The sequence below is a fragment of the Pristiophorus japonicus genome, chromosome 5 (assembly GCF_044704955.1).
Source record: "Pristiophorus japonicus isolate sPriJap1 chromosome 5, sPriJap1.hap1, whole genome shotgun sequence".
Taxonomy (NCBI): Eukaryota; Metazoa; Chordata; class Chondrichthyes; family Pristiophoridae; genus Pristiophorus; species Pristiophorus japonicus.
Window position 1 is genome coordinate 63393009 of NC_091981.1, and position 144179 is coordinate 63537187.

At 45.6% G+C, this 144179-nt stretch overlaps 1 protein-coding gene and 1 long non-coding RNA gene across 2 annotated transcripts; one reads left to right on the plus strand and one right to left on the minus strand.

Annotated features, from left to right (window-relative positions):
• Window positions 1-36907: 36907 nt before the first annotated feature.
• LOC139263816 (uncharacterized) lies at window positions 36908-74638 on the minus strand. The gene is made up of 3 exons (XR_011593214.1): window positions 74510-74638; window positions 66697-66901; window positions 36908-39233 (listed from the first exon to the last, which is right to left on the minus strand). It is a non-coding gene; the product is annotated as an uncharacterized lncRNA (long non-coding RNA).
• Window positions 74639-74773: 135 nt separating this feature from the next.
• On the plus strand, window positions 74774-95237 carry mylipa (myosin regulatory light chain interacting protein a). Its single transcript, XM_070880680.1, has 7 exons — window positions 74774-75144; window positions 75380-75570; window positions 84886-85071; window positions 86336-86533; window positions 86964-87128; window positions 90611-91031; window positions 92162-95237. The coding sequence occupies exons 1-7, from the start codon at window positions 75058-75060 to the stop codon at window positions 92249-92251; spliced, it is 1338 nt and encodes a 445-aa protein (XP_070736781.1). The 5' UTR covers window positions 74774-75057; the 3' UTR covers window positions 92252-95237.
• Window positions 95238-144179: the final 48942 nt, after the last annotated feature.

Here is a 144179-nt window from a genome sequence, read left to right on the forward strand (position 1 = left end):
ATGGTTTTTACCGCAGCTGTGGTTGAGGTCATCTCCTGAGCAAAATTCCGCTCTTTGTTTCTTTTTATTCAGATCCGGAAGTTGCTCTTAATGGGGGCAGTGACTACACAAGAGGGCCGGATACGCGGCGCTGGCAACACCTGAGGGGTGGAAGTTGGAGGCAGTGTGGAGTGACAGCCGTGATGATGTCATCATGGCGCCACGTCACCATGGTTCTCCCCTTCACTTAAAGGGGAGAGCCTTCACAATTCTAAAACTTCGGCCCACTGGGCCGCCAGGGAGGGTTTCGGCCAAGCCATCCAAGAGGGGGTGCCAGACTGCCTGTTGGCAGCCCAGCTGAACAAGGGAGCATATTTGTTGGGCCGACATTGCAGTCGGCTGACAAAAAAAAACATGGCGGCAGCGGCAGTGCATCCTCCCCTTTAAGTGAAGCCACACCGCCATTGCAGAAGGCCACAGCCTCACTGGACCACCAGGAAAAAACAGGTTTTGGCACCGCCAGGCAGGCCAAAGATTTTCAGAAGGGAATGCCGCCATTGGTGGGGTTGGGTAGATCGTACGGTGTTGACGCACTTAAGACGGATCGGCAGCAACAGGGCAGTGTGGCGGGGGGGGGGGTAGCGATCAGGGGACCGCCGGCAAACCTCAGAAGGGTAATTGGGCTATCAGCGGCCATTCCATGAAAAGTCGACAGCCACTCCACTCCACATCGTGGCCGCTGTGTTAACAGGTCTTAAGGAGAGGGACAATTTCGGCCCCTCTATTGTTCACTATACTTCCAAGTTTTGTGCCATCTGCAAATTTTGAAATTGTGCCCTTTACACCCAAGTCTAAGTTTTTAATATATATCAAGAAAAGTTCTAATTATGGTTTTATTTCTTACTCTGCTAACTTGCCTGGTCTGAATTTCCTGTTGCCTCATTATTAGATAAGTCCTAAATCAGAACACCAAGATCTTCAGTTATTAACAAATTAAGGAGCATGGATGTAAATTTTATAGGTGACCCTAAATGGCCCACAAAGACAAAAAGCTCATACATTGAAAAGTCAGCAGATACACTGTTTTATAACAAGAGTGTTATAGCATGTAACACCTAATATATTTCTGAGGTTTAAGTTGGCCAATTCCCTTGAGGCTACAAAGTCTCATTGTGTAATTCTTAAGGTCGATTGGAAATTAATTGTTGGATGAGGAAATGTGGAGATTGGCAGTTGCTTGTAAATTTCCAGATCCAAGCTAAAAGAAACCAGCATGAAGTGACTTCCCTTTTTTAATATTTTGAACCATGACATCTAAAGTGTGTTGGACGTGTGATAAACAGGTACAAGCACTGGGGGAGGGAGGAAACATTTCTCAAATGTTCTCACATTCCCTCAAATATTTTCACCACAAGTTCTGAATCCTTGCTTTAAATTCAGGGAATCATCTTCGATGTCTTCCCTCCCCAAATCTTTATATATGGCTGTTTCTCTGGTATCATAGGATCATACAGCACAAAAAGAGGCCATTCAGACCATCGTGCCTGTGCCAGCTCTTTGAAAGAACAATCCAATTAGTCCCACTCCGCTGCTCTTTTCCCCTAGTCCTGTAAATTTCTCCTTTTCAAGTGTATATCCATTTCCTTTTTTAAGGTACTATTAAATCTGCTTCCACCATCTTTTGAGGATGTAACTAGCAGAGTGGACAAGGGAGAACCAGTGGATGTGGTGTATTTGGACTTTCAAAAGGCTTTTGACAAGGTCCCGCACAAGAGATTGGTGTGCAAAATCAAAGCGCATGGTATTGGGGGTAATGTACTGACGTGGATAGAGAACTGGTTGGCAGACAGGAAGCAGAGAGTCGGGATAAACGGATCCTTTTCAGAATGGCAAGCAGTGACTAGTGGAGTGCCGCAGGGCTCAGTGCTGGGACCCCAGCTCTTTACAATACACATTAACGATATAGATGAAGGAATTAAGTGTAATATCTCCAAGTTTGCGGATGCAACTAAACTAGGTGGCGGTGTGAGCTGTGAGGAGGACGCTAAGAGGTTGCAGGGTGACTTGGACAGGTTAGGTGAGTGGGCAAATGCATGGCAGATGCAGTATAATGTGGATAAATGTGAGGTTATCCACTTTGGGGGCAAAAACAGGAAGGCAGAATATTATCTGGATGGCGGCAGATTAGGAAAAGGGGAGGTGCAGCGAGACCTGGGTGTCATGGTTCATCAGTCATTGAAAGTGGGCATGCAGGTACAGCAGGCGGTGAAGAAGGCAAATGGTATGTTGGCCTTCATAGCTAGGGGATTTGAGTACAGGAGCAGGGAGGTCTTACTGCAGTTGTACAGGGCCTTAGTGAGGCCTCACCTGGAATATTGTGTTCAGTTTTGGTCTCCTAATCTGAGGAAGGACGTTCTTGCTATTGAGGGAGTGCAGCGAAGGTTCACCAGACTGATTCCAGGGATGGCTGGGCTGTCATATGAGGAGAGACTGGATCAACTGGGCCTTTATTCACTGGAGTTTAGAAGGATGAGAGGGGATCTCATAGAAACGTATAAGATTCTGACGGGACTGGGCAGGTTAGATGCGAAAAGAATATCCCGATGTTGGGGAAGTCCAGAACCAGGGGATATAGTCTTAGGATAAGGGGTAGGCCATTTAGGACTGAGATGAGGAGAAACTTCTTCACTCAGAGAGTTGTTCACCTTTGGAATTCCCTGCCGCAGAGAGTTGTTGATACCAGTTCATTGGATATATTCAAGAGGGAGTTAGATATGGCCCTTACGGCTAAGGGGATCAAGGGGTATGGAGAGAAAGCAGGAAAAGGGTACTGAGGGAATAATCAGCCATGATCTTATTGAATGGCAGTGCGGGCTCGAAAGGCCGAATGGCCTACTCCTGCACCTATTTTCTATGTTTCTATGTTTCTATGTTTCAGGCAGTGCATTCCAGAACCTAACAACTCGCTATCTAAAAACATTTCTTTTCATCTCCCCACCCTGGTAGTTTCTTTTTTCTTACCTCAGCCACCTTGCCTTTAATCATCGCCATGGTAACAGCCGGCCGCCCGATCCACGCCTCTTGCAGCTGCTGGTATTTTTGCCCAGTGCTGCTGCAGGGGGCGAAAGTGAATTTCGGGTCCAGGGCGCTAATGGAGCGATGCACATGGCGATGACGTCACGATTTCCGGGGCACAATGCCGTAGCACTGCTGCTAAACTCCGGCCCAATATAGTGGGAGTCAATGCCAGCACCGCGCCCGGTTGCAAAGGCATTTGTGCCGTTTTAGCGCCCACCGAGGACACTAACGGGAGGCGCAAATGCACCCATTTTCTCCCCCTAAGTTTATTATAATAGCTCCATTATATTTATTTTGTGGATTTTCTTTGAATTTCCTAAGGATTCCCATTCCTCCAAACCCTGTGAAGGGAGGGTTATGCGTGAACACAATGTGAATTGCAAAATTATTACTTGGCTTATTCAAAGTAAATCTCTCATCAATAATAAAGTGACTAAATAAGTAACAGTGCATCATTAAAAGTCCAGCCACAAGTCTTGATTATGAAGTGGTTTCTGTCTTCTATTAATTCAGGAGCTTGCCCTCAGTAGTTGGCTTACATCAGAGAGTAGATTCATTTTCCATTAGCTACAAGAACTCCAAAATGCTCTCATATAATCTGGGTAAACTAGAAGAAATTGATTCATTCTGGGACTACAGAAGATAAACAACTGCTCCCAGCAAGCAAGGCTGCAGGCCAGTAGCTTAAAGTTGAAGAACAACTCCATGGATGACAAAACCAAAAGCACTGCATTTTTCAGCAGTAGCATCGGTAAACTTGCAAAATACAAAAATTCAGAAAGTATATATTTTTAATTATTTTACAGAAGATCTCACACCACTGACATTACTTCACATGCACTGGCAACTTATCAGCAAATCGTGAGTACACTATTCATGATTTTTCATCCATTGAACTTACTTATAGGGTACAATAGTGTAGTGGTTATAGTTACTAGACTAGTAATCTAGAAGTTATGAGTTTAAATCTCACTATGCTAAATTGTGATCATTAATTTAATAGACATGTTCATTTTTGGGCTGACATACAGAACAAATGACAAGAAGGCTACCAGAATGTCACAAAAATCTAAATGATTCACTAAAGTCCTTCAGGGAATGGAATCTGATACCCACCTATAGAAACATAGAAAATAGGTGCAGGAGCAGGCCATTCGGCCCTTCGAGCCTGCACCACCATTCAATATGATCATGGCTGATCATGCAACTGCAGTACCCCATTCCTGCTTTCTCTCCATACCCCTTGATCCCTTTAGCTGTAAGAGCCACATCTAACTCCCTTTTGAATATATCCAATGAACTGGACTCAACAACTTTCTGTGGTGGAGAATTCCACAGGTTCACCACTCTCTGGGTGAAAAGGTTTCTTCTCATCTTGGTCCTAGATGGCTTACCCCTTATCCTTAGACTGTGACCTCTGGTTCTGGACTTCCCCAACATCGGGAACATTCTTCCTGCATCTAACCTGTCCAATCCCATCAGAATTTTATATGTTTCTATGAAATCCCCTCTCATTCTTCTAAATTCCAGTGACTATAAGCCTTGTCGATCCAGTCTTTCTTCATGTCAGTCCTGCCATCCGGGAATCAGTCTGGTGAACCTTTGCTGCACTCCCTCAATAGCAATAATGTCCTTCCTCAGATTAGAAGAACAAAACTGCACACAATACTCAACAAGGCCCTGTACAACTGCAGCAAGACCTCCCTGCTCCTATACGCAAATCCGCTCGCTAGGAAGGCCAGCATGCCATTTGCTTTCTTTACTGCCTGCTGTACCTGCATGCCTACCTTCAATGACTGATGTACCATAATACCCAGGTCTCTTTGAACCTCCCCTTTTACTAATCTGTCACCATTCAGATAATAATCTGCCTTCATGTTTTTGCTACCAAAGTGAATAACCTCATATTTATCCACATTATACTGCATCTGCCATGCATTTGCCCATTCACCTAACCTGTCCAAGTCACCCTACAGCCTCTTAGCATCCTCCTCACAGCTCACACTCCCACCCAGCTTAATGTCATCTGCAAACTTGGAGATATTAAATTCAATTTCTTCGTCTAAATCATTAATATATGTTGTAAATAGCTGAGGTCCCAGCACTGGGCCTTGCGGCACCCCACTAGTCACTGCCTGCCATTCTGAAAAGGACCCGTTTATTCCCACTCTTTGCTTCCTGTCTGCCAACCAGTTCTCTATCCACGTCAATACATTACCCCCAATACCATGTGCCTTAATTTTACACACTAATCTCTTGCGTGAGACCTTGTCAAAAGCCTTTTGAACGTCTAAATACACCACATCCACTCGTTCTCCCTTATCCACTCTATTAGCTACATCCTCAAAAAATTCTAGAAATTTGTCAAGCATGATTTCCCTTTCATAAATCCATGCTGACTTGGACCGATCCTGTCGCTGCTTTTCAAATGCGCTGCTATTACATCTTTAATAATTGATTCCAGCATTTTCCCCACTACCGATGTCAGGCTAACCGGTCTATAATTACCTGTTTTCTCTCTCCCTCCTTTTTTAAAAAGTGGGGTTACATTAGCTACCCTCCAATCCATAGGAACTGATCCAGACTCCATGAAATGTTAGAAAATGACAAAATGACCACCAATGCATCTACTATTTCTTGGGCCACTTCCTTAAGTACTGTGGGATGCAGACTATCAGGCCCTGGGGATTTATCGGCCTTCAATCCCATCAATTTCCTTAACACCATTTCCTGACTAATAAGGATTTCCCTCAGTTCCCTCAGTTTCTCCTTCTCGTTAGACCCTCGGTCCCCTAGTATTTTTGGGAGGTTATTCGTGTCTTCCTTAGTGAAGACAGAACCAAAGTATTTGTCAAATTGGTCTGCCATTTCCTTGGTCCCCATTATGAATTCACCTGATTCTGACTGCAAGGGACCTACATTAGTCTTCACTAGTCTTTTTCCCTTCACATATCTATATGTGTCACAGTCTTTCATACGTGATTGACTCTTAGTTCCCTCTGAAGTCACCTGGCAAGCCATTCAGTTGTAAAAAATACAACAGCTATTCTAGGAGAAAGTCCACCATCATCTTCACAGAGAAACCAGAGATGGATAATAAATGTCGCCTTGCCAACGTTGGCCACAGACTGAGAAAATTTTTTTAAAGGCTCTGCGGTTACCATGGGGCTTTGCTAGATATTTTGTCCAATCATTTTTGGGAACAAGGAAAAGACCATTAGGCCTTGTTGAAAGATTTTAATGCCTCCTCTCCAAGACTTTAATCCCTTCCATCTCAAATTATCTCTTGAACCCAGTTATACTATTTGCTTTGTGGTTCAGCTTTGTATCAATGCTAAACTTGTGCAGTCTAAATACAGGCTGACATGGCTCTGTAGTGTAAATGCACTTTCAGCCTTGGTTCAGTGGTAGCATTCTCTCTTCCGAGTTAGAAGGTCATGGGTTCAAGCCCCAATCCAGGGACTTCGGCACATAATCAACAACAACAAGAACTTGCATTTATATAACATGTTTAATGTAGAAATACATCCCAAGGTGTTTCAGAGAGGTATAAACGGACAAACAGTAATGCCAAAAGGAGATATTAGGAGGCTGACCAAAGCTTGGTAGATTTTAAGAAGGAGAGGGAGGTAGAGTAGAGCGAATTCCAGAACATAGGGCCAAAGTGGTTGAATGCACAGCTGCCAAAGGTGGGGTGAAGGGTGGAAGGTTGCATAAGAGATCAGAGTTAGAGGAATGGAGAGTTAAGAGAGGGGAGGTATACACTACAAAATTGATTACACTTCAAATCATCTAGGCTGGCACTTCAGTGCAGTGCTGATGGACTGGTGCACTTCAGAGGTGCCATCCCTCAGATGAGACATTAAGCTGAGGTCCCCTCTGCCCATGATGCTAATCAAAGAAAAGCTGGGGAATTCTCTTTGGTCCCTGCCACAAACTCCGTTCCCTAGACACTGACTCCAGCCCTCTCCCTGGCAACTGCTTGAGGCTGAGCCAGGCTATTCGCATGTCATATTTGACTCTGAAATGAACTTCTGATCAAACGTCAGCTCCATCACCATTAAAAACTCTTTTTCAGAATGCACTCAGCATTCATAACAAGATAGATGAGTTTACAGCACAAATAGATATAAATGGGTATGATCTGATAGCCATTACAGAGACGAAGTTTCAAGGTGACCAAGGCTGGGAACTGAATATTCAGGGATATTTGACAATTTGAAAGGATAGACAGAAAGGAAAAGGAGATGGGTAGCTCTGTTAATAAAGGATGAGATCAGTGCAGTAGTGAGAAATGATATTGGCTCAGAAGATCAAGATGTAGAATCAGTTTGGGTGGAGAAAAGAAATAATAAGGGGAAGAAGTCACTGATGGGCGTAGTCTATAGGCCCCCTAACAGTAACTACACTGTTGGACAGAGTATAAATCAGGAAATAATGGAGGCTTGTAAGAAAGATACGGCAATAATCATGGGCGATTTTAATCTTCATATTGATTGGAGATAGCCTTGAGGAAGAATTCATAGAGTCTATCCAGGGTAGTTTCCTTGAACCATACATTGTGGAACCATGGCAGCAGGCTACCTTAGATCTGGTACTGTGTAATGAGACAGAATTAATTAATGATCTCATAGTAAAGGATCCTCTAGGAAAGAGTGATCATAGCATTTTGAATTTTGAATTCAGTTGGAGGGTGAGTAAGTTTGGTCTCAAACCAGTGTCCTGATCTTAAATAAAGGCAATTACAAAGGTATGAAGGCAGAGTTGGTTAAAGTGGACTGGGAAAATAGATTGAAGTGTAAAACAGTTGATAAACAGTGGCAGACATTTAAGGAGATATTTCATAACTCTCAACAAAAATATATTCCAGTGAGAAGGAAATACCTTAAGAGAAGGGAGAACCATCCGTGGCTAACTAAGGAAGTAAAGGATGGTATCAAATTAAAAACAAAGACATACAAAGTGGCCAAGATTAGTGGGAGGACAGAGGATTGGGAAATCTTTAAAAACCAGCAAAGGACAACTAAAAAAATAATAAAGAGCGAGAAGATGGATTATGAGAGTAAACTAGCAAGAAATATAAAGATAGATAGCAAGAGCTTCTACAGGTATATAAAAAGGAAGAGAGTGGCTAAAGTAAATGTTGGTCCCTTGGAGGATGAGACTGGGGAATTAATAATGGGGAACAGGGAAATGGCAGAGACTTTGAATTAATATTTTGCATTGGTCTTCACTGTAGAAGACACTAAAAACATCCCAAAAATAGATAATCAAGGGGCTATAGGGAGGGGGGAACTTAAAACAATGACTATCACTAAAGAAAAAGTACTCAATAAAATAATGGGCCGAAAGGTGGTCAAGTCCCCTGGACCTGATGGCCTGCATCCCAGGGTCTTAAAAGAACTGGCTGTAGAGATAGTGGGTGCATTAGTTGCAATCTACCAAAATCCCCTGGATTCTGGAGAGGTCCCAGTGGATTGGAAATCCCCAAATATAACGCCCCTATTTAAAAAAGGAGAGAGACAGAAAGCAGGAAACTATAGATCAGTTAGCCTAACATCTGTTGTTGGGAAAATACTGGAGTCCATTATTAAGGAAGCAGTGGCAGGACATTTGGAAAAGCAAAATACAGTCAAGAAGAGTCAGCATGGTTTTATGAAAAGGAAATCATGTTTGACAAATTTGCTAGCGTTCTTTGAGGATATGACGAGCAGAGTGGATAAGGGGGAACCAGTGGATGTGGTGTATTTGGATTTACAGAAGACATTCGATAAGGTGCCACATAAAAGGTTACTGCACAAGATAAGAGCTCACGGGGTTGGGGGTAATATATTAGCATGGATAGAGGATTGGCTAACTAACAGAAAACAGAGAGTCGGGATAAATAGGTCACTTTCCGGTTGGGAAAAGGTATCTAGTGGGGTGCCACAGGGATCAGTGCTAGGGCCTCAACTATTTATAATCTATATTAATGACTTGGATGAAGGGACCGACTGTAATGTAGCCAAGTTTTCCGATGATACAAAAATGGGTGGGAAAGCAAGTTGTGAGGAGGACACAAAGAATTTGCAAGAGGATATAGACAGGCTAAGTGAGTGGGAAAACATTTGGCAGATGGAGTATAATGTGGGAAAGTGTGAGGTGATACACTTTGGCAGGAAAAATAAAAAAGCAAATTATTATTTAAATAGAGAGAAATTACCCAAGAGGGGGTGCCAGGCTGCTCATTGGTGGCCCTGCCGAACCCAGGAGCACTGTCTTGAGAGCGATCGGGAGGTCGGCCGGAAAAAATTAATAGATGGCAGCTGCAGCAGTGGCCCCCCCCTTTGAAGCCTGGCCACACTGCCAGGTCACACTCAGTGCAGAGAAGGTGCACCGACAGTGACACAGTTAATTCAGAGACTAGGGTCCTGAAATTAAGGAAAGGTAACTTTGATGGTATGAGGCGTGAATTGGCTAGAATAGACTGGCAAGTGATACTTAAAGGGTTGACGATGGATAGGCAATGGCAAACATTTAAAGATCACATGGATGAACTTCAACAATTGTACATCCCTGTCTGGAGTAAAAATAAAATGGGGAAGGTGGCTCAACCGTGGCTAACAAAGGAAATTAAGAATAGTGTTAAATCCAAGGTAAAGGCATATACATTGGCCAGAAAAAGCAGCAAACCTGAGGACTGGGAGAAATTTATAATACAGCAGAGGAGGATAAAGGGTTTAATTAGGAGGGGGAAAATAGAGTACGAGAAGAAGCTTGCTGGGAACATAAAAACTGACTGCAAAAGCTTCTATAGGTATGTGAAGAGAAAAAGATTAGTGAAAACAAACGCCTGTGGGGGGTGGGGGGTAGATGGGTGCACGCGCTATTGGCTCCCGCAAAATTGCGCAGGAGTTAGCGCATCCCATTAGTAGCGCCCTGGACCGGCGCGCAACCAGCAATTACCTCATTGCCGCGCGCGGCAACCCATTAGCATCCCGTGGCGGACCCTTTTTGCATCGTGGCGGACATTGACCAGCATCCCACGAGGCTGCCGCGAGCGGTATCAGCACCAGCCTCGTGGGTTGCGATCCAGGCCAACCTCCGCTCCTGCAGTGAAAGTTAAAGGGGAGGTGCGCTACGCTATGCGTTGCATCATGAACTGCCATTTTGTCCTTTTGGCCGATTCACCAGTCGGCCCGTCTTGGTGCTCCGTGGTGTGGTCCTGGCCGCCATCATGTAGCCGGCATTCCATTTAATGCCGAGCTGTAAACACGGCACCATGCCATCCTGGTGGCTCAATGGAGGCCATCAGAGGACCTGCACAGTGTGCAGTGGTCCTCTCCCTTAACGGAAAGGGATAAACGTTGAAACACATCAGCGCTACATGGAGATGCTGTGTAGCGCTGCGGATCCTGCCCGAGTAGTGCCCCAGATACCATCCCAACAGGAAGTGGAGTGTGTGAGATTGCGCTCCATTTCCTGTAAGGGGCGGTAACCTCAATTTCCCAGCCTGTGCGGGACTTCTGCGCCAGACACAAGAAGTCCCTCCCCGACTGGGTTACCACCCCCAAACGGGGCACTGGGGAATTTCTCCCACTCAGTCTATTCCCTCTAACCACAAAATGAATGATAAAATATTGGCCCGAAAAATGTACGGGCCTTGCAGTGAACTCCTGTCATAACAACAGCCCAAGGAATAAGCTGGAACCTGGATACTTCCGGTCCCAATCTTCACTGGACATTTCTGTGAGGGGCTTGTTGAAGGTGAAATCTTTGTCTTCCTTAAATGTGGTCCTCCACAATGCAGGAGGCCTGACACAGGACTCACAACGTTGGAAGTTCCCGCTTTGCTGCATCAGTGGACTCATGTTTGGAAGCCGTTACTCTCAATGAGGTGAGGATTCCTGGCACAGGAGGTCAAGTGGATGGCCAGACCAGGGAAGCAGCCTACATCCTGAGGATGAAGTAAAAAAAAAGTTTACATTTCTTTGCAAATACTTGCATCATTTTCCGGGAGGGCGGGGGGCTGGGGGTGGTGGTGGAGGCAAGTGGGAGCAGGCACCAAAGTTTCCAGGTTGGCGTGCACCCTGTTGTATTACTAACACAGATGAGCCTGCACACAGGGAGGCTAAAGTAACAGTGACCTCAGTCTTTATTAAGACACTCCAGAGTGAGTAATAGGCCTTAGGGGCTGGCTTATATACAGTGCTCCCAAGGGATGCTGGTATCCCTTGGGACTTCAGGGGATGCGCTCCCTGGTGGCGGAACATGGGAGTGCATGCTTTACAGATACACAACATCACTCCCCCCAAAGTCAAAGTGAAAACTATTTCCAAGGTGAGGCGGTCGGGAGCCTTTCTTTCCCTGGTGGACCACCTCAGTACAAATGTCTGTTCTGGTGTGTTGGCTGTGCCCTCGCTGGGCTGGCGTGTTGTTGGCCCTGCAGGGCTGCTGGGTGAACCTAGCCTTGCTGGGCTGTTGGGCGTGATGGGTTCGATTTCCTGGTCCGGGGTGGTGTCGTTGATGTGTGTTGTGGGCTCGAAAAAGGTGGGTTGTTCAGGGCAGTCTGTGAACCGCAGCCTCGTTTGGTCCAGGTGCTTTCTGCAAATTTGACCATTGTCTAGTTTGACTACAAACACCCTACTCCCTTCTTTAGCTATCACCGTGCCCGCGATCCATTTGGGACCACGTCCATAGTTTAGCACATACACAGGGTCATTCAGATCAACTTCCCGTGAAACAGTGGCGCGACCATCGTTTACATTTTGTTGCTGCCGCCTGCTCTCTACCTGATCATGCAGGTTGGGGTGAACCAGCGAGAGACTGGTTTTAAGTGTCCTTTTCATGAGTAGCTCAGCCGGGGGCACCCCTGTGAGCGAGTGGGGTCTCGTGCGGTAGCTGAGCAGTACTCGGGACAGGCGGGTTTGGAGTGAGCCTTCTGTGACTCGTTTGAGGTTCTATTTGATTGTCTGTACTGTCCGCTCTGCCTGTCCCTTGGAGACTGGTTTAAACAGGGCCAAGGTGACATGTTTGATCCCATTGCTGATCATGAATTCTTTAAATTCGGCACTGGTAAAAAATGGCCCGTTGTCACTGACCAATATGTCAGACAGGCCGTGGGTGGCAAACATGGCCCACAGGCTTTCAATGGTGGCAGTGGTGGTACTTCCCAACATTATTTCACATTCAATCCATTTTGAAAAAGCATCCACCATTACCAGGAACATTTTACCGAGAAACGGGCCCGCAAAATCAACATGGAACCTCGACCATAGTCTGGAGGGCCAGGACCACAAACTTAGTGGTGCCTCTCTGAGCGCGTTGCTCACTTGAGCACACACACTGCATTGACGTACACAGGACTCTAAGTCAGAGTCGATACCAGGCCACCACACGTGGGATCTGGCTATCGCTTTCATCATTACTATACCCGGGTGTGTGTTGTGGAGATCCGAGATGAACGTCTCCCTTCTCACTGTCCTTTTTTGGTAGCACTATGCGGTTACCCTACAACAGGCAGTCTGCCTGAATGGACAAGTCGTCCTTTCGCCACTGGAACAGCTTGATTACCTCTTGCATTTCAACGGGGATGCTGGCCCAGCTCCCATGCAATACACAGTTTTTTACAAGGGACAGCAGAGGATCTTGGCTGGTCCAAGTCCTAATCTGGCGGGCCGTGACAGGCGATTTATCATTTTCAAATGCTTCCATGACCATCAACAAGTCTGCGGGCTGCGCCACCATCAACAAGTTTGCAGGCTGTGCCATTTCCACCCCCGTAGTGGACAATGGTAGCCGACTGAAAGCATCCGCACAGTTCTCGGTGCCTGGCCTATGGCGGATGGTATAGTTATACGCTGATAGCCCACCTTTGTATCCGGGCTGAGGCATTAGTATTTATCCCCTTGTTTTCAGTGAACAGGGATATGAGGGGCTTGTGATCGGTTTCCAGCTCAAATTTGAGGCCAAACAGGTACTGATGCATTTTCTTTACCCCGAACACACAAGCTAATGCCTCTTTCTCAATCATGCTGTAGGCCCTCTCGGCCTCAGCCAAGCTCCTGGAAGCATAGGCGATAGGTTGCAACTTCCCTGCGACGTTAGCTTGTTGTAATACACCCGACTCCGTACGACGATGCATCACATGCTAGCACGAGTCTTTTACACGGGTTATACAATACAAGCAGCTTGTTGGAGCATAAAATGTTTCTGGCTTTTTCAAAAGCAATTACTTGTTTTTTTTCCCATACCCAGTTCTCACCTTTACGCAATAACACATATAGGGGCTCGAAGAGGGTGCTTAACCCTGGTAGGAAGTTACCAAATAGTTGAGGAGTCCCAGGAACAACCGCAAATCCGTGACGTTCTGTGGCCTGGGCGTGTTACTGATAGCCTCTGTCTTGGGATTTGTGGGCCGAATGCCGTCCGTCGTGATCTTTCTCCCCAAAAACTCCACTTCTGTTGCCGTGAAGACGCATTTCGACCTCTTCAGCCGCAGCCCTACGCGATCCAGTCGCTGGAGGACCTCCTCCAGGTTTTGTAGATGCTCGATGGTGTCCCGACCCGTCACCAATATGTCGTCCTGAAAAACCACCGTACGTGGTACCAACTTTAGTAGGCTCTCCATGTTTCTCTGGATGATCGCTGCAGCTGACCGAATTCCAAACGGGCATCTGTTGTAGATGAACAGTCCCTTGTGCATGTTGATGCAGGTGAGGCCCTTCGAAGACTCCTCCAGCTCCTGCGTCATGTAGGCCGAAGTCAGGTTGAGCTTGGTGAATGTCTTGCCTCCTCCCAGCGTCGCAAATAGGTTGTCTGCCTTAGGTAGCGGGTATTGGTCCTGTAGCGAGAAATGATTAATAGTTGCTTTATAATCGCCGCAAATCCTGACCGTGCCATCACTTTTGGGTACTGGAACAATCGGGCTGGTCCACTCGCTGAATTACACTGGGGAGATGATGCCCTCGCGTTGCAGCCTGTCCAATTAGATTTCCACTATCTCCCTCATCATGTGAGGTACCGCTTGCGCCTTGTAGTGAATGGGTCGTGCCTCTGGGACCAAGTGGATCCGTACCTTCAACCCAGAAAAGTTTCCAATGCCTGGCTCAAAAAGGGAAGAAATTTGTTAAGAACCTGGTACATGAGGCCTCATCCACATGTGATAGCGCTCGGATGTCATCCCAGTTCCAGCGGATTTTGCCCAGCCAGCTCCTTCCAAGCAGTGTGGGGCCATCGCCCGGGACAATCCAGAGTGGCAGTTTGTGCACCGTGCCCTCATAGGTGACCTTGACCATGACGCTGCCCAGGACAGTGATAAGCTCTTTGGTGTACCTTCTCAGTTTCGTGTGGATGGAGCTCAGGGCTGGTCTGAGTGCCTTGTTGCACCACAGTCTCTCAAACATCTTTTTACTCATGATGGATTGGCTAGCGCCAGTGTCCAGTTCCATGGCTACGGGTAAGCATTCAATTTTACGTTTAGCATTATAGGTGGACATTTCGTCGAAAATGTGTGCACCCAGTGTACTTCAGCATCTGCCTCCTCTCTCTGAGGCTCAAAATTGCTTTGGTCCACTATGGACCGATCTTCCTCTGCCACGTGGTGGTTAGCAGGTTTTGCAGAGCCTGCAGCTCGTCTGCAAGCTCGTTGGAGGTGCCCCATTGTTCCACAGCTCTTGCAAACATACCCTTTGAAGCGGCATGAATAGGCTGAATGGAAGCCTCCACAACGCCAACAAGGTGTGAATTGCCTTGCATTCATCCTTTGTTGCGGACTCTGAGTCATCTGGGTCACCTGAGGCCTGCTGGCAGTTGCAGACTCGTGGTTTCTGCCCTGTACATTTCTGCTCGCAAACACAGTTCCAATTAATTTATGAACTTTGCTAGCACTTGTGTGATGAGAGATTTGTTTGGTGTTATCGCTGGTGGACATAAATGCCTGTGCTATCGCAATAGCCTTACTGAGGGTCAGTGTCTCTACAGTCAAAAGTTTTCGTAGGATGGTCTCGTGGTCAATGCCCAGTACAAAAAAGTCTCTGAGCATTTGCTCCAGGTAGCCATCAAACTCACATTGTCCTGCAAGTCGCCTTAGCTCGGCGACGTAATTCGCCACTTCTTGACCTTCAGATCGCTGGTACGTATAGAATGTTGAAGGTGGTGGATGGGGTGCCAATCAAGTGGACTGCTTTGTCCTTGATGGTGTCGAGCTTCTTGAGTGTTGTTGGAGCTGCACTCATCCAGGCAAGTGGAGAATATTCCATCATAATCCTGATTTGTGCCTTGTGGATGGTGGAAAGGCTTTTGGGAGTCAGGAGATGAGACACTCACTGCAGAATACCCAGCCTCTGATCCGCTCTTGTTGCCACAGTCTTTATGTGCCTGGCCCAGTTAAGTTTCTAATCAATGGTGACCCCCAGGATGTTGATGGTAGGGGATTCGGCTATGGTAATGCTGTTGAATATCAAAGGTAGGTGATTAGACTCTCGCTTGTTGAGATGGTCATTGCCTGGCACTTACATGGCGCGAATGTAACCTGCTACTTATCAGCCCAAGCCTGAATGACATCCTGGTCTTGCTGCATGTGGGCATGGACTGCTTCATTTTCTGAGGAGTTGCGAATGGAACTGAACATTGTGCAATCATCAGTGAACATCCCCACTTCTGACCTTATGATGGAGGGAAGGACATTGATAAGCAGCTGAAGATGGGTGGGCCTAGGACACTGCCCTGAGGAACATCCTGCAGCAATATCCTGGGGCTGACATGATTGACCTCCAACAACCACAACCATCATCCGGCCAGTGGAGAGGTTTCCCCCTGATTCCCATTGACTTCAGTTTTATTAGGGCTCCTTGAATCCACACTAAGTCAAATGCTGCTTTGATTTCAAGGGCAATCACTCTCATCTCACTTCTGGAATTCAGCTGTTTTGTCCATGTTTGAACCAAGGCTGTAAGGGGTCTGGAGCCGAGTGGTCCTGGCAGAACTCAAACTGAGCATCGGTGAACAGGTTATCGGTGAGTAAGTGCCGCTTGATAGCACTGTCGATGACACCTTCCATCACGTTGTTGATGATTGAGAGTAGATTGATGGGTTGGTAATTGACCGGATTGGATTTGTCCTGTTTTTTATGGAGTTTTCCACATTGTCGGTTAGATGCTAGTGTTGTAGCTGTACTGGAACAGCTTAGCTAGAGGTACAGCTAGTTCTGGAGCACAAGTCTTCAGCTCAGCAGCCGGAATGTTGTCGGGGCTCATAACCTTTGCTGTATCCAGTGTTCTCAGCCGCTTTCTGATATCCCGTGGACTGAATCTACTTGGCTTCTGTGATGCTGGGGACCTCAGGAGGAGGCCGATGTGGATCATCCACTCGGCAATTCTGGCTGAAGATGGTTGCAAACGCTTCAGCCTTGTCTTTTTCACTCACATGCTGGGCTCTGCCATCATTGAGAATGGGGATATTCATGGAGCCTCCTCCTCACGTTAGTTATGGTCCACCACCATTCACGACCGGATGTGACAGGACTACAGAGCTTTAATCTGATCCGTTGATTGTGGAATCACTTAGCTAAGCATGCTGTTTACACTGCTTAGCATGCATGTAGCCCTGTATTGCAGCTTCCCCAGGTTGGCACCTCATTTTTAGGTACGCCTGGTGCTGCTCCTGGCATGTTCTTCTACACTCCTCATTGAACCAGGGTTGGTCCCCTGGCTTGATGGTAATGGTAAAGTGAGGGATATGGCTGGCCATGAGGTTACAGATTGTGGTGGGGTACAACTCTGCTGCTGCTGATGGTCCACAGCACCTTATGGATGCCCAGTTTTGAGCTGCTAGGTCTGTTCTGAATTTATCCCATTTAGCACGGTGGTCGTGCCACATAACACGATGGAGGGTGACTTCACCATGAAGACGGGATTTGGTCACCACAATGACTGTGCAGTGGTCACTGCTACCAATGCTGTCATGGACAGATGCATCTGCGACAGGTAGATTGGTGAGGACGAGGTCAATTGGGTTTTTCCCTGGTGTTGGTTCTCTCATCACCTGTAGCAGGCCCAGTCTGACAGCTATGTCCTTCAGGACTTGGCCAGCTCGGTCAGTAGTGGTGCTACTGAGCCACTCTTGGCGTTGGATATTGAAGTCCCCCACCCAGAGTACATTCTGTGCCCTTGCTACTCTCAGTGCTTTTTCCAAGTGGTGTTCAACATGGAGGTGTACTGGTTCATCAGCTGAGGGAGGGCGGTAGATGGTAATCGCCAGGCTTGATCTGAAGCCATGAGACATCATGGAGTCTGGAATCAATGTTAAGGACTCCCAGGGCCACTCCCTCCCAACTATATACCACTGTGTGGTTACATCGGGTGGCTCTCTCCTATCAATGGGACAGGACATACCCAGGAATGGTGATGGAGGAATTTGGGACATTGGCTATAAGGTATGATTCTGTGTGTATGACTATGTCAGGCTGTTGCTTAACTAGTCTGTAGCACAGCTGTCCCAATTTTGGCAAAAGTACCCAGATGTTGGTGAGGAGGACTTTGCAGGGTCAACTGGCTTGATGTGCCATTGTCATGTCCGAAGCCAGTGCCAAATTCGATGCCGGGTGGTCCGTCCGGTTTTATTCTTCTTAATGTTTTTTGTAGCGGTTTGTTACAACTGAGTGGCTTGCTAGGCCATTTCAGAGGGCAGTTAAGAGTCAACCACATTGCTGTGTGTTATGTATGTTAACTGAGTTTTACCTGCCACCAGAAGGTGCGACTGCAGGAGTCCTAATGGTCACTGGCAGACACGTGCAAGCTGTGTATATAATGTTGGCAGCCATGTTGAATCCTCACTTTGAGAGTAAATAAACTGGAGTAAGGTCATGCCTGAACTAACTCACTGTACTTAGCCTCGTGGAGTTATTCGATACTTAACAATTGGCGACGAGTTAAAAATACAAACTTTCACGCAACCATGTCTGTTGGAATTTAGGAGAGATTCGTGGAAGGGGAAGACTGGGAGGATTTCACTGATCGCCTTGACCAGTACTTCGTAGCCAACGGATTGGAAGGAACTGATAACGCAATTAAGCGCAGGGCAGTTCTCCTCACCATTTGTGGGTCAAAAATTTATAGCCTTATCAAGAATCTACTCTCACCAACTTGACCAACAGATAAGACTTACGATGAATTATGTACGCTGGTTCGGATCCACTTTAAACCGAAGGAAAGCATCATCATGGCGCGGTATCGTTTCTATATGCACAATCGCTCCGAGGGCCAGGATGTGGCGGAATTTGTCGCCGACCTGAGACGTCTCGCTGGGCCGTGCAACTTTGGAGCTGCATTGGAGGAAATGCTGCGGGACTTTTTCATGCTTGGCATTGGCCACGAGGTCATCCTTCGAAAGCTGCTGGCTGCTAAATCTCTAGACCTGAACAGGGCCATCACGATCGCCCAGGCATGCATGTCCATGGACGAAAACTCGAAACAGATTTCTACCCAGCATCGAAACTCACTGGCAAGTACCGTGGATAAAATAATATCATCGGCAAGCAGAGCTGCACATGGTAGGGCCTACTCGTCTGCGTTCGTACGACCTGTAACTGATCAAAGTCCACCATCGGGGGTGAATCAAATCTCGCCTTGTTGGCGTTGCGGGGGCTATCATCGGGTCCATCAATGCCGATTCAAGCAATACGTGTGCAAAGGCTGTGCAACAATGGGGCACCTTCAGCAAATGTGTCTACAACCAAGCAAGCGTGCTGCGACACACCATGTGACTGAGGATGATCGATCCAGCGTGGATCAAGCAGCACAGGCAACTCAACCCGAGATACAGGACGAAGAAGTGTATGGAGTACATTCTTTTACCAAAAGTCCTCCAATAATACTGGAAGTTAAATTAAATGGGATTCCAGTATCCATGGAATTGGACACGGGTGCAAGTCAGTCAATAATGAGCCAGAGGGCTTTCGAAAAGCTGTGGGACACTATGGCAAAAAGACCCAAAATGAGCCCAATCAATGCGAAGCTGCGTACCTACACCAAAGAGCTCATACCAGTCATTGGCAGTGCAGCAGTAAAGGTATCGTACGATGGAGCTGTGCATGATTTATCATTGTGGATCATTCAGGCAATGGCCCAACGCTGTTCGGCAGGAGTTGGCTTGAGAAAATTAAATAGAACTGGAACGATATTAAAGCCTTATCATCAGTGGATGACGCTTCGTGTGCTCAAGTGCTGAGCAAGTTTCCCTCATTGTTCGAACCGAGCATCGGCAACTTCACGGGAGCCAAGGTGCAGATCCACCTAGGCCTGGATGCAAGACCCATCCATCACAAGGCTCGGGCGGTTCTGTACATGATGAGGGAGAAGGTCGTGATCAAACGGGACAGACTTCAATGGGAAGGAATCATATCACCAGTCGAGTTCAGCGAATGGGCCAGTCCAATTGTCCCGGTGTTGAAAAATGATGGCATGGTCAGGATCTACGGCGACTACAAAGTAACCATCAACCAAGCCTCGATACAGGATCAGTACCCGTTACCCAAGGCTGACGACTTGTTTGCAATGCTAGCGGGGGGGGAGGGGTCGTTCACCAAATTGGGCCTGACCTCCACTTACATGACACAGGAGCTGGTCGAATCGTCGAAAACACTGAGGTGCATCACCACGCACAAAGGACTGATTATATACCCTTTCGGAATTCGCTCGGCGGCAGCCATATTTCAGAGAAACATGGAGAGTTTGCTGAAGTCCATCCCGAGAACCGTCGTGTTCCAAGATGACATCCTGATCACCGGTCGCGACACCACCAAACACCTGCACAGCCTGGAAGAGGTTCTATGTCGTCTGGACAGAGTGGGACTCAGGCTAAAACGCTTCAAGTGCGTTTTCGTGGCATCAGAAGTCGAATTCCGGGGGAGAAAGTGTTATGTATGCAAATCTCACCAACATGTAAGACTTGCCACTAGGGGGCACACCTGTGGGAGACCTAAGGGTCACCTGTGCACCGTGGGGCAAGCAGGTATAAAAGGCAGTCCACCATGCTACTGCCTCACTTTGGAGTTATATTAAAGAGACCAAGGTCACAATGGTTTGAGCTTACAGCACAGTCTCATGGAGTTATTCTGAACTTAACAATTGGCTACAGGTTACAGATCACAAACTTTCACGAGGAAATGGCTGCCGTTGGTATTCTTGAGAGATTTGTTGAGGGTGATGATTGGGAAGCCTTCGTTGAGCGTCTCGACGAAGCTGGACACGGCTGTGACGGTGATCAAGTGCAGGGTGATTCTCCTCACCGTATGTGGGTCTTCGATATATGGCCTTCTCAAAAATCTGCTGGCACCGGACAAACCAACGGACAAGACTTACACAGAGCTGTGCACGCTGGTTCGGGAACAACTCAAGCCGAAGGAGAGCGTCTTAATGGCCAGGTATCGCTTTTACACGCACCATCACTCCGAGGGCCAGAACGTGGCGAGTTTTGTCGCCGACCTAAGACACCTTGCGGGACCGTGCGAATTTGTCGGATCTTTGGGGGAAATGTTGCGGGACTTTTTCGTGCTGGGAATCAGCCACGAGGTCATTCTTCGCAAACTGCTGTCTGCCGAATCCCGAGACCTGAGCAAGGCCATCACGATATCCCAGGCTTTCATATCCACGAGCGACAACATGAAACAGATATCTTCACAGCATTGAAGCTCACCGGCAAGTACTGTGCATTCAACAGACAGAACTGTACATGGTAGGGCCTACACGACCGCAGAGGCCAGGCCTTGGGTGACTCAGAGGCCGCCGTGGAGTGTGAATGTGAATCCATTAACACCATGCTGGCGCTGCGGGGGCAGTCATAGAGCCCATCAATGTCAATTCAAGCACTATGTGTGCAAGGGCTATGGAACAATGGGACACCTCCAGCGAATGTGCAAGCGACCTCTGACCCACCACGTGGCAGAGTCAGCAGAGGATGACAGATCCAGCGCGGATCACGGTGAAAGAGCAGGAGAGGCAACTCAACCTGAGGATGAAGAGGAAGTGTATGGGGTACACACCTTCACCACCAAAAGCCCTCTGATAATGTTAAAAGTTATACTTAACGGCATTCCAGTCTCCATGGAATTGGACACGGGGGCAATTCAATCAATCATGAGCCAGAAGGCTTTTGAGAAAGTGTGGGGCAACAAGGCACAGAGGCCAAAACTGAGCCTGATTCACACAACGCTGCGCACTTACACCAAAGAACTCATACCTGTTATTGGCAATGTGGCAGTGAAAGTATCATGGGACAGAAGGGTGCATGATTTACCACTGTGGATTGTACCAGGCGATGGCCCAATGCTACTTGGCAGAAGCTGGCTAGGAAAGATCCGATGGAACTGGGATGGCATCAAAGCACTGTCTTCGGTAGATGACGCCCCATGCGCCCAGGTGCTAAACAAATTCCAGGCATTATTCGAGCCAGGCATAGGCAACTTCACAGGCGCCAAGTTGCAGATCCATCTTGTTCCTGGGGCACGGCCCGATAAATTACAAGGCCCGAGCAGTCCCATATATGATGCGAGAGAAAGTCGAGATTGAGCTGGACAGAGAGGGAATCATATCGGCAGTCGAGTTCAACGAGTGGGCCAGTCAGAATCTGAAGGGACTAAAAGGTAACGATCAACTGAGTCTTGTTACAGGACCAGTACACTACCCAAAGCAGAGAACCTATTCGCAATGCGAGCAAGACGAAAGTCGTTCAGCAAGCTGGATCTAACCTCTGCTTACATGACACAGGAGCTGGCTGAAGCGTCAAAGAAATTGACGTGCATCAACACGCACAAAGAACTGTTCATATACCACAGATGCCCCTTTGGGATTCGCTCGGCTGCGGCCATCTTCCAGAGGAACATGGAGAATCTGCTGAAATCAGTTCCATGCACCATGGTGTTCCAAGACGACATCTTGATCACTGGCCGCAACACCACCGAACACTTGCACAACCTAGAAGAGGTTCTAAAGTGACTGGACAGAGTGGGACTCAGGCTGAAACGCTCCAAGTATGTTTTCCTGGTGCCAGAGGTCGAATTTCTGGGGAGAAAGTTTACAGCAGACGGCATCAGACCCACCCAGATCACAGAATGTGACGGAGCTACGTTCGTTCCTGGGACTCCTCAACTATTTTGGTAACTGTTGTGTATCTGTAAAGCATGCACTCCCATGTTCCACCACCAGGGAGCGCATCCCCTGAAGTCCCAAGGGATCCCAGCATCCCTTGGGAGCACTGGATATAAGCCGGCCCATAAGGCCTGTTCCTCACTCTGGAGTGTCTTAATAAAGACTGAGGTCACTGTTACTTTAACCTCCCTGTGTGCAGTCTCATCTGTGTTAGGAACACAACAACTGGCGACGAGTATACGAATCCAACGCAAAGATGCAGCAAACTGTGGGTATCCCGGAGAAGTTCTCGGAGGGTGAGGACTGGGAAGCCTATGTTGAACGGCTATACCAGTACTTTGTAGCCAATGAGCTGGACGGAGAAGGAAGCGCTGCAAAAAGGAGAGCGGTCCTCCTCACGGTCTGCGGGGCACCGACCTACAGCCTCATGAAGAATCTTCTGGCTCCGGTGAAACCCACAGATAAGTCATATGAGGAGCTGTGTACACTGGTTCGGGTACATTTTAACCCGAGGGAGAGCGTGCTGATGGCGAGGTATCGGTTCTACACGTGCCAGCGATCTGAAGGTCAGTAAGTGGAGAGCTATGTCGGCAAGCTAAAGCGACTTGCAGGTCAATGTGAGTTTGATGGCTACCTGGAGCAGATGCTCAGAGACTTTTTTGTACTGGGCATTGGCCACGAGACCATCCTACGAAAACTTTTGACTGTAGAGACACCGACCCTCGGTAAGGCCATTGCGATAGCACAGGCGTTTATGTCCACCAGTGATAACACCAAACAAATCTCTCAGCACACAAGTGCTAGCAAAGTTCATAAATTAACTGGAACTGTGTTTGCGAGCAGAAATGTACAGGGCAGAAACCATGAGTCTGCAACTGCCAGCAGGCCTCAGGTGACCGAGATGACTCAGAATCCGCAACAAAAGATGAATGCAAGGCAATTCACACCTTGTTGGCGTTGTGGAGGCTTCCATTCAGCCTATTCATGCCACTTCAAAGGGTATGTTTGCAAGAGCTGTGGAACAATGGGACACTTCCAATGACGAGCTGCAAGCTCTGCAAAACCTGCTAACCACCACGTGGCACAGGAAGATCAGTCCATGGTGGACCAAAACAATTTCGAGCCTCAGAGAGAGGAGGCAGGTGCTGAAGTACACGGGGTGCACACATTTTCGACGAAATGACCACCTATAATGCTAAACGTAAAATTGAATGGCTTACCTGTAGCCATGGAACTGGACACTGGCGCCATCCAATCCACCATGAGTAAAAAGATGTTTGAGAGACTGTGGTGCAACAAAGCACTCAGACCAGCCCTGAGCCCTATCCACATGAAACTGAGAATGTACACCAAAGAGTTCATCACTGTCCTGATCAGCGCCATGGTCAAGGTCACCTACGAGGGCATGGTGCACGAACTGCCACTCTGGATTGTCCCGGGCGATGGCCCCACACTGCTTGGAAGGAGCTGGCTGGGCAAAATCTGCTGAAACTGGGGTGACATCCGAGCGCTATCACATGTGGTTGTTGCCTCATGTACCCAGGTTCTTAACAAATTTCCTTCCCTTCCGGGGTGAAGATGCAGATCCACTTATTCCCAGAGGCACGACACATTCACACAAGGCGCGAGCGGTACCTCACATGATGAGGGAGAGAGTGGAAAACGAACTGGACAAGCTGCAACGCGAGGGCATCATCTCCCCAGTGGAATTTAGTGAGTTGGCCAGCCTCATTGTTCCAGTATTCAAAAGTGATGGCACGGTCAGGATTTGCGGAGATTATAACGTAACTATTAATCGTTTCTCGCAACAGGACCAATACCCGCTCCCGAAGGCAGACGACCTATTTGCGACGCTGGTAGGAGGCAAGACATTCACTAAACTCGACCTGACTTCGACCTACATGATGCAGGAGCTGGAGGAGTCTTCGAATGGCCTCACCTGCATCAACACGCACAAGGGACTGTTCATCTACAACAGATGCCCGTTTGGAATTCGGTCGGCTGCAGCGATCATCCAGAGAAACATGGAGCGCCTACTCAAGTCGGTACCACGCACGGTGGTTTTTCAGGATGACATATTGGTCACGGGTTGGGACACCGTCGAGCACCCACAAAACCTGGAGGAGGTCCTCCAGCGACTGAATCGCGTAGGGCTGTGGTTGAAGGGGTCGAAATGTGCCTTCATGGCAACAGAAGTGGAGTTTTGGGGAGAAAGATCGTGGCGGACGGCATTTGGCCCACAGACGCCAAGACAGAGGCTATCAGGAATGCGCATAGGCCACAGAACGTCACGGAGCTACGGTCGTTCCCGAGACTCCTCAACTATTTTGGTAACTTCCTACCGGGGTTAAGCACCCTCTTAGAGCCCCTACATGTGTTATTGCGTAAAGGTGAGAACTGGGTATGGGAAAAAAAACAAGTAATTGCTTTTGAGAAAGCCAGAAACATTTTATGCTCCAACAAGCTGCTTGTATTGCATAACCCGTGTAAAAGACTTGTGCTAGCATGTGATGCATAGTCGTACGGAGTGTGTATTACAACAAGATAATGTCGCAGGGAATTTGCAACCTGTCGCCTATGCCTCCAGGAGCTTGTCTAAGGCCGAGAGGGCCTACAGCATGATTGAGAAAGAGGCGTTCGCGTGTGTGTTCGGGGTAAAGAAAATGCATCAGTACCTGTTTGGCTTCAAATTTGAGCTGGAAACCGATCACAAGCCCCTCATATCCCTGTTCGCTGAAAACAAGGGGATAAATACTAATGCCTCAGCCCACATACAAAGGTGGGCACTCGCGCTATCAGCGTATAACTATACCATCTGCCATAGGCCAGGCACCGAGAACTGTGCGGATGCTTTCAGTCGGCTACCATTGTCCACCACGGGGGTGGAAATGGCGCAGCCTGCAAACTTGTTGATGGTGGCGCAGCCCGCAGACTTGTTGATGGTTATGGAAGCATTTGAAAATGATAAATCACCTGTCACGGCCCGCCAGATTAGGACTTGGACCAGTCAAGATCCTCTGCCGTCCCTAGTAAATAACTGCGTACTGCATTGGAGCTGGGCCAGCATCCCCGTTGAAATGCAAGGGTGAAAGGATGAGCTGTCCATTCAGGCAGACTGCCTGTTGTGGGGTAACCGCGTAGTGCTACCCAAAAAGGGCAGGGCGACGTTCATCTCGGATCTCCACAGCACACACCCGGGTATAGTAATGATGAAAGCGATATCCAGATCCCATGTGTGGTGGCCCGGTATCGACTCTGACTTAGAGTCCTGTGTACGGCAATGCAGCGTGTGTGCTCAGTTGAGTAACGTGCCCAGAGAGGCACCACTAAGTTTGTGGTCCTGGCCCTCCAGACCATGGTCGAGGATCCATGTCGACTATGCGGGCCCGTTTCTCGATAAATGTTCCTGGTGGTGGTGGATGCTTTTTCAAAATGGATTGAATGTGAAATAATGTCGGGAAGCACCGCCACCGCAACCATTGAAAGCCTGGGGGCCATGTTTGCCACCCACGGCCTGCCTGACATACTAGTCAGTGACAACCAGTGCCGAATTTAAAGAATTCATGACCCGCAATGAGATCAAACATGTCACCTCGGCCCCGTTTAAACTAGCCTCCAATGGACAGGCAGAGCGGGCAATACAAACAATCAAACAGCCTTAAATGAGTCACAGAAGGCTCACTTCAAACCCGCCTGTCCCGAGTACTGCTCAGCTACTGCACGAGACCCCACTCGCTCACAGGGGTGCCCCCGGCTGAGCTACTCATGAAAAGGACACTTAAAACCAGACTCTCGCTGGTTCACCCCAACCTGCATGAGCAGGCGGCAGCAACAAAATATAAACGATGGTCACACCACTGTGTCACGGGAAATTGAGCTGAATGACTCTGTGTATGTGCTAAACTATGGACATGGTCCCAAGTGGATCGCGGGTACGGTGATAGCTAAAGAAGGGAATAGGGTGTTTGTAGTCAAAGTAGACAATGGATAAATTTGCAGAAAGCACCTGGACTAAACGAGGCTGCGGTTCACAGACTGCCCTGAACAACCCACAGCAGACACCACCTTTTTCGAGCCCACAACACACACCCAAAGGATCAACGACACCACGCTGGACCAGGAAATCGAACCCATCACGCCCAAGAGCACAGCAAGGCCAGGCTCACCCAGCAGCCCTGCAGGGCCAACAACACGCCAGCCCAGCGAGGGCACAGCCAACACACCAGAACAGCCATTTGTACCGAGGCGGTCCACCAGGGAAAGAAAGGCTCCTGACCGCCTCACCTTGTAAATAGTTTTCACTTTGACTTTGGGGGGGAGTGATGTTGTGTATCTGTAAAGCATGCACTCCCATGTTCCGCCACCAGGGAGTGCATCCTCTGAAGTCCCAAGGGATCCCAGCATCCCTTGGGAGAACTGTATATAAGCCGGCCCCTAAGGCTTGTTCCTCACTCTGGAGTGTCTTAATAAAGACTGAGGTCACTGTTACTTTAACCTCCCTGTGTGCAGTCTCATCTGTGTTAGGAACACAACAGTAACTTTCTACTGGGGTTGAACACTTTGCTGGAACCCTTGCATTTACTGTTACGCAAGGGTGACGACTGGGTATGAGGTAACTCTCAAGAGACAGCCTTTAAAAAGGCCAGAAACCTACTTATATCGTATGCCCCATGTAAACGTTTAGTACTAGCTTGTGATGTGGCGTCATATGGGGTCGGTTGTGTGTTACAGCAAGCAAATGTGTCGGGCAAACTGCAACCGGTTGCATACGCATCCAGAAGTTTATCCAAGGCTGAAAGAGCCTACAGTATGGTTGAGAAAGAAGCGTTGGTATGTGTGTATGGGGTTAAGAAAATGCATCAATATCTATTTGGTCACCGGTTCGAGCTTGAAACCGACCACAAACCGCTTACTTCACTGCTCTCAGAAAGCAAAGTTATCAACACCAATGCATTGCCCCGCATCCAAAGATGGGCACTAACATTGTCTCCGTAGGATTATGTAATCCGCCACAGACCAGGCACAGAGAACTGCGCTGACGCCCTCAGTCGGCTGCCATTGCCCACCACCGGGATGGAAATGGCGGAACCTGCAGACTTGCTTCTGGTAATGGATGATTTCGAGAGCGAGGGGTCACCCATCATGGCTCGCCAGATCAGGACCTGGACTAGCCAAGACCCTGTGCTATCACTAGTAAAAAGCTGCGTCCTCAATGGGAGCTGGTTGGCGGTTCTCGGGGAAATGCAAGATGAAATAAAGCCGTTTCACCGACATAAGGATGAAGTGTCCATCCAATCGGATTGTCTCCTATGGGGGAATCGCGTGGTTGTGCCAAAAAAAGGCAGGGAAACATTTCTACGCGACCTACACAGTACCCACCCAGGCATAGTCATGATGAAGGCTATCGCAAGGTCGCACATTTGGTGGCCCGGCATTGACTCCACATTGGAGTCATGCGGACACCAATGCAACACTTGCTCACAGTTGAGCAACGCACCCAGGGAGGCCCCACTAAGCCTGTGGTCATGGCCCTCCAAACCATGGTCCAGGGTCCACGTAGATTTTGCTGGCCCTTTTCCAGGAAAGATGTTTCTAGTAGCAGTGAACGCTTACTCTAAATGGATTGAATGTATAATAATGTCATCATGTACGTCTACTGCCACCATTGAAAGCCTCAGGGCCATGTTCGCCACCCATGGTTTGCCCAACGTTCTTGTTAGTGACAATGGACTATCTTTCACAAGCTCGGAATTCAACGAGTTCATGACCCGTAATGGCATTAAGCATGTCAGGTCTGCCCCACTTAAGCCCTCATTCAACGGTCAAGCAGAACGGGCAGTCCAAACCATCAAGCAGAGCTTGAAACGAGTAATGGACGGCTCCTTGCAGACCCAGTTATCTCGGGTCCTGCTCAGCTACCGGACGGGCCCCCACTCGCTCACCGGAGTTCCCCCGCAGCATTGTTAATGAAGAGAGCACTCAAAACCAGGCTCTCCTTAGTCCACCCGGATCTCAATGATCAGGTAGAAACCCGACGGCAGAACGTGTGCCACGATCGCGCGGCTGTATCGCGTGACATTGAGGTTAATGATCTGGTGTTTGTTCTAAATTACAGTCAGGGTCCCAAGTGGATTGCTGGCACTGTTTTAGCCAAGGAGGGGAATAGAGTGTTTGTTATTAAATTGTTGAATGGGCAAATGTGCAGAAAGCATTTGGATCAGACCAAACTGCGATTCACGGATAACCAAGAACAGTTTGAAGAAGAGTTTACCATCTATGATCCACCAACACACACCCAACCAGCAATCGACCTCGCCGTCAACCATGAGGATGAACCCACCATGCCCGACAGTCCGATCAGACCAGCCACACCGCAGCGCAGCAATGACCCGACCAACTCACCCATGCCAAGACGTCAACTCAGGTGATCGACCCGGGAACACAGAGCGCCAGATCGCCTCAACCTGTAAATAACTTACACATAAGACTTTGGGGGGAAGTGATGTTATATATGCAAACCTCACCAATATGTAAGATTTGCCACTAAGGGTTACACCTGTGGGAGACCTAAGGGCCACCTGTGCACCCTGGGGCAAGCAGGTATAAATGGCAGTCCACCATGCTGCTGCCTCACTTTGGAGTTATATTAAGGTCACAATAGTTTGAGCTTACAACACAGTCTCGTGGAGTTATTCTGAACTTAACAGAAAGATTGCAGCAGACGGCATCAGGCCTACGGACTCGAAGACAGAGGCCATCAAGAATGCACCCAGACCCCAGAGTGTGACGGAGCTGCGTTCGTTCCTGGGGCTTCTCAACTATTTTGGTAACTTTCTACCTAGTTTGAGCACATTGCTAGAGCCCTTGCACATGTTGCTGAGAAAGGGTAACAACTGGGTTTGGGGAAAATCTCAAGACAGAGCCTTTGAGAAGGCCAGGAACCTGCTATGTTCCAATAAATTACTGGTACACTATGACCCATGTAAGCAGTTAGTGCTGGCCTGCGACGCCTCATCATATGGGGTCGGTTGTATGCTCCAGCAAGCCAATGTATCAGGCAAATTCCTAACCCCATATACGTGTCCAGAAGTCTGTCTAAGGCTGAAAGAGCCTATAGTATGGTAGAGAAAGAGGCTTTAGCATGCGTATATGTAGTTAGGAAAATGCACCAATACCTGTTTGGGCTTCGGTTTGAGCTTGAAACAGACCACAAGCCGCTCACTTCATTGTTTTCTGAGAGCAAAGGTATAAATACCAATGCCTCATCCCGCATCCAAAGATAGCACTGATATTATCCACTTATGATTATGTCATCCGTCACAGACCAGGCACTGAAAAATGAGCTGATGTGCTTAGCCGGCTACCATTGCCCACAACCGGGTGGAAATGCCGCAGCCCGCAGACTTGCTGCTGATCATGGATGCCTTCAAGAGCGAGGGGTCACCCATCACAGCTTGACAAATTAGGACCTGGACCAGCCAGGATCCTGTACTGTCATGCGTAAAAAGGTGTGTCCTAAATGGAAATTGGTCTGCCATTCCCAGGAAATGCAGGATGAAATTAAGCTTTATAGCCGCAAAGATTAATTATCTATCCAGTCTGATTGTCTGTTATGGGGTAATCATGTTGTTATGCCAAAAAAAGGCAGGGAAACTTTTGTGCGGGATTTACACAGTACCCACCCAGACATTGTCATGATGAAGGCCATTGCCAGGTCTCACGTTTGGTGGGCCGGCATTGATTCGGAGTTGGAGTCATGCGTGCATCAGTGCAACACTTGCATGCAACTGAGTAACGCACCTGTGGAGGCTCCGCTGAGTCTGTGGTCATGGCCATCCAAACCGTGGTCAAAGATTCACATAGACTTTGCCGGCTCCTTTCTCGGCAAAATGTTTTTAGTGGTAGTGGACGCTTACTTCAAATAGATTGAATGCGTAATCAGTAATCAAGTCATCCAGCACATCCACAGCCACTATTGAAAGCCTCCGGGCCATGTTCGCCACCCAAGGCCGACCCGACGTCCTTGTCAGCGACAACGGACCGTGTTTCACCAGTTCGGAGTTCCACGAGTTTATGACCCGTAATGGTATCAAGCATGTCAGGTCTGCCCCTTTCAAACCTGCGTCTAATGATCAAGCGGAGCGGGCTGTCCAAATAATTAAGCAGAGCCTAAAACGCGTGACTCACGGCTCCCTACAGACCTGCATTCTGCTCAGTTACCAGACAGGCCCCACTCGCTCACCGGGGTCCTTCCTGCAGGGCTGGTAATGAAGAGAGGCCTCAAAACCAGGCTCTCCCTTGTACACCCGGATCTCAATGATCATGTCGAAACCAGAAGGCAATGGCAGCAATGGTACCACGATCACGCAGCCGCATCACGTGACATTGCTGTTCATGACCCTGTGTTTGTCCTGAATTATGGTCATGGTCCAAAGTGGGTTGCTGGCACAGTTTTGGCCAAGGAACGGAACAGGATGTTTGTAGTCAAACTGTTAAATGGCCAAATGTGCAAGAGGCACATTGACCAAATCAAACTGTGATTCACAGACAACCCAGAACAAATTGAAGATGACATCATCATCGACCAACCAACACATATCCAACCATCAGTTGACCCTTGTGTCATTCACGAAGATGAATCTATCATCCCCGACAGTCCTGTCAGACCAAGTGCTCCGCAATGCAACAATGGTCCAACTAACTCAGCCAAGCTTGGATTCGAACTGAGAAGATCAACCATGGAGCGGAAGGCCCCGGACCGTCTCAACTTGTAAATACAATCTGTACCAAGGGGGAATGATGTTATGTATGTTGAGTTAGATGAGGTCCTTACTACTAGGGGGATCAAGGGGTATGGCGAGAAAGCAGGAATGGGGTACTGAAGTTTGATGATCAGCCATGAACTCATTGAATGGCGGTGCAGGCTAGAAGGGCCGAATGGCCTACTCCTGCACCTATTTTCTATGTTTCTATTCTATATTTCTATGACTGGGTTTTACCTGCCACCGGAGGGCGCGATTGTCGGAGTCCTAATGGTCACTGGCAGACACGTGCAAGCTGTGTATATAACATTGGCAGCCATGTTGAATCCTCAATTTGAGAGTCTGTAAACTGGAGTAAGGTCATGCCTGAACTAACTCACCGTACTTAGCCCCGTGGAGTTATTTGATACTTAACACTGAGGGTCTGGAATCACATATGGTCCAGACCAGGTAAGGATGGCAGATTTTCTTCTCTTAAGGACATTAGTGAATCATATGTTTCTTTTTCGTAGGCAACATTCGCTTTCCTATGGAAACATATTTAAATGAGAAGGCAAAACAGAAGTGTGTGTCTGTCCTCGTAACTCCAGGAAAGTGAGAGCCAGTCAAGAAGTTATAGCAGTCACAATTTGCCCAGTTGAAGAATCCTGGTTCGTTATGTTTTAGATTTAGCCACAGCATGGCGAAGAGCCAAAGTGCCTCTCAAAAGGGAAGCAGGCTGGGATGGGGGAGGAATGATGGAGCTCCACCTCAAATTATGCTTCATCCTTCCCTCCTAACTAGTGTTTTTATTACTATTGTCCAGGTAACACTACTAAGGGCTTTAAGGACATAAATGTTCTTAGCCTCAACACCATAATTCCAGCGAGCTGTGGAGCCAATCAGAGACAGTGGTCCAGGCCAATTTGGGCTGACTGTGTTCGGGGGGTGGTGACGGGGAGCATATGCAGGCTGACAGCAGCCCACAGGTAGGCCCAGGTTGGGGGGGTGGTGGGGAGGGGAGTGTATAGAGGCCAGCAGCGGCCCACAGGTAGGCCCGGGGTTAGGGGGTGTGGTGGCGGGGAGCATATGCAGGTTGACAGCGGCCCACAGGTAGGCCCGAGTTCAGGGGGTGGTGGGGGGAGCGTAGGCAGGCCAGCAGCAGCCCACAGGTAGGGCCGGGGGTAGGGAGGTTGTGCGGGGAGCGTACACAGGCCAGCAGCGGCCCACCGGTAGGCCCAGGGGTGGGGAGGTGGTAGGGGGAGCGTACACAGGCCAGCAGCGGCCCACGGGTAGGCCTGGGGTTGGGGGGGTGTGGTGGCATGGAGTGTATGCTGGCCGGCAGAGGCCTGCCGTGTTACTGTGGATCCAGGAGGAGCACAAGAACTCTGAACCATCAAGTTGTGAAGAAGATAATTGCACAGAATGCCTTAATAGGTCATCAAAAAAAAAATGTCCTAAAATAAAAATCCATTCCTAATACTTTCAATGTATGATAACAGATCATCCAGTGCAGAGGTGTCCAACCTGCAGTCTGTGGCCACATACCACCCTCCGAGACCTGGCAATCCAACCCTTGACATCTAGGCAGTTTAGTCCTACATGCACTTATATTTCTAAGTGACTGGATTGTCCTGTTTGAATTTCATGGGCCTGGAGGTTTGAAAAGGGCTGCTTTTAACACTGTTGCTTCACTGATGGAAAATTATAAATCACAAAGCCAAGATCTGTTTTGAGGTAGGTGCAAATTAATGGGTACATAGATTTAAACTTTACAACCTAAATTTTATAAGTATATGTCAGCAGCAAGGAAAAATTACTTTAATTTACTGATGTTATGGCACATACTCAGGAAATTTATGCCTATACATCATCCCCAATAATGTGCACCTATGCGGCAAACAAAGATCGAAGCTTGGACTGCCCTGATCTAGCAGCATTGTGGGGCAGGGGTGGGTGGGGAGGGGGTGGTTGCAGTTATGGCCTGCAGATAGCTATATGATGTGGACATGAGAGAATATTGAATGTATTCCAACTGACCAATGCTAGGCCTGGAAATCGTAATGTGCCTTTGAAGCTAATAAAACATGGCATTATTGGAAGGTGGCCCATTTAGTATTCCATTTAAACCACGTGATTTTTTTTTAATAGAATTTTTTTTTACAGTTTATCAGACATTTCATTTCATTTTACTAGTTCAGTTACTTTTTTGTATCTTTATCCTATCAGTTCTTGCCAGGTCGGATATCTTAAACCACAGCTGAGAAGGTATATGGGTGAGTGAACATTTCCACAGCATTTGCCAATTCTGATTTGTACCCTGCTAGGAGGACAGGTTAAAGAATAACTGGAGGTGGAGCATCATCACCCCCCACCCCCCACCCCCTCACCCCACCTCAGTCTGCTTCTCTTCTATGAAACACTTAGGGCTCAATTTTCCCTAGTCATTTGCACCATTTTTTTGGCGGGTGACATTTTTTTTGGTGTATTTTTTTCCAAGTTTCCCCTGCGATCAGCGCTGCCGTAACTAACTTAGTTACGATTTTTCTAGGCCAGTTTTTTTTTACGTCATGGGGATGTTCCCACATGTCTGTGCTATTTTAAAATTTATTTTGCAGTTTGGCAAACATTTTTTCCTCCTATGTCGGCGTATCTGGATACTCCCGAAAAACCTTCTGGGCACTTAAGAAAACCAGCGCACATTGACAAATCGGCGCTGAAAGACGCCATTGTTTTTAAATCGAAGATTTTGGAGACTGTGGGCTTCTCCAGGATTGCTGGCTTCCCAAAGGTACAGGGCTGCATTGATTGTACTCACATCGCCTTGCGAGCACCTTTACGGGAACAGAAAAGGCTTCCACTCCATTAATGTAATGCAGACCTGGCTGCTGGGAGATAAAAGGTATGACCTCGCCACCTGGCTCATGACACCCCTACACGTAACCTGAACGGAAGCTGACCGTGAATACAACATGTCGCACATTGCGACGTGCAGTTTCTTAGAGAGGACCATTGGCATCTTGAAACAGCATTTCCAACGTCTGGACCATTCCGGAGGCTACTTGCTGTATTCCCCTGAGATTGTCGGTCAGTTCATTGTTGTGTGCTGCGTGCTGCATAACTTAGCCATCATGAGGCAGCAGCACCTGATAGTGGAAGACCCACCTGCGGTGAGAGTGGCTGATGATAATGATGTGGAAGATGCAGATGATGAGCACGAGGAGGATGACGAGGTTGAGGAAGACATGCATAACGATTGCTTGAGTGTTGCGCCAGCAGCTCATCCGTGAAACTTTACTGATTCCTGAGGGCTCAGCGACAACTATTCCACATGGACATGTTTACTGTTTGGAGCTGTTCCGTAATGTTGTGTTGTGTTAATGGAACATGATTCAGTTTTAATGTAAAATATATTTTATTCAAAAGTTTAACAGTTTTTTTTGTACTTAACTTAACTTAAATAAAATTATTCTTGTATCAAACTTTACTTTAAGATCACTCTTTAAAATTACTTAAAAACTTTAAGATCACTTACAAAAAAACTTTTAATTTCAGAACAGTTACAACAGTAACAACAATAATAATAACAGCAACAGCAGCAAAGAAAGGCTGCACCCATCTCTCCTCCCCCTTACACTCAGACCGCCCGCTGCACTTGGTTTTGAACACTCCACCATCCCCGCCCACAGGTGGTGCAGTGTTTCTGGGCTTGGTACCAAGCTTATTCTTTCGAACATCTCGGGTACTGTGCACTCTTGAGGGGGAGGGGTGTCGGCATCAGGCGGCAAGTTGGAGGGCCTGGCTTTGGGCTCTTCAGATACTGGTGTGGGGATTGGAGTGGGAGTGACAGTTGACTCTGTCAATGGGCGATGGTTCTGGGCGTGTGCCCTTATTGCAGCAGCTAACCCCAACATGACGTCCCTCATGCACCCTGACAGTGTCTCAATGACCTGCAACATTCCCTCCCTCATGGTCAGTGACATGGTTTGCACTACCTCTGACATTCCCTCCCTCATGGCCACTATTCCCTCACTGATGGGCCCAGATATCGTTCCCATTTCTCGTGTCAATGCTGTTACTTCTCCCGACAGTCCCGCTACCTCATCACTCACCCCAGGAGTGACCGGGTAAGGTCAATGCTCTCCGCACTCAATTACATCATCTGAACCACATAAGTTAGATCCTGCACCTCAGGAGAGTACGGTCGAGATCTCCTTCCCCTTTTCCCCACAGGTGTACCTCGTTGCACCCCACCACTGGGAGCCGCAGCCTGGGATGGTGGGGCCCTGGTTGTGCCTCGCTCTACCCCATCACTGGGACCCACAACCTCAGAAGGTGGGAAACCATGGAATGCCCCACCAGCACTCAAACCACTCGTCACGGAAGGGGCTGTCACCTCCATGAGCGGCACATCCTCCAAAGTCAGTACAACAGTGGAAGTATCATCCAGTTTCATCCCCTCCCCCTCACCCCCATGTTCTTGATCTGGAGGTTTGGATTGGGAAATGTTCTCCTCTTCAGGCTCGTCCACATCTGAATCTTTTTCTGCATCGTCAGGGTTGGCCTCACGTTCTGCAAAATATAACAGAACAAACAAATGGTTAGCAGCAGAGGAGGGGGCAAGGTGAGTGGCATGAGTAGGCTCACACATCGCAGGCCAGGCAACAGGCTGAGTTGAAGGACCATGATGAATTTGCAGGACTTACCCTTTCCCTCGCGTGTGGGCCCAGCTTGTGCAGTACTGATTGCTTTTTTCCAGGCAGTACCTTCCAAGGGTGTCAGTGGGTGCAGATTTGCCGGGCCTCCTCCTGTTCAAGTTCTTTCCCTTTTATTATATGCCACCTTCCTCTGAAAAGATGAAAACCTAACTTTTTAAAGAGGGTGTCTTTCTGCTGGGTGGGACATACAGATGGTCACATTTACAATTGCAATTCCATTGAATAAATGAAAATATTACTTATACTAACTACTTGACCAAGGTCCTGCCACTTCTTTTTATAATGGCCTCCAGATCTCGTGGTGGTCACCATTGCACAGTAATCTTCTGCAACTTGGTTCCAGCATTTCTTCATTTCTTTGGGTGGAACTTTTATGTGACTTCTCCTGGTGTCCAACGACGTCAAAAATGTAACTTTTTTTTCCATGCATGCGCAGAAGGTGCAGCATCATTTTTCGGTGCAAACAACAGGCTCCACTCCCTGAGGTGAGGTACCAAGTTCTCAATCACAGTAACTGGTGCCTCCACTTCTTCCTGTAAGAAATTCTTGGTCCTTGCACCGCGTTGCATCTTGTACTGCTGCAGCTGTGATTTTTCCAATGCTCTCACACAGCACTCAACATTCTCACACAAACAACTGGCTCTTTAAAAATAACCGATTGTCAACTCGGAGTTGTACTGTGTCCATTACAACGACGTCAAAAATGTAACTTTTTTTTCCATGCATGCGCAGAAGGTGCAGCATCATTTTTCGATGAGGTGCGGTGCCAAATTTGAATTATGCATCAGGGAAACTTTGGCAAATTATTTCTGGCGCATTTCTGGCCTAGAAAAACGGGCGTAACTCTGGCAATACACCAGAAAACGGGCTTGGGGAAAATTGAGCCCTTAGCTCTACTCTATGCTGTGGCTAACCTTGACAGCTTGCCTTCTGGGGGTAAGCTTGCGTGTGAATGACATTTACGGCTGAGTTGGGCCCTGGCTTTCTGACACTGTGACACGAACAAGCTGGATAATTAAACTACATGACCCACACAGTTATATCTTTAGCTCTGCACCTGCATAATACTTTCAAGCAGTTTTAAATTCCATTTAATCGCCAGCTAACCTGCTAGTTTGTCAGCAGTGTCAGATTAAAACATATGCCCAAACAGCAATGAATGGTTAACAGTCCAATTAGACATCATAGAAAAGCCACAAGTGCCTCATATTGGACAGCCTGTCATTTTAATAAAATAATAAAGGATGATGCAAAAGTACAACACGTGTTTAACATATTTAACAGCAGAACATCATCATTGTATCAGTCTCTATCTTCATTTGCCTTGAATAAAATAATGAACTCCTGATCATTGGACACAGATATCTGAATGGACTCCTGGCTTCAGAATTGTAATGCTAACAGTAAAAGTTACACATATCTTTCTTCCAAATCATACCTGTGATATATTTTGAGATTTTATCCTCGATAGAAGAATTAGAATATCCTTCTTCACTGGACCAATGACTAAAAGTAACTTTATTAGACACACAGAAGATATCACTTAGGTCCCAGGTGATGCTACACTCCCATCAAGTGAAAATGACCATGTGATACAGAAACCATAAAGTGTTCCATTCGGTCAAATTCATCATTTGTTTAAATCTTGTATCACATTTATAGAATGTGTAGGTCATTTTTTTTAAATAAAGAAAACGTAAAGAAATAATCGGCTGATTTTGCATTGTTGAGAAGGAAAATATAAGGTGCTGATTATATAGATTATGCCAGTTTATGATATTGAGGATTACGAGTAGCAGGTGTCCATGTAGTTAAACAACAACCACAACATACATTTACATAGGAGCATAGAATCATAGAAGTTTACAGTATGGAAGGAGGCCATTTCGGCCCACCATGTCCGCGCTGGCCAACAAGAGGCTATGCAGCCTAATCCCACTTTCCAGCGCCTTGAATATCGAAATAAGCATTTCAAGATGCTTCACAGAGGCGTAAGGGGAAAAAATGGACACCTAGCCAAATAAGGAAATAGTGGGATGGTTGACCAAAAGCTTGGGTTTCAATGAGGGTCTTAAAAGAGAAGAGGAAATTGTGGAGGGGTTTAGGCGGGGAATTGCTGAAGGCACAGTCACCAGTGGTGAGACAAAGGGAGTTGGAGGTGCACAAGAGGCCAGAGTCAGAAGAACAGAGAGTTTGGTGGGGCGGAGGGGGGTGGATTTGGAGGAGATTACAATGTAGAGAGGGGTAAGGCCACAAATGGATTTTGACACAGAGATGAGAATTTTAAATTTGAGATGTTGGGGAGCCCAGGCCTTGGTGCAGGGTAGGAGATTTGCAGCAGAGTTTTGGATGCACTGAAGCTTACAGAGAGTGGAAACTGGGAGGCTGACTGGCCAGGAGGTCAGTGGAATAGTTCAGTTTAGAGGTGACAAAGGTATGGATGAGGGTTTCAGCAGCAGACGGGCTGAGGCAGGGGCAGAGGCAGTCTTTGAGATGGAGAGGAAATGAGATTGGAAACTGAGCTCAGGATTAAATAGAATGTTGAAACTGGTGGCATGGGTACAGGAGGATTTGAGCACCATGGTCACAGTCACAGTGGATGGCATTTGTACTTTGGCTAGAGCCACTTTATGCTGTGGCAGGGGTCAAAACCTAATTGGAGAGATTCAAACAGTGAGTTGTGGGAAAGATAAACAAGGATTTGGGAGGCAACAACACATTTGAGGATTTTGGAGAGGAAAGGAAGGTTGGATATGGAGCAGTAGTTTACTTGGACAGAGGGGGGTCAAATATGTTTTTTTTAAAGGAAGGGGTAATGAAGGCTATTTTGAAAGGCGGGGGTACAGACTGTACCTGAGGGGAGGGAACCATTTACAATGTCAATCAGCATGGGAAGGTAAGCGGGATGGCAAGGAGATTGGGAAGGTTAGCCCCAGCAGCCTTTCAGTGCAGAGCTTTTCGCAATGGGAACATATATCAGGAATTTGAGCTGGCCTCCTTGACCAAATTCTGAACTGTGCATCCAAATCCCGATGCTGAGAGAGCTCATTCACAAAACCGACTGCCTGTATGACAGGCCAAAGTATTTAGAATGAGAACACAAAAGATATTTTCACAAAGGTGGTAATCCTTGATTCGACTGCTTTTGACTTTTATCAGGAGTATGTCCCTAACTATGACTTTGGGGGTGAATGTAAATACCCGTCAGTGAGTTTTTGCATCTTAATTGCAGTTAGTTCTAAGTATTTGAAAACATTGACACTGGACAATGAACAGAACAATATTGTCTGCTTTTTTTAAAACATCTTTTGATTGTTAGGCTGGACCTGGTTAACATTGAGCTAAGCAGAATTATTTACTATGACTCCTTACTGTTAGTATTTTATGATTACCTTGTATTAGGTTTATAACTAGAAATTAATTGCTTGATTATTTTGTAGTAATCCTTATTGCTTATTTCAGCAGATTGTCGTTTATGTGTCCCAGATAGTTAGCATCAAGAGTATTGACTTTTCCTTTTTTTTGCTGCCTTTTCTTTTCGCTCCATCTCCTGTCAGATGCTATCCAGTCGCAATATAAATCCCTGGGTCTTACTGCAAATGAACAAATGGAAAAACAGCCCTGTAAACTAGTGCTCCAGCTCAAGCATCTATTGATTCCAGTATAAAATAAGTTCCTTGAAGATAAGCTGCACACTGTTGCTTTTCATTGTTAGTATCGGAGCAGAATGAGAAACAGTTCTTAATTTAAATCGATGATGCATCTGTTAAACTGTGCCCAGAAGACTTGTGGTGGTGGCAACAGCTCATAGCTAAAAGGTTCCAGATGGTTGAGCAATTATGTCATGTAAACTATGCTGGTGCTTTGAAAATAACAGCCCAGCACATGCTCTTTATAATCTAGTGAGTCATTTTGCTTTTGTTAGTGCGATATATGTAGGGATATGACTAGCTGATCAAAAAAGAGTAAGAAAATGCACTGAACACTTCTAAATGTATCATGTTGGTTGAGTCTGTGGCCATTCTGATTCATAATTCTGGGAAATTATGTGAAGAATTTTCCTATGGCAACATAAAGCCAAATTCTCAGGAAAAAATATAATGAGGTGCATAATGATATATAGCATATATGAGATACATGATTCTATAAAAGCTGGGGAGGACTAATTGGATAGCTCTTTCAAAGATCCAGCACAAGCACAATGGGCTGAATGGCCTCCTTCTGTGCTGCATGATTCGATCATTCTATTCTATACATTTTGTGGGATAATATAGATTATAGGCGCGGATATATAGACGGGTCAGGGACGTGTGCGAAGAGGTCATCTGGGACTTGCTAAAACACCTGCAAGAGAAGCTAGGGACTTGGGTCTTTGTTGGGATGCTGCTCTATCCTAGACTGTTGGTGATTGTTCCAGAGCTATAGCTCCATCGAGGAGCTGCTGCAAGTGCCTAGAAGGAAGCAAGGGAATGATGGTCTAGGTTGGGAGAGAATTGAAGGTCAGAGACCCAGGGAGCATAAAGAAACTGGGGCTCGGACCTAGAGGAAACAGGAAGGCCTGAGCTAGGGACTAGGGTTACAGCTGAGAGAAAATGTCCCAGCCTTCTGAGCTACAACAAGGTATTTCTGCTATGGGAAATAGGTAAAGGCAGAAACACTTGCTCATGCTCTTATATCATGCTCTTCATGAACTCTGGGCGTCCCAAAGCGCTTTGAAATACTTTTGAAGTGTAGTCATTGTTGTATTGTAGGAAATATGGCAGAAAATTTGTGCACAGCAAGCTCCCACAAACCGCAATGTGATAATGACCACATAATCTATATTAGTGATATTGATTGAGGGATAATCACTGAACCAAAACATGGCATTTTGATGTCACTCATCCTAACATCTTGCTCCACAAATAGCCAGACTTCCAGACTAGCTTAACACCTGGACTGCCATGCATTCATATGAACACATGGATTGCCAAATACACTTATATAAGAAACTTCAGTGTTTGTATCCAATTCAAAGTAAACAAAATTTGACTTTTACTACCGAACATCTCATTCACAGCTACAAACACCATCTGTGCAAGGCCCCTATTCTGAATTAAGTTGGAAAGTCTCAAAAGCTTTTGTTTGAGAAATGCAAGGACTATCCAATTAAGGAAATGTTTAGTATTATCCAATTCAGATTTTGTGACAGTTGTGCATGATGTAGAAAATAATAGGCCATTATGTTACGAAACTGGATTATTATTATCGGGTTCTAATGATACACTGGAAACCGTTTATGCATTTGTGTGTCGCTTCTTGAGCACTCTATGGCACTTTGACGTCTGTGACCTATTTATTTTTCTGCTCTGCTTTTATGTGGTCTAACTATATGTACCATTCCCTATTCAAGATGAAAGCAAACAACTAGTTCTCAGGGCTCAATGGTACTCTTCAGACTGCGAGTAGGAGGTAATCGGGTCCAGGTGACTCTCCTGTCAATTTTCTCTCAGGAATTATTTAGTCTCAACTCTATGGCTACCTCAAATGGCAGACACTGATTTTTAACAAAAAAAGGGAAAAAAATATATACTGAAGATGGAAAAAATGACAAATATGGTTTTCAGCCTATTGGATCCGATTTTACTGGTATGGATTTTACTATGGCCTCTGACCAAGGCACTGCTTCAAGGCGACTGAATAAGTTCAGTTCCTTTATAGTAAAATTGGAATTCAGGATCCTTATTAGTGCTTTGGCATCACATTCCCAAATCAACTTGCATTCCCGTGAAAACTGAAACTCAATGAGACCAGGCTAAAAATTCGAATGCATAACGCCCGTTGTTTGCACACTACTATTTTGGGTCAAAAATGGTGTCCAAGCAGCACACATACAATTCTGGTGGGGACACACACCAGACACCATCTTGGTGAGGGCATTAGCATCAGCGCTTGGATCGTGCGTCAATTAGTGCGCAACAATGATTTGATGCCAGTGCTGCCATTTTAGTCCTCAACACTGGAAGTGACACCCTGTGTTAACCTCACACAGCAGAACATGTGTTCAGCAGCTGCAAGGACTTCCCAGAAGCAATATTTAAATGAAACATTAAACATGTTCAGGTCAGTTGTTGATTCATTTCTACTGGCTCTGTGTAAGTTTGTGGAAGCGTTTGGAGCTTTACAGAGTTGTTTAAAGTTGGAAAAGGGACAGGGAGGGGTGCTGCAAGTTGAGAAGGCCTTGCTTCTTGGGATATATCCTTACGACATCATTAAGAAGCACACACACACAAGATGGCTCTTAACAGAAAACTGTCATTAAGTGACTTTGCTACATGACCATTTTATTATTTACATTAGTAGTTGCATTAACACAGTAGTCCACTAGGTGGAGCAGTAGTCCACTAGGGGTGGCTCTATTACATTTCTCCCTCCTTAGTGAAGAAGTAATCAGAACAAAATAATCATTATACATAACTTGCATCGTTATACACAATAAAAGATATGGACTTATTTTGCCATATTTACAAATCAAACTTAACCACTGATTTTCTGTTTCGAAGAGGATTCCTTCGCTCTCGAACAGAACTTTCCAAACTTGGTGTTGAACTTAGACTCATTCTAGGCTGATCCTAAGGAGAGTTTTTCTCCAAGGGCAATCCTTGATCTACATTTGAACTCGTTACAACTTCAGATTGTTTGTCTGCCTGAATCGGACTCAGACTTAAATTCTGACTTTCTCTTGGACTTGTTTCTAATACATCTGATGTAGGATTTGCTACTGGTACTCTACTTGTAACAAGACTATCTGACTCATCAGAAATAATCGAATCATTCCAACTTTCAACTCCTTCTACATCTGTAGGTAAAATATGATCAATGTGAACAAACCTAATCTTTCCATGATCAAGCATCTTGACCAAATAGAAACATAGAAACATAGAAAATAGGTGCAGGAGTAGGCCATTCGGCTCTTCGAGCCTGCACCACCATTCAATAAGATCATGGCTGATCATTCCCTCAGTACCCCTTTCCTGCTTTCTCTCCATACCCCTTGATCCCCTTAGCCGTAAGGGCCATATTTAACTCCCTCTTGAATATATCCCATGAACTGGCATCAACAACTCTCTGCGGCAGGGAATTCCACAGGTTAACAACTCTCTGAGTGAAGAAGTTTCTCCTCATCTCAGTCCTAAATGGCCTACCCCTTATCCTAAAACTGTGTCCCCTGGTTCTGGACTTCCTCAACATCGGGAACATTCTACCCGCATCTAACCTGTCCAGTCACGTCAGAATCTCATATGTTTCTATGAGATCCCCTCTCATCCTTCTAAACTCCAATGTATAAAGGCCCAGTCGATCCAGTCTCTTCTCATATGTCAGTCCAGCCATCCCGGGAGTCAGTCTGGTGAACCTTCGCTGCACTCCCTCAATAGCAAGAACGTCCTTCCTCAGATTAGGAGACCAAAACTGAACACAATATTCCAGGTGAGGCCTCACCAAGGCCCCGTACAACTGTAGTAAGGTCTCCCTGCTCCTATATTCAAATCCCCTAGCTATGAAGGCCAACATACCATTTGTATTCTTCACCGCCTGCTGTACCTGTATGCCAACTTTCAATGACTGATGAATCATAACACCCAGGTCTCGTTGCACCTCCCCTTTTCCTAATCTGCCGCCATTCAGATAATATTCTGTTTTCACGTTTTTGCCACCAAAGTGGATAACCTCACATTTATCCACATTATACTGCATCTGCCATGCATTTGCCCACTCACCTAACCTGTCCAAGTCATCCTGCAGCCTCTTAGCGTCCCCCTCACAGCTCACACCGCCACCCAGTTTGGTGCCATCTGCAAACTTGGAGATATTACACTCAATTCCTTCATCTAAATCATTGATGTATATTGTAAAGAACTGGGGTCCCAGCACTGAGCCCTGCAGCACTCCACTAGTCACTGCCTGCCATTCTGAAAACGACCCGTTTATCCTGACTCTCTGCTTCCTGTCTGCCAACCAGTTCTCTATCCACATCAGTATATTACCTCCAATACCATGTGCTTTGATTTTGCACACCAATCTCTTGTGTGGGACCTTGTCAAAAGCCTTTTGAAAGTCCAAATACACCACATCCACTGGTTCTCCCTTGTCCACTCTACTTGTTACATCCTCAAAAAATTCCAGAAGATTTGTCAAGCATGATTTCCCCTTCATAAATCCATGCTGACTTGGACCGATCCTGTCACTGCTTTCCAAATGCGCTGCTATTTCATCTTTAATAATTGATTCCAACACTTTCCCCACTACTGATGTCAGGCTAACCGGTATATAATTACCCGCTTTCTCTCTCCCTCCCTTTTTAAAAAGTGGTGTTACATTAGCTACCCTCCAGTCCATAGGAACTGATCCAGAGTCGATAGACTGTTGGAAAATGATCACCAATGCATCCACTATTTCTAGGGCCACTTCCTTAAGTACTCTAGGATGCAGACTATCAGGCCCCGGGGATTTATCGGCCTTCAATCCCATCAATTTCCCTAACACAATTTCCCGCCTAATAACGATATCCTTCAGTTCCTCCTTCTCACTAGACCCTTGGTCCCCTAGTACTTCCGGAAGATTATTTGTGTCTTCCTTCGTGAAGACAGAACCAAAGTATTTGTTCAATTGATCTGCCATTTCTTTGTTCCCCGTCAGAAATTCACCTGAATCTGACTGCAAGGGACCTACGTTTGTCTTCACTTATCTTTTTCTCTTCACATATCTATAGAAGCATTTGCAGTCAGTTTTTATGTTCCCGGCAAGCTTCTTCTTGTACTCTATTTCCCCCCTCCTAATTAAACCCTTTTTCCTCCACTGCTGAATTCTAAATTTCTCCTAGTCCTCAGGCTTACTGCTTTTTCTGGCCAATATGCCTCTTCCTTGGATTTAACACTATCCTTAATTTTCCTTGTTAACCACAGTTGAGCTACCTTCCCCGTTTTATTTTTTACTCCAGACAGGGATGTACAATTGCTGCAGTTCATCCATGTGATCTTTAAATATTTGCCATTGTCTATCCACCGTCAACCCTTTAAGTATCATTTGCCAGTCTATTCTAGCCAATTCACGCCTGAAACCATCGAAGTTACCTTTCCTTAAGTTCAGGCCCCTAGTTTCTGAATTTACTATGTCACTCTCCATCTTAATAAAGAATTCCGCCATGTTATGCTCATTCTTCCCCAAGGGGCCTCGCACAACAAGATTGCTAATTAGTCCTTTCTCATTACACATCACCCAGTCTAGGATGGCCAGCTCCCTAGTTGGTTCCTCGACATATTGGTCAAGAAAACCATCCCTAATACACTCCAGGAAATCCTCCTCCACCGCATTGCTCCCAGTTTGGTTAGCCCAATCAATATGTAGATTAAAGACACCCATGATAACTGCTGTACCTTTATTGCATGCATCCCTAATTTCTTGTTTGATGCTGTCCCCAACCTCACTACGACTGTTTGGTGGTCTGTACACAACTCCCACTAGCATTTTCTGCCCCTTGGTATTCCGTAGCTCCACCCATACCGATTCCACATCATCCAAGCTAATGTCCTTTATTACTATTGCATTAATTTCCTCTTTAACCAGCAATGCCACCCCGCCTCCTTTTCCTTTCTGTCTATCCTTCCTAAATGTTGAATACCCCTAGATGTTGAGTTCCCAGCCTTGTTCACCCTGGAACCATGTCTCCGTGATGCCAATTACATCATACCCATTAACTATTATCTGCGCAGTTAATTCGTCCACCTTATTCTGAATTCTCCTCGCATTGAGGCACAGAGCCTTCAGGCTTGTCTATCTAACACACTTTGCCCCTTTAGAATTTTGCTCTAATGTGGCCTTTTTTGCTTTTTGCCTTAGGTTTCTCTGGCCTCAACTTTTACTTTTCTTCTTTCTATCTTTTGCTTCTGCCCCCATTCTACTTCCCTCTGTCTCCCTGCATAGGTTCCCATTCCCCTGCCATATTAGCTTAACTCCTCCCCAACAGCACTAGCAAACACTCCCCTGAGGACATTGGTTCCGGTCCTGCCCAGGTGCAGACCGTCCGGTTTGTACTGGTCCCATCTCCCCCAGAACCGGTTCCAATTTCCCAGGAATTTGAATCCCTCCCTTCTGCACCACTCCTCAAGCCACGTATTCATCTGAGCTATCCTGCGATTTCTACTCTGACTAGCACGTGGCACTGGTAGCAATTCTGAGATTACTACTTTTGAGGTCCTACTTTTTAATTTAGTTCCTAGCTCCCTAAATTCATCTCCTAGGACCTCATCCCATTTTTTACCTATATCGTTGGTACCTATATGTACCACGACAATTGGCTGTTCACCCTCCATTTTCAGAATGCCCTGCACCCGCTCCGTGACATCCTTGACCCTTGCACCAGGGAGGCAACATACCATCCTGGAGTCTCGGTTGCGGCCGCAGAAACGTCTATCTATTCCCCTTACAATTGAATCCCCTATCACTATAGGTCTCCCGCTCTTTTTCCTGCCCTCCTGTGCAACAGATCCTCCCATGATGCCATGAACTTGGCTACTGTTGCCCTCCCCTGATGAGTCACCCCCCCCCCCCCCACAACAGTACCCAAAGCGGTGTATCTGTTTTGCAGGGGGATGACTGCAGGGAACCCCTGCACTACCTTCCTTGCACTGCTCTCCCTGTTGGTCACCCTGGCTGTGTACCCTTTGCCTGCGGTGAGACCAACTCGCTAAACGTGCTATTCACGTCATTCTCAGCATCGTGGATGCTCCAGAGTACATCCACCCACAGCTCCAGTGCCACAATGCAGTCCGTCAGGAGCTGCAGGCAGATGCACTTCCTGCACACGTAGTTGTCAGGGACACCGGAAGCGTCCCTGACTTCCCACATAGTACAGGAGGAGCATAACATGTGTCCGAGCTCTCCTGCCATGACTTAACCCTTAGATAAACTTAATTTGGCAACAACAATGCTAAAAGGTTACTTACTGATAAAGAAAAGAAAAAGAAAAACTACTTGCCAATCACCAGCCAATCACTTAACCCCTTGGCTGTGACGTCACCTATCGATTTCTTTCTACTTCTTTTTTGCCTCCCTGCTGCAGCTGCACCAGCTGGCCTCCCGACGATGCTCGAACTCCTGAGCCTCTCCGACGTTGGGCCTCATATCCTCATTATTCTTCCTCGTAACCACTTTAACTATTTATGGTGATGGTTCTTCACTCTAACCGTCTGATTCAATTTCACAATTCTCTCTCTTGCTCTACATCTATCATGATTCACGTTCTGTTTTAATTGTTTCTCTTCTACCAACTGTGCCAAGATTGGCTTTCACAACGCAAACCTGGTTCGTGGCTGTCATTTGAGAAACAACTCTGCAGGTTTTCTACCAGTAGTTGTATGAGGAATATTACAATAAGTAATTAGAAAATTTGTCAGTTTGTGGTCCAACGACAACTGCCATTTTCTTGGATTTGGATCCAACATTTGCTTGATGAGGGCACGTTTTACAATTTGTACTGAAGGAGGTGCTAAATTCACAAGAACCCCCCCCCCCCCCAGTGTTTGGGCTCATTCGAAAGGAAATTTAATTTGGGACTATCTACCAAAAAGTTTGGAACTCTAAAGTGCTTATGGAAGAAACTACGAACTTTAATAAATTTTGTATTTTTAAAAGACAAATTCAAGGCTGTAGGTGGGCCTAAGGAACTGGCAGGAGACAACCTGATTAAGTGAGGCTACCTAGGTGTGAGGACTAAGTTAACCTGTCTGGAGGAATGAGTATTCGAGAATCCTTCTCCACAAGAGACATTAACATCACAAAATCACCCAGAGATAGCCGCACATTGACATGGGTCTGGAAAACCATTTCAGCATATACGTCACAAAGAGGCCCAATCCAGCCTGTATGCGAAAAACTAAGCACAAAAGGACATTGCAAATACCAAACTAATATTTCCATCATGAAACAGTTTTCAAACATCAGCCCACCCAAGACATATTAACTTTTAATGAGCCCGCCAAAATATTACAAAGAGCCAAGCCCGCCAAATTTAAACAAAGGATTTTGAACAGATTTGGTGCCAAGATTAGAACCACTGAAATCGTATAACTGGCCCCCTGTTTTCAACAGAGGTTAGGTTGCTAGGTAGCTACAAGGCTGCTACTACCTCAGGTGACATACTTGGCTATACAACCGAGACCACGCTTGTGTCATCACGACAAGGAGAGAAACCAACACGACAGTTGTAAACTAACTTCTCCAGCCTCGAAGTCCTAAAGTTCTGAAGGAAGGAAGCACATTACCATCGCGGCAGCAACAGACCACAGTCAACGTGGTATCAACGGAAAACCACCGCGATCGACCAAACTCGAACAAAACTCCAACGGGGAAAAAAACGAAGAATCGAAAAGTTTCCACACTACAATCTCATCCTGACCTACCAACGGGTAAAACATTACCTAAAAGTCTGTAGAAACCTATTTCTAACCAAAGAAAACGGGTACTTACCCCATAGATCCAAAACGCGCCTAACCGCATCAGCGGACTCAACCCAACTGAGGATTGCGCAGCAAGAAGTCCTCAAGTCCTCTCTGACGTTCAGGATAAAGCAAGCAGACCCTACTGCATCCAGCGAACCCCGAAACCATGATCTACCGTTAACTGTCAAAAGGATTGATAAGCATAGTCCCTGCCTGCCCTGGAGTCCAACCTAGCTAGAATTAGGTATTGGGACGTGAGAGGTATAATTTTACTGTAACCCCCTTTGAATATGTGATATATTGTTCTCTGTTAGAGTCATTATAAGCTATTGTAACCCCCTCTGAGTGTGTAGGGTATTGTTCTTTCATAAGTTTGAATAAGTTTTGAAATTGTACTTTCTTATTAGAGTAATTATAAGTTTGTAATTTCTTGACTGTAATAAAATCAAAGTTCTTTTGCATCAAACCAGTGTCCTTTGCACTTTTGTCACACCCCCCAAATAAATCCAGAGTCTAGAACCCAAGGGAGTGGGAGCGATTCGAACCGCTCAAGTTGGTCAGAAGGGAACCTGACCCCCTCATAGAGACCACCCCCTTACAGTACTGTGCGCTCTGCTGCAACATTTCAAGCAGGATGGTATGGTGAAACTTTGGTATATTTCACTCTGTTTCTGCTCGTGCACTGTGCAAATTCTTCTGAATATAATTGAAGCCCATTATCAAACAAAATCTCTTCTGGGAGACAATATGAAAAAAACAATCTTCGCAACTTGTCTAGTGTTTTACTTGTTATTATTTTCCACATTGGAAATAACTCCACCTACTTTGAATGACTATCAATCACAATGAACAATTGTTGTCCTTCTAGCTCAACAAAATCTACATGTCATCTTTGCCACACCCTGGGAGGCCATTTCCATGGCTGTAATGGTACTGATGGCAGTTTCTTGCTCGCCGATTGACATGTTGTACACTGACTAACGATATACTCTATGGGCCCAAATTTCCCCAGGTGTTGCTCCGTTTTTTTTTGAGCAACTTGATTTTTCTGGAGTATCTTTTTAGTTGCAATTCTGGCCATTTAATTTGCGCCAGTGTAAGTGAGTTAGTTAGGTTTTTTTTAGTTTCGTTTTTTTTTCAAAAGGGGGCGTTCCCAGCCACTTACGCCTGCTTTGGCCATTTAAGTGAGTTTGGCCAGCAAATAGTTGCTCCAAATTAACTTAGGCCAGAGTAAGTGTCCACTTTTGTACGTTCTGAAAAACCTTGCGGACACTTTAGAAATCAGGCGCAGGTAGGCAGAGATGGGAAGTGGGGGGGGGGGGGCGCGGTGGGGGAGGGAAGTTAGAGGGAAGTAAGAAGATTTTCCAAAGCATTAAACACTTCACTTTTAAAAATAAAAAACCATCATCAATAATAAATGATAAATAAATCAATCAATCAATAAATAAAGCAATAAATAAAAAGTAAAAAAATAAAAATCAATCAATAAATCAACAAATAAAAAATTTAAAGTTCCTACCTCACCTACTGCAGCATACTTAGTCATCGTGTAAAATGCTGATGCTATTTGAGATACATATACATCAAAGGGGTAAGTTCTGGCAGGGTTGCTAATCCAAGAACAAAGGGTCCTGCCTCTTGAAAAGAGTGCTTGGTAAATATGTCACATATGCATGCTCAAAGTAATTAAGTATATGTACTGGAGTATATTATATAGACTGCCAACATTATTTCCTTAGCACTGCAAACAAAGTGGCCTAAGTCTCCCTGTGTACATGCTCCATACTGCCGTGTTGCCATGGGAACTGTTCAGGGAGCGCAGGAAGACAGCGGCCAGCCTGTGCGGCAGGCCACTCGGCCCGGGATAAGGGGTGCAAACATCGCATCGTCCCTTCGGCCAGGGATAGGGTCGTCCGGAGACAGAATGCGCTGGGAGGGGGCCAGGAGCTACTGCGCGAGTGCGCAGACTCCACTGCGCACATGCGCAGCTGCCGGCACTCTTTTCGGCGCAGGGCTGTAGCTCCGCCCACCATGCATTCCGATGCGCTGCGCCACAGGCCACAGGCCTGGAACCAACAGGGAAAATACAGAGGTAAGAAATTGCTGCCGTTTCTGTAGGCAAACTTGGGTCCTATATCTTTATCTAAACCTGGCCACCATAAATAACTGCGTGCAAAACTCTTGGTCAAGCACATTCCCAGGTGCTGGTCATGAAGATATCCTAACAATTTAGACCTGAACTTATTTAGGATAACTACTCATGCACCGCACATGATACAATCTTTAGCCACTGACAATTCATTCCTACAAATGGAGTATGGATGAATATCTTTCTCTGATACCTGGTTTGGCCAGCTATGTAAGCATATTAGCTCCTGGATCTCCTAGTTGTTCTCGTCGAACTATTCTTGGTGTTTCCTGGTCGAGTGACCGAGTGTCTCTTTGCAGGTGCTAATTATGGAAGCCTTGAGGGCAGACCAGGCATTGTGGACAAGCTGCATCTCTGGGTCACTGGGATCATCAGGTTGGTAGCAAGGTGCTGGCTAAATAGGGCTTTCTTAGCAGCATCCTTGAGTGCCCCGGCATTGATTTTCCTGCGGCATTGTTTCTGTTGCCGTCGCTGTTTCGGGGCAATGTTGATGATGATGACAGAGCGAATTAGGCAGTGGTCTGTACAGCAGTTATCAGTTCCTGTCATGGCAGGGGTGATGCGCACGTCTTTGTGGTCCCTCATTCGGATGATGACGTAGTCTAGCAGATGCCACTGCTTGGAGTGAGGGTGTTGCCATGAGGCTTTATATTCTGTCAGAACAGGGTATTGGCTATGACGAGGCCATGTTCTAAGCATTTCATCAGGAGGAGGGTGCCATTGGAGTTGGTTTTCCTTACCTCCTCTCTGCCGATCATACCACCCCAGAGATTAGTGTCCTTTCCAACTCTGGCGTTGAAGTCACCAAGAAGGATCAGCTCATCGTTCATTGGGACTCAGGACAGGGATTGTTCGAGGCTGAAGTAGAATTCATTTTTGGTCTCATCTGTAGCTTCCGATGTTGGGACGTAGGCGCTGAAGACCACAGCGCATTGGTTCAGGGCTAAGGTGATCGAAGAATCATTAGGCATTCGTTTATCCCGCAGGGGGAGTCTCTGAGACAGCCCACAAGCTCATTTTTTATGGCGAAGCCTACCCCATGGAGGTGGCATTCTGCTTCTGGTTTGCCGTTCCAGAAGATATAGCCACCACTTTGTTCTTTGAGCTGGCCTTCCCCTGCCCGCCGGGTCTCGCTTAGGTCGGCGATGTCTACATCAAAGCACCTGAGTTCCCGGGAAACGATAGCGGTGCGGCATTCGGGTCTGTTGCTGTTGGGGTTGTCCATGAGGGTCCTGACGTTCCAGGTCCTGAGCTTCATCTTAAAGTGTAGAAGATGTCTGTGTGTGAATTCTTTTAATGTGGGGTGGCCGTTGCTCACCAGCTAGCACACGGGCTTAACAGAGCAAGGTCTTGGTCCGCAAACACAAGGCATTCTTGGACTGGAAGCAGCAACACAACCCGAGGGCAAGAAAGCAGTTCTACAGACGCCTGAAGGCCGAGGTCCAACAGAAAACCCGCAACCTAAAGGACAGATGGTGGGTGGAGAAAACACAAGAAATCCAGCAGCTAGCCGACAACCACGACGTGCGAGGATTCTTTAATGCAGTGGAGGTGACCTCCGACCCAAGCACCCAAGGCCCTACCCCACTGCTGGCCAAGAACGGAGAGGTGCTCATCAAGGACAGAGAGGCAGTCAGTGCCCACTGGAAGGAGCACTTCAAAGATCTCCTTAACTGATACTCTGTCTTCAACGTGAGTGTCCTCGACTCCATCCCACAGCATGCCACCCGCCACCAGCTCTGCATAACCCCAGTCCGGCACGAGATTGAAAAGGCCATCCAACAACTGAAGAACAACAAGGCATCAGGAGCAGATGGAATCCCCACCGAAGCAATAAAACATGGCAGAGAAGCACAACTGGTGCGGATTCAAGACCTCATCTCTCTTATCTGAAAGAAGGAGATCATGCCAAGAGATCTAAGAGTCGCTGCAATCGTGACCATCTTCAAAAAAGGTGACAAGTCCGACTGCTGTAACTACAGAGGAATCTCCCTGCTGTCGACCACTGAGAAAGTCATCACAAGAATCCTCCTCAATTGCTTTGTCCCCGTGGCTGAAGAACTCCTCCCTGTGTCGCAATTCAGATTCCGCCCACTAAGGGGCACAATGGACATGATATTCACCGCGCGGCAGATATAAGAGAAAGGCAGGGACCTGCACCAACCCTTGTACATGGCCTTCTTTGACCTCACAAAAGCCTTCGACACTGTCAATCATGAGAGATTATGGATCGTCCTCCTCGGATTCAGCTGCCCTCAAAAGTTTGTCACCATCCTCCACCTGCTCCATGATAACATGCAAGCCGTGATCCTGACAAACGGATCCACCACAGACCCATTCCACATTCGGACCAGGTTCAAGCAAGGCTGTGTCATCACACCAATGCTCTTCTCGATCTTCCTTGCTGCAATGCTCCATCTTACTCTCAACAAGCTCCCCGTTGCAGTGTAGCTAAATTACAGGACAAACGGGAATCTGTTCAACCTCTGCCGCCTCCAGGCCAGATCCAAGGTCATTCCATCCTCCATCATCGAATTACAGTATGCAGGCGCATCTGCACACATTCGGAAGCCAAACTCCAAGCCATCGTCAATACCTTCACTGAGGCATACGAGAGCATAGGCCTCACACTAAACTTCCGTAAGGCAAAGGTCCTCTACCAACCTGCCCCCGCCACACAGCACTGCCTCCGGTTATCAAAATCCACGACAAGGCCTTGGACAATGTGGACCATTTTCCATACCTCAGTCTACAGTCAACAAGGGATGACATCGACGACGAGGTCCAACACCACATTCAGTGTGCCAGTGCAGCCTTCAATCGTCTGAGGAAGAGAGTGTTTGAAGACCAGGATCTCAAACTCAGCACCAAGCTCATGGTCTACAGAGCAGTGGTGATACCCGCCTTCCTATATGGCTCAGAGACATGGGCTATGTACAGCAGGCACCTCAAAACACTGGAGAAGTACCACCAATGTTGCCTCTGCAAGAACCTGCAAATCCATTGGCAGGATAGGCACACAAAGGTCAGTGTTCTCACTCAAGCTAACATCCCCAGCATCAAAGTATTGACCATGCTCAATCAGCTCCGCTGAATGGACCACATCATCCACATGCCTGACATGAGACTCCCAAAACAAGCGCTCTACTCGGAGCTCCGACACGGCAAGCGAGCTCCAGGTGGGCAGAGGAAACGATTCAAGGACACCCTCAAAGCCTCCTTGAAAAATAACATCCCCACCGACACCTGGTAATCCCTGGCCCAAGACTGCCCAAGGTGGAGGAAAAGCAGCCGGGAAGGCGCTGAACACCTCGAGTATCTTCGGCGAGAGCAAGCCGAAGCCAAGCATCAACAGCGGAAGGAGCGCGTGGCAACTCAGGCCCCCCAACCACCTGATCCTCCAATCACCTGCCCCACTTGCGACAGAGACTGTAGATCCCTCATTGGACTCTTGAGTCACCTGAGGACTCATTTTTAGTGTGGAAGCAAGTCATCCTCGACTCTGAGGGGTTGCCTATGATGATATGATACAATTTTGACGTAATTGGGTCACGTTTGGTTGCTCTACCAATCTCTTCAGCGCATCAATGTATGAAAAATAGAACACTTCTTGGAGATAATGTTATCAGTTTTTAGTCTTTTGAGTTCTTGCTCAACTTTCTCCTCGAGTGCGTATGGTACGGGACGTGGCTTGCAGTAAACTGGTCCAGCATCCTTCTGCACTCTGACGTCTTGGATTGGACTGCCTGTTTCACGGAACACCTTCGGATACTGCTTGATGACGTCATCTTTTGATGCAAATTTCATTGCCACACGAAAAATCTCATTCCAATTCAACTTCAGTGATCCCAACCAATTTCTACCTATCAAAGCAGGCTTGTCTCCTGCCACTGTTATGAGAAGCAAGCTCTGAAACTGATCCTTGTATTTCACCAGTACGGTGATATGTCCTACCACAGCAATTTGTTCTTCTGAGTAGCCTTGCAGCTCTATCTTTGATTTCTCCAGTGGAAAATCAGGCAACTTGTCGAGATATAGCGATTTCGGTACTACCAGTGTCTATTTCCATGGGTATCCTGGTTCCTGCAAAGTCGACTTGGATGACGATACTTCACGAATCGCTGCTAGACACCCTCATGCTCTTGATGAAGTGCATCTCCAAAACCTCCTTGTCCTGTTGTTTCTCTTCAATGTAGCATCTGCCGAGTTCTACTTCTAACATTGAACATCGGTTTAACATAGAAACATAGAAATTAGGTGCAGGAGTAGGCCATTCGGCCCTTCGAGCCTGCACCACCATTCAATAAGATCATGGCTGATCATTCACCTCAGTACCCCTTTCCTGCTTTCTCTCCATACCCCTTGATCCCTTTAACCGTAAGGGCCATATCTAACTCCCTTTTGAATATATCCAATGAACTGGCATCAACAACTCTCTGCGGCAGGAAATTCCACAGGTTAACAACTCTCTAAGTGAAGAAGTTTCTCCTCATCTCAGTCGTAAATGGCCTACCCCTTATCCTAAGACTGTGTCCCCTGGTTCTGGACTTCCCCAACATTGGGAACATTCTTCCCGCATCTAACCTGTCCCATCCCGTCAGAATCTTATACATTTCTATGAGATCCCCTCTCATCCTTCTAAACTCCAGTGTATAAAGGCCCAGTTGATCCAATCTCTCCTCATATGTCAGTCCAGCCATCCCTGGAATCAGTCTGGTGAACCTTTGCTGCACTCCCTCAATAGCAAGAACATCCTTCCTCAGATTAGGAGACCAAAACTGAACACAATATTCCAGGTGAGGCCTCACCAAGGCCCTGTACAATTGCAGTAAGACCTCCCTGCTCCTATACTCAAATCCCCTAGCTATGAAGGCCAACATGCCATTTGCCTTCTTCACCGCCTGCTGTAACTACATGTCAACTTTCAATGACTGATGAACCATGACACCCAGGTCTCCTTGCACCTCCCCTTTTCCTAATCTGCTGCCATTCAGATAATATTCTGCCTTCGTGTTTTTGCCACCAAAGTGGATAACCTCACATTTATCCACATTATACTGCATCTGCCATGCATTTGCCCACTCACCTAACCTGTCCAAATCACCCTGCAGCCTCTTAGCAGCCTCCTCACAGCTCATACCACCACCCAGTTTAGTGTCATCTGCAAACTTGGAGATATTACACTCAATTCCTTCATCTAAATCATTGATGTATATTGTAAAGAACTGGGGTCCCAGCACTGAGCCCTGCGGCACTCCACTAGTCACTGCCTGCCATTCTGAAAAGGACTCGTTTATCTCGACTCTCTGCTTCCTGTCTGCCAACCAGTTCTCTATCCACATCAGCATATTACCTCCAATACCATGTGCTTTGATTGTGCACACCAATTTCTTGTGTGGGACCTTGTCAAAAGCCTTTTGAAATTCCAAATACACCATATCCACTGGTTCTCCCTTGTCCACTCTACTAGTTACATCCTCAAAAAATTCCAGAAGATTTGTGAAGCATGATTTCCCTTTCATAAATCCATGCTGACTGACATAGAAACATAGAAAGTAGGTGCAGGAGTAGGCCATTAGGCCCTTCGAGCCTGCACCGCCATTCAACAAGATCATGGCTGATCACCCACCCCAGCACCTCCCCCCCCCCCCATGCCCCCTCCACACCGCCCCCCCCCGACCCCCCCCAGCCGCAAGGACCACATCCAACTCCCTCCTGAGCACATCCAATGAACTGGCATCAACAACTCTCCGCGGCAGGGAACCCCACAGGCCAACAACTCCCCGAGTGAAGAAGTCTCTCCCAATCCCAGCCCCAAACAGCCCACCCCACATCCCACCGGCTCCGGACCTACCCAACAACGGGAACACTCCCCCCGCACCCAACCCACCCCGTCCCATCAGAATCCTTCCCAAATGTCGAACATCCCCGGATGTCGAGCCCCCAGCCCCGGCCACCCCGGAGCCACGCCCCCGTGACGCCAACCACACCACATCCACCAACCGTCATCTGCGCAGTCAATCCATCCATCCCACTCTGAACACTCCCCGCACCGAGGCACAGAGCCCCCCAGGCTCGCCCCTCCAACACACTTCGCCCTCCCAGACCTCCGCTGCAATGTGACCCCTCCTGTCCCCCGCCCTGGGTTTTTCCGCCCCCCACCAACACCACTCTCCCCTCCATCCCCCGCCCCCGTCTCCCCTCAACTTCCCTCTGCCTCCCACAGGCTCCCATCTTGGGGGCAGTAACGTTCTGGGGCAGGGAATTTTAGCCCCCAGCATGGAAGTCCTGCTCCCGCTGCAGAATTGGCCTTACCATCCCTCAATGGAAGCGGAGTGCAATTTCCAACACTCCACTTCCTCTGGGGGCAGTTACTGGGGCACGACTGGATGCTCCTGTGACAGTTTGAACTGGTGCTCTCCACTCTCCCGTCTTGTGACAGTTTGAACTGATGCTCTCCACTCTCTGTCCTGCGATAGTTTGAACTGGTGCTCTCCACTCTCTGTCCTGCGACAGTTGGAACTGGTGCTCTCCACTCTCTGTCCTGTGACAGTTTGAACTCATGCTCTCCACTCTCTATCCTGCGACAGTTGGAACTGGTGCTCTCCACTCTCCACTTGAACTGATCATGTCACTGCTTTCCAAATGCGTTGCTATTTCATCCTTAATAATTGATTCCAACATTTTCCCCACTACTGATGTCAGGCTAACCGGTCTATAATTACCCGTTTTCTCTCCCTCCTTTTTTAAAAAGTGGTGTTACATTAGCTACCCTCCAATCCATAGGAACTGATCCAGAGTCGATAGACTGTTGGAAAATGATCACCAATGCATCCACTATTTCTAGGGCCACTTCCTTAAGTACTCTGGGATGCAGACAATCAGGCCCCGGGGATTTATCGGCCTTCAATCCCATCAATTTCCCCAACACAATTTCCTGCCTAATAACGATATCCTTCAGTTCCTCCTTCTCACTAGACCCTCGGTCCCCTAGTACATCCGGAAGGTTATTTGTGTCTTCCTTCATGAAGACAGAACCAAAGTATTTGTTCAATTGATCTGCCATTTCTTTGTTCCATTATAAATTCACCTGAGTCTGACTGCAAGGGATCTATGTTTGTCTTCACTAATCTTTTTCTCTTCACATATCTATAGAAGCTTTTGCAGTCAGTTTTTATATTCCCTGCAAGCTTCCTTTCGTACTCTATTTTTCCCCTCCTAATTAAACCCTTTGACCTCCTCTGCTGAATTCTAAATTTCTCCCAGTCCTCTGGTTTGCTGCTTTTTCTGGCCAATTTATATGCCTCTTCCTTGGGGATCTAACACTATCCTTAATTTCCCTTGTTAGCCACGGTTGAGCCACCTTCCCTGTTTTATTTTTACTCCAGACAGGGATGTACAACTGTTGAAGTTCATCCATATGATCTATAAATGTTTGCCATTGCCTATTCACCGTCAACCCTTTAAGTATCATTTGTCAGTCTATTCTAGCCAATTCACGCCTCATGCCGTCGAAGTTAGCTTTCCTTAAGTTCAGGACCCTAGTTTCTGAATTAACTGTGTCACTCTCCATCTTAATAAAGAATTCTACCATATAATGGTCACTCTTCCCCAAGGGGCCTCGCACAACCAGATTGCTAATTAGTCCCTTCTCATTACACATCACCCAGTCTAGGATGGCCAGCTCTCTAGTTGGTTCCTCGACAGATTGGTCAAGAAAACCATCCCTAATACACTCCAGGAAATCCTCCTCCACCGCATTGCTACCAGTTTGGTTAGCCCAATCTATATGTAAATTAAAGTCGCCCATGATAACTGCTGTATCTTTATTGCACACATTCCTTATTTCTTGTTTGATGCTGTCCCCAACCTCACTACTACTGTTTGGTGGCCTGTACACAACTCTCACCAGCGTTTTTTGCTCTTTGGTATTCCGTAGCTCCACCCATACCGATTCCATATCATCCAAGCCAATGTCCTTCCTTACTGTTGCATTAATTTCCTCTTTAACCAGCAACACCACCCCGCCTCCTATTCCTTTCAGTCTATCCTTCCTAAATGTTGAATACCCCTGGATGTTGAGTTCCCAGCCTTGGTCACCCTGGAGCCATGTCTCTGTGATGCCAATTACATCATATCCATTAGCTGCTATCTGTGCAGTTAATTCGTCCACCTTATTCCGAATACTCCTCGCATTGAGGCACAGAGCCTTTAGGCTTGTCTTTTTAACACACTTTGCCCCTTTAGAATTTTGCTGAAATGTGGCCCTTTTTGTTTTTTCTTTACTCTTCAGCTGGTACGCCTTTGCAAGATACCCAGTTTTCTAGCAGAATAAACACATCGTTCACATATGGACAGCTTTGAACAATCTGTTATCCCAGGCACCGATAGCACGACTTCAATGTATTGTTACCTTGGCCAGTTTCTGAGGCCTTGGGGCCCAACTGCATTTTACTTTTAACCTGCAGGCGATTTACCTCGGTTGTCTGACTACTAGAAATAGTGCGAAATTCTCAGGGGTATTGGTCGACCATATCCACCAACATCATTGTCTGACAAGCTAAATCAAAAGTCAAGTTAGGAGTTGTAAACAACTTTCTTTTAATCGCTTAATTTTTCATTCCATAAACAAAACATTCATGCAATGCTTGATCGTTAAAATTTCCGAAATGACAGTGAATGGATAGCTTTTTCAGAACTACAATGTACTCACTGATACCCTCATCAATTAATTGATCTCATATTCCAAAACGATAACTTTCAGCAATTTCCAGGGGCTCAGGACTGTAGTGGTGTTAGAATCTCCGTCAGTGGCGTGTCCTTTGGCTTGCCGGGAACAAGCAAATTTTTCAACGTTTCATACACCTCAGGGCCTGCTTCAGTCAAGAAAATAGTCCATTTCCTTTCTAAAAGCAACCAGTTATGGTTTTCATCAGCAGGGACTTTGATGATACTATTCACGGTGAAAAACATTTCTAGCCACTCCACATATGCCCCGAAAGTCTCTGGATGGAACTCACCCAAGTGCCCTATTATTCCCATAGGCACGGCCATCTGGACACTGGCAAGGTCAACAGTTTAGCCAAGTGTTTTTGTGATTTACCATGGATTTTTAGCTGTTACCAAAACAAAGAACCTCTAAAAATCTCATGACTTTGTCACAGGATCCTTTATTATTTACATCAGTAGTTGCATTACCACAGTAGTCCATTAGGTGGATCAGTAGTCCACTAGGGAAGCTCTATTGCACTTCTGACTTCAAGGGTTCTGATCAGGCCATTTACTCCCAGTTATGGGTGCTCTAGTTGTCATCCCCATTGGCCTACAGCATGACAGGAAGATGTAGCAGAGGCAGCAAAGAAGAGGACAAGCTGTTCACAGAGCAAGGAGGAGGAGGGCTTTCAGCAGGAGGTATTGCGCACCTAGGGTCTCCCGAGAGTAATTCCCTTACTTCAGCCTAAGCCAGGAGCAGTGTGTGCGGTGTCTGCGCTTGACGAAGGAGACTCTCACGGAACTCTGCCACCTCTTGCAACCAGACCTGTAGCCTCTCTCCAGAGCAAGGACAGCGCTGCCAGTGGCTGTGAAGGTGACCGTGGCCCTGAATTTCTTTGTGCAAGGAACTTTCCAGGCTGTGGAGCAGGCGACATTTGTAACATCTCATAATTCGCTGTCCACTGCTGCAGCTGACAGATACTCTTTATGCCAGAAGAAGAGAATTCATTGTCTTCTCTCTGATCAGACAGAAGCAGGCAGAGCCTGCACGTGGCTTTGCCAGGCTAGTGGGCTACCGATGGTGCAGACCGCCATGTGGCTTTACGGGTGCCGCATCTAAATGTTGACATGTACCGCAACCGCAAAGGTTACCACTCGTTGAATGTGAAGTAGGTGTGCGACCATATTCAGCACATCATGATGGTGAATGCCCAGTAATGTGTTCGCAGTCATGATGCTTTCAATCTGTGCCAGTCTGCTGTCCCATCAGTCTTTGAGCCACCAAGACAAACCAGAGGGTGGTTATTGGACAGCAAGGGCTATTCGCTGACCACCTGGCACGTGACTCCGCTCCACAAACCAACCAAATGTGGGCATCATGCATACAATGAGAGCCATGATGCCCACAGAATCTAATGGAGCAGAAAATTGGCACCCTCAAACAACGCTTCTGCTGCCTGGACCACTCTGAAGAAGCCCTGTAATGCTCACCAGAACATGTCTCAAAATTCATCGTGGTCTGCTGCATGCTCCACAACCTCGCTATTATGAGGGTACAGCCCTTGCCACCAGGCATACAGCGACCAGCTGAGGAGCAGGAGGAGGAAGAGGAAGAGGAGGAGGAGGAGAAGCGGAAGAGGAGGAAGTGGAAGAGGAGGAAGCAGAAGGGAGATGGCAACCCAGACAGCTCCTTTCTACCCAGGCTGTCCATGATCGACTCATCTGACAGCTGTATGTGTGGACCCAACTCAAATTTCCCATTCACCGATAGTTCAATACCTTCCCTTCCCTCTGTTACTGACAATCACAGCATCCCCTTGGCCACAATACTGAAATAAAAGCCACCACAAAAGAAACATTCCAATCAAACTTTATACATCAATCCATCCAATATTAAATCACAAAATCAATTAATCACCCTGTGCATTCCCTTAGTGCCTGTCTTGCGTGTGCCTTTGCCTGTCCTAGTGCTCCTATGAAATGCTACCCCAGTGGCTACAGCATGGCTGGTGGAAGGATTCTGACTTTCAGGGGGGAGACTGCAGATGACTTTGCAGGACAACTTCAAACACTTCTAGTCCTAGAATGCCCGGTTGCAGATTGCACCACCTTGGCATGGGCAGCAGCAGTCTAGACTGGTTGACTGGCAGGCAGCAGCAAGGGCACTGGTGAAGTAGAAGTGGTGGGAGGACAACTGCTGTCATCCTGAGAGAGGTCAGCAAGTTCATCCTCCACGGAGCCGCTGCCTCTCCTGCGGGGCAGCACCTCAGCATTCCTAGCGTTCTGTTGGAGGACAAATTGCTGGAATACTGTGACACCCTGCAAGCCCCTTTCCACATTGGTACACCTAGCCATGATGGCAGCCATCTGAGCTTGCAAGGCAGCAAGCTGAGGCTGCATGGCAGCAGTCTGAGCTTGCATGACTTCAGTCTGAACTTCCACTGCAGCACTCAGACATAGGGTGGCTTGTGCTTTTGCTGCAATAGAACCTACGACATCAACCATCAGACGCTGCATGATGGTTAAGTTCAGTCATCAAAGAATTCACTTTGGGAGTGAAGCAAGTCCTCTTCGATTCCGAGGGTCTGCCTATGATGGTTAAGTCCACAAGTGCGCCAATTGATCTATCATCCCTTCCATGCTGGAAAGGATGGGCTCCAAGCTCTGCACAAATCCCTGTACAAGGTTGGTGCTGGACTCCTTCATGCTCCTTGATGTTGCATTCAGGCTTTCTGGCAGGCCTATCAATTCAACAAGAATTTTATTGTGCATACCCATCAGCTGCCTTCTGTAGGCCACCACATCAAAGTCCTCAACTGAGTCCTGTGCAGCAGGACTTGTGTGCGACCTCACTTTCCGGGAAGCTGGCACCTATGCTAGCCTTTCCCCCACCCTGGCTGCAGCCCACTCAGGTCGGTGATTCACCATGTGCAGATCCCGCCTCTAAGCTACTCTCGAAACTCTGTGCAGTACCAGTATCTGGGCTGGTGGCTGCGACTGTCAGATTGAGCGATGGTATTTCTTCTTCTTCTTGAACCACTGGCTGGGCAATTTAGATTTCTTGAGTATCTGAAATGAGAAAGGAAAAAGGATAGGGTTGTGGTGAGGGGATGGGGGAAAGCAAGAGATTCCTATTCACACCATATGCAGATTAAATCAGAAGAGATTGTGGGATGAGGGGGAAGTGCAATGTGAGAAGGATAACATATGAGGATACCGTCATGCCCCTGCCAAGAATGCTGGCATGGAAATGATGGGCCGAATGGCCTCCTTCCGTGTCGTAATTTTTCTATGATTCTATGAATGGCCAGCACCGTCTCCTCCAAGGGAGAGGTGATGCAAGCCAGCCTGTTTCCAACTTTTCCTGCATGTGAAAGTGTGTCAGTGAGTCTGGTGCAATGTGTTTGGATATTGTCGTGGTTGAATAATTGTTCAAACTGTGAGATGTGGGTGTGTGGCTTTCAGCAATGGTAAGTATGTGAAAGTGATTTGAAGCTATGAATGTGAGGCATGAATCGTGTTTGGTAGAGATTATTGATCGGTGTGTGATGGGGATGTGGTGCATTGAGCAGTGTGTGAGGCTATTGGGGCAGATGATGGGATATGCCATTTGAAGATTAATTCACTGACCTTGATCACTCGTATGAGGTCATTCAACTTTTTCCTGCACTGCGTTCAGGTCCTCGGGGCTACACTTCAGGAATTCACCACAGTGGCTATCTACTCCATTGCATTTTGGTCTGTTCCCTGGAGGACCTTCTGGCCCCCTGTGGAAAGAGGACCTCACTCCTTCTATTGACCTTGTGCACCAAGACATCCAGTGCTGCAATGGAGAAGCTTGGCGCATGCCTGTTGCGCCATCATGAATTGATTTTTGGGACTGTCTTCCTCAGCCAGTTCATTGATCTGCTGCAGGCAGAATGCACCTCCCCTTTAAGAGGTGCAGGCTGGCTTTAAGTAGTGCAGGCTAGCTTTATTGGTGCTAGCCTCGCACAAACTTGGCACCCCTGCTGAACGTTTAACTGTTCAGCAGCGCATTCAGCGCTGGGCTGCATGCCTCAATCATGCTAATCAGCAGGCAGCACAAAGTTCATGTGCTGCCTGCAGTCCTCCGAATGAGTGCAGGTTGCTAGCGCATCATGATCCCCGCATCCATTTTCAGGGCAAATGAATTTCTAGGCCCTCATGTATGATGTACAAAATAATTACATTGGCGAGAAGTGGGACATAAACACGCCATAACTTAAGATGCAGCTATATTCACAGTTCCACAAGGGGAAATGCTAAAGAAGTCAAAAGAACACATTTTTTTTAAATGAGTTTAGACATTTTTGAAGGGAGCAGTGAGCTATGATGATGCAAAATTTATTTCCTGGGGTTATTCTGCCCAGAAAACATTTAGGTACATTTTCCAGAATTTCAAAGTATATAATTGATTGAGCATTAGAAGTCAGAAGTAACTTTTTAAAAATTTGTTCCTGGGATGTGAGCATCGCTGGCAAGGCCAGCATTTATTGCCCATCCCTTAAGAAGGAGGTGGTGAGCTGCCTTCTTGAACCATTGCAGTCCTTGTGGTGCTTATTTTTTTCTGTAGCAGATTGTTACAACTGAGTGGCTTCCTAGGTCATATTAGAGGGCAGTTAAGAGTCAACCACATTGCTCTTTGTCTGGAGTCACATATAGGCCAGACCAGGTTAGGATGGCAGATTTACTTCCCTTAAGGACATTAGTGAACCAGATGGGTTTTTACAACAACTGATAGTTTCATGGTCACTATTACTGATACTTGCTTTTTATTCCAGATTTATTTAATTAACCAAATTTAAATTCTCCAGCTGCCATGGTGAGATCTGAACTCATGTTTCTGGATCATTAGTCCAAGCCTCGAGGATTACTAGTCCAATAGCATCACCACTCTGCTACCGTTCCCTCTGGAATGGTTTTATACATATATTATACATAGTTGTTGTTACAAGTCACAATTTACACCATCAGAAGGTAATATTCATTGAGCATAACACAGAGGGTCTACATGTATGCAGGCAATATAGCTGAATGAGAAATAATAATGGTCGAGAGGCTGACTTTGGCATGGGCTCGACGGGGCAAATAGCCTCCATCTGTGCTGTAACCATGCTATTACTTACAAATTAATAAAATTATTGAAACAAACATAAATAATAGAATATTTATAATGCAAAAAGTTTGGATATAAAGAACATAATAACATTTTGTACTTCTATAGTGCTCTTCATATAGAGGAAGGTTTTAAGTGCATTGCACTTAAGGAGGAAAAAGCATCACAATAGTCAATAAATTATAGTGTGCGAGCACAAAGTAAACTTTTAAATATTTTCAACATTAACTATCTCAGATCTAACCCTATCATGCCAGTTCACAAAGGCACGCTACCCCCTCCAGACCCAGTTCATACTGCACACTATCCAACATGCATTATATGCATTCTTTCAGCTTCCTTTTACATTCTGCCACCTCCCCTCCCTTGCATTCTGCCATCATCCCTTCCCTCCCCTCCCTTGAAAATGTATCCTCCCTTCGCCATACACCTCTCCCTCTTGTTATCTATTTCCCACACCTGCTCCTACCCAAGGAGCTTATGCTGTCCACTGATTTTGACCCACAAGTGCAGACCCCGTAAATAGGGCCTCAAATGTTGAATGGCTATGTAAAAAGCAAGTGGTTGGCATGAAAGCACATCACATGAGGCTTGCAAGTAAGGATGTGAGTTAAGGAACACTAAAGACTGTGATACTTCCTGGGCATTGATAGAAAATGCTTTAACAAAGTGAGGAGAGGTAATTGTAAGTGGCAGACTTGCTTAGTACAATGCATTCCTGGCTCCCTTATCTTACCAGTCCTGGCAAGACCATTAAAGTTTTTGCAGCAGTGAGTTGCCACACATGGGGTCGTGCAGCCAACCAACACACATTACCTCGCCCACTCCCTTCCTCAGATCAGGCCTTTTAAACAGCTTGTGAAACTCTCGGCCCATCACATTTCTGGCAAGGATCTCATCCGATTGGGAAGCATGAACTTGGACTGTTATGTATGCCAATACAGCAACCCATCCCTTGGTTGCAAGAGTGATTTACTCCAGTATAATTTTGTTTTGTTTTTAAATGGTGTTATTGAAGGACTGTCCTTTACCTATTACGACTACCGTTCATTGGGTGAGCAGATCCAGGCAGTGGCTGAAACCATTGCTAGGCTTTGGCCAGAGTCTACAGATGGGCTTGTAAATAGTACAGCTGCACACAAGGACAAAACTGCAATTATGCACACAGGCACCTATGAGGAAGGAAGCCTTTATGCACATTTAAATCCCCAAGAGTTCAGCTGCAGCTACATAGGAGCAAATAGTGCTTGCAGTGGGGAAGAAATAAAGTTCTGGCAAATATCAAAGAATTACTTAATGTCATCATATCCTGCAAATAACTATGATTAGCTAATAATATTACTTTTGGAGCCAATAATATTACTTTTGGATCACCGCCAATGAATCAGAAATTCATATGGAATGTTCTTTGCGAAGATCTCCTTGATCTACACTGGGATATTACTGTCCTGTTGTTTCCACATGGAGTTTTGTTCTGTTCACAGTAGCCCTTTTGTGCTGATTTCAGCAGACAGAGATTAATATCCTCATGCAGGATTTTATGTATTCGAGCCTGATGCAGTGCAAATAGCAGCCAACAAGGATACATCCTCCTGCAACGATCCAGTTTTCTGCCACAACAGGCATCAGCAATACCAACATTTCAAAGCTGTTAGATTCCAGAAATTTATTTTGGCAAGCCTATAAAGTGAAGTGAACTATATTTTAACTCTATAGTCCCTTACCTTCCTTGTCACAAAGCATGTTGTAAGATCTCGGCCTGCCACACACCAATCTTTGACTTAGAGGGGTACTGTTGGGCCACTGTCATTGCTGCTTTTGAACTAGATGCCAGAAAGTGTTAACCATTTCTTTCTCCCTTTTTGTAGCTATGCATCATTTGTCACTTCCCTTGGTGGCATTGGTATAAATTGGAAACCCAACTCACCATTTGGGGAGTTTAGAATATAAACTCATATCGCAGTACTTTGTGGCACTGTGTGTTGATGTTCTAACTCTCTTGCTTTTGCATCAGAAGGTTAAAGATTCACACCCCACTCCAATACTTGACTATGTAATCTAGGCTGACATCCCTGTGCAGTACTGAGAAATGCTGCATTGTCAGAAATGCTGCCTTTCAATTGAGATGTTAAACTGAAGTTCTATCTGCCTGTTCAAGTGGATGTAAAAAGTTCAATGATATTATTCATAGAAGAACAAAGAGTTCTCTCAGGACAACATTGTTCCCTCAACCAATACAACCAAGTCAAATTAACTAGTCCATTCATCTCATTTCCCACATTACAACTGACTACACTCCAAAAGTACTTCATTGAATGTAAAGCACTTTGAGATGTCCGATGGTCATAAAAAGCACTATATAAATGTAAGTCTTCCTTTCTTCTTTCTTTATTTGCTAGTTATGTGAACATGCTCTGTCCAAATTGTTTGCTGCATTTGTGACTGCAATTCAAAAAGCAATTCATTGAGGATGTGCAAGATGTTATAAAATTGCGAGCACTTTCATTCTTCAACACACTGTGCCACTATCCTGTCCCTTTTCATTGTTAAAAACACTTTGGGGCCGAAATTGGTGAACTTACCAACCACTGCCGCCGACATTCCTCTGCAACATTTACCCAATGCCACTTTCAACGTGACCTGGAGCGGGTGGGAGGGGAGAGCCACCGGGAAGCGCCCGCCGACATCAGCGGACGGTCGAGTAGTATAAGTAGACTCCCGCCCGCCATGTGGGCGGGAGTCGGCACCAGAACGGGGGTGGACTGCTGGTTGGAGGCTGGTCTGTCCCTGACGATAAGTAGGAAGATCATGAAAAAAAGGTTAGTAAACATTTTTTATTTGTTTTTTTCCACAGCGACTTACCTTGATGGGGTCCCCATGAAGGTCTTCCGATAGTTTTTTTATTTTTTGCTAATGATTTTTATTTTTAGGTCTGCGACCCTCTGTGGACCCGACTTCATCCTCGGTGGCACTTGGGCGGCAAGCCTCTTTGATTGGCGGTATAAGTCCCTCATTTGCCGCCCGCCGACCTTTGAGGGACTCGGTGATGAAAATCCTGCCCGAAGAACCGTCAGGTACCTCGGCGGCCATTGGCGGTCCTTTGGGTAACACTTGGGTGGTCAAAGGCCTTCATCAATTTCAGGCCCTTTATGATTTTGGAGTAGATTTTTTGAGTTCTTACACACACTGGAGACTTAATTGGGCAATGAAACATTCGTTCTTTTAGGTGCTACACGGCCAAATAAGGCTCGAAAATGGGGTCGGAGATGCATCCACACACCTCTGACAGGAAGTGCGCAGGAAACCATCTTGGTAAAGAGGCTTCCTCGACACATGTACTGATGACCACTGGCAGCATGCAGAGCAGGGAGATCATAATGTAAATCAGTGAGCAATGCTGATTTGAAACCACCGCTGCCATTTTCCAACTCCACACTCCAGTCAATGTCCTATCTTAACCTTGCACAGCTGAACACAATGTTAAACGAAATGAAGGACCCCACATCAGGCCTATTTAAAGGGATCGTGATGATCTTACAGGTTAGGTGCTGGATTATTTCTTCTGGCTGCTGGTGCAATTGTACATGTTTCCGGAGGTTTCCTATACTTGGCTAAACTTTAATTACTCTGCAGGGAGTGGTCTGATTGGTCTGCAGTACTTTTTTGTCATATAAAAGCTTGTGTTGACAGAAGTTGCATTCAGACATTGGTAGCCTGGTAGGGCTTCCTCTGGGAATTGAACATGACTGGGAGAATGAAGAGAGGCCACGTAGAGCAGGACAAGCTGCTAGAAGGTAGAGAGGAGGAGGAGGGGGAGAATGGCTCTCAGCAGAAAGCCATATCTGGTGAGGGCTTTCAGGAAGCAAGTCTCTTACCTCCACTTCTGCAAGGACCAATGTTTGAAATGTCTTTGCTTCACAAAAAAAGCTGTCAGTGAAATCTGTCAATTGCTGCAGCCACAACTGTCGCTTCAAAGCAGGGCAAGAGCAGCATTACCTGTGACTGTCAAGGTCACAGTGGTTCTTATTTTTTGTGTGTCTGGCTCCTTTTAGGCTGATGCTGGATATATCTTGCAGTATGCACTACACTGAGGCTATCTATACACAGAGAGACAGCTTCATCTTATTCCCTTTTGCCAGAGGCAAGCAGACGGAGCGACCATGAGGTTTTGCATGGATTGCAGGCTTCCCCATGGTGCAGGGTGCCATTGAATGCACGCACATTGCCTTGAATGCCCCTCGTGTCAATTCGGCCATTTTCATGATCCAAAAGGGATTCCACTCAATGTGCAGCTGGTGTGTGACCACAGACAGCGCATCATGCAGGTGAATGCCCGTTATCCTGGCAATAGTTACAATTCTTTCATTCTATGGCAGTCCTCTATTCCACATGTATCAGAACCACCATGCCAAGTCAAAAGCTGGCTATTAGGCGACAATGGATATCCCCTCATGACATGGCTCATGACTACGATCAGGAATCCATGCATATGAGCACAGCCGGCCTACAATGAGAGTCATGATGCCACAAAGAACATTATAGAGCACACCATCGGCATCCGCAAACAATGCTTTCGTTGCCTGGACTGCTCTGGAGGAGCCCTAAAGTACTCAGCTGAGGTAGTATAAAGATTTGTGGTAGTATGCTGCATGCTGCACAATCTGGCCATTATGAAGGAGCAGCCTATCAGATGAGAAGCTGAGGAGGAGGAGCATGAGGAAGTAGATGATGAGGAGGAGGAAGTGGTGGAGGAGGAAGAGGAAGTGCATGAGAAGGTGAAGGAAGAGAAATAAAAGGAAGGAAAATGAGGCTAAACCTGATTGTTTGCAACCTAGGCGTCATATTTGACCCTGAAATGAGCTTCCAGCCACATATCTGCGGCATAACTAAAACCGCCTATTTCCATCTCCATAACATTGTCTGCCTCCGCTCCTGCCTCAGCTCATCTGCAGCTGAAACCCTCATCCATGCCTTTGTTATCTCTAGACTTGACTACTCCACGCACTCCTGGCTGGCCTCCCATATTCTACCCTAAATAAACTTGAGGTCATCCAAAACTTGGCAGCCCATGTCCTAACTTGCACCAATCCCGATCACCCATTATCCCTGTGCTTGCTGACCTACATTGGCTCCCGGTTAAGCAACACCTAGATTTCAAAATTCTCATCCTTGTTTACAAAACCTTCCAGGGCCTTTCCCCTCCCTATCTCCGTAATCTCTTTCAGCCTCACAACCCCACGAGATGTTTGCGCTCCTCAAATTATGCCCTATGAGCATCCCTGATAATAACTACCCAACCATCGGTGACCATGCCTTCAGCTGCCTGGGCCGTAAGCTCTGGAAACATAGAAACATAGAAAATAGGTGCAGGAAAAGGTCATTCGGCCCTTCGAGCCTCCACCACCATTCAATATGATCATGGCTGATCATGCAACTTCAGTACCCCATTCCTGCTTCTCTCCATACCCCTTGATCCCTTCAGCCGTAAGGGCCACATCTAACTCCCTTTTGAATATATCTAACGAACTGGCCTCAACAACTTATTGTGATAGAGAATTCCACAGGTTCACAATTCTCTGAGTGAAGAAGTTTCTCCTCATCTCGGTCCAAAATGGCTTACCCCTTATCCTTAGACTGTGATCCCTCGTTCTGGACTTCCCCAACATCGGGAACATTCATCCTGCGTCTAACCTGTCCAATCCTGTCAAAATTTTATATGTTTCTATGAGATCCCCTCTCATTCTTCTAAATTCCAGTGAATATAAGCCTAGTCGATCCAGTCTTTCTTCATATGTCAGTCCTGCCATCCTGCGAATCAGTCTGGTGAACCTTCGCTGCACTCCCTCAATAGCAAGAATGTCCTTCCTCAGATTAGACCAAAACTGTGCACAATATTCAAGGATGGGGCCTCAGCAAGGCCCTGTACAACTGCAGTAAGACCTCCCTGCTCCTATACTCAATTCCTCTCGATATGAAGGCCAACATGCCATTTGCTTTCTTCACCGCCTGCTGTACCTGCATGCCAACTTTCAATGACTGATGTACCATGACACCCAGATCCCATTGTACCTCCCCTTTTCCTAATCTGTCACCATTCAGATAATATTCTGCCTTCCTGTTTTTGCCACCAAAGTGGATAACCTCACATTTATCTACATTATACGTCATCTGCCATGCATTTGCCCACTCACCTAACCTGTCCAAGTCACCCTGCAGCCTCTTAGCATCCTCCCTACTGTCGAAGATACCAATTCAAGGTAAGACTCTTAACACAAGCAGACCGTCAGATTGTTAGTTTATTTTTACTTGTATACAAGGGGAGAGTGCCCTAGTCAAAGGCTTAGGGTACCAACTCCGACAATCTACAGAAATTTTGGAATATTTATACACCCAACTAAACAACTCCTATCATATGTGATGGTTCCTCTTTTTTTTGTAATAGTGCAGAGTCTAGCAGTTAATTTAATTACCTCATCAGTGTTATCCAATGGCTACTTGTCTTAGCTACTCTTTCCTTATTTTGGGCTAACCTCTCCTTGCCCCCTGTACACACTGTCTGGTTTTTTTGGTTTACACATCCTTATTGTGATTATAATTAGACAGAGAAGACAGATGACCTTAGCTGCCGTGAGGTAATGCAACCCGTGGTTTCAACTGCTGACAGCTTGTTTGGTATAGTTGCTGAAGTAAGCTTTAATTCTTAGGTTGACCAAATATAATGTCCCAGCAAGCCTTGCAATCTATGGTTGCTCTTTTTCTATCTTTCCACACTACAGCTCACACTGCCACCCAGCTTAGTGTAATCTGCAAACTTGGAGATAGTACATTCAATTCCTTCATCTAAATCATTAATGCAAATTGCAAATAGCTGGGGTCCCAGCACTGAACCTTGCAGTACCCCATTAGTCACAGCCTGCCATTCTGAAAAGGACCCATTTATTCCCACTCTTTGCTTCCTGTCTGCCAACCAGTTCTCTATCCACGTCAATACATTACCCCCAATACCATGTGCTTTAATTTTGCACAATAATCTCGTGTGGGACCTTGTCAAAAGCCTTTTGAAAGTCAAAATACACATCTACTGGTTCCCCCTTGTCCACTCTACTAGTTACATCCTCAATAAATTCTAGAAGATTTGTCAAGCATGATTTCCCTTGCATAAATCCATGTTGACTTGGACTGATCCTGTCACTGCTTTCCAAATGTGCTGCTATTACATCTTTAATAATTGATTCCAACATTTTCCCCACTACCGATGTCAGGCTAACTGATCTATAATTCCCTGTTTTCTCTCTCCCTCCTTTTTTAAAAAGTGGGGTTACATTAGCTACCCTCCAATCCATAGGAACTGATCCAGAGTCTATAGAATGTTGGAAAATAACCACCAATGCATCCACTATTTCTAGGGCCACTTCCTTTAGTACTCTGGGATGCAGACTATCAGGCCCTGGGGATTTATCAGCCTTCAATCCCATCAATTTCTCTAACACAATTTCCTGACCAATAAGGAATTCCTTCAGTTCCTCCTTTTCGCTAGACCCTCGGGCCCCTAGTATTTCCGGAAGGTTATTTGTGAAGACAGAACCAAAGTATTTGTTCAATTGGTCTGCCATTTCTTTGTTCCCAATTTTAAATTTACCTGATTCTGATGGCAAGAGACCTATATTTGTCTTCACTATTCTTTTTCTCTTCGCATACCTGTAGAAGCTTTTGCAGTCAGTTTTAATGTTCCCTGCAAGCTTACTCACGTACTCTATTTTCCCCCTCCTAATTAAATCCTTTGTCCTCATCTGCTGAATTCTAAATTTCTCCCAGTCCTCAGGTTTTCTGATTTTTCTGGCCAATTTATATGCCTCTTCCTTGGATTTAACACTATCCCTAATTTCCCTTGTTAGCCACAGTTGAGTCACACAGAGAAAACAGGGATTTATAGACAGGTTAGTCTGACATCGGTGGTGGGGAAAATGCTGGAATCAATTTTTAAAGATGTAATAGCAGCGCATTTGGAAAGCAGTGACAGGATCAGTCCAAGTCAGCATGGATTTATGAAAGGGAAATCATGCTTGACAAATCTTTTAGAATTTTTTGTGGATATAACTAGTAGAGTGGATAAGGGAGAACCAGTGGATGTGGTGTATTTGGACTTTGAAAAGGCTTTTAACAAGGTCCCACACAAGAGATTAATGTGCAAAATTAAGGCACATGGTATTGGGGGGTAATGTATTGACGTGGATAGAGAACTGGTTGGCAGACAGGAAGCAAAGAGTGGGAATAAACGGGTCCTTTTCAGAATGGCAGACAGTGACTAGTGGGGTGCCGCAGCATTCAGTGCTGGGACCCCAGCTATTTACAAAATACATTAATGCTTTAGACAAAGGAATTGAATGTAATATCTCCAAGTTTGCAGATGACACTAAGCTGGGTGGCAGTGCGAGCTGTGAGGAGGACGCTAGGAGGCTGCAGGAGGACTTGGACAGGTTAGGTGAATGGGCAAATGCATGGCAGATGCACTATAATGTGGATAAGTGTGAGGTTATCCACTTTGGTGGCAAAAACAGGAAGACAGATTATCTGAAGGGTGACAGATTAGTAAAATGAGAGGTGCAACGAGACCTGGGTGTCATGGTACATCAGTCATTGAAGGTAGGCATGCAGGTACAGCAGGCAGTAAAGAAAGCAAATGGCATGCTGGCCTTGTAACTAACATTCTGCCGCCACTAGAGGACGCACCTGTTGGAGTCCCAAGGGATCCCAGTATCCCTTCGGAACACTGCATATAAGCAGGCCTCCCATGCTGTGCCAGTACTCTGGAGTCAGAATAAAGAGACTGTCACACTTACTCAAGTCTACAGTTCTCAGTCACATTGCTTTATTTGAGACATAACAGAGGCTAAGATGAGATCAACCATGATCTTATTGAATGGAGGCGCAGGCTCAAGGGGCCGTATGGCCTACTCCTTCTCCTATTTCTTATGTTCTTGAGCGAGAGAGATCCCACTGAGAGATAGAGATCCCACGGAGAGAGATAGTGATCCCACTGAGATCCACTGACAGAGATCTCACTGAGAGAGATCCCACTGAGCGAAATCCCACTTTGATAAAGATCTCACTGAGCTAGAGATCCCACTGAGAGATAGAGATCCCACTGAGAGATAGAGATCCCACTGAGAGATAGAGATCCCACTAAGAGATAGAGATGTAATTGAAAGATAGAGATCTCACTGAGAGACAGAGATTCCACTGATAGAAATGTCTTCAGAGAGATAGAGATCCCTCTGAGAGAGAGATCACACAGAGAGATAGAGATCTCATTGAGACAGTTCTCATTGAGATAGAGATCCCACTGAAATAGAGATCTCACAGAGAGATAGAGATGCAATTGAAAGATAGAGATCCCACTGAGAGAGACAAAGATCCCACTGAGCTAGAGATCACACTGAGATAGATAGAGATGTCATTGAGCGAGGTGGACATCTCACTGACAAGAGAGATCTCACTGAAGGATCCCACTGAGATAGTGATCCCACTGAGTTGGAAATCCCACTGAGATAGATATCTCACTGAGATAGAGATCTCACTAAGAGATAGAGGTCTTACTGAGATAAATAGAGATCTCACTGAGAGATAGTGATGTCATTGAGAGAAACCCCTGGGAGGATAGACGCACCAAAGTCAGTGTTCTCGATCAGGCCAACATCCCCAGCATCGAAGCACTGACCAGCCCCGTTGGTCGGGCCACATCGTCCGCATGCCCAACACAAGACCCCCAAAGTAAACGCTCTACTTAGAACACCTACACGGCAAGCGATCCACAGGTGGGCAGAGGAAATTTTCAAGGACACCCTCAACTATTTTTAGTTGAAACCATAAAACAAGTGCCCCCTTTAAACAAATTAACTTTTTATTGTAAACTTAAATCAAACTAAAATTTGGTTGCCGGGGATGATGATGCACTCCAGGTGCCCACCTCTTGCGGAAGGCCGCGAGCGTATCGGTCGACACCACGTGCTCCATCTCCAGGGACACCCTGGCTCGGATGTAACCGTGGAAGTGAGGCAGGTAGTCGGGCTGAACGACCCCCTCGACCGCCCGCTGCCTGGACCGGTTGATGGCCACTGGCCAAGCCGAGGAGCAGAAAGACATCCTCAAAGCCTCCTTGATAAAATGCAATATCCCCACTGACACCTGGGAATCCCTGGCCAAAGATTGCCCTAAGTGGAGGAAGAGCATCTGGGAAGGTGCTGAGCACCTCAGTCTCCTTGCCGAGAGCATGCAGAAAACAAGTGCAGGCAGTGGAAGGAGCATGCGGCAAACCAGACTCCTCCAACCACCCTTTCCTTCAACGACTGTCTGTCCCACCTGTAACAGAGACTGTTCAGTCACCTGAGAACTCACTTTTAGTGTGGAAGCAAGTCTTCCTCGATTTCGAGGGACTGCCTATGATGACGATGAGAGAAACAGAGATCCCACTGAGAGAGAGTCTCTACTCTATTTCTTGCGCTATTCTCTTGCTCCCCTCACGGTGTCCTCCACTCGCGCCCACCGCTCGCATGTTACACGGCTTCCAATTGGCCGGACTGAAGCGGCGAGCGTCTCCGATTGGCTCCATGGTGTGTGTGTGACGTCAGCGCGGGTATTTGCCGAAGAAAACGAGAGCATCGCAAACACAACCAGAGGGGCCGGCCAGGCAAATAGAGGAATAGCGACAGTGATAGTGGGAGCCAGCCAAGCAGATAGACGAGCAGCGGCGATACCGGGAGCCAGAGGGGCCGCCCGGTCATACAGCGCTGGGGGTATCGGGAGCTAAACTGGGCCGTGGCCGAGCTGAGCCGGGCCTGGATGCCCGTTTGTAGCTCCCGGCGTATCAGCAGTGCCGTGTCAGTGTAGGGGGTAGCAGCGCTGGCCAGCGAGTGATCCCGAGCCCCGGGAGCCGAGCGACCGCGATGTTGTGCTACGTGACCAGGCCCGACTCGGTGGTGATCGAGGTGGAAGTGGATCCCAAGGCGAACGGCGAGGACTGCCTGAACCAGGTGAGGGGCCGCTTGGCTTTTGTGTTTGAACGGCGGATCGGGAAGGGGTGTTATGTGGGGGTGCGGGGAGCAAGGGGTGGTGCGGGGGGCCGGTGGATTTTGGAGTGGGGGGGTGGAATTGGAGTCGGGAGTGAGGGAGGGTTGGGGAATTTGAGTCGGGGGGGGGGTTGTTTGGAAGGGAGAGAGCCTGGGCAGTGGTTCAATAACATTTGCGGTTACTTCTCCACCTTCCCAGGTTTGCCACAGGCTCGAAATTATAGAGTATGACTATTTGGGGCTACAGTACTCTGCGAACAAAGGAGAGACTCTCTGGCTGAACTTGAGGAATAGGATCTCTCAACAGATCGAAGGGATGCCTCCTTATAGATTCAAACTCCGAGTCAAATTTTTTGTGGAGCCTCATCTCTTGCTTCAAGAACAAACTAGGTGTGTAATAACAATTCCAAAGTTTTTTAAATGTAAATAGTTTTGTTAAAGTTTTTTAAAACTTTTGCATTTTTTTTAAGTCTGGAATTGCTTTTACGTTAAGTGTTTCCTTGCAGTAGTTTTGCGTCTTGTTTACAAATGACCGATAGTAACCTCATCACTGGAGTGTTATTACAGGTCATTGTGGTGAAAAACCAGTCCTCTCCCTGCAACTAGACATGGCTGCTGGGTCCTAGTGCACCATGGTACTTAACATTTCAGGGTGTTGAACTCTTTTTCTGTTAAACTAAAATGGGGAGGGGAGAGTAGTAATGCATTTCTCCGATTTTGATTCTGCTTCATTTGTATGTAGAGGATTTACCTGGGTTTGTAAGTTCTAGTTGATATGAATGATGATTTGAGATGTACACCAGTAATCTACCTTGCCTGTTCCAAGAAATACATTGAAAGATGCTGTTCTCTTCAGTAGAATAGAATGTAGCTTATTATTATAAACATGATTGATTTGGCTGTGTAATTTCCTAATAAATATGAATCATGGTAAACAAGTTAAGTGAAACTCAATAGTGTCCAGGAGTGCAGTTCATATGTAATAACACAGCAATTGAAACCAGATAGAAGTGGGTGCCCAGTTCTTAAAGCCTATATCTATAAATTTTGACCAACATTGGGCTTCAAAAGACTTGTTGAAGTGGAACAAATTGACAGGATATTTTGTTAACCTAGTGTAATAAATTGTGCACGTTTGTTCTTTTCTCATTTGTTTAGCTTAAAGATGATGTAATTAAGATGTGGGGTGAATAATACTCCACTTATAAACTCATATTTTGGAATGACCAGTGACCTACCCTCCCATTTTAAAAACTCCTTCAATGTTGCTGTTTGCTATAAATTCTCTCTAAAGCAATGGCTCCACTGTACAAATTCTTTTATGATTCAACTTTAAGATTATTGGCTGTTTTATTTAAAATATTCCACCATGGACATAAAGGAATTTTTCCTCCATTATCTTGGATATTTTCTTTTTAGTCTTGGCCATTGCTACTTATTCATAGAATGTACAAGTGACTGGTAGATGGTGTGCTGTGCAAGCTCTCAAAAGCTTGATGTACCAATGTGGTGCCACAGCAAACCTTGGCAACAGCCTTACAAGGTATATCCAACTACAAATGTTACATCTGTGCATAAATGTTGCTTACTTTGTGCTGTAATTGGTACTATTTCAAATTATTGTTTTTACACATGAATGATGTAATGGAGACAACTTGTAATATTGCAGGCTAGTTACTACTACTAACTTGTACACTCTGATAGTGTATAGAGCACTTTTTGTAAGTGTCAGCTGTGCAAAAGAAGTTGTGCTGAAGGCAAGTATTTGCAACAGAATGCACTTTAAGGATGGTTTTAAAATGTTACCTTTTTTATAGGGATATGTTTTTTGTCTCCAATCCCCAGAAACAAACACAAAAATAAAGCTTTGTAGTTGGTCAGATGTTTTTGCAGTGGATTTTTATTTGGAATTCTATGGTCAATGGGTGAAGATGTTCCTGATTTCCATTGACTGCAGCTGATCCAAGGTTGGATGAAGTGCAGCCAACTATGTGTATCACCATAACATTCTTCTCTTTTTTTTAAAAAGTGTAGCATTGCCATTGACTGTCCATTCTGAAGCAGCTTGGGATGTTTGTTAAATCTGGTACATAAATACAAGTTCTCATGATCTCTCTCAATCTGCCAAATGAGTACTTGGGTTGCAGGTGGTTTTGTGCTGTTATTTGTACTTCAATCTACTGCGGAGAGGGTGGTGGACTCATCCACTTGGCTAACCTTTTATCACTTGTTTGCTGCTGTGTTTTGTCTCTGCATAATTGCTCACTTGGATGTGGATGTATTCTGAGATCAGTCCGGGTTTGCGCTGAGTTAACTGTTCTCGGCAGCAGCTATATAATTGGATTCTGTGCTAGGGAAAGGAAAAAATTAACCAGGACCTGATTTCCTGATGGTTATCCAGGAGTATGTGGAGAACTGTGTGGGGAAATTTGGCAAGCGCCACATTCATTTTTACAAGGGTTTGGAATTGTGGAAATCTGAGCGCACTTGCTCTGGCAAGTTTCATGCATATAACTCATGTGCAGGCCTCATGATTTGAACAGGAGAAGGCTCTATCTTCTCTAGTACAGCTCAAGCATATCTTTTAACTTCTGATTTTAATGCTGCGATTTATCTGGTTTCAAACACCATCTGTAGCTGTAGTTCTCAAATCGCATAGCTATGTTGCAATGGTGGTTTTATGAATTTGGGTTCTTGGCATAGTTTCATTTGCATCAGGAATTTTAATGTGGCGGTCACTGGTCTTGCAGAGCTTGCTGTCGGTTGATTTTTTTTTAAATGCATGGGCAGGAAATCTTCACCCAGCTGGCCTCCACATTCTTGATGGGTGGTCCTGGCGCATGAAGCTCTACACCACGAGCACAAGTGTGTAAACTCTACCCATGGATGGGTAGGGTTTGCATTTCTGATTGGAGTGAATAATTTCCTGTAAATAGTATTTCTGTGTTGTATAACTTGTGCTCCATGTCAAATAGCAACGTGCTTCATAATATGCTGTCTGCTTAGTCATTTTAATCTATCGCCATTGGGAGAGAAGGTGTTGGAGATGGGAGACATAGTAGTATAGGACCGTTCTCCCTGAGTTGGCACAGCTTTCTTTGCTTTACATAAAATGTTAAATGTCAACCACATGATTTACTATTGATGTTTTAAATTGGGAGTAGAAAGATCATTTATGCAATAATTTTTGCAACCTCGCAGCCTTTTTGTTTTCATGGATAATTAGCACTGCATTAAGAACATAAGAATTAGGAACAGGAGTAGGCCATCTAGCCCCTCAAGCCTGCTCCGCCATTCAAAAAGATCATGGCTGATCTGGCCGGGGACTCAGCTCCACTTACCCACCCACTCCCCATAACCCTTAATTCTCTTGGTTAAAAATCTATCGATATCTGTGATTTGAATATATTCAATGAGCTAGCCTCAACTGCTTTCTTGGGCTGAGAATTCCACAGATTCGCAACCCTCTGGGAGAAGAAATTCCTTCTCCACTTGGTTTTAAATTGGCTCCCCTCTATTTTGAGGCTGTGCCCCCTAGTTCTAGTCTCCCCAACCAGTGGAAACAACCTCCCTGCCTCTATCCTGTCTATCCCTCTTCATTGTTTTAAATGTTTCTATAAGATCACCCCTCATCCTTCTGAACTCCAACGAGTAAAGACCCAGTCTACTCAATTTATCAAAAGGTAACTCCCTCATCTCCGGAATCAGCCTAGTGAATCGTCTCTACCCCTTCCAAAGCTAGTATATCCTTCCGTAAGGTGACCAAAACTGCACGCAGTACTCCAGGTGTGGCCTCACCAATACCCTGTACAGTTGCAGCAGGACCCCCCCTGCTTTTGTACTCCATCCCTCTCGCAATGAAGGCCAACATTCCATTTGCCTTCCTGATTACCTGCTGCACCTGCAAACTAACTTTTTGGGATTCATGCACAAGGACACCGGTACGCTCGCGGCCTTCCGCGAGAGGTGGGCACCGGAGGGACTGGAGTGCATCATCACGCCCGGCAACCAAATTTTAATTTGATTTTACGTTTTAAAGTTTAATTTGTTTTCATTGCCGGTGCTTTTAGTGTCCCCCTCCCCTTTTTATAGGGGGCACTGGAAAAATTTGATTTTAGCGCCCCAAAAAAAAAACAAAAACCAAAAAAAAAAGGGCCTTGAAAATGTCTGCTGTGTCACCCAGGTCGTGTGGCATGGTTTTAACGTTTATGTTTTGCAGGTAAACTCCAAAAAGAATTAAGAGTTTCATGCACAAGGACCCCCAGGTCCCTCTGCACCGCAGCATGTTGCAATTTCTCCCCATTCAAATAATATTCTCTTTTACTGTTTGTTTTTCCCCAAGGTGGATGACCTCACATTTTCTGACATTGTATTCCATCTGCCAAACCTTAGCCCATTCGCTTAACCTATCTAAATCTCTTTGCAGCCTCTGTGTCCTCTGCACAACCTGCTTTTCCACTAATCTTTGTGTCATCTGCAAATTTTGTTACACTACACTCTGTCCCCTCTTCCAGGTCATCTATGTATATTGTAAACAGTTGTGGTCCCAGCACCGATCCCTGTGGCACACCACTAACCACCGATTTCCAACCCGAAAAGGACCCATTTATTCCAACTCTCTGTTTTCTGTTAGCCAGCCAATTCTCGATCCATGCTAATACATTTCCTCTGACTCCGCGTACCTCTATCTTCTGCAGTAACCTTTTGTGTGTCACCTTATCGAATGCCTTTTTGAAATCTAAATACACCACATCCATCAGTACACCTCTATCCACCATGCTCGTTATATCCTCGAATTCCAGTAAATTAGTTAAACATAATTTTCCCCTTCATGAATTCATGTTTTGTCTGCTTGATTGCACTATTCCTATCTAGATGTCCTGTTATTTCTTCCTTAATGATAGCTTCAAGAATTTTCCCCACTACAGATGTTAAACTAACCGGCCTATAGTTACCTGCCTTTTTGTCTGCCCTTTTTTTATTTAAACAGAGGCGTTGCATTAGCTGCTTTCCAATCTGCTGGTACCTCCCCAGAGTCCAGAGAATTTTGGTACATTATAACGAGTGCATCTGCTATAACTTCTGCCATTTCTTTTAATACCCTGGGATGCATTTCATCAGGACCAGGGGACTTGTCTACCTTGAGTCCCATTAGCCTGTCCAGCACTACCCCACTAGTGATAGTGATTGTCTCAAGGTCCTCCCTTCCCACATTCCCGTGACCAGCAATTTTTGGCATGGTTTTTGTGTCTTCCACTGTGAAGACCGAAGCAAAATAATTGTTTAAGGTCGCGGCCATTTCCACATTTCCCATTATTAAATCCCCCTTCTCATCATCTCCGGGACCAACATTTACTTTAGTCACTCTTCCGTTTTATATATCGGTCAAAGCTTTTACTATCTGTTTGTTTTGCGTAAGTTTACTTTTGTAATCTATCTTTCCTTTCTTTATCTTGAATCTTGCATATGATCATTTTACACTATTTAGGTAGCTGGGTTCTCTTACTTTTTGTGCCATTGCAGTGGTTGTATTGCTTGGTTGCCTTTTAATCTATTCTAGTGGTAAAGCTTATACTTTGTTCCAAATCTGAGCTATTTAGTATAGAACTTCAACTTTCCCACCTCAACAATTGGGGAAAAGGTTTAGAAATTTCAGATATGACTAGCTTCAGCTGCAGGGTGAAAGTAGGAAGCAAGTTCGCATTCGATCTTGTACTCATCGGTGTTTTTTGAGTTAATTGACTGCTGGTAACCTCTAACCAACTGCCATTTGCTCTCTGTGATGAAAAGCCACCCACCTACAATGATTGCACTGACTGCAGTCAAAAATAAACAAATTCAGTGATTGGTAACTTCTGTTTCAAGGTTTCTTTTTTATAATTTTAAAAAAATTCTTGGAGTACTGAAATTACAGGAGTAGCAAAAGTTAACCCTTTGTTAACCCAATGATGTACTGTATTTAAATAAGAACACACTAATTCAGAGCAGGAATAGGCCATACAGCCCCTCTAGCCTGCTCTGCTCATGGATAATCTTCAACCTCCGCTCCACTTTCCTGCTCTATTTCCCCCAATCTTGCAGTGAATAGTAGCAAAGTTATTGATAGACTGGTGACATGTAACCAGCATTTAGATTTCATACTTTAGATGTTTTGTCTGGCTAGACTGTTTTATTCATTTGCTATATTTAAATTGTTAGATTAATGAAAATAACAAAGTTTCTGTTTGAACTTTATTGTGAAATTCCTATTTGAAAATGCTCTCTGCTCCAAGCTATGGGCATTATCGACCCAGATTTTGTGATTGTAATATTGGCAAAACTCAGCATTTGCTATCAGGCCATTATCTCCTTTCTTCCCCTGTGCTATTTGAACTAGTGCCATGCAATCGCTTGCATCCACCTGAATGGGCAGACAGGGACTTGGTGTAACGGCACCTCTGACTTTTCAGCACCCACTCCGTGCACTAGAATGCCAGCAAAGATTTTAAATTTTTGAAGTGGGATTTGAATGCACAACCTTCTGGAATCCAAGGCAAGATTGCTACCTCTGAGCCATGGCTTGCACCTAGAATATCTGACTGAGTGATCTGCTTGTTTTGCATCCATGTGTTCCATTGTTTCACTTGTAAGTCACTACAATTTGTTTTAAGTGGTGTGATTATGTTTTGTTTTATTGCTTTAAGCCAAGCATCGTTACTTGATACACCATTTTTTGTCCGTGCTAGTGTATTTGCTGTGCTTTGGGTGAGCACTTACTTACTCTTTTACATGTGCTCACTTAATGCGATTGGTGACAATCTGTAATCTAGTTCTAATGTTAATGTATTAAATACTGGAATGTAAAGCAGCAACTGAGCAACCTAGACTTGGCAGTGAGACATTCCTTAAGGAAATATCACTACGTAATTGCTCAAATGTCTGCCTTGTTCTAAGAACTTGAACAGTGATTGAAGGGTCAGTTATTCTGTAATATTGTGCAGATGTGCTGCTACTCAAGTGCTAACTGGTCTTTGTAGCTAAATACCTGCATCACTTTTTTAAACCAGACAAGAACCCTAATCACTATCTCTAATTGTATAGTCAGTTTTGAGTTAGTAGTTGCTCAAATACAAACTGAATCCTGTGCCCTAAGGGACTGTGAATATTGAGTACAATGGAGAAGTTTAGAAACATACTATGAATTGTGTGGAGATTTCCTAGATGCTGTGTTTGACTCTGAGCCTCAAGGAATCACTGGGACTGAACCAAACTTGTGTATGGAGACAGATTCTCCTCTTACACAGGTTCAGCAAAGTGAGAGAAAGCAACTGCAGACATATTTCACCCTTTCTGGCATAGGACTATGGGGGCCACTCTGTATTTGTTCTAGTTATCCCCTGGTTTCCAACTGTTTTTCGCAGCTGTTTAAGAGCCCACAATGACCATGGCTGTCTTTGTTCCAGAATCTATGCTGAAAAAGGACCAAGATCCTGTAGAGGAGACTCCATCCTATATTGTTGACTGTTAAATTGGCTAATGTATCAGATGGTCTTTTTATGTAGTAGTAATGTTTAAATATGATGGAGAAAGCAGGGCATCACTGGAAATTGGCCAGTCAACTGGATTGTTCTTTGTTTTTTGAAATTCTAGCCTACTGTACAAAACTAAATGATTAACTATTCTGGAATTTATTGTTTCAAAATCCATTCTTTAACCTGTGAAACAAAACTTTATAGTGAAGTGAAAGGAGATCAGTGGGTCTTTAAATGTTAACAAGTGTATGCTGTACAGTATTTCTTGGCTTTTTTAAATTGCTAATGTGGATTCAAAGGTCTAAATCTGTTTTGTATAGATAAGAGGCAGTCCTATGGTAGCTAAACAATAGTTCCTTTTATTGTTACCACTTGATGCATGTTTTGCCCTCTAGTAACCTTGTGTTTACACTGTTAGCATTTGACTGAGGGTTACTGCTACAAAATGTGTTGGAAGTGCTGGTGCCTCTGGTTAAATGAGGTAATCAACCTCCCCACGTATTGTACTGTTCATCCTGAAGAAATTTTGACTTATTTCTTTTGCAATTTTTTGAGCATTTTGTTAATGGGTTTAGGCGTCTGTCTGTCTTCTTCCCCCCCCCCCCCCCCCCCCAAAATCTTTAAACCTTTCCTTCTCCTAATCCAAGGTCATGCTGACTCTTGCTCTGTTTCCTCCCCACCACCACCACCTCAGTGATACTAATTTTTCTGTCGTCCACCAATGCACTTTTCCCTCCCATTCCTATCACAAGAGCACCTGCCCATTAGCTGTATTTTGTCCTCTATTATTGGGATGTTGCAGACCTGCTTGCGAAGTGTTTCTTTACTGTGCTTCAAAGCATTGTTGTGTGCAGACTGCCTCTGCAATCTACTGTTGGAATTTGAATGACAACTACTCAAATGGAAAACCTAACCAGCAGTTTGCAACTGGATTTTTGATGTTGCACTTTGAGTTCAAAGCCGGATGTGAGTTTTTCAGTTCTTGCTTAGCGAGGGGAATTCCAGATTGTATTGGAAGTGTGCCAAACACCACCACCTACAGAATCTGTTGATGGCCAATATTTTTATGTTGAGTGAAACTAGAATCTTGTCTAGTGATCAGCAATACAATTGTTTAAAATGGTCCATAATCAGTTTTTGGAGTGGGTTCTGGTCCAAATGAGACTAGGGAGGAGATTTTGGATTGGGGGGGGGCAACTAGATGGATTTCACTAAAAATTACCTATCCAAAAGCATTGTTTTGAAAACTGACTGTGACTCATGGTCAATTAATTTCTGACAGATTTATCATGGAACAACAGAATTTGCTTATTTATCTAAACAGACCTTGGCCGATAAGCTATATAATTTACGGTTGCTGTGCCACTGGCTGAATTTCCCATAGCTAGACTTAGTGATTAAGGAAACTAATAGTATGTAGGAAATTGTAAGCAAAGCTAATCTCTCTCCCTGGCCTGAATTCTCTCCTCCCCTGGGCCCCGTTCACGTCCCTCTACAGTTTCTCACCACTCCTTCGCCCTGACCTCGCTGTACCTCCTACACTCCAATCACCGACCTGGATCTTGACATCACTCTTCACAGCCGTCACCCTCCTGCACCAGCTCACGCTGTACTTTGCAGTGGCATGCCTCCATGCTGCTCATGGCCATCGCTTGCTGCTCCTTTTATGGCCCCGACCTGTCGCTGATGTTCCCTCGCAGGTCGGGGCCTCCACGTTAAACTGCAACGGTATAACGTACATGCAAAATTTTGGCTAAAAATGAGAGAATTACTGACTGCAACTTTACTGCACTGAGGAAGCTTGTTTTGATGACAATTGTGTTATTACCTGATCAGGTGGCATGTTTTTTGTATTCCAAAAAAAATTTCCCTTTTTTGAATGAAATTGTAAATCCAGCCCATTGTCAGTCTGTCCAAGTTAATGTCCAAAGTGGTTAGTGCTAATTGATGCACAGGGCAGTTCTCTTATCTCAACATTAGTCATCTCGTTGCTGTTTGAGACGTTGCTGTGCAAAAATTAGCTACTGCATTGACCCACAAGTGATTAAACTACATAAAGTAAATAGGTGTTGTATTTAATGTTCTTTATCTCCGGATATAAGAGCATTCTCTTTCAAAAATTAGCTGCAGAATGTTGAGCTTTGCTTAAATTATTGCTTTCGCCCGCCACCCCCCCCCCCCCCCTAAACTCCAGGCACCAGTTTTTCATGCACGTGCGGGACGACCTACTGGGTGGGCGCCTACAGTGTTCACTAGAGCAGGCTGTGGACTTGAGCGCACTTCTAGCACAAGTGGAATTCGGAGACTACAATCAAAACACTGCCAAGTATTCTTATGAAGACCTCTGTACAAATGACTTGAACGCTACCATTTTGAACAGGTAAATGAACTGCACAACGTTGCACCCTTCCTTTCCAAATTATATGAATAGCTGCTTTCTAGTTATTGCGGCATCTTGGAGAAGCCCAAATTTAAAAAAATAATAATTCTTCGCCATCTCACCATAGTCATAACGGCACAGAAGGAGTCCATGTCGGCTGTCTAGAGCAATCCAGTCGGTCCCATTCCCCTGCTCTATCCCCATAACCCTACACATTTATTTCCTTCCAGTGCCTATCCAATTTCCTTTTGCAATCATTGATCAACTCAGTTTCCACCACTTTCAGACAGCATGTTCCAGGTCATTACCACTCGCTGCATAAAGTTCTTCCTCGCATCCCCTTGTATCCCTTGCCTAAAACCTTAAATCTGTGACCCCCACTAGTCCTTGTACCATCAGCTAATGGGACCAGCTTTTCTTTGTCTACCTTGTCTAAACCTGTCATCTTGTACACTTCTATCCAATCTTCCCTTAACCTCCTTTGTACGAAGAAGAACCCCAGTGTCTCCAGCCTAACCTTGTAGCTAAAATCCCTCATCCCTGGAACCATTCTGATAAATCTCCTCTGCACCCTCTTGAGGACCTTCACATCCTTCCTAAAGTGTGATGACCAGAACTAGATGCAATACTCCAGTTGTGGACTAATCAGAATTTTATAAAGGTTCAGCATAACATCCCTGCTTTTGTACTCAATACCTCCTATGAAGCCCAGAATCCCATAAGCTTTGCTAACTACTTTCTCTGTCCTGCCACCTTCAAAGATCTATGCACATGAACCCCCAGGTCCCTCTGTCCCTGCACACTCTTTAGAACTATGCCATTAAGTCTATATTGCCTATCCCTTCTGCTGAAATGCTTCTCTTAAATTCCATCTGCCCATTCTGCCAGCCATCTATGTCCTGTTGCAGTCGATTGATATCGTCCTCACTGCCACACCTCCAAGTTTGGTATCATCAGCAAATTTTGAAATTTTACACTCTTCCCAAGTTGTTTTCAGTCCTTAAGCCAATTTCTTATGCAAGCTGACATTGACATTTACAATAAATACCACAGCACATTTCAAGAGTTTATTTTTTGGGAAGGAATGGCTGTGCTTAATTAAAATTTTTTTTATACATTTAAAAAAACACTGACTTGGCATGTTGTTTTGCAGGAATAGTGAAATAAATTATTTCATTTTTGTCCCCAGTTTTTTTTTCACCACCCCCACCCCAAATCCTAAAATTTGACCAGATAATTCAAACATTGTTCTTTGTTTCAACAGTATTGTTGCAAAACACAAGGCTTTGGAAGGAATGAGCCAATGCACAGCTGAGTACCAGGTTCTACAGATTACATGCACGCTGGAGCACTATGGTGTGGAGTGGCATCCAGTAAAAGATGGTGATGGACAGAAGATGATGATTGGAGTGGGGCCTGATGGCATATCTGTCTGCAAAGAGAACTTGAGTCTAATTAACAGGTAAATGACACCAACAGCTTGAATTGATTTTTTTTGTTTTTAAAAATGAATTTCCTCAAATGTCAATCCAAGGATTTTTTTTGGATTAGTTTAGTTCCATGTTTAAATGTTACTATATTTTATAAATTAAATAATCCTGTTACTTTTTAAATTTGCCAGGTTGCTGAATAACAGATATAATGAAGGCTAACTCAACTTTTTTTCAAGAGCTTGGTTAACAGTGCAATAGCCATGATCCATTCCTCTCTTTCCCCCTCCCCCACTCTTCCTTAGTCTTGGTATCTTCTTGCTACCGACTACCCTGTAAGGTACTCTGAGATGTCTCCATATAATGACTTCTACAGAAATCTGTACTTGTATATTATTTCGCTAAAGCAAAATAGTTTTTTTTTGTTTTCAAGATAACTGACATTTTGATTTACCTTTTCAGGATTTCATACCCTATTATCCAGATGGCAACCCAATCTGGGAAAAATGTTTATCTTACCATCACCAAGGAGTCTAGTACCAGCATAGTGCTAATGTTGAAGCTGATCAGCACCAGAGCAGCAAGTGCTCTTTACCGTGCGATAACTGAAACCCATGCCTTTTACAGGTATGCTGTGCTGTCACTGCAATTTAATCTCCATTACACTTGTGTAAATTAAATGTTGACCTGCAATTAACTATAACCATAGTCTTTATCTGTAATGTATTCTTTACACTTAAGAGTTGATGCTTGTCATAGAATCATAGAAATTTACAGCACAGAAGGAGGCCATTTTGTCCCAATGTGTCCACACCGACCAACAAAGCTATCCAGCCTAATCCCACTGTCCAGCTCTTGGTCTGTAGCCTTGTAGGTTACGGCACTTCAAGTGCACATCCAAGTATTTTTAAATGAGGTTTCTGCCTCTACCACCCTTTCATGCAGTGAGTTCCAGACCCTCACCACAATCTGGGTGAAAACATTTCCCCTCCGATCCCCTCTAAACCTCCTACAAATTACTTTAAATCTATGCAGCCTGGTTGTTGATGACTCCCTGCCTGCTGAGGGAAATAAGTCCTTCCTATTCACTCTATCTAGGCCCCTCATAAATTTTATACACCTCAATGGTCTCTCTTCAGCCTCCTCTGTGTTCCAAAGAAAACAAACCCAGCCTATCCAATCTTTCCTGATGGTTAAAATCTCCAGTCCAGGCAACATCCTCATAAATCTCCTCCTCCGTTTCATCTCTAGTGCAATCACCTCTTTCCTGTAATGTGGTGACCAGAACTGCATGCAATACTTTAGCTGTGGCCTAACCAATGTTTTATACAGTTCAAGCATAACCTTCCTGCTCTTTTATTCTATGTCTCGGCTAGTAATAGGAAATATTCCGTATGCCTACTTAACCACCTTATCTACCCAGCCTCTACCTTCAGAGATCTGTCTATGTACTCCAAGGTTCCTTTGTTCCTCTACACTTCAGTGACTTAACATTTAATGTGTATTCCCTTTCCTTGTTAGCCCTCCCCAAATGCATTACCTCTCACACTTCTCTGGATTGAATTCCATTTGCCACTGTTCTGTCGTCTACAGCTTTCTTCATTTATCAACCACACATATCAAACAACCATTACCCGTTGCTTTCTGCCTCGGCCAATTTTGGATCCAACTTGTCACTTTGCCTTGGATCCAATGGGCTTTTACTTTTGTGACCTGTCTACAGTGTGGGACCTTTATTAAAAAGCATTGCTAAAATCCATATACACTACATCCACTCTACCCTCCTTGTTACCACCTCCAAAAATTCAATCAAGTTAGAGACATGACCTTCCCATAACACATCCACGCTGACTGTCCTTGATTGATCCGTGTCTTTCTAAATGAAGATTTATCCACCTCCCCCCCCTTAGAATTTTTTCCAATAACTTTCCCACCCCTGCGGTTAGGCTGACTGGCCTATAATTACTCCATCTATCCATTTCTCCCTTTTTAAACAAAGTACAACGTTGGCAGTCCTCCGGCACCACACCTGTAGCCAGAGGGGATTGGAAAATGGTCAGCGCCTCTGCTATTTCCTCTTTTGCTTAACAGCCTGAGATACATTTCATCCGGCCTGGGGATTTATCCACTTTCAAATAAGCCCCTTAATACTTCCCCTCCCCCCCCCCCACCCACTATGTTTGTTTCATCTGATATTTCACACTCCTCCTCCCTGATTGCAATGTATGCATTGTTCCTTTCTTTTGTGAAAACAGATGCAATGTATTCATTAAGAACCATACCCATGTCTTCTGCCTCCACACACAAATTAGCTTTATGGTCTCTTAATAGGGCTTGCTCTTTCCTTAAGAACAAGAGGTCAATTTATAAAACATCTTTGCATTTTACTTGCCAAAAAATGTTCATACTCTTTGTTTTCCTAATTTCCTTTTTAATTATATCCTTGCACATTTTGTACTCTAGGGTTTCTGCAGTATTGAGCCCTCAGTATCTGTCATAAGCCTTTCTTTCTTTTTTCTTTATCCTACCCTGTATGCCCCTTGACCTACATGGGGCTCTAAATTTGTTAGTCCCACCCTTGAAGGGGACATACTGGCTAAAGTTTGCCTGAATGCATTTTAGGAATTCTCTCTCTCTCTCTCTCTCTCTCTCTCTCTCTCTCTCTCTCTCTCTCTCTCTCTCTCAATTTTAATCCCAATTAATGGGGTAATTGAAGTCCCCCTACTATTACTGCCCTATAGTTTTTGCACTTCTCAAATGTACCTACATATTTGCTCTTCTATCTCCTTCTGACTGGGGGTCTATAATACACTTCCAGCAGTGTGATCGCACCTTTTTTGTTCTTCAGTTCAACCCATATGGCTAATTTGATCCTATCATCTCTCCTTACAGTGCAATTGTTTTTTTAATTAATAAATACTGTGACTGTGCCCCCTTTAAAAATCCCCCCCCCCCCAAATCCTGTTGAAAACCCTGTAACTGGGAATGTTGAGCTGCCCTTCAACCATATCTCATTGAAGCTATAATATCATACTCCCAAGTGTCTGTGTGCTCGCAGCTCATCTGCCTTATTCCCTAGACTCCTTGCATTAAAGTATATACCATTTAGCACTGTCAAACTCCCTTGTGTATTTTCTAGCCTTTGTTTCCTCTGCCTTCCAAATTTAGTTTCTAATTTTCTGCTTTCCAATTCCAGCTTTGCTTCTCTCCCTTCTGAATCTACTCTGGTTTCCATTCCCCCTGCCAAGCTAGTTTAAACCCTCCCCAACAGCACTAGCAAACCTCTTTCTCCCCCTCCCCACCTCCACCCCAAGCAAGGATATTGGTCCCAGCTTGTAGATGTCCCACCTCTGCCAGAAACAATCCCAATGCCTTAGGAAAGCCCTCCCTTCTGCTCCAGCCATGCATTCATCTGCTCTATCCTCCTATTTCTGTACTCACTAGCATGTGGCACTGGGAGTAATCTGGAGATTACTACCTTTTTGAGGTCCTGCTTTTTAATCTCCTAGCTCCCTAAAATCTGCCTTGAGGACCTCATCCCTCTTTCTACCTATGTCATTGGTACCTATTTGGACCACTACCTCTGGCTGTTCACACTTTTTTTCTTTTCCTTTTCCTCCCCCCCCCCCCCCACCCCCTCAGTATGTCCTGTAGCTACTCGGTGACATCCTTGACCCTGGCACCAGGGAGGCAATATACCATGCTGCAGAAATGCATATCTGCTCTCCTAACTATCCAATCCCCAACCACTATTGCTCTTCTACTCCTCTTTCCCCTGTCATGGGTTCATTAGTGTTTGGAAGTATTGAGCTGTGCAATCATCGTGTGCCTTACCCACATGTTTGGTTTACGGAAGTTTAAGTGGTCTCTTGAATTTTGTTTGATCTTTAAACAAGTTTATAGGAATGGGACTCTACCAACAGTTCAGTGCCATATTCATAGTTTGATTTGGGTTAAAAAGCAATATCCTTAACTTGTACCATCTTGAAACCAAGTTATTTGGTTACCCTTGCATACTCAGTAGTATGGAGTTTACCATTTCTCAGTCGATCACTATCAAAATCTTATTTCATGTCATCTGAAATTTAACAAGATTAATTCATTTTCAGGTGTGACACTGTTACAAATGCTGTCATGATGCAATACAGTAGAGACTTCAAGGGCCATCTTGCCTCTTTGTTTCTCAATGAAAATATCAATCTGGGTAAGAAATATGTCTTTGACATCAAACGCACATCCAAGGAGGTTTATGACCATACGCGAAGAGCTTTATATAATGCTGGCATTGTAGACTTTGTTCCACGCAATGATCAAGATGGCCAGAACTCTCCACTTAAATCTTCAGAGCATGAACTGAACTGTAACAGTTGCGAAGGGCTGAGCTGCCAGCAAAGCCAGGTACTCCAAGAGAAGCTTCGAAAACTTAAAGAAGCATTATTGTGCATGGTCTGTTGTGGCGAGGAGATTAATACAGCCTTCTGCCCCTGTGGGCACATGGTTTGCTGTGATACTTGTGCTACTCAGCTGCAGGTAAGATTTTTTAGACTATTTAAACACTTTTTTTTAAATGGGATTTGTCTATTAAAATGACTCCATCACCAAGACCACCTACTTCCACCAGAACATTGCCAGGCTCCGCCCCTACTTCTGCTCATCTGCTGAAACACTCCATGCTTTTGTTACTTCCAGACTCAACTATTCCAGTGCTCTTCTGGCAGGCCTCCTTCATTGCATCTTCCATAAAGTTGAGCTGATCCAAAGCCCTGGTGTCCATATCCTGACTCTCTCCAATTCCCCTTCACCCCTGTGCTCGCTGACTTGCATTGGCTCTCAGTTGGGCAATGCCTTAATTTTTTAAAAATTCAAAGGCACCTTGTGCATTTTTTTTTCCATCATTCCACCAATGGCACGGAGCAGCCGTGCCTTCAGCTGCCTAGGCACTAACCTTTAGAATGTCTTCCCTAAAACCCTCTACCTTCACCTTTTTTGGCCTCTTTTTTTTCCAAGACCTTCCTTAAAACCAAGCTTTTATTCACCTGTCCAAATATCCTTGTGTGGCTGGGTGTCAAATTTTGTTAATGCTCCTGTGAAGTGCCTTGGGACATTTTACCACATTTAAAGCACCATAAATACAAATTGTTGTAGTTCAGACAGTCCCAATTGCTTATGCCTTTCCTGCAGTTAGGTTCGATAACTATTGTCCAATTATATTCGTTCCTCAGACCTCCAGTAACATAGGCTAACATTGAACATGGGGCAAGCTTGATCTTTCCTTATCTAGATGTGGAGCAACTATTCCACCACTGATTCACCCTCAACAGTAGTCTCCAGTTTTAAAAATCCAGCAATTAATTCAGGGAGGGAAAAACTGCAAAAGTCCTGATTGCCTAGTCAGGATACTGTAATGGACTATATAATTTCAGCTAGCAAACACCTTTTCCATTGTAACTGGAAATGCCCTCTTTACTCTTTTAAAGGCCTGGACTTTTATATAGATGCTCTGTAGCACATCTCACATAATCTTGTTTCAGCAGAATTTCATACCCTCTTTAAATTTTACTCCAAATTGGGAAATCGTTTAAAAGCTTCAGATTCTGTAATTCGTCTTGAAGTAGGTAACAATTGCATTGCTTAATTGTCTAATTGTCAATTTTTATCAGGCCTGTCCAGTTTGTCGTTCTGAAATTGATCACGTTCAGCATGTATTCCTGCCCACGTGTGCCAGTCTACTCAACCTCACTGTAATTTGAACAATTGAGGATGCAGCACCTCCGACTGGATGATTTTAGAGCTAACTCGCACTACAGAAGAAAGTAGGAAGCACTCCCATGTTTGTCCTAATGCAAATACACCAGCTTGTTTGGGCCCTCCTCCTGTTGTCTCGTAGCAGATTGTGGAAGTTTGGCAGGAATGTTGCAAGACACAAGATTGTTCTGAGGAACTTCTGTTACGGATGATATTAAGACTGGCCAATTTTAAAACCCTTCAAACCCAATTGCTGTATTGTGTATCAGTTGACCTGATAAATCGTACTGTAGCATTTGTTTCTTTCAGAAGCTTGTAATTTGAAGACCTTGTAATGGAGAAGTGGTGATACTGCCTGAACAATTCCTTACCTGGAAACAGTGTCTTATTTCTTGGATATCCACCCATAGTGTTAGAATGTTTTTTCTGTTTTGATGTGCTTTTTAAAGAAAAATAAGCTTTTTAAACTTCTGTTTCAATTTGTAGTTGACTTAAGTATAATGGCTCCAAAAAATAGCACATCGGTGCAATGGAGCAGAATCATTTGAGGTATATAATAGCTTTATTCATCCTTTCTAAAACCAATTGCAGGGTGGAAAGTGCTGTATTTAAACTTTTTTTTAGATAATTCTAATCTTCATGTCTACAGAAAGTATTTTAAATTCTGAAATATGCAATTCCAGTAGTTCTACACCCTTTCCTAGACATGACAAAAGTGAAAGTATGAATGCAAGTAGAGTTGTTTAAAACCAGGTTTGGTTACTGAGATTTTCCACCCTGAAGTGTGTGTGTGGTCCCTAGAATCTTTCAGATCAACTTGCTAGAAGACCAATTTGAGTGCAATTCTGGCTGCTTTGAGGCTAGGAATAAACTACAGTGTCACTTTATTGAGGAATTTCCAAAAATGTATTGTTCATAGGGTTGCCTTAATGTAGCAGCAATGATACACCACCTGTTTATGTACAGATCAGGTTCTTTGCACAGATGTTTGTCTGACTTTAAATAATATATTGTTGACTGTCATGTTAGCATATAGCCTCTTACTTAGAGGGGTATCTATTTTTTCACTTTGTATACATGAGGTTTATTTGCATTTGAAGCAAAAACATTGTCTAAGCTAAATTTAACTTGACTTTTTTTATATTCCTTTTAAAATGTGTTAATAAAAAATTTTGTATCAATTATGAAATTTCTGATTCCAGGATCATTGCAGAACATTTAATTTCTCTTTTTTTTTTTAAGGGGAGCATTGGGCCATAACTTTAACAATGAGAAAAGTCTCTCATATATGGGTATCCAAAATGCAGTTCCTTTTTAATCACTTGCTGTTAAGAAGGTACAAAATATCTTACAATTTTTATAGGGAATTTTCCTTACTCCAATCTCAGTTACCACACCCATGTGTGTTTTCCCTGTTTATCTATAGTAAAAAGGTACAAATTGAAGTTGTTTGTTTTTAAGTTACTGTTTTTACTCTCTCTGGTACTACCCCCCCCCCTCAAATTTTAATGGTGCTGTTGTGGGTGCTTATCCTAGTACTTCCAAGTGAACTCCCACTAATAAACAGACTCTAAGCTGGCCTTCAATCAGACCCTGGATGGTCTTGTTTCAGGCTGTGAACTCTACAGATGTCTTATGGGTGCTAAATGGAGGAATAGTATGGAGCTCCATTGAGCTGAACCTTACTTTTAGGCTCCATGTTATGGTGCCCTCTAATCTGTAGGTGCCCAGACATGATGGCTTCAATTGCATAATGAAACCCTATTCTCATTTTCTGCCTAATTTGGTAAGCTCAACAGTAACCATACCCTGTCATGTGGCAATACTATATAGCCTAAGGCTTAGAAGGCAGCAGTTTGTACTGTTGTCATAGCCTCACTGGGGATGGGGGCTGCACTGCAAATGGCCCTTAAATTGCCACTCTATCCAAGGATATTTGCAGGTCTGTAAGACAACCCTTAGCACCCCAGTCCAGGTAATTGCAGGACTCCTAGGAGCATAGTCTCTCGAGTCTATTTTGCCATTTAATTAAATCGTGGCTGATAACTCCATTTATCCACTTTGGATCCATATACCTTCGTACTCTTACCTAGCAAAAATTTATTGATCTCAATCTTGAAAGCTAGAATTGTCCCAACATTTACAGCCTTTTGGGGAGAGTGTTCCAGATTTCTATTAGCCCTTGCATGGGGGGAAAAAGTGTGTCCTGCATAGCCTAGCTCTAATTTTAAGATTATGTTCCCTTGTTCTGCAATCCCTCCATATGAACAGCCATTTCTTGGAAGTTTCTAGGCAGCTATTAACTACTCCAAATACCTTAACATAAGTAGGAGTAGGCCACTTTGCCCCTCGAGCCTGCTCAATAAGATCATGGCTAATCTGATCATGGGCTCAGCTCCACTTCCCTGCCTGCTCCTCATAACCTATTACATATTTTTGAGCAATAAGGGAGTATCTCCACCTTTTGAATATATTCAATGTCACAGCCTCTTTCACCTGTGCTCAATGACTTGGCACAAGTGCTGTCCACTTGATGTCTGTTGAGAGTTGGTCCTGAGCTGGTGACTGACTAGTGATGGGGTGCTAGCTGGTGCTGCTGCTTCAGGGGCTGGTGTCAGGTGAGCCCTGGGAGAGGAAGGTTCTGGCAGCTTTAGAAGATTGTGCAAAAGCACATGATGGACTGGAATTAGAATGGTCATACTAATGTGGCTCAGGCAAGCATTTCATATGTTTCCACTGCTTCTGGAAAGATTGTGTGATGGGCCTTTGGAAAGGATGTTGCATTGCTGAGATCTTGGCTACCAACTCCTTGCTGAGATTTGTCCATCTGCTTTTCTAACCTGCCATTTTCAGTGTCCTTGGATGTAATTGCTGAAATTCCCCTCTTCCTGTTACCAGTTGCTGCCTTCTGTTGTGACTTGCTTGCTCCTGCAAGAAATAAAGTAAAGATTTGAATTTATATAGCAACTTTTCATGACCTCCCAGATGTTGCAAAGTGCTTTAAAGCCAATTAAATACTTCTGAAGTATAGTTGCTGTTGTAATGTATGAAAGAGATGAGGGTTGCAATATAATGAAAAATGACATTGGAAAAAGTCCATGCAAGAAGTGGGTGCTGGTATGAGGAAATAATGTGGCACTAAAGCTTGGGAGCTTCTAGCAGTGGGCATCCTTATACTCTGAGTTGTGCTTGAAAAAATGTGCAGGAGTGAAGACTGGAAGCTTTCAGGTCACACCAGAAGAAAGATTGTGCGGTGCACACAATCACCTTGGTGAGAAGCATAGCCACTTAATGCCCTGCCTTCTGACAGTGAACCTCTGCTACTGCATCCATGAGCATTGGTCAGTACAACAGAAATTTGGTGCCTCTATCTGCTTTGTTTCTAGCTGATTGTTGATGTTTTTGCTTGAGGCTGGGTATAGGACTGCCCTTTGCTTGTCCACAACCTGCAGCAGCACTTTGCTCTCCTCTTCAAACTGCAGAGCCCTTTACGTTGTTGCAGCCACACCTCGTGCAAAATGAGCAGAAAGGTCATCAGAAGGTGGTTCTATAAAACCAACAAAAACCGGTTACAGGACAAATGACAGGCAAGAATACTTGTAAATGCTTTAACAAAATATTCTAGAGACTTTTAACTGAACTGTTTAAAACTCGGGAGTAGCTGTACCTTCTTCCAGGAACCTGAGGGCCAGTAAACAATGACTCTGCAGCAACTCTCCCAATTCTGTCTCTTTTTGCTCCAATTCCTTTGATCAACCACAGACCTTTGTGCCCAAACCTCATGTCCTCTCACCTGCATGTTCCCCACCAATCATGTACCTCCAGGCATGCCAGAGTTCTATGCCCTGTATTCAGATGAAAGTCATCAGGAAATCCAGGTGTTTCACTTCTGGTCCAATCTGCACACATCTGAACAGTGCCCAGGTAGAAAAATCATCTCTGTCTACTGCTGAACATATAATCATGTTTGGCTGTTTTTCTGAGTTTTGAGCCATTTCTGCCTCAGATTGGTTCGCTCAGTACTACCAGCAATTGAATGCGATCTCTTCCTGGTTTATTTGCCTCAATACTACATCAAGTGGTGCATTTACTTACTGAGATAGAATTTACTTACTAAGTACCCTGTATTTCTAAATGAGTTTAAACTCCCAAGAGATTACAGTGCCAGCAATCTCCCTGTTGGTGTATGCTTGCATCTGCGCACACTGAGGCCAAACTCCAAGCCACCATCACATTCACCGAGGCGTACAAAAGCATAGGTCTTACACTAAACATCCGTAAGACAAAGGTCCTCAACCTGACCCAGCCACACAGCACTGACCCCCGGTCATCACAATCCATGTGGACCATTTTTCATACCTCGGGAGTCTACAATCAGCAAGGGCAGACATCGATGACGAGGTCCAACACCGCCTCCAGTATGCCAGCGCAGCCTTCGGTTGCCTGAAGAAGAGTGTTTAAAGACCAGGACCTCAAATCTGGCACCAAGCTTATGGTCTACAGGGCAGTAGTGATACCCGCCCTCCTATATGGCTCAGATGTGGACTATATACAGCAGACATCTCAAAGCGCTACCTCCGCAAGATCCTACAAATTCACTGGGAGGATAGACGCGTCAGTGTTCTCGCGCAGGCCAACATCCCCAGCATCGAAGCACTGACCACGCTCAACCAGCTCCGTTGGGCGGGCCACATCGTCCACATGCCCGACACGATACTCTGAGCTCCGAAACGGCAAGCAAGCCCCAGGTGGGCAGAGGAAACATTTCAAGGACACCCTCAAAGCCTCCTCGATAAAGTGCAACATCCCCACCGGCACCTGAGAATCCCTGGCCCAACACTGCCCAAAGTGGAGGAAGAGCACCTGGGAGGGTACTGAGCTCCTCCAGTCTTGTTGCCGAGAGCATGCAGAAATCGAGCGCAGACAGCGGAAGGAACCTGCGGCAAACCAGGCTCCCCACCCACCCTTTCCTTCAACCACCGTCTGCTCCACCTGTGACAAGACTGTAATTCCCGCATTGAACTATACAGCTACCTGAGAACTCACTTTTTTAGAGTGGAAACAAGTCTTCCTCGATTTTGAGGGACTGCCTGTGATTGATTGATGTTGGTGTATCCTTTGGAACTCCAAATTTCATTGTGATGTGAGAGCCTGAGGACACTTGATGAACTGCTAATGGGGCTAGTTAAATGACTTGCATTTGGTAATAAAATTTTACAAAGACTTATCTCTAAATATATTTCTAGATGGGTTGAAAAATATATCTCTTGTAAACTGGCAGATTGAGAAATGCCCGATTAAAGTTCAAAGTCCATGCCCACCCACGTTGTATATCTCAACAGCCAAAGTTTATGCTTCTTTTGAATATCTACAATCAAGCCACATGGACTAATTCTCATACATTAAACTCTGTTTAATGACAAGTGTCAGTGAACCAAGCTTATGATCACACCACAGAATGGCATGCATCCATTTTTAACCCTAGTTTGTTGGTATGATTATATATGGAGGATACACAAATATTCAAAATTTGTCCCTCATTTATAAGGCAGTACTGGAAATTGATTAAATTGAACAATGAATTGATCATTATTTTAGGTATTTACTTTGTGGGATGCCTCCTGTCAATAGATTTGCAAGTTGGTTCTGTGGCTGTGGTATGTGAGAGGGGTGACCAGACTCCTGTGATAGTTACACATATAAACTTCTTAAAGGGAAACTTTCTGTGATGAAGCTATCCTTATCCATATGGATGAGTCAAAGGACACCACACTAAAGATGGGAATGTAACTTTATGCCTCTTGGGGTGGTAGTAATTTGAACACAAGTGTACTCTTAAGTATCTTGTATCCCTTCATTCTGCTCCTAGGAGATTTTCAGGTTCTGCTGATGTAAACAAATACAAGCTTGCTTTAAGTAGAAGAGAAATTAGCTTACAATTGCCTTGCTGTTGATGCTTGTTTTGTCTGTACAAAGTATATGAGGATCATTGAGAGGCACCCCTACAAGTTGTGGGAAGGAGCAATCATGGGATTTAATGGTTTGCAATTCATAAATGAGACAGGTAACCGTATGATTTTCCAGGTTGCATTGGGAACATTGCCTTATCTTCTGGCTGCCTCCCCACCTTCCACCTTCTATATACTTGAGCTCATCCAAAACTCTGCTGGCTGTATCCTGACTTGCACCAATTTCCATTCACCCAATTTCCATTCACCCATCACCCCTGTGCTCTCCCGTCACCTTCAGGTCACCCCTTAAAACCTACCTCTTTGATCAAGTTTTTGATCACCTGATCTAATATCTTCTTTTGAGGCTCGGTGTCAAATTTTGTCTGTGATGCACCTTGAAACGTTTTTACGACATTAAAGGCGCTATATAAATATAGAGCAGAAAAGGTTGAGAGAAGATTTGATAGAGGTGTTAAAAATCATGAGGGATCTAGACAAAGTAGATAGAAAGAAACTATTTCCATTGGAAGGGTCAAGATTCAGAGGACACAGATTTAAGGTGATTGGCAGAAGAACCAAAGACGACATGAGGAAAAACTTTTTTACGCACCAAGTGGTTAGGATCTGGAATGCACTGCCTGAAATGGAGGCAGATTCAATCATGGCTTTCAAAAGAGAATTGAATAAGCACCTGAAGAGAAAATTTGCAGGACTACGGGGGAATGAGACTAGTTGAAGTGCTCTTGCAAAGAGCTAGCACGGGCTCAATGGGCCGAATGGCGGCCTCCTGTGCTGTAACCATTCTATGATTCTAAATGCAAGTTGTTGTGTTATCTGTAGAATGCTTTCATTTGTAAGGTTACTGTGGGGAAGTATTCTAATTATGAGTTACTGTCATGAATTTGTCAGTGATTTGAATCTGGTCCAAAAGTTTAATCAAATGTTTTATTTGTTAACTTAATAAAATAGTTCTATTGAAGTATAGGCAACTCTCAATTATCTAGGGCCCTCCGGGATCGGGCTATTCCGGCTAAATGATTTTGACGCTAGGGTGAGTGCAGGTACTTGCCAAGAATGTTTGGGTCCCAAATTTATACAGTACTTTGATGCTTTTCTGCTTCTGTGCAATGGAATTGTCCACCTATTCATTTAAATATAAAGTGACAGTCTTCTGCTTTGATTACCTATGAATAGAGTTGCAGAGGTGTCAGAAAACGGAAAGACGGCAGGGAAGGGAGGAGGAGTTGGATAAATCTTTTGCCCCTCTGAACTTGCTTCCAGCGTGATGATCTGGACAGTGCCCTAAAAGAGCGAGGTTGGGAGCAATGCCTTTGATCTGATGACGTGAGGATGGGCCGCAGTATGAGCGGACAGACTGTCCAGGTACTAGTTAATTTGATTGTGTTTGATTGGAAGCGCACAAGCTTAATAAATATTAATATAAAAATATCGGTCAAGGGAAAAAAATCAGAATATGCCTGGCTGTAAAAGCACATGTTTAAGTACTTACTTGAGATTTAACATTTCAATGAAGTTCACAGAATAAGTACAAATGTTGCTCTACACGGGACAGAATCACAGCTTTTAAAAGTGCCGTTGCAGCGGGTTCGCCGTTAGATCCGTGTACGGATAATCGAGAGTTGCCTGTAGATTAATAAAAATGAAGGAATGTAGAGAGACCACCAGAATTGCTGTTAACACGCTTAAAATTTTCTTTTGTTTTACTACTGCACAATACTTGAGAAGTTTTGGGTTCCCACAAAGCTGCCCACCAAACCCCTGCCCACCGAAAACTCTTATTCATACGATATTGGTATCAGGAACATGGTATCGGACCAGTGGAATATTGGCAATGGGAACAAACTAGTGAAATATGAGAAACAGTATCAGACCAATGGAATATAGGCAATGGTATCAGACCAATGAAATATGGACACTGGTATCAGACAAAAGGAATATAGGTGATGGTATCAGACCGGGGGATATGGACAACAGTCTCAAAGCAGTAAAATATGGGCAATGGTATAAGACCAATGGAATGTAGCAAATGGTATCAGACCGATGGAATATGGGCAATAGTATCAAACCAAGGGAATATAGGCAATGGTATCAAACCAGCAGAATATAGATAATGTGTTCAGAGTATAGGCAATAATATCAGACCAGTGGAATATTAGTAATGGAATGTTTTAAGGAATCTAATGGATACATAAGAGCATAAGAAATAGGAGTAGGAGTGGGCTATTTGGCTCCTAGAGCCTGCTCTGCCATTCAATAAGATCATGGCTGATCTGATCATGGACTCAGCTCCACTTGCCTGCCCGCTCACCATAACCATTTACTCCCTTACCACTCAAAAATCTTCGCCTTAAATATATTCAATGACCCAGCCTCCACAGCTCTCTGGGGCAGAGAATTCCATAGATTTACAACCCTCAGAAGAAATTTCTTGTCATCTCAGTTTTAAATGGGAGGCCCCTTATTCTGAGACTATATCCCCTAGTTTTAGTTTCCCCTATGAGTGGAAATATCCTCTCTGCATCCACCTTGTCGAGCCCCCTCAATACCTTATACGTTTCAATAAATTCACCCCTCATTCTTCTGAACTCCAATGAGTATAGGCCCAACCTACTCAACCTATCTTCATAAATCAACCCCCTCATCTCCAGAATCAATGAAGATGTAACGAGCAGGGTGGATAAAGGGGAAACCGTGAATGTGGTGTATTTGGATTTCCAGAAGGCATTTGATAAGGTGCCACACAAGATAAAAGCTCACGGGGTTGGGGGTAGCATGGATAGAGGATTGGCTAACTAACAGGAAACAGAGAGTCAGGATAAATGGGTCATTTTCCAGTTAGCAAACCGTGACTAATGGAGTGCCGCAGGGATTGGTGCTGGGTCCTCAACTATTTACAATCTATATTAATGACTTAGACAAAGGGACCGAGTGTAATGTAGCCAAGTTTGCTGATGATACAAAGATGGGTGGGAAAGCAAATTGTGAGGAGGACACAAAAAGGGATATAGACAAGCTAAGTGAGTGGGCAAACATTTGGCAGATGGAGTATAGTGTGGGAAAATGTGAGGTTATCCACTTTGGCAGAAATAATAAAAAAGCAAATTATAATTTAAATGGAGAAAAATTGCAAAGTGCTGCAGTACTGAGAGACCTGGGGGTCTTTGGCATGAAACACAAAAAGTTAGTGTTGTGTATGCAGTAACTGTTAGACTGAGTACTGTTTAACTCCAAGAGGTATAACCTTGGCTCTGCTTTATCAAGGCCCAAAGTGACTAATATACAAAATGGTTGGCCTTTTATACTTGGGCTGCACACACGTGTGTGCAGTCCAACAGTGATGCCATCTAGTGGCTAGTGATCCCAAAAGTACATATATGACAGTTAATATGCGGGTACAACAAGTAATCAGGAAGGTAAATGGAATGTTGGCCTTTTGTGCAAGGGGGATAGAGTATAAAAGCAGAGAAGTCCTGCTACAACTGTACAGGGTATTGGTGAGGCCACACCTGAAGTACTGCGTACAGTTTTGGTCACCGTATTTAAGGAATAAAGGCCAACATTCCATAGGCCTTCCTGATTACTTGCTGTACCTGCATACTAACTTTTGCAAGTTTGAAGGCAGCCTCTCTCCAGAATTCAACCACATTTACAATGCGTTGCATATGGGAAAGAGGAATACCCACATTGGTTGTCTCGGGTTGCTACCAATAAACTTCTTTCCTAGCTACCATTTTGTCTAAAAAAAAGAAAGACTTCCATTTATATAGTGCCTTTCACAACCTCAGGATGTCTCAAAGCGCTTTACAGCCGATAAAGTACTTTTGAAATATAGTCACTGTTGTAATGTAGGAAACGCAGCAGCCAATTTGCACCCAGCAAGCTCCCACAAACAGCGATGAGATGATGAGCAGATAATCTGATTTTTTTCAGTGATGCTCATTGAGGAATAAATATTGTCCAGGACACCAGGGGGAACTCCCTTGATCTTCTATGTGTTTTGACGATACCTAATGGGCTCAGTTTGAAAGAGAATACAAGAAAGGTGAGAGTAAACCAAAAGGACAATTTTAGGTTTTGTTTTACAACATTCAGGAAATGGGAGTTATTTTTAGACTCTGATAAATCTATGCCATAACTGTTTAAGATTCGAATGATAATCCTCCTCTCAGCTGACAGTTTTTTACATTTCCAAATGTTTTATTGGACTATTATATATGTCGGCTAAAGATTTTGAAAGATTATTTTATAATGGTACACAAATCATTTTATTAAGTTCCCATGGTAATGATTATAGTTACATAGAAACATAGAAAATAGGTGCAGGAGTAGGCCATTCGGCCCTTCGAGCCTGCACCACCATTCAATAAGATCACGGCTGATCATTCACCTCAGTACCCATTTCCTGCTTTCTCTCCATACCCCTTGATCCCTTTAACCGTAAGGGCTATATCTAACTCCCTCTTGAATATATCCAATGAACTTGCATCAACAGCTCTCTACGGTAGGGAATTCCACAGGTTAACAACTCTGAGTGAAGAAGTTTCTCCTCATCTCAGTCCTAAATGGCTTACCCCTTATTCTTAGACTGTGTCCCCTGGTTCTGGACTTCCCCAACATCAGGAACATTCTTTCTGCATCTAACCTGTCCAGTCACGTCAGAATTTTATAAGTTTCTATGAGATCCTCTCTCGTCCTTCTAAACGCCAATGAATACAGGCCCAGTCGATCCAGTCTCTCCTCATATGTCAGTCCTGCCATCCTGGGAATCAGTCTGGTGAACCTTCGCTGCACTCCCTCATTAGCAAGAACGTCCTTCCTCAGATTAGGAGACCAAAACTGAACACAATATTCCAGGTGAGGCCTCACCAAGGCCCTGTACAATTGCCTTGGTGAGACCTCCCTCTGTCTCCCTGCATAAGTTCCCATTCCCCTGCCATATTAGTTTAACCCCTCCCCAACAGCACTAGCAAACACTCCCCCTAGGACATTGGTTCCGGTCCTGCCCAGGAGCAGACCGTCCGGTTTGTATTGGTCCCACCTCCCCCAGAACCGGTTCCAATGTCCCAGGAATTTGAATCCCTCCCTTCTGCACCACTCCTCAAGCCATGTATTCATCTGAGTTATTTGAAATTATGGACTTCCTGAATGAATGAAAAGAACTGGTATTAAAATTATACAATGCACCACTTTAAAAAGCACCACAGATTATGGGCTCGCTCATCAAATAAGGCTGCAATCACCCTCCTTCGGTCTCCACCTCCATTAATTAAAGTATAAAAATATGTAAGACGAGTGTTTAAAAGGACTTTATCATCCTTGGACTATAGTTGGCAAAGTCTTATTTTATGTTATACAAACGTACAAGATGGCGATGTAAATTTTGTTGAAAAATGTCACCATCACAAAAGCATTTGTATGTGATGTCTGTGTGACATACTCGTATCTGCATTGTTTTCATCTCCCTTCTGTGAACTGGCAACCCACGGAAACGGTCCTGGAAAGGTAAGCAACGATGTGGGGAGTGGAGTTGGCAAGTTCATAATTCAGGGAGAAAAGTGAAGCCCGGGGCACGGAAGGCCCATGGTTTCCTTGTATGGCCAGGTGGGGCCCTGCTGCTCCTCTTGACCCATTGGGAAGATTTACAAAATATTCACCTGGGTCTCTCGTGCTCAGGATTGTGGCTGCTGTCAGCTTTCACTGGCTAGTTGGAGACTGTGCAGTTAAAATGGCTTGCAAGTCCTGATGACGTAATTGGGACGTGACTTTGCTATTTAAATTAGGCCTCTGCTCTTCTGGGGTAGGCCACTTTTCCATGCCTGAATTCAGGCAAGTAAAAATGATGGGGGGACGGAGATGCAGCGCAAACCCCATCACCCCCCATCTTAACCACCCCACCTGCACCATTCTCACCAGGTGTGGGGTGGGTTAAAATTGGCCCTTATTTAATTTCTGTTTAGTAACTTACAGCAATTTAATTGCTTCCTTAATTGTTTAAATGATGCAAAGCCTTGATTTTATTTCTTTGTAGCCCACTCAACAAACCATAAATTGGGGCAAATTAATACTAATAACCTAATTTACAAAAGCAGACCCAAAGAATTTGAGCCCCAGCCCGACAGTCGAGAGTTCTCTCGGTTTCTTAGCTAACATTTCTCTATCGAAGGGTAGCCTTGAGGAAGAGTTCATTGAGCAGTATGTAACGGAACCAATCAGGGGGCAGGCTATCTTGGATCTGGTCCTGTGTAATGAGGCAGGATTAATAAACAATCTCCTAGTAAAGGATCCCCTCGGAATGAATGATCATAGCATGGTTGAATTTCAAATTTAGATGGAGGGCAAGAAAGTTGAATCTCAAACCAGCGTACTAAGCTTAAATAAAGGAGACTATGATGGTATGAGGGCAGAGTTGGCTAAAGTGGACTGAGAAAATAGATTAAAGTGTAGGACGGTTGATGAACAGTGGCATACATTTAAGGAGATATTTCATAACTCTCAAGAAAAATATATTCCAGTGAGGAGGAAAGGATGTAAAAGAAAAGATAGCCATCCGTGGCTAACTAAAGAAATAAAGGATGGTATCCAATTAAAAACAAGGGCATACAAAGTGGCCAATACTAGTAGGAGGATAGAAGATTGGGAAGCTTTTAAAAGCCAGCAAAGAATGACTAAAAAAATTATTAAGAAAGGGAAGATAGATTGAAAGTAAATTAGCACGTAATATAAAAACAGATAGCAAGAGTTTCTACAGGTATATAAAAAGGAAAAGAGTGGCTAAAGTAAATGTTGTTCCCTTAGAGGACGAGACTGGGGAATTAGTGATGGGGAACATGGAGATGGCAGAAACTGAACAAATATTTTGTATCAGTTTTTATGGTAGAGGACACTCAAAATATCCCAACAGTGGATAGTCAAGGGGCTATAGCGGGGTGGAGGGGAACTTAACACAATCACAATCACTAAGGAGGTGGTACTCAGTAAGATAATGGGACTAAAGGCGAATAAAACAACTGGACCTGATGGCTTGCATCCTAGGGTCTTAAGAGAAGTAGCGGTAGAGATAGTGGATGCATTGGTTGTAATTTACCAAAATTCCCTAGATTCTGGGGAGGTCGCAACAGATTGGAAAACTGCAAATGTAATGCCCCTATTTAAAAAAGGAGACAGACAAAAAGCAGGAAACTGTAGACCAGTTAGCCTAACATCTGTGGTTGCGAAAATGTTGGAGTCCATTATTAAAGAAGCAATAGCAGGACATTTGGAAAAGCTTATTTCAGTCAGGCAGAATCAGCATGGATTTATGAAGGGGAAGTCATGTTGACAAATTTGCTGGAATTCTTTGAGGACGTTACGAACAGGGTGGATAAAGGGAAACCAGTGAATGTGGTTTATTTGGACTTCCAGAAGACATTTGACAAGGTGCCACATAAAAGGTTACTGCACAGGATAAAAGTTCACGGGGTTGGGGGTAATATATTAGCATGGATAGAGGATTGGCTAACTAACAGAAAACAGAGTCAGGTTAAATGGTTCATTTTCGGGTTGGCAATCAGTAACTAGTGGGGTGCCGCAGGGATCAGTGCTGGGCCCCCAACTATTTACAATCTATATTAACGACTTGGATGAAGGGACCGAGTGTAAAGTAGCCACGTTTGCTGACAATACAAAGATGGGAGGAAAAGCAATGTGTGAGGAGGACACAAAAAATCTGCAAAAGGACATAGACATGCTAAGTGAGTGGGTAAAAATTTGGCAGATGGAGTATAATGTTGGAAAGTGTGAGGTCATGCACTTTGGCAGAAAAAAAATCAAAGAGCAAGTCATTATTTAAATGGAGAAAAATTGCAAAGTGCTGCAGTACAGTGGGACCTGGGGGTCCTGGTGCATGAAACACAAAAGGATAGTATGCAGGTACAGCAAGTGATCAGGAAGGCCAATGGAATCTTGGCCTTTATTGCAAAGGGGATGGAGTATAAAAGCAGGTAAGTCTTGCTCCAGTTATACAGGATATTGGTGAGGCCACACCTGGAATACTGTGTACAGTTTTGGTTTTCATATTTAAGAAAGGATATACTTGCTTTGGAGGCAGTTCAGAGAAGTTCACTCGGTTGATTCCAGAGATGAGGGGGTTGACTTATCAGGAAAGGTTGAGTAGGTTTGGGCCTCTACTCATTGGAATTCAGAAGAATGAGAGGTGATGTTAGCGAAATGTATAAGATTATGAAGGGGCTTGACAAGGTGGATGCAGAGAGGATGATTCCACTGATAGGGGAGACTAGAACTAGGGAGCATGATCTTAGAATAAGGGGCCACCCATTTAAAACTGAGATGAGGAGGAATTTTTTCTCTGAGGGTTGTAAATCTGTGGAATTCGCTGTCTCAGAGAGCTGTGGAATGTGGGTCATTGAATAAATTTAAGACAGAGATCGACAGTTTCTTCACCAATAAGGGAATAAGGGGTTGTGGGAAATGGATAGGGAAGTGGACCTGACTCCATGATCGGATCATCCATGATCGTGTTAAATGGCGGAGCGGGCTCGAGGGGCCATGTGGCCTACTCCTGCTCCTGTTTCTTATGTTCTTATATTCTTATGAACACTGCCACCAAAACAGATTAACTGGTTGATCATTTCATTGCTGTTTGCAGGATTTTGCTATCTGTAAAATTGCTGCTGTAGCAGTTGGTGCACTTTAAAGCAACTCATGAAGAGCTTTGAGACATAAGATAAATAAGACTTTTATAGACTTTTTAAACATCAGCGTTTCCCTGACAATGGAGGCAGCGTGAGCCTGGAGCAGCTGGAGGGAGATTTAAACGTCAGCGTCTCCCTGACAACGGAGGTAGCTTGTGCCTGGAGTTATTACAGGTCCTATCAAGAGGACAAAATGAGAAATAAAAAGTAATAAAATTATGACATCAGAAGGATGGGGGACAGTGATTGGTTCTTCCAGATTAATTGAATCACTGAACAGGGAATGAATCTTAAAGACAGCTAATAACTGATTTAATTTGCTTCAATTGCTGATTTTCTAATTTAACTTAATGTATAATTAATTTTGTTTAATTATAATGAATCTTTATTATACTGATTTTACTATTGCATTCTCCTTATTGTATTTACAATATAATTTGAATTTTTTTTAAAAGTTTTTTCGCCTGTGTCTATCTGCGTGCACATTTTGGCTGCCGCTTCGGACTCGAGCCTTTAACATCTTTTTACACTTCCTTCTCTCTTTCCCTCAATGGTCAATATCTAACATGTTGTAAAATTGTTGTGAAGTGCCTTGGGATGTTTTACTATGTTAAAGGCGCTATATAAATAAAAATTTTATTATTATTATTATAAGATGCTGTATATATAAAAGTATATATCTGAAAACTCTGTGCCAGAATATATATTTGTTTACCAGGAATAATCCTGATGTCCTGGCTAACATTCCTGTCTCAACCAAAACCAGCAAAAACAGATTAACTGGTCATTCATCTTATTTACTGTTTGTGGGATCTTATGTGTGCACATTGGCTGCAGCATTTATCTACATCACAATGCTTATACTTCAAAAATAATTCATTGGATGTTCCAGGCTTTGGAATGTCTTGAGGACATGATAAGGCGCTTTATAAATGTAAATTCGTTCTTTCTAGAGATAAGAAATGCGAGACGACTAGAATGAAAAATCAGTTTTATTTAATGGATTAGATGTTCAAACAAAAGGTTCTGTTCTTTTCAATTCAGGGTGAGATAAAATCAGTGGAAAGCCGGCAGCAAACCAGCACACACTGACGTTTTCAATCTTGGAAGCTAAAGTGCATGACTCATGTAACTTCAAGCCTGGATTAATTCTTTATCTGTACTAAGGACTCAGCATGTGACACCTTCAATGAGGAAGGGTATGTCACAATGATTCAATGGCTGATTTTGTCCCTCCATGGGAAGTGCTTAGTCTCTCCTTTCTCCTCTTCTTGTCCTCCCCTCCCCCATTACTGTATCATTGAGATTGGGAACTCACTGTAAGGCTCAACTTCAATAAGGATTAGTCCTTCGTTTTCTTTTTCATTGAGATGAATCGGACCAGTGCCAGTGTTGACTAGTCCAATTTATTCCAGTGTATTCTCCTTAAGGCTGTTCCATCAATGAAATTAGAGGTTACTGTGCACCCTGGAAACAGGAGAGTATATTGTAAAGGATCTGTGCTCCACAACTTTGTTATTGGTACAGAGCTACACCTGTGCTATTACAGATCCTGTATTTGTTGCTTTTTGAAGCACAATGAGCCTGACTCTAGTCTCATGCGCTATTGTTGGGGGACAGACAATACACTAAGGACTGGTATTCCCCTGCACACTATTTTTAACAAATGGTTTAATTACTTTGGTGAAACAACAAACATAAGAATTTCATCCAAACATGTTAACCCATTCCTTTTTCACATAATAGGTTCAGCCCCTAAATGGCTGCGAATTCTATGCATAATTACCCTGCCGCATATAATATTGAACTCACAGCACTTGCCAAAATTATCAACCGAATGCAGGGCAATCTTGTGCAGTACTTCTTCACATCTACAGAATTACCTTTCAATATTAGTATCAGCACATTTTTATTCGACAGTTCCATAATTTACAACTTCCTTGTTGAAGTTTTCCCCCGTATTAATGCCTTGGAATGCAACATGTTTTTTTTTATATTGAAAACATTATTTTACCTCACTTTTTGCATCTAATCTCTGTTGCTGTGAAACAATTCTATAAATAAAGTTTATCAAGGATCCACCATCCAGTGCAAACATGATTTCCATGACACTGTTCATACAAAGTTCAAGCAGACACTCGTTTAGCCAATATGACACCAGTAGAACAAAATCACCTGATGACATTGCCACTGGAGACTTCTGTCTTTTAGAAGGAAGACTTTTTGTTTATTCATTCACAGGATATGGGCGTCGCTGGCAAAGCCGCCATTTATTGCCCATCCCTCATTGCCCTTGAGCATCTTGAATCGCTGCTGTCCATACAACAACAAATTGCATTTATATAGCACCTTTAACGTAGAAAAATGTCCCAGGGTGCTTCACAAGAGCATTATAAAATAACATTTGAGACCAAGTCACATAAGGAGATATTAGGATAGACTTGGTCAAAGAGGTAGATTTTAAGGAGCGTATTAAAGGAGGTAAGAGAGGTAGAGAGGCGGTGAGGTTTGGGCAGGGAATTCCCGACTTAGGGCCTAGGCAACTGATGGCATGGCCACTAATTAAAATCAGGGATGCTCAAGGGGCCAGAATTAGAAGAGCGTACATATCTCGGGGGGGCGGGGGTGGGGGGAGGCGAGGCCATATAGGGATATGAAAACAAGAATGAGAATTTCTAAATCGAGGCGTTGCTTAACCGGGAGCCAATGTAGGTCAGCGAGCACAGGGGTGATGTGTGAACGGGACTTGGTATGAGCTAGTCAGGGCAGCCGAATTTTGGATGACCTCAAGTTTACGGAGGGTAGGACGGAGAGCCAGGAGACCAGTTGGAATAGTCACGTCTAGAGATAACAAAGGCATGGATGAAGGTATCAGCAGCGGATGAACTGAAGCGGGGGTGGAGTCGGGCGATGTTCCAGAGGTGGAAGTAGGTGGTCTTCGCTGTGCCACGGATATGTGGTCGGGAGCCCATTTCGGGGTTAAATATGACACCAAGGTTGCGATCAGTGAGGTTCAGCCTCAGACAGATGTTAAGGAGAGGAATGGAATCGGCTAGGGAACGGAGGTTGTGGCAGGGACCTAAGACCATTGCTTTGGTCTTCCCAATATTTAGTTGGAGACCATGGAGGGGTCGAGAAAAGTGGTGGCGAGGTAGAACTGGGTGTCGGCAACGTACATGTGGAAACTGATGCTGTGTTTTCGGATGATGTTGCTGAAGGGCAGCATATAGTTGAGAAATAGGAGGGGGCTGAGGATAGATTCTTGGGGACACTAGAGGTAACAGTGCGGGAGCAGGAATAGATGCCATTGCAGGTGATTCTCTGGCTACGATTAGGTAGATAAGAATAGAATCAGGCGAATGCAGTCCCACCCAGCTGGATGATGGTGGAGAGGCGTTGGAGGAGGATGTTGTGTTCAACCATGTCAAAGGCTGCAGACAGGTGGAGAAGGGCAAGGAGGGATAGTTTATCTTTGTCACAGTCATTTGTAACTTTAATGAGAGCCACTTTGGTACTGTGGCAGTAGGTAGGGAGTTCGAGGATTTTGACCCAGTGACGATGAATGAACGGCAATATGTATCCAAGTCGGGATGCTGTGTGACTTGAAGGGGAACTCTAAATATGTTAACTGGCAGGCATTTGGATAAATCAAGTGCTTCAATAGCAAAGGATGATATTTAGACTCTCAACCAGCACTTATATAAAGGAAGCTACCTGCTTCCAGGAGCGGATTAACCATGGGGTGGATTAACCATGGGGCGGATTAACCATGGGGTGGTTGGGGCTGCAACCCCAAGCCCACCAAAGAACATAGGCCCACCAAATGATTGACATCATTGAGAAATTCAGATATAGGAAGTCTCACAATGTTATCTTGTAAAGTATCTACAGGATATATACTTGCTTAAACGATAAGGGGTTATGGGGAGCGGGCGGGGAAGTGGAGCTGAGTCCATAATCAGATCAGCCATGTTCTTATTGAATGGCGGAGCAGGCTCGAGGGGCCATATGGCCTACTCCTGTTCCTATTTCTTATGTTTATACAGGCTAGATTCACTTGTTTATATCTGTATACAGAAGTACCTATATACACTAATGTACCTATATACAGAACAGAATATGTACTAACCTGTTTTATTTCACATGTTATTGAGAGAAAAATTGCATATATGTATAGGAAGTTGGTATTGCAATGTGCCCCTTAAGAATATGTTCTTTTCGAACATTTTCCAGTTCTGACGAAGGGTCATTGACCTGAAACGTTAACTCTGTTTTTCTCTCCACAGATGCTGCCTGACCCGCTGAGATTTCCAGCATTTTCTGTTTTTATTTCAGGTTCCAGCATCCACAGTATTTTGCTTTTGTATCAGAATATATACCTACTTGATACAGAATATATGCTTTCATTGTTGAATATACTAGCCTATGTTTTCATACTCAGAATCAGAAACATATCTATAATGTAATGAACATGAACAAACATAACTATAGAATCATTTGGATCAGTTTGCCCCAGGCCCATCAGACTCTTAATCCGGCCCTGCCTGCTTCAAGTACCCAGACTAAAGGGAGGACCTACTGTGGGACTCTGAGAGGCCAAAATTGCCAGTCTCCTTAAGGCCTGTTACCACCGCAAATCGGCGGCCATACTGCGGAGTGGAGTGGCCGCTGATAGCCCAATTGCCCTGCCGAGTTTTCACGGCAGTGCCCCAATCCTCCCCCTGCCGCTCCATTGCTCCCGATCCGTGGTAAGCGCGTCATCACCGTGCGCACTGCCGATCTACCCCCCAATGGCAACATTCCCCTCCAAAAATCTTCGGCCTGTCCGGCAGTGCCAAAATCTGTTTTTTTTTCCCGGTGGTCCAGTGAGGCTGCGGCCTTCTGCAGTGTCGGTGCTGCTTCCCTTAAAGGGGAGGATGCACTGCCGCTGCCGCCATGTTTTTTTTCCTGCCGACTGCTATGTCGGCCCGACAGTTATGCCCCCGGGTTCGGCCGGGATGCCAACAGGCAGCCTGGCACCCCCTCTTGGGTGCCAGGCCACTGGCCCAGCCGAAACCCTCCCTGGTGGCCCAATGGACCGAAGTTTTAAATCGCGGAGGCTCACCCCTTTAAGTGTAGGGGAGAGCCGTAGTGACGTACCGCCCCCAACTTCCACCCCTCAGGTTTTGCCACTGCTCCGCCTCGTGTTGTCACCGTCCCCATCAAAAGCGACTAAAGCAACAATGATACTCAAGAGGCGACCTGAACCGCAGCTGCAGTAAAAACCATCAAAACGGGGTGGGAGCACCCTGTTTCGGGTAGGGGGCAATTTTTACCCGAGTGTCAGCAGTTTGTGAGAAAGGTGAAGCTATTGGCACCAATGCTGGAAGACTTGTACATATCCAAGAAAAATAAAATCCACCGCCAATAAAAAAATCTCAAAATGGCTGCCACAGGCTGTGGTGATGTGCATGATGCATGCCAATTGTCTCATGGGGAGGCACAGAATACTTGTATGTGATTTTAAAAGTCCAGGCAGACAGCTGCTCTATTTGTACTGTAGTTGAAGGAAATCAAGACCTATAATTTTGAGGGAAGGCACTTATTCAATGCAAGAAGACTTCTGTGCTCTATATTTTCTGTTTATGCTCAGTTTTATTTTTAATTAGCAAAAATAAGAGTGTTCGTTAATTTTAATTTATAACAAGACAGGAATGAAAGTAACATGAAAGGCGTCAGAAATCTGTCAGATCCTATTCACTGGAGAATTTTCTTATATATCTCCTTCCTTTCAAAGCTAATATGAGGCGATAATAGAAATAAAAGATAAAAGGTAACTGTAGTTCATAATTTTTTAAATGTGCAAAAAGAAAATAATTTCTTCGAATTCTAAAAGTGTGTTTTGACAGGGATAAAACTTCTTATCAGAGCTGGATTTTTTTTGATTAAAAATAGAATGACATTTAAAATATCAACAGATTTACTTCTGATTTGAGCAGTAAAAATGCACATATATTAAGAGACTGGCATTTCAGTGCTGTCACGCATTGCTAGTTGAAGACTTTATAACAGTCTTGGGAAGGCCAGAAGGGCAATGGTGACTCATTGTCATCATAGTTGTCTCGTTACTATTTGCGAGATAGTTTCTGATCTGTCTTGTTTCATAAAATCATTGCTCCTTGTGTTTTAGAGATGACCGGCATTGAGACAGCAGCAGCTGCGTTGAAGGATCACCTTACTGCAGATAGCAGTCATATGTCTCAGCATATTGATTAATACCAACAGGTTTTATTGCAACAGCAATGAAAAGGTGATAATGGCATATCACATGAAGTAACTGAGAAGTACATAATTTACCTTTATTTTGTTTTTAATTAAGTTAGACAGTATTTTGTTCTCCCTTATGGCCTCCCTGCATCACATATCATCTCCAGCTGGAAGGGAAAGCAGGAGACTGGCTCCCAGGTCACTGTCTGTGCAGGCTTGTGACTGATCTTGCTTAGCTGAGCTACCGTATGTGTGCTCATATTGTTCAGCTGCTGTTAGAGTTCGTATTGTTGAATCACTGTTTATGTGTTCATTTCACAGAGCAAGTGGGGGCTAGCTTTGTTGGTGCTTGTTTCCGGGCACGAACTGGGCAGCATGTTGGAATTGCACAACAGAAGAGGTAGGCCTGAGGTTCATTCTAATGTGGCCTTGTTATCTGCAGATCAGTGAGCTGCCAGCCACGTTACAGCTCGCCGGACGGGGCCTGGTGAATTTGGCCGGCTCGGATAAGTTCTGGGGGGTGGGGGGGTGGGGGAAGGGTGAATATAATTGGGAGGGGGCCAAGCAGAGGCCTGCAACAGTCTGCCGCATCAATAAGGAGGCAGAAGGAGTACTCCAACTCTTCCTGGCTCCACTTTGAGGTAAGTATAAAAACTTTAACTGACTGTTTCTTTGGCATCGTCCAGTGCTGTTTAGGCTGCTGTAGATCTGGAAAAGCTCCTACTAGTCTTAATGAATTCAGCAACCAAAAAAAGGCCTGACATATTTAGCAGTGGCCCAAACACGAGCACAGATTGATCGAGGGCCATCTCACTGCTAGATTTGTCATTGTTGCACCCGTTTTAAGACCATAAAACAGATGTTGAATTTCTCCCCCATTGTTTATGTGTTCATATTGCTGAGCTGCTAATAAGTATTGTTCGCCACTGTTTATGATTGTATTGTTGTTAGGTTTGGTACTGCCTCTGGAGGTACCCACAGAAGTAATCTCCTTTCACGGATTTTGCAATCTTTTGCAGGAGGCAGTGCCAACTTGTTTAATTTCTCATGATGCCGCTAAAATTGTGCCTGCCATAACCATGATAAAGTATGTAGAGTATATGACTGAATATAAGAGCTCTGCAACATTAGCTCCAGGCAGCTCTTCTGCAGAATTTCCTCCCCCAGCCCCTGCTAAGGGAGCATTTGGCCTCCTCTTGCCACCTTACCACACAGACATGGCTGATACCACACACACAGGGCGTAGCCAATTGTAACCTCTGTGACGCCCAGTGATGATCAAAGTTTTTCCATCATTGTGTTTAGGCATAATTACACAATAGTGATGTCCAGGTGATTGATTTTCATGATCATGTGACACTCCCAATTTTTGGTTATCTACACTCTTTCAACCAAGATCATTGGAACAGTATCTCAACTTTCTCCTGGGCACCCTGTACCCCTCTGGCCCTAAGCTCTGGAATTCCCTGCCTAAACTTCTCTGCCTCTCTAGCTCTCCTTCCTCCTTTAAGGCGCTCCTTAAAACCTACTCCTTTGACCAAGCTTTTGGTCATTTGCCCTAATATCTCCTTTTGTTGCTTGGTGTCAACTTTTATTTGATTACACTCCTGTGAACACCTTGGGACGTTTTTACTACGTTAAAGAAAAGAAAGACTTGCATTTATATAGTGCATTTCACGACCACCAGATGTCCCAAAACGCTTTACAGCCAATGAAGTACTTTTTGAAGTGTAGTCACTGTTCTAGTGTGGGAAACGAGGCAGCCAATTTGCACACAGCAAGGTCCCACAAACAGCATGTGATATTGACCAGATACTCTATTTTTGTTATGTTGATTGAGGGATAAATACTGGCCAGGACACCTGCAATAACTGCTCTGCTTAGAAATAGTGCCAAGGGATCTTTTATGTCCACATGAGAGAATAGACGGGGCCTCGGTTTAAGGTTCCACCTGAAAGACGGCACTTCGACAATGCAGCACTCCCTCAGTACTGCACTGGAGTGTCAGTCTGGATTTTTATGCTCTGGAATGGGACTTGAATCCACAACCTTTTGACTTCGAGGTGAGAGTGCTAACCACTGAGTCACAGCTGATACTAAAGGTGCTATATAAATTCAAGTTGTTGTTGTTAGTCTGACCATTGACTTCAGTGACTTCAGTTATGTCAAATCATTTCTTCGAAACAGGGATCCCTGCAGGTCCATTGGCATCAGGGGAAGGGGAAGCAGTTTGATGTGTCAGCTGTAGACTCTTTAATCAGATGGCAGTCTGCCTTTGGCCAGGGGTTCTGGGGCCAGGGGTTGGTGGGCAGTGGTTCTGGGGTCAGGGGTTCTTGGATCAACAGTTCTGGGGTCAGTGGTTCTGGAGCAACTGGTTCAGGGGGCAAGTGGTTCAGGGGGCAAGTGGTTCAGGGGGCAAGTGGTTCAGGGGGCAAGTGGTTCAGGGGTCAGTGGTTCAGGGGTCAGTGGTTCAGGGGTTCAGGGGTCAGTGGTTCAGGGGTCAGTGGTTCAGGGGTCAGTGGTTCAGTGGGCAGTGGTTCTGGGGTCAGTGGTTCAGGGGGCAGTGATTCAGGGGCAGGGGTTCTGGGGTTCTGGGGTCAGTGGTTCAGGGGAAGGGATTCTGGGTCAGTGGTTCAGGGGTCAGGGGTTCTGGGGGCAGTGGTTCAGGGGTTCAGTGGTTCAGGGGTCAGTGGTTCAGAGGCCAGTGGTTCAGGGGCAGGGGCTCTGGGGTCAGTGGTTCAGGGGGCAGTGGTTCAGAGGGCCGTGGTTCAGGGGCTCAGGGGGCAGTGGGTTAGGGGCTGGGGGCTCGGGTCAGCGGTTCAGGGCTCAGTGGTTCGCTGGGCAGGGGTTCTGGGGTCAGTGGTTCTGGGGTCAGGGTTCAGGGGTTCTGGGGTCAGTGGTTCTGGGGTCAGTGGTTCACTAGGCAGAGGTTCAGGGGCAAGGGGTTCTGAGATCAGGGGTTCAGGGGCAGGCGCTCTTGGGTCAGTGGTTCTCTGGGCAGGGGTTCGGAATGTGGTTTTTGTGTGCCTATCGCTGCCTTACTTAACTATTTTCACATCCTCATGTTCATCTAATGCCTTTCCATTTCCTCACTGAGAACATCTTTGTAGATTATCCACCAGTTCTAATCCCCTTCCAATTTTTCCAAACATTCTGTTTGCAGTCACTTAAGCTATGAACTGCCTTTCTGTGACTGAATGACTCTTGACATTTACAAGTTATTCTCCCACATCCTTCTTGTTTAAGAGTTCACTTTTCTTCCAGTTTCTACTAACCTGTCTTTACTGACCTGCTGTGTATTTCCTCATAATGTATCTCTTCCATGAAACTACTGCCACCATAATGTTCTACAGTTTTAAAAGTATAAATTACACAAGCTATTCATATTAATTTGCTTAAACCCTCATCTGTGCTTTTGTTACCACTAGACTTGAGTATTCCAAAGCTCTCCAGGCCTTACTCCCAGCTTGCACCCTCCATAAACTAGAGCTCATCCAAAACTCTGCTGCCGTGTCCTAACTCGAAGCAACTCCCGTTCACCCATCACCCCTGTGCTCGCTGCCTACACTGGCTTCAATTTTAAAATTCTCATTCTTGGTTTCAAATCCTTCCATGACATGCCCCTCCTTGTAACCTCTTCCAGCCCCACAACCCTCCGAGATCTCTGTGCTCTCTACCTCTCTCTCCTCTTGTAAGATGCTGCTTAAAACCTACCTCACCTGTCTTAATATCGCCTTCTGAGGCTTGTGTCAAATTATGTTTGATAACGCTCCTGTGAAGCACCTTGGGATGTTTTACTACATTAAAGGCGCTATATAAATGCAAGTATCGGCACCAACACAATGGGACAAATGGTCTCCTTCTGTGTCATAATTTTTCTATGATTCTAAGTTGGTGTTGCAATGTAGTTGAAGATAAGGAAAACAAGAGCTCATTCATTCTCCTGATCTGCAGAAGCTGCCAACTGCTTTGTCCCGTGTACAGTTAAGCTCACACAGCAAATACAGTCCTGTGGAATTTATTGCCGAATGACCATTAATCACAGATGCTCATTTTCTTTATCCTACTGGGATTAAAGTTCAAATGGAGCATCACGTGATTAAGCTACACTTCAAAATTACCTCAGAGCTGCCCTTAATAGTAAAAGCAAGTTGCTGATTCTATATTTGTACTGTCAGAGTAATGTACCTGACTCCACAATCCACATTCCCCAATCTTAACATCAATGACATGGTTTTTAATGATATGAGGTCATGTGTACTCCAGCTCACTCTACTGAAAGTGCTACGAGTTCTCAGATATTCCAGAACAGTTCTGTGAAATGATCAATGGTAAAATATCAGACGTTACCTCAGGAGTAATTTTACTAGACTCGGTTACCAGTATGGAGCTTTATTTGTGGTGACTGTGGGTTGAAGATTTGAGCTATAGGGCTGGATTTTCGGTTCTGGTCATTTTGGGTGGTAATGGCGGCAGGACGGTAAAGTTTGTGCTGGGAAATGGTTTGCTTCCTCAGCCACAAAATTCATCAGCTGGGCCCTGAGTGTGGAGCAGAGCATCAAGGGAGGCATTGAACCCCTCTTTTAGGGTGCTAGGTCGGCCGACCAACTGAAAATCTCAAGCTAAAGAGTGGCCTCGCAGCACCCTAAGGGGCTTGCTTGAAGAAAAAAAAATTGGCACAAAACACACAAAAAACATTCCCAATACCTTGACCACTAGGATAAATCACAAAAATAAAAATAAACAAAACAATCGCACTTACCTCATTCATTACTTACTCCACTCGCCACCGTCGGGACAGCTCTGACCGCCTGGTTTTCCAGGCGGTCCCACAAGGGCGCGCCACGGGGCGCTAGAGGACCAGCGTCAATTCAAAATCGAAGTGCAGTCGAAACCGGTAGCGTTCCACACTGGCTCGACGCTCCCAAGAGGTGCTGCTCAGCGCCCCCGCAAAACCAGCGACTAATTTCCCGGCGGGGCACTGCAAGCTGGCCGCCCGCCCGGAAATCATTGCCGCTGCCATTGCCGCCCCTCTGGGGAGCCTACAGGAACAGCAAAAGACCGAAAATCTAGCCCATAATGTAATAGACCAATCTCCAATCTATGCTCACATCAAGCAAGACCTGCAAAAATACTCTTACAGTTTTAATTAAACAATTAATTTAGCAAAGAATGACCCCATGTAAACATTACATGATCATTTAAATGTCATAGGAATACAGGATGTACGTAATGAGAAGAGGCCTTTGGCCGATCATGTGAATTTCTACCATCGACAATAGAAAATTTGTTTTACCATAAATCCCACCCACCCATTTCATCTCTTGTCTTGAAAAATAGTTCCTGATCTCAAGGTAATTAAGCAAAATGCCAGAATACTCATCCATCTTCGTATCTCACTGTTAGAAGCTGCACCAGTGATTACATTCTCCGTACATTGTTTATTCATATCCATTGTATTTTGTTTGGTAAATTTTGTATTCATTAAGGTAGGAGATGTTAGTGCTGAGGAATGGAATGCTTTTTATTTCAATCACCCAACAGCAACTACTAGACCAAGTAGACCAGTTAGATGTAGGGTAAAGCTACAACTCTGCCCAGCAACGTGCCTCAGAATACTACCCTTTACTGCAGCAGTGTGGCATTTTTCTATTTTCCACCACCAGCCATTCTATGACTTCATCGAGTCACACTGCCAAAGTGAGTGCAAAATTAAAGGCAGTTTTGTGTTCTGGGCCCATTACCAGTAGAAACTGGATTTAGGCTGCCTAAAATCAATTACATGTGGGACTTTTAAAACTAGCAGAGGAGACTATCATTTGAATGGGGTGAACCCATTCATGAAGTGGAGGCCAGCTTCCAAGTCACTGCACCAGCTAGTCACCACTACTGTATTTTTAATAGTGTCAGCCATGGCTCAGTTGGTAGCACCTCGCCTCTGAGTCATTCAAGTCCCACCCCAGAGACTTGAGCATAAAAGTCTAGGCTGACACTCCAGTGAAACCTAGAATGAGAATTTTTAAATCATAGCTTTGCCGGACTGGAAGCCAATGTAGGCCAGCGAGCACAGTGGGGATGGGTGAATGCGACGAGTTAGGATACAGGCAGCAGAGGGAGTGCTGCACTGTTAGAGGTGCCGTCTTTCAGATGAGATGCTAAATTCATCTGTTCTCTCAGCTGGATGTTAAAGATCCCATGGCACTATTTCAAAGTACAACAGGGGAGTTATCCCTGGTGTCCTAGTCAATATTTATCCCTCAATCAACATCACTAAAACAGATTATCTGGTCATTAACACATTGCTGTTTGTGGGAGCTTGCTGTGCACAACTTGGCTATCGCATTTCCTACATTAAAACAGTGACTTCAAAAGTACTTCATTGGCTGTAAAGCACTTTGGGATGTCTGGTGAACGTGAAAGGAGCCACAAAAATGCAAGTCTTTCCTTCTTTTCTTTCTTTCTTAATGGTGCCTGACCCACGAAACAAACTTTTTTTTCTCATTTATTGGTTATAAAGAAAGCCTTTGGCCCATATCCCTTAATTCCTTTGGTTAACAAAAAGTTATCAATCTCCAATTTAAAATGAACAACTGATCCAGCATCAATTGCCGTTTGCAGAAGAGAGTTCCAAATGTCTACCACCCTTTGGGCTAGATTTTCCCTAATTTTTGCATGCATAATGCTCACTTAACGTCCATTTTAACGCTGAAATTACATATAACGCCCAGATATCACTCATTTAACCACAAAATGGAAACTGACACCCATTTTTCGGACACTTATCACCGAGCGTTACTTTCCCCATGTGCATAACGCCGGGAAAAAATACCGCCCGCCCACTTTTTTGGGGCGGAATCATCAGAATGGGCAAAATCAACGCCCATAATATCACCCAGCATTAGTTTCCGCACGTAATTAAGGCCGAGATTCAACAATACCGACTGCCCACTTTTTTTTGTCGTAAAGATCACATTTGCCGAAACTAACTCCCAGGAGATCGCCCAGCGTCACTTTCACCACCTCACACACATTTCGCCCACAATATCGCTCGCCCAAAACACCGCTCTAAAAAAGTGGAACTGTTCTGAACGAATCACAGCAGTGTGGGCGCCATTTTTAAAATCGCAGGTCGCTTCATTCAAAAGGTTGCTTTAATTGCGGGGGAGTTCGGATTAACTCTGGAGTTCTTCTCAGGTGAAGTGACCATCTCAACAGACATATTTTCAGACTCTGGACGATTGGGGGTTTACTCTAGGTGTATTTTAGTGAGGAAATTATTGCTTCTGATCAATCGCTATTATACTTTCATTGCAATGGGGCCAGCCATTTCTCAGCCTGCATCGATAAATACGCAGATGCTGCAGAGTGCAAATGGCTCAATGTGTGATGCACATCATTATGTGCCCAATTTAGGACATGCCAGAATGAGGAGGAGGTCCAGGCCATACACACCCCGCACTTAAAGGGAGAAGAGGTCTTACCTCGGCTAGTCCGAACACACCTGCCTTCAGAAACTGGGCTTCCACAAGGTGGTGATCAATGAAATATGCGAGCTCATCAGACCACATATGCAGCCTGCCATCAGGACATCAGTGTCGGTCGGGGTCAAGGTCACCGCGGCACTGTCTTTCCACACGGCCAGTTCCTTTCGGGCCTCCGCGGTCGAGATTTGCCCTCTGTCTCACCATGCCACCCATCGCTGCATTGGACAGGTCACGGAGGCCCTGTACACGCGAAGGATGGACTTTATCAGCTTTCCCATGACCATGGAGGCTCAGAATGACAGGGCTAGAGCATTCTACCGCATTGCTAAGTTCCCCAGGGTGCAGGAATCAATACAGTGCACTCACATCGCCATGCCAGCAACGTCTCCGGACCCAGAGCTTTTTCGTAACAGAAAAGGATTTCACTCCCTGAAGGTCCAACTAGTTGTCGACCACAACCAGATCATAATGGCAGTGAATGCCAAATGTCCGGGCAGTTTTGATGAGGCTCACATCCTGCGTGAGAGCACTGTCTCTTGACATGTTTAAGAGTCAGCCACAAGGACAATGCTGGATGCTTGGTGACAAACGATATGGCCTAGCCACCCCCTGCGTGACACCCACACCGAGGCCAAGAAGTGATACAACCAGATCTACAGAGACAATAACTGTACTTAAGCAGCGCTTCAGATGCCTGAACCACTCAGGAGGGGAGCTACAATACAACTCTGAGCAAGTAGCTAAATTCGTGGTCGTGTGCTCCATGCTGCACAACCTGGCTATCTGGAGGGGCCAAGAATTGCCAGAAGGGACTGATACTCCACCTCAGGAGAGAGAGGAAGAGGAGGACGAGGAACTGGATGTTGACCTAGGGCCAGATAACCAGGCTGGCTAGGCAACCATGCCCACACCCCCCTCCAGACCGCAGGAAAGGGCCCGTGGTGGCCACATAGCTGCAAGACTCTTGCGTCAGGAGCTGATATCTGAACGATTTGCCTGAAAGAACGTTGCTGTGAGTGACAACACTGACACACTGCTGTGTGTGTGCAGCTCAGACATCAATGCTGCCCATCACCTCGGTGCCAGTTAAAGTTTACGTTGATTGAAGTTAAGTTTTATTTAACCCTTTCATGTTAAGGAATCACCAGTGTGTAACGGTCCAGCTATCTGAGACAATGCGCAACAAGGTTATGTTCAATAAAAACATTTTTATACCAACATTGGTCTGAAATCATAAGTATCACAGCCAAAAACACCCCACCCCCGCCCACACCCCACTTTTTCGACATGTCCAGCAACACAGAATACAAAGGCAAAGCAGGAGCGTGGTCCCCAGCCCCCATACATTGCAACAAATTGCATAAACCCAGATGGAGATATAACAGCCATCACCTGCGGACATGCATTTCATTTTCCTTCCCCTCCTTCCCTTCTTCTTTCCACCTCTACCCCTTCCCCATCTCGCTCCATGCCACCTGGCCAAAGAGCTCCTCAGGCGGTGCCTCAGTGGGGGGAGATGATGGCAGAGTGGGGGGTGCCGAGGGGAGAACATTGTCTGATCCAGAAGCTGGATCTTGGTCCTGCCTCTCATCTGTCGTCCACAGTGGTGGTGCGGAACCGAGGGGTAGAGTGCCGCGCTCCGGGACCACTGGGAGGTCTGTGCCAGCAGTTTTCCTGGCTATCGCCTCCAGGGCCTCCACTATCCACGGAACGTACTCAGTCATGGTGGCCAGCTGTCGGGATATGCCCCCCAATGCATCGAGGATCTGGTCACCAATGTCTACAGTCCTCCTGGACAACTGTACCATCTCTCTGCTCTCATCTGGCGCTCGTGGACCAGACCTGCCACGTCCACGAAACCTTCGCGGGGACAAATGGGGTGCCCTGTGGCGAGATGCTTGGGGCCAGTACCTCCAGAATGGAGGCGGGAATGACCGGAGGAGCACTAGATGGTCTTGGGGTGGAATGGCTTCTGGAGCGTGGTGATGCAGGTTCCTTGAAGTCCAAGCACTCATTTGTAGAGAACAGACCCAGCGAATTGACGGGCGAGAATCGGAGCTCCTCAGCACAGATGTAGGATTGTCCAGCGAGTCCGGCCACGCGCCCCCGCCTTCTGGCCTCGGTGGTCTTGCCTGGGGCCGTGCTGCTGGCTGAGCTGCAAAACACAAATTAGGTTATTAGAGGAAAAGGGGGTGCTAGGATCACAAGGTCATTCCAATGCTACACACAGCATATGCATGACAAGAGCACCACCGCTATCAAGATCATCACAGACATCACATTTCATGACCATCAACACATTGTGCATTGCAATGATTTTCATTCGGCCAGCATTATTTATAGGACAATTTTAGAAATCATCTATCATATATGATTGTTTGGATATGAGTGGGTGTGGCATCTATTGACTTTACATCACGCAATGGTGTAAACTTTACTCACATCGCATTACTTTCGGGTAAGCCATTTAGGACTGAGATGAGGAGAAACTTCTTCACTCAGATGCTTGCGTGGCCGTCCGGGGGTGCTGCCCCAAGAGTATGAGCACCCGCTCCTCCATGTCAGTGATGTCGCTGATAGAAACATAGAAAATAGGTGCAGGAGTAGGCCATTCGGCCCTTCAAGCCTGCACCACCATTCAATAAGATCATGGCTGATCCTTCACCTAGTACCCCTTTCCTGCTTTCTCTCCATACCCCTTGATCCCTTTAGCCGTAAGGGCCATATCTAACTCCCTCTTGAATATATCCAACGAACTGGCATCAACAACGCTCTGCGGTAGAGAATGCCACAGGTTAACAACTCTCTGAGTGAAGAAATTTCTCCTCATCTCAGTCCTAAATGGCTTACCTCTTATCCTTATACTGTGTCCCCTGGTTCTGGACTTCCCCAACATCGGGAACATTCTTCCTGCATCTAACCTGTCCAGTCCCATCAGAATTTTATATGTTTCTATGAGATCCCCTCTCATCCTTCTAAACTCCAGTGAATACAGGCCCAGTTGATCCAGTCTCTCCTCATATGTCAGTCCTGTCATCCCGGGAATCAGTCTGGTGAACCTTCGCTGCACTCCCTCAAAAGCAAGAACATCCTTCCTTCGATTAGGAGACCAAAATTGAATACAATATTCCAGGTGAGGCCTCACCAAGGCCCTGTACAACTGCAGTAAGACGTCCCTGCTCCTATACTCAAATCCCCAAGCTATGAAGGCCAACATGTCATTTGCCTTCTTCACCACCTGCTGCACCTGCATGCCAACTTTCAATGACTGATCAACCATGACACCCAGGTCTCGTTGCACCTCTCCTTTTCCTTATCTGCCACCATTTAGATAATATTCTGCCTTTGTGTTTTTGCCCCCAAAGTGGATAACCTCACATTTATCCACATTATATTGCATCTGCCATGCATTTGCCCACTCACCTAACCTGTCCAAATCACCCTGCAGCCTCTTAGCATCCTCCTCACAGCTCACACCGCCACCCAGCTTAGTGTCATCTGCAAACCTGGAGATATTACACTCAATTCCTTCATCTAAATCATTGATGTATATTGTGACTGGTGGCCCCCCATTTGTTCGTCTCTGCACGGACCTCATCATCGATAGCTTCTTCTGTAAAAGGTGACAGGATGACATGGCATAAAATCATCGCATAATATAATTGCTAGGTACTGTCACAGAGACTGATACAACACATAACCGACAGATGTAATCATGATTATTGATACGTCCTTACTACACAGTATGAATGCACAAGAGGCCCATGCTTGAGAGAAGGTCAGTCTGTGACCTGTCCTTTATTCTTTAGCACTCAAGTGATGAGGGTGGGTGGAGCTTCCCCTTTTATACCTGAAGGTCCAGGTTAGGAGTGTCTCCCACCTAGTGGTCAGTATTCTCACGGTATACAACTTAGGTCAGTTTATACATGGGTTACAATGCTGGTTGAATACATGACATCACCCCCCCCCCCCCCAAAGTCTTATTGGGATCACAGGTTGAGTCTCTCTGGTGGTTTACGCTCCCTTGTAGAGCGCCTGAGTTGGGGCTCCGGTTGTTGGGCGCTGGCCTGAGTGTCTGCTGTTTGCAGTGCCTCAGGCCTGTCCGGACTGCCCACAGTGACTGGGCTCTCCTCCCTTTGGTTCCGGTGTTCGGTCACCTGTGGTGGAGTGAACTCTATATCGTGTTCTTCCTCTGCTTCTTCTATGGGGTTGCTGAACCTCCTTTTTGTTTGATCCACATGTTTGCGGCAGATTTGTCCATTGGTAAGTTTAACTACCAGAATCCTATTTCCCTCTTTGCAACCACAGTGCCTGCGAGCCATTTGGGCCCTGCAGCATAGTTGAGGACAAAAACAGGATCATTTACATCAATACATCGCGCCCTCGCATTCCTGTCATGGTAGTGATATTGTGACTGGCGCCTGCTCTCGACAATTTCTTTCATGGTGGGGTGTATAAGGGATAATCGGGTTTTGAGCGTCCTTTTCATTAGTAGCTCTGCGGGTGAAATCCCTGTGAGCGAGTGTGGTCGGGATCTATAGGCCAACAGGAGGCGTGATAAGCGGGTTTGTAGGGAACCCCCTTGGAATCTGAGCATCCCCTGTTTGATTATCTGCACTGCTCGTTCTGCCTGGCCGTTTGAGGCCGGCTTGAACGGTGCCGTTCTAACATGGTTAATTCCATTGCCTGCCATGAAGTTCTGGAATTCAGTGCTTGTGAAGCACGGGCCATTGTCACTGACCAAGATGTCTGGTAGACCGTGGGCGGCGAACATTGCCCGTAGACTTTCTACCGTGGCAGAGGATGTGCTTGAATTTAAAATGTCACACTCGATCCATTTGGAGTAGGTGTCTACTACAACCAAAAACATTTTCCCCATGAAAGGACCTGCGTAGTCCACATGGATGCGTGACCAAGGCTTGGCGGGCCATGGCCAGGGGCTAAGGGGGGCTTCCCTGGGCGCATGGCCCAGCTGGGCACACGTGTTGCACCTGTGAACACAAAGTTCCAGATCTGCATCTATTCATGGCCACCAAACGTGTGACCTGGCAATTGCCTTCATCTTAACAATGCCCGGGTGCCCATTGTGGAGTTCTCTGATGAACACCTCTCTGCCCATCTGGGGCATGACTACGCGGTTTCCCCACAGTAGGCAATTGGCCTGAATCGAGAGTTCATCCTTGCGCCTGTGAAATGGTTTAAATTTCTCAGGGCATGCCCTGTACGTGGCTGCCCAGTCCCCATTCAGGACACATTTCTTGACTAGAGACAATAGCGGGTCTCTATTTGTCTAGACTTTAATCTGACGGGCTGTCACGGGTGAGCCTTCGCTTCCGAAAGCTTCAACAGCCATGACCATCTCAGCACCATGCTCGGTAGCCCCCTCAGTGGTGGCTAGTGGGAGCCTGCTGAGTGCATCGGCGCAGTTTTCGGTGCCCGGTCTGTGCCGCATTGTGTAGTCATAGGCAGCTAACGTGAGTGCCCACCTCTGTATGTGGGTGGTGCATTTTCTTTACCGCATATACACATGCGAGCGCCTCCTTTTCTACCATCCCGTAGCCCCTTTCTGCCTGGGACAGACTCCTGGAGGCATAAGCTACCGGCTGTAACTGACCCTTGGCATTGACATGCTGCAACACACACCCGACCCCATAGGACGACGCATCGCACGTTAACACAAGTTTCTTACATGGGTCATATAGCGTTAACAGATTGTTGGAACATAACAAATTGCGTGCTCTATTAAAAGCCCTTTCCTGGCTGTCCCCCCAGACCCATTCGCGACCTTTGCGTAGGAGCACGTGTAGCGGCTCAAGCAGCGTGCTCAATTTGGGAAGGAAGTTACCAAAATAGTTCAGGAGCCCCAGGAACGAACGCAGCTCCGTCGTGTTACGGGGTCTGGGTGCTCTCTGGATCGCTTCCGTCTTGGATGCAGTAGGGCTGATCCCGTCTGCTGCTACCCTCATCCCCAGGAATTCTACCTCTGGAGCTAGGAAGACGCACTTCGCCTTTTTCAGTCGCAGACCTACCCGGTCCAGTCTGCGTAGCACCTCCTCAAGGTTGTGGAGGTGTTCTTCAGTATCGTAACCCGTAATGAGGATGTCGTCCTGAAAAACCACCGTCCCTGGAATCGACTTGAGGAGGCTTTCCATATTTCCTTGGAAGATCGCGGCGGCCGAGCGAATCTCGAACGGACATCTGTTGTACTCAAACAACCCCTTGTGTGTCGTGATGGTGGTCAGCTTCTTCGACTCACTCACCAGCTCCTGGGTCATGTAAGCTGAGGTCAGGTCCAATTTTGAAAAATGTTTGCCACCAGATAGCGTCGCAAAGAGGTCCTCCGCTCTCGGTAGCGGGTACTGGTCTTGGAGTGACACCCAATTGATGGTGGCCTTGTAATCGCCACATATCCTGACCGACCCATCCGCCTTGAGCACCGGCACAATCGGGCTCGCCCAGTCACTGAATTCGACTGGCGAGATGATGCCTTCCCTCAACAAGCGGTCCAATTCGCCTTCTATCTTTTCCCGCATCACGTACGGCACCGCTCTGGCCTTGTGGTGTACTGGTCTGGCGTCCGGGTTTATGTGAATCACTACCTTGGCCCCCATGAAAGTGCCAATGCCGGGTTGAAATAATGAGTCAAATTTGTCCAGGACCTGTGAGCATAATACTCGCTCCACAGAGGAAATTGCATTAACATCGCCCCATTTCCAGTTCATGACCCCTGGGACAATCCAGAGTGGCAACCTGTTCTCCGAATCTTTGTGGGCCACGACTACCGTGGCGCTGCCTAGCACCGGAATGATCTGCTTTGTGTAAGTCCGTAGCTGTGCGTCAATCACGATAATTTTGGCCTCCTGGCCTTGGATGCCCACAACTTTTCGAACTGTTTGATACCCATCAGGGACTGGCTGGCACCCGTGTCTAACTCCATTGATACTGGGATGCCATTGAGGAGCACTTTCATTATTATCGGTGGCGTCCTGGTGTATGAACTGTATACGTGCTCCACAGGAACTCACTGAACTTTAGCTTCCAGCGATTTCCCCCAGTGTCCATTTCTGCAATTTCTGCAGGTATTTTGCTCATCTTTGCAAACTCCAACTGAATGTATGCCTCCACGCCTCCAGCATGAGTTGCGGTTTGAAACAAAAGGTCCCTTGCCAGTCGATCATCCCTGACAGCCCCTGTTATTGTCATTGAGTGCACTATTAACAGGTGTTGATGGCCCCATTACTGGCCGCATTGTCCCTTGCAATGGCGTGAATCGCTGTTCAGCTTGCCATTGTCTCTATCGAACTCCCCCTCTGGGTTCGACTACATGTTGGGGCATGCCTGACTGCCCTTGTCTGCCTGGAGAACTTGTGCTGCTTTAACAATGTTGAATCTCTGTCCCAACCATTCCTTAACACAGAACCTCTCGTCTGTTCTGCTAGTGGCCATGCTCGCGTGGTTTAAATCCCAGTTTCTTGTCGCCATTGATACGTCTTTACTATACAGTATAAATGCACAAGAGGCTCATGCTTGAGAGAAGGTCAGTCTGTGACCTGTCCTTTATTCCTTAGCACTCAAGTGATGAAGGTGGGTGGAGCTTCCCCTTTTATACCTGAAGGTCCAGGTTAGGAGTGTCTCCCACCTAGTGGTCAGTGTTCTCACAGTGTACAACTTAGGTCAGTTTATACATGGGTTACAATGCTGGTTAAATACATGACAATTATTATGATAATTATCATTCTTTACCTAAAGACGTGCACCGTGACCGCAGGCTTTGACTACAACATTCCCGGTAATAGAGTAAGATCTCACATCTGCTGATAGTCACTCATGACTCTTACAAATCAAATGATATAAATACATAAGTACTTGTAAATGTAATACTTACTCTTGCGGATCCCACAAGGTCGTTCCATCATTTGCGGCATTGGTTGCCATCACGCACCTCGTTGGTCGCCGACAAGGCCACCTCTCCTATCTCGGCCCATATCTTCTGGTAGGCCTTTGGGGTGGGCTTCCCACGCCCTCCCTGGGTCAAATCACCCCAGCGTAACTCGACCGCCTGCAGGAGAGAGGCATTTGCCTCGTCCGAGAACCTCCTGACTTTTTGCACCCTCCAATATGCTGCTCTCCCAGCTCACTTCTCTCGCCAGCATCAGTCTCCACAGCGTGCTATGACGTCTCCTCCTCTCCCTCCACTATAGGCCAAATTCGGGCAAATATCTGGCTGGTAACACTAATTTTTGTTTCCCTATTTGCTCTAAAGCTCTGAACTCTCCCTCCTTCCTCCTAAAGCAGCCACACCACATCCACACATGCCTTCAGTCCCTCTCAGCTCCCTCTCTATCTGTCTCCTCTTCTGCGCATGTCATGATGACCCTTGACCTCCTGAATCATGGGAATCGAGAGCTGCCATGCCGTTGCTGAGGATGGCGACACTTCACGGCAGAAGGTCAGCGAGATTTAACACTACCACCCATTTCATATCGCTCGCGCTAACGCCCAATTTCAAAAATGAATACTAGGGGCTTTGAGAATGGGCGATAAGCCAATGATCTGAAAACCGATTTTTAATTTGGTGTCACTCAAAAATGTAATTGCATCACTTAGCATGTAACAGTGTCATCACATTTGGCTTTTCTAACCTTCCCCTTCCCAAAATGGCACTGGACCTGCTGCTGGCTTTGGTACAGTAGTGTAATGCCTATGATCCTGGACTAGTAACTGAGAGGTAATGAACCAAAATCCTACCATGGCAATTGTAAAATTGAATTCAATAAATGTGATAATTTCTGGACCAGCAGCATTGATTGAGGAAAGATGCTGGATTGTTGAAAAAACCCAACTGGTTCACAAATGTTCTTCAAAGAAGGGAATCTACTACTCTTAACCAGTCAGGTCTATATGTGACTCTAGTCCACAATGCCCCCTGAAGTGGCTTAGATAGACAAGTAATCATTATGAAGGACTAAAAGAAGGTTCAGTGCCACCTTCTCAGGTTCTTAGGGATGGGCAATAAATGCAGCCTTGACATCCAGAAAAAATGTTTGAAGAACTTATTAGTCTCGGTTTTAAATTGATTTATTAAAAGAGTTCCACAAATTTTAGTTCATCTTTTATAGCTCAGGGAGTTTTTTGGTGACATCCTCTGGAAGATTCCTCTGTCAGTCACCTGACTCAAAGAAAAAAGTCTAGCTTTATATTAATTCGGATTGTGCTTTCCTCTACTTGTTAGATACGTCTATCGTCATAGTTCATCATTTTATCAGTATAGATTTTATAAGGCTGCATTTCAATCCTTTACCTGTCACAGTTTTTTAATATCATCTTGACAGGCATGGAGGTGTCATGTTTTTCAACAAATTAATAATTTTGAGTTCTGGGACTCTGCTGTATTTTTATTTGTTCTTGGGAGATGGTAATATTGACAAGCCAATATTTCTTGCCAATCCCTAGTTGCCCTGACAGCATTATGAGCCAATCACAGCTTATTTTGCTGGCGCTCAGAGGGCGGGTTCTGAGGTGGGCCCACTGTCAAAATTTAAAAGATTGACAGCAGGGCGGTATCCCACTCTGAACCCGCCTCTGTATAAGTTTCCCAAGTGCTGGCACTGCCTGCGCTTTGCAGACCCAGCACTAAGCGGCGGGTGAGCCAATTAAAATACTTAAAAGGTATTTAAGCAGCATTTTACCAGCTACCAGTCATTTTCCCAACTTTTTCACGAGGTTCCCATCGCTCGGGGCTCACATCAGGTAAGTACGTTGGGTTTTCAGTGACTCTCCATTGCTTTGAATAGGTGACAGCTACAAAACTGGTACAAAAGCTACCATTTCACAGCTGATCACTTTCCAATGTTAGAAGCTGAGGCCTTCAGGATTTGGAACACACTTTTCAGCTTTATGCAGTTTGGAAGTGTTTGGAATATATTCTCTATCCACTGTCACCTCCTTGGAACAACCTATCTCACCATTGACAGATCGCTTCTGTTATCTGAACTTCAGCTGCCACCTATTCCATCAGCACCGGTGCCCTTGAAAAAATCTCATTTTGTCCTCAGAATCAGTCCACGATCAGTCCAAATACCAACATCACTAAACACACCAGCAACACCAACAACAACACCAACCCTCTCCGCAATCACCTGATGCTACACAGGGTATCAGCACATGAGCACATTGCTGTCCAAGAGGTCAGGGATGGCCTCACCATGGCTACATTTACTTCACTTGACGCTGTGCACCCTGGCTGCCACATGATGCACCAGGTTGGCACCACCCCACACCAGCACCATAAAGCATCCCCACAATGCCCAAGCCATTCTTTCATGCTCATGACCATTGCAGGGGATACCGTTATGTCTCACCATTCACAACAACTCACTAAGCCACTTCCAAAGGAGCACGCAAATCTGTCCAAGTAGGCAAAGTGTTGAAAATAAAGATTTAAATGTTTGACATTAACAGAAACTTGACATAAACATTGGCTAAAAGACCCAAGTGCCTATCCTTGATTGTTGTTAGTTCGTATGATTGCACAAGGATGAGGGTGAGTGTGAAGGTTGGCTAGTGAGATGCGGATGTGATAATATAGATAGAGAGAGAGGGATAATTGGAGGAGTAAGATAAATTGATGTGAGTAAGGATCTACAGAAGTAGAGTAGGAAAGGCAGTGTGATGGGGCTGTGATTAGTGGCACAGCAGGATGAGGTTGAGTAACATTTCATGATCTACTGAGATCATTGAAAAGTTTGTACCACTGCAGCCAGGTCCTCCTGATGATATCCCTCCTTGTGCCCTCCTGTACAATATGCAACCAGGATGCGTTGGTGTCCTGAGGAGGTCTCTTCCACCCATTTGGAAGAGAAGAGAACCTCCCTGTGTGCTATGACTCCCTCCATAAATCATGGGAGAGCCTGGGTGCAGCTGTGCACCTTTGTGCAGTGCTTGTCAATGTTTGCAGAACCTCAATGCTAAGTAACACTAACAGCACAACTGTCAAAATGAATGTGGGCATGGTCCCTTTAAGGAAACTGGCTGATAACGCATCATCAAACTATGTTATCAGACCCACGACTACAGAGAGCAAAATTCACCAGAACCCCGCCCCTCCCCGCTGTGTTTGGGCTCATTCGAAAGGAAATTTAATTTGGGACTATCTACCAAAAAATTTGAAACTCTAAAGTGCTTATGGAAGAAACTACAAACTTTCATAGAATTATGAATTTTTACAAGACAATTTCAAGCCTGTGGGCGGACCTAGGGAACAAAAGAAGCCCACTTGATTATTGGAACTGTCTGGGTGTGAGGACTCAGTTAACCTGTCTGGAAGAATGAGTATTTGGAAATCTTCCTCCACAAGAGACATTACCATCACAGTATCAACCATTTCAGCATATACATACAAAGAGGCCCAATCCAGCCTGTATGCGGAAGACTAAGCACAAAAGGACATTGCAATTAACAAACTAATATTTCCATCAGGAAACAGTTTTCGAACATCAACCCACCCAAGACATATCAACTTTAACGAGCCCAACAAAATATTACAAAGAAGAAACAAGCCCGCCAAAAGTATACAAAGGATTGTGAACAGATTGGGTGGCAAGATTAGAACACTGAAATTGTATAACTGGCCATTGTTTTCAACAGAGGTTAGAGAGAGAGAGAGAGAGAGGGGAGACTCTCCAGCCTCGAAGTCTTGAAGTCCTGAAGGAAGGAAGAACATCACCATCTACCATTAACTATCAAAAGGATTGGTAAGCATAAGTCCCTGCCTGCCCTGGAGTCTAACCTAGCTAGAATTAGGTATTGGGAGGTGGGAGGTATAATTTTATTGCAACCCCCTTTGGATATGTAGTGTACGGTACTTTATTAGAGTGATTGTGAGTTTGGCCTTGTACCTTCTTACTAGATAATAAGCCTGTATTACTTTGACTGTAATAAAAACAAAGTTATTTGCATCAAACCAGTGTCCTCTGCACTTTTATCACCCTCCCCCCCAAATAAATCCAGAGTACAGTACCCAAGGGAGGGGGAGCGATTCGAAACCGCTCAAGTTGGTCAGAAACGAACCTGACCCCCTCATAGAGACCACACCACAATGCCCTCTCTTACAAAATGGTGACCGTGGCAGGACTCTGGTACACGGGGTGTGCTGTAGAGAGTGCTGGTTTGGGGCAAAGAACCAAAATGGAAGAGAGGATTTCCTCCTATGTGTATAAGAAAGTCAATGTAACTAAAGAATGGCTGCTTAGTTTATTACTGACGCTGCAGTCCAGTGGACAGCAAGTAAAGATCACAAAGAAGCAGTAGAGAAAGCAATTTGGTTGGTCTGTCTACAGCGACAGGTCCAACTGCTAGACTGAATGAATGAAACATTACAGGCAGAGTTATGGGAATGCGCAGAGAACTATCAGGAAAGGGTTATGTCAGAAGAAAGATTATCAGGAGAACTCCATAAGTAAGGAGGAGGAACTGAGGGAAATCCTTATTAATCGGGAAATTGTGTTGGGGAAATTGATGGGATTGAAGGCCAATAAATCCCCAGGGCCTGATGGATTGCATCCCAGAGTACTTAAGGAGGTGGCCTTAGAAATAGTGGATGCATTGACAGTCATTTTCCAACATTCCATTGACTCTGGATCAGTTCCTATGGAGTGGAGGGTAGCCAATGTAACCCCACTTTTTAAAAAAGGAGGGAGAGAGATAACAGGGAATTATAGACCGGTCAGCCTGACATCGGTAGTGGGTAAAATGATGGAATCAATTATTAAGGATGTCATAGCAGTGCATTTGGAAAGAGGTGACATGATAGGTCCAAGTCAGCATGGATTTGTGAAAGGGAAATCATGCTTGACAAATCTTCTGGAATTTTTTGAGGATGTTTCCAGTAGAGTGGACAAGGGAGAACCAGTTGATGTGGTATATTTGGACTTTCAGAAGGCTTTCGACAAGGTCCCACACAAGTGCAAAGTTAAAGCACATGGGATTGGGGGTAGTGTGCTGACATGGATTGAGAACTGGTTGTCAGACAGGAAGCAAAGAGGAGGAGTAAATGGGGACTTTTCAGAATGGCAGGCAGTGACTAGTGGGATACCGCAAGGTTCTGTGCTGGGGCTCCAGCTGTTTACACTGTACATTAATGATTTAGACGAGGGGATTAAATGTAGTATCTCCAAATTTGCGGATGACACTAAGTTGGGTGGCAGTGTGAGCTGCGAGGAGGATGTTATGAGGCTGCAGAGCGACTTGGATAGGTTAGGTGAGTGGGCAAATGCATGGCAGATGAAGTATAATGTGGATAAATGTGAGGTTATCCACTTTGGTGGTAAAAACAGAGAGACAGACTATTATCTGAATGGTGACAGATTAGGAAAAGGGGAGGTGCAACGAGACCTGGGTGTCATGGTACATCAGTCATTGAAGGCTGGCATGCAGGTACAGCAGGCGGTTAAGAAAGCAAATGGCATGTTGGCCTTCATAGCGAGGGGATTTGAGTACAGGGGCAGGGAGGTGTTGCTACAGTTGTACAGGGCCTTGGTGAGGCCACACCTGGAGTATTGTGTACAGTTTTGGTCTCCTAACTTGAGGAAGGACATTCTTGCTATTGAGGGAGTGCAGCGAAGGTTCACCAGACTAATTCCCGGGATGGCGGGACTGACCTATCAAGAAAGACTGGATCAACTGGGCTTGTATTCACTGGAGTTCAGAAGAATGAGAGGGGACCTCATAGAAACGTTTAAAATTCTGACGGGGTTAGACAGGTTAGATGCAGGAAGAATGTTCCCAATGTTGGGGAAGTCCAGAACTAGGGGACACAGTCTAAGGATAAGGGGTAAGCCATTTAGGACCGAGATGAGGAGGAATGTCTTCACCCAGAGAGTGGTGAACCTGTGGAATTCTCTACCACAGAAAGTTGTTGAGGCCAATTCACTAAATATATTCAAAAAGGAGTTAGATGAAGTCCTTACTACTAGGGGGATCAAGGGGTATGGCGAGAAAGCAGGAATGGGGTACTGAAGTTGCATGTTCAGCCATGAACTCATTGAATGGCGGTGCAGGCTAGAAGGGCCGAATGGCCTACTCCTGCACCTATTTTCTATGTTTCTATGTTTCTAAAACAGAAAAGGACCCAGATAATGGAAAGGTTTAAAAACAGTCAGGACTATTTTCAATGTCAGGTTACCGAGGCCAAAAGTAATGAAAAGTCACTGAGGGAGGAAAGCACTCGCCTCACCCTACACGTAAAAGAGCTCCAGGAAAGATTAAAAGATGTGCAAGCAGCGTATAAAGTAGCTAGCACTAATGGGTTTGAATCGGGAGACCACGGTCCCTGCCAGCAACAAATTAAAAATTTAAACCTTGCTCTGTCCAAGGCAAAAGGCATAGAATGTCTAATAAGCCCGGGTACGCCCCAGGTAAACCTGGAAGAGAAGGAAGAAACTACCTGGCCACTACCTGTGGCACCGGTGACTACACTGGTTCAGCAGCAGGAGGGGAAAATCAGTAGCTGGGCGGACAGGGATAGTGAACCACCACCACCTGTGGCACTGAGTTTCAGCTCAGCTTGGCCGCAGGGAGGAGAGGGAGGTGAGCCAGAACAGGGAGAGCCAGAACCAGGGCCAATGTGCCCGGTCCGGCAACAGAGGTTTGGCCCGCCCACCTTTAACAGTGGTCCAGGGCCTCTGGAAAGTCAGTTTGTGGTCCCCCACACACCCCACCAGCTTAGGGCTATGATAAGCCACCTGGGTAAGCTAACTCCAAAGGGAGACCCCTCGGTTCACTTTGTGGAAGTGGAAAGGCAGGGATATTAATGGGTGCGATGATGCAGAAATAGCAAAGATGCTTCTCCTATCTCTAGACAGCAAACAGTACCAGTCCCTCTCTACTGAGAGTAAAAGAGGACAGAAAACACTTGCTGCCAACCAGAAAGACATTTTAGAAGCTATGGGCTGCAATGACGGGAGTCCCTTCTCTAGAGTAGAGAAAACGGTGCAGCTCACAGGAGAAACCCCACAGGCTTTTGCAGACCGACTGTGGCCGGTGTACAAAAGTGCCTGTAGTGGGGACATAGACAGAGATCTCTTAAACCCGAACAAATTAGCACACTGGCTCCGAAGCCTAGTAGCTAACAGTTTACCCAGAATAAGAACCAAGGCTGAGGCCTGGTTTGACCCCAGAGATCCCCAAGCCACAGAACAGGGAGTGCTTAGGCAGCTGACCCGAGCTTACAGAAACGGCAGAGGGACAGAAGAGCATCCACAAAAGGGAAGGGTTCACGAAATCCGACGTAACCAAGACAAGAGGGAATGGCGCCATGAGGGGGACAACTCCTCCGATACAAAACATACCTGCTTCGGGTGTGGAAAGAGTGGGCACTGGAGAAGGGATTGTAAAAATCCTTGGAAGAATAGCGCAGGAAAGAATTCTCCAGCCCCTGCCCAAAAGACCGAGACAGATAAGCCAGTCCCTCCCCACTCGTTTGAGACCTTTTTAACTGCGCTCCAAGCCATGTTAGATGGCCCTGGAAAGGTAGCCACCACTACCGGTACCGAAATCCCATCTGCCCCCTCCCAACCAAAACCGTGACTAGGACAGCCACCTGTGTGCCCTCGAGTATGATGCGTGGGGGAGACCGACTGTACAGATGGAGGTGGAAAAGGTGAAAGGGACTTACCTGCTGGACACCGGTGCCTCAAACACCCTTGTCTATGCAGCTAACCCCGCCGCCTCACCTCTGTCTAACTGGGTCCCCTACAGCTTGGTGGGTTTCACAGGCACTGAACAGACCGACTCATTCTCCGTTCCGCTCTCCATTCATTTAGGAACACTCCACACTAAGTGGACTTGTGTCCTGATGAAGTGGGAACGGGAGGGAGAGGGATCCTGGGGGCTGACTTCATCCTAGGCCACGGGATCCTAGTGGATGTAAGAAACCACTGTCTTTGGGGGTCATTCTGCACTGGACAGGAGAGTGAGGTGATGGTTACCCTGGGAAAACAGGGAAAAGGGACGGTGTGCACCATGAAACCAAAGGAGGGTTACGACCTTGAATCACTGGTCAGTAACACCCCTGTAGAATATCAAGAATACGTGAGGAAAATCCTTTTGCCACTCACAAACACGACTGTGGGCGGATAAACGGGGTCGAGGTTAGCATAGACGGGGACCCCATGACCCAACCACAGAAACAGTACAACTTCCCCAGGGAGGCGGAGGCAGACATGGAAACAGCCTTGGGTTCGCTGGTTAAACAGTGGGTATTGAGACCAATAGCTACCTATGTGAACTCTCCATTGTGACCGGTTAAGAAACCAGACAACTCCTGGAGAGCCATGGTGGACTATCGATTACTCAAGCATAACATCCCCGCCTGTGCACCCACTGTTGCTGCTGTCGCCGACCTCATTGGAAGTATCCCAGCCTCTGCGACCACCTTCACTGTCATGTATTCAACTGTCATTGTAACCCATGTATAAGCTGACCTAAGTTGTATACCTTGAGAACACTGACCACAGGGGGCGAACTTGTGGGAGACACTCCTAACCTGGACTTTCCGGTATAAAAGGGGAAGCTCCACCCACAGTCTGCCTCTTGAGGTCTTGGTAATAAAGGTAACTGGTCACAGAGTGATCTTCTCTCAAGTATGGGCCTTGTGTGCATTTATACTGTATAGTAAGGATATATTATTCACGGTGCTGGATATTTCCAACGGGTTCTGGTCCATACCTTTAAGAAGGGAAGATCAGTACAAGTTTGCTTTTACCTTTAAGGGACAGCAATACACTTGGAACTGTCTCCCTCAGGGCTTCCACAACAGCCCCAGTATTTTCCATCCGTGTATGGCCAATTGTTTAAAGAGTTTGAGCAGACCCCAGCAATTCGTACAGTATGTAGATGACCTGCTCCTGTTCACCGATGAGGGGGAGGAGCATGGCCCACTGCTGGCTGAACTGTTGGAGCTGCTGAAAGAAGAGGGATTTAAAATAAACTCCAAGAAGGCACAGATCGGCCTGAAGGAAGTAAAATTCCTGGGACTGGCTGTGCGCGCTGGGGAAAGAGCCATTGACAAAGCTAGAAGGGAAGCAGTGCAGAAGTTACCAGCCCCCAACACAGTAACAGGAGTAAGATCTTTTCTAGGGCTAACCGGGTACTGCAGAGACTTCATTGAGGATTATGCAGCCACAGCAGCCCCTCTGCTCCGACTCCTACACAAGGGAGTGGAGTGGGAATGGGACAAAAGTTGCGAGGCAGCATTTAACCAACTCAAGAAAAACCTGCAGACCGCGTCAGCTCTAGAGGCCATAGATGGGGGTAAAGAGTTTTTCCTGGAGGTAGCAGTCAGTGGGGACAGCCTGAGCGCAGTACTGTTCCAAGAGCGGCACGACCAGCTGAGGCCAGTGGTCTACTCCTCCAGGATACTCACGGATGTGGAGAAGGGATATTCCAACTGTGAGCAGCACCTCCTAGCCACTCACTGGACTGTGAAAAGATCACTGATCTTCACAGAGGGGTCCCCTATCACACTCCTTACCCACCATACAACTACCCAAATGCTCCTGGATGGGAGAATTAAGGACGGGACAGTGAGCAGTGCCCGCATTGCTCGCTGAACCCTGCTCCTCTCTCAAATGGACCTAAGGGTAAAGGGTCTCTGCGAGCCAAGACTCGCAGCCAACATGACTTATCCAGGGACAGCCCACTAGTGTTCTGTAGAAGGGGTATGGGAAATTAACATAGGCTTTTGGGCTGGGTTACACCCCACAGGCCGAGAGATCTATGTGGACGGATCAAGCACAGTATCTGCGGGTGAACGACTCACAGGCTGTGGAGTTGATGACCCCGAGGCAAGCATTGCCCTGGTGATTAAACTCCCCAGTACTATGAGCGCCCAGCACGCTGAACTGTCTGCAGTGGTGTACGTAGTCACACACCCCGAAGAATTCCCTACCCCATACACGATTTGCTCGGACAGTATGTTCACATGCAATTCGTGTACGGAGTACCTGGCTATCTGGTCCCGCCGCAGATACACATCCGCAGATGGGAGACCCCTGGTAATTAAGCCCCTACTGGAAAAGATCATGAAAGCAGTAGGGGAGGAAGGCAATATCTACATACATAAGGTGAAGGCACATTCCACCACAGAACCCCGTAGTGAGGGAAACCAGCAGGCTGACATGTTAGCCAAGCAAGGTGTACGCATGGGCAAGCTCTGGGATCCGTACAACTCAGAACCCATAGCAGCTGTCAGAGGCAGGATAGGGAAGGCAGAGATAGCTTTGCCCCCGGACATAAAAATGGTCCAGACCCAAGACCCCGTCCTCAAAACTATCCTGAACACGCTAGCAAAAGGGGAAAGGATAGACGGCCCGCACGGCACCGCAGCAATTGCCATTAAAGAAGGCATGCTGTTCAGGGGGGAGCAATGGGTAGTACCGCAACAACACCGGAGAGAATTACTCCAGCTGGCCCACGAGGGTCCAGGAGCAGGACACCCCGGACCTGAGACCACTTGGCAATGAATGGGACAAGCAGGGTGGTGGCCAGGACTCAGGGAAGACGTCCGCGAGTTCTGTGCTAGCTGTCTGGTGTGCGCGGCCAACAACCCTGACCCCCAGAAAAGAAAGGTGTCTATGGGACATATCAGGAGGGTAGAGGGACTCCGGCAGTCGATCCAAATCGATTACATCGGGCCCCTACCCACTGCCCAGGAAGGCTTCAGGTACTGCCTAGTATTAGTGGATGTATTCACCAAATGGGTGGAAGCCTTCCCATGCCGAACAGCCACTGCCCTGGGAACAGCTAGGATCCAGGTCAGAGAAGTGTTCTCTCGATGGGGACTACCACAATACGTGGAGTCCGACCAAGGGAGTCATTTCACCGGGCAGGTGATGCAGGAGACCCTTAAGATACTCGGCATCAAAGGGAAATGGCATGTCGCCCACAACCCACAGTCATCCGGGCCTGTGGAGCGTTTAAACCGTACCATCAAAGAAAGGCTGCGCAAAGAGACAGGGGACTCACCCAAGGGGTGGGTAAAGGTCCTACCACTGGTCCTCATGGGGATCCGGGCCAGCCAGTCAAAGAGCACGGGGTACTTCCCGTACGAGCTCATGACCAGCAGAGCCATGCGAACCCTCACCCCGGGTTAGCCCTGGTACTCACGGAAGATCAGCTTAGGGAAGTGAACCAGGACAGCTTTGTCAGGAATCTGTTTGAACACCTTAAACAATTTCACTGGCAGGCTGCTAACAACATGGGAAAACAGCATCGGAGCAACCGACTGCTGCTAGAACCCCGCAAACACCATGAGTGGGAGATAGGGGACCAGGTTATGGTGAGAAACTACGCTAAAATAGGGGTCTTTGAGGCACTGTACATGGAACCGTACCACATTGTCGACAAGGCAAGTCCCATGGTCGATGCCATAAAATTGCCCCGCCGAACAAAGTGGTTCCACATAAATCAGTGCAAACTTTTCAACCCAGGGGCAGCAGCTAAACATAAGGATCAGCCAAAACCTGTAAACTGTGCTAAAGACAGCGACCCCCAGCCAACAGCCCCCGACTGTGGAAATCCCACAGGGGACGTGGCAGACCCACAGACTATACCTCTAGGGGCGGTGGACTGTGTTACTGGAGGAGCTGTCCCCCCAATCATTTGGGAATCGGGCGCACCCCCAGCAGCCGGAGCCTTAAGAAGGACTCCCCGCACACCACGGCCAAAGACACTGTGGTCACCAGCGCTCCAATTTGAATGGTTCAGTCCCGGGAGAGGGACCAGCCGCAAAAGGGCACCAAAGGTCAGAGACCAGCCCGCCAGCAGGGACACCCAGCCGGTAGCCTCGGGCAACAAGGGACCCCCAGAAGAGATAGCAGTGGACCAGCCACCAAGTGGGAGTCCCCAGCCCGTAGCTAGGCAGAACCTCAGGGGAAGAAATGAACCAGGCAGCCACCCCCAAAGGCGCAGTGTGCTGCAGCACCGGAGGGGACGTTCCCCCGATAGTGTGGGACTCAAACCCACGTCCAGTCAGGATACTTAGGGTTAGACAGTGCAGACCGATCTATCACCTACCTCGCTGGACACCCAGCAGGAGAAGAAGAAAGAGAGAAGGCAGGAATTAACCTGGCCACTCGAAAACAGGTGGCAGATGTACATATATAGCGATGTGAATTTAAGGATGTTTAGCAATATGAATTTAAGTATGTTTAGTCATTAAGTTAGAATAGTGTACGATTATGTAATGATAAGTATATATGTATTAGTTAACTGGGGTAAGGAAAATAATCTACCTGTGCAGCTGTTAAAAGAAGCACTGGCTGGGTACTACCCGGAAATAAGAGGAATCTACCGGTATAGCTATTCAGGAAGCACCGATAAGATAACGAGTAAAACGACTGTGAGATAAAAAGTAAAAGCAGAAATCAGTCCACAAGGAACTGAATAAGACAGCCAGTCAATTAACGATTATGAGCCCAATTTGGAACTCGGTCACCTTTATCAAGCCAGAGAACTTTCTCAAGGCTAGACAATCTGTTTTATGTGCCCCTACAGGAAAGAGGACAACATGAGAAGTATCCTGTTCCTGCTCGCCCTGATAATGATGAGCAGCAGCGACCGAGGAGACGTGGAAGAATCCCTCATCTACGGGTATTCAGGAGGGAGAGCACCGATCGTAACCGCCGGGGGTGGCCCCCGAGACATGGAAGAACTCGCCGTTTACGCCCACTAGGGAAGATGGCCAGGGTGGCTGGGATCTAATTCTACCCGTTACTCCAGCCAGAAAGGTTTTACCTCCGGGGAGGCCTCACTTCCATGCTCCCAGATGTGGATCATCGTTGCCCAAGTCAGTGTTACAGAGGGAAAACGTGTATGTTTGACTTGCAAAGGGAACATTCCCCTGGGAAGATGGTGGTGGCTCAGAGAACTCAGCAAGGATGCATGGGTCCAGGAATCAGACTGGGAAAGACTCGGTAATGATACGTACCGCACCATCACGGGGACACGGGGAGGAGTAAAAGTCCATTGGGACAAATGGTGGGAATCCGAACAAGGAATTTACGTTTGCATGTGGGGATCAGAAAGTATTTGTCCCGCAGACATATCGATCGCCTTCGCCAGGCAATGGCAGGATGAAGGGGAAGGGATAGGGTGGGATTCTAGCCAGACGGGTGCGCAGTCCCACACTCCCACTCCCAATTAACGCCACCGAAATAAGAGCACATATTAAGAAACCCCTGCCCCCAACCCACCGTAATAGAAAGGTGTCCTACCACCACCAAGGGACCTGGGAACGGATTAGTATTGGTACCGATCGAAAAGGTGTTATATCAGGGGATACATTCTGCGGTAGCTTCAGTAATATTAAACCTTACCGAGGTACACCTACCTGCATGGTGTCCGAAGGAAACAAAGCTGCTATACCAGGCCCTACTTAGAGACATGTTCAAGAAATTTTATGAGCTAGACTTTGGAGATGTAGACAAAGCAGACCTATACACCCTAAACGCTAGGAACACCATGGGCTCAGGGAGACCTAGAAGGGGAATCATAAACGACGTTTTCACTACCTACAATACAGCATCCTCTGTAATAAATAGCCTAGATGACATAGAACTGTAAACACAGATAAACAGTTTAAAGACCCAATTGAGAAAAATCCTGAAACAGGAGAACACCATAGTAGGATCAGAACTACACGAGGACCAGGCTATGACGGTCCATTTAAAAGAAATAGTGGCTCAGCTGGAAAAACATGCACAGACAGTGAATGCACTTATACGGGAGGATAGAAACGCTTCTGACCAGGCTGCATAGAACGAGGTGTGTGTATTATGTGGGGCATGGTTGTTGGGTGAGGGCCGCAACAACCTGGAGGATTTAAAACAAGGTTGTGATATATTCACAGAGCAAAGCACACACAGCTCCGAACATGGCAGGCAGCTCTCTCGGAAGTCTCCGGAAATCTGCCTGGTGCTGTTTTTTATTAACCCTGCACTTGCAGTACACAATATGTCCACATCCACAGTGTAGAGCTACAAACATTACAAGCTTACAGACATTACACTTCTCCCTCCTTAATGAAGAAGCCATCATAACAAACATCATACATAACTTTCATGTTTATACATAACACAGGATATAAACTTTTTTTTCCCATATTTACAAATTTAACTTTGCCACTTGTTTTCTGTTTCAAAGAGGATACCTTCACTCTCGAACAGAATCTTCCAAACATGGTGTCGATTTCACATTCATTTGAGGCTCAACCTGAGGAACGTTTTCCTCCATGGAAATTCCTTGATTTTCATTTGAACTCACTCTAACTTCAGGCTCTTTGTTTTCCTGACTCGGACTCAGACTTTCATTCTGATGCTCTCCTGGATTTATTTCCAGTACATTGGATTTAGGATTTGCTACTGGTATATCAAAAGTATCTGATGAGTCAGAAATAATTGAATCATTCCCACCTTCAACTCCTTCCATGTCTGTAGGTAAAATATGATCGATATGAACAAACCTAACCTGTCCATTATCAAACATCTTTACCAAATATGTGCGAGGACCACATATCTTCACCACTCTTCCTGGTAACCACTTTACCCATTTATGGTGATGGTTCTTCACTCTCACCTTCTGGTTTAATTTCACACTTCTCTCTTTTACTCTACCTCTATCATGATTCTCTTTCTGTCTTCATTGTGTCTCTTCTACGGACTGTGCCAAATTTGGCTTTAACAACGAGAATCTGGTTCGAGGCTGTCATTTGAGAAACAACTCTGCTGGTGTTCTACCAGTAGTTGTATGAGGAGTATTTCGATATGTAATCAAAAAATTAGCCAATTTGTGATACAATGACAACTGTCGTTTCCTTGGATTTGGATCTAACATTTGTTTAATGAGGGCACGTTTTACAATTTGTACAGTGCGCTTTGCTGCACCATTCGAAGCAGGATGGTATGGTGGAACAATGCAATGTTTCACACCATTTTTGCTCGTGAATTGTGCAAATTCTTCTGAACGAAATTGTGGTCCATTAGCCGAAACAATTTCTTCCGGGAGGCCAAATGCAGAAAATAATTTTCGTAAAATGTCAAATGTTTTACTTGTTGTTATTTTCCACATTGGAAACACCTCAACCCACTTCGAATGGCTATCAATCACAATGAACAATTGTTGTCCTTCTAACTCAGCAAAATCAATATATAGCCTTTGCCACACCCTGGGAGGCCATTTCCATGGCTGTAATGGTACTGGTGGTGGTTGCTTGCTTACTGATTGGCATGTCGTACACTGACTCACGATGTACTCTATATCTTTATCAAGACCTGGCCACCATAAATAACTGCGTGCAAAACTTTTAGTCAAGCACATTCCCAGGTGCTGGTCATGGAGGTCTCCTAATAATTTGGACCTGAATTTATTTGGTATAGCCACTCTTGCACCCCACATGATACAATCTTTCTCAATTGATAATTCATTCCTATGAATAAAGAATGGATGTGTATCTTTGTCTGTTACCTGGTTTGGCCATCCATTTGC

Coding starts and splice junctions, on each gene's coding strand:
- mylipa (XM_070880680.1), top strand. CDS start 75,058: ATGTTGTGCTACGTGACCAGGCCCGACTCGGTGGTGATCGAGGTGGAA. Junction 75,571..84,885: donor TTGCTTCAAGAACAAACTAG/GTGTGTAATAAC, acceptor CCTAAACTCCAG/GCACCAGTTTTTCATGCACG. Junction 87,129..90,610: donor GAAACCCATGCCTTTTACAG/GTATGCTGTGCT, acceptor ATTCATTTTCAG/GTGTGACACTGTTACAAATG.